Source organism: Papio anubis, chromosome 2, assembly GCF_008728515.1.
Source record: "Papio anubis isolate 15944 chromosome 2, Panubis1.0, whole genome shotgun sequence".
Classification (NCBI taxonomy): domain Eukaryota; kingdom Metazoa; phylum Chordata; class Mammalia; order Primates; family Cercopithecidae; genus Papio; species Papio anubis.
This window is the reverse complement of record NC_044977.1, coordinates 183996555-184140733: the sequence shown is the minus strand read 5'-3', so window position 1 is coordinate 184140733 and position 144179 is coordinate 183996555. Positions and strand designations below refer to the sequence as shown.

Below are 144179 nucleotides of genomic sequence, written 5' to 3'. Positions count from 1 at the left end.
AGAAAAAAAAAAAAAAAAACCCAAAACCAAAAACATTTCCTCTGCCTTGAGTTCTAAACTTTAAGGAGCTCACTCTCTTTTTATGTTATGTTTTGTTTTATTTTGTTTTTCTGGGCAGTTCAATTTGAATAATCTGAAACATCATCCTGTCGTGGGCTTGAGGGAGTGGGTGTGATGGATTCTAGATATGAGGAACACACAAGGGTCAAAGGAACCAGCTCTCCCTGGACATCCCTGCTGGGAACAGGTGATGGGCTGGGGAAGCACCATCTGAGGCTCTGTAGTTTTGAACAGGGCCTGGTGAAGAGGAGCGCATGTTATGGACAGCACCCAGTGGATAGCGTACAGTGAGGAGGGACCAGCAGGAAGTTCCGGAGCCCTTCCACACTTCACACTGAGCTGTGTGTAAATGAGTCCCTGTATTTGAGTGTGAAAGGAAAATACTGTGGGTCCCCAGAATCACTAAGCTAAAGAGAAAATTCAAGCTAGGAACTTAGGCAAAGCTGCCTCCCATTCTGGTCAAAGGCATCCCTCTGCTCACTGCGATAAATGCATACCTGATTGCCTCCTTTGGAAAGACTAATCAGAAATTCAAAAGAATGCAACCTTTTGTCTCTCACCTGTTTGTGACCTGGAAGCCCCTCCCTGCTTCAAAATGTCCTGCTTTTGCTTCTGAGTTTTCCCACCTATCTGACGGAGCCAATGTTCATGTTACATATGTTGATTGAAATCTCATGTCTCCCTAAAATGTATAAAACCAAACTGTCTCTGACCAACTTAGGCGCAGGTGGTCAGGACCTTTTGAGGCTGTGTCATAAGTGCTCATCCTCAACGCTGGCAAAATGAACTTTCTAAATTAACTGAGACCTGGCTGGGTGTGGCGGCTCATACCTGTAAACCCAGCAACTTGGGAAGCTTGAGATCAGGCTAGCCTGGCCAACATGGTGAAACCCCGTCTCTACTAAAAACACAAAATTAGCCAGGCACGGTGGCGGGTGCCTGTAATCCCAGCTACTCAGGAGGCCGAGGCAGGAGAATCACTTGAACCCAGGAGGCAGAGCCTGCAGTGAGCCGAGATCGTGGCACTGCCCTCCAGCCTGGGCAGCAGAGTGAGATTCCATCTTAAAAAAAAAATAAAGTAAATTAACTGAGACCTGTCTCAAATTTTCGGAGTTTACATGAATTACATGCTTCTGTAAGTACATGACCTGAGGCAAGACTGGAATCCTGCCAGTTCCCAAGTCATATCATCTCCATTGCCTGAATCAGGAAGAGACTTTAGAGGTGATCCTGGTTCATATTCCTCATTTCACACATAGAAATTGAGATCCAGAGAAAAGAGGAAGATTTACATAGGCTGGCAAAGGTTTTGGTGTGGTTGTTCCATTATCTAGTTGTGTCAGGATGAGCCGAGAGTACTTGTTAAAGTGTTGATTCTTGGAAGCTATTCCAAACCTATGAAATTAGATGCTCTGGAAATGGGCCCAGAAATCTGTATCGTAGCAAGTACCCGCTGAGGTGATTCCCAAACACCCCAAGTTTGAGGACAACTGACCTAAGTTTCCAAAGGTGCTTCATGGTTGACCTTGCAGAAGGCTCAGCGCTCTCTCTCTGGCCCCAGAGACCGGCAGGAGCTGGTGACTCTGGAGAATACAGATCCAGAAGGGTGAACCAGGGAGTCAGGTTCGTTTTTTAGTTTTCCTGCAATTTGAGAGGCCTTGTTGCATTTTTTTTTTTTTTTCAGGCTAGTTGTAAAGGAATTGGGCAAATGATTCCTGTTTGCCTGTCAAGCACCATGATGTTTAAATGTATCTCTGTCTTGAAACACTGTTACTCTCTAAATTTCAACTGATCATTTGACAGTTGAAAAAGCTAGCATAAACTCCTTTCTTTCTTTTTTTAAGTTAATAGCTCCACTCCGATCTCTAAGGCTTCATGTGTAACAGTTTAAAAGATTGGCACGCTTCCATCTGTGGCTTTCGCATCTCATAGAAACTTTAAGTTGCTGAAAATCACAAGTGATCATCTCTGAATCCTAACTGTAGATATTAAAATGAGAAAAAATAGTTCTTCTGGTTGTTTTGAAAATGATATAACTCTTTTCTGATAGTTAAAATAACATTTACCTCTTCTTATAAGTTAGTCTGGGTTGTCTTATTATTTTATTATGTGACAGCTTCTAACATCTTAAGCCAATTCCTTGGAGGTGTCCTAAAACCTCAATATCACTAGAGATTACTTGCTAAACTTTATTTCTTTAATGATTAAAAAGTAAACAAACAGGCCGGGTGCAGTGACTCACACCTGTAATCCTAGCACTTTGGGAGGCCTAGGCTGTTGGATCACGAGGTCAAGAGTTCCAAACCAGCCTGGCCAACATGGTGAAACCCCATCTCTACTAAAAATACAAAAATTAGCCCTGCCTGGTGGCACAGGCCTGTAATCCTAGCTACTCGGGAGGCTGAGGCAGGAGAATTGCTTGAACCCACGAGGTGGAGGTTGCAGTGAGCCGAGATCGCTCCATCGCACTCCAGCCTGGGGTACAAAGAGCAAAACTCTGTCTTAAAAAAAAAAAGTAAACAAATAGATCATCAAGTTATTTATGACGATTAAACAAAAGGACACAATAGGTTTTCTCTTAAAAATCAGCTTGTATATGTATGTTTCTATAGAATATGTGTCTGGGATTCAGGACAGGGATCTGCTGCTACCCCTGCTGTGTGAACTTAGGTAAGGCACTCGCCTTTCTGGGCCTCAGTTTCCCCCTCTACAGAACAAGAGAGAGACATACAAGTGATTTTTGAAGACCTCTCCAGCTCTCAAAGTTATCAGCGTAAGGTATCAAGAGGTTATGAAACGTCTCACAGTGTGGGAGGGAACAAATATGTCATGATTTTGTTCCAGTTTAATCTGTTTCACATTTAGTATAGTCCAACCTGTGATAGGTCCTGTGTGGAACATAGATGACTCACTTCCTGTCCTAAGTGGGTCTTCTCTGAGGTATGGAACAGATCCTTCCTTCAGATATGGAGCCAGCAGGGGGGGTCAATGGGCCTCCGGGCAAATTCTTCATGTTCTTTTATCTGTGTCAAATTAAACCTGCTAATCAGCATACACCTATGCCCAAGGGCATTTAAGGACAGTGCAGCTTAAAAACTAGATGTTCCTGAAAAGTGTGCCCATCAAGTTTTTATCAACATGATCACATTTTAAATGTAGAAGAGTAGTTGGCAACTGAAATGAAGATTAGGGAAAAACGTTTTGTAAGATGACAGATGCCTTTTGTTAAGTAATATCGAAGGCTGAAAAGCCCTGTGTATCCACCACTTCTTCCAGGGAGTCTCCCTGGACTGCTGCTGGATCCTGACAACTTCATTCATCTCCTTCCCCTCTAAATTCCACTCTACTTTAAGAGCTGAGCCACATCAGTAAGTACAAAATTATGCTCTTAAAACCACAGGATCCTAAAATGTTAAGGCCAGAAGGGAACTTTGAAACATCAATCTCTTCACCCTACCTTTAACTTTATCACCCACTAATTTGCTTATTCATTTATTTGTTTATTTAACAGATATTTAGTTCATGCCTACTGTATGTTAAACATTGTGTTAGGCATAACACATACAGCAAAATCAAGGCATAGAAGCCTCCTACCCTCATGGAATTTACATTTTCTCCTCTGTGTAAAGGTAAACAGTGTATATGTTGGTAGGCTGACGGAATGGGGAATTACTGGTCAGGAGTGGAGAGCTACTTTAGATAGGTGGGCAGAGGAGGATTCTGTGAGGAAGTGACATTTAAGCTGGCGTCTGAAGAATGAGAAGGAACCAACCAGGGCAACTGCTTAGGGTGGAGAGAAAGAGTAACTGGTGGAGACTGAGTGATGGGGAAGAGCTGGGAGAGCCTAGAGAACCTGAGAGGGGTAGAGAAGGGGTAGCGAGGTGCAGGTACAAGACAAAGACAGAAAGGAGGGGAGGGATCATATCAGAGAGGGCTTTGAGGCCATGGTGTGGAATTGGCATTTTCTGCTGAGTTTAGTGGGAAGCCATTGGATGGCGAAGAGCAGGGGAGTAAAATCTGGTTTACATTCTTGAAAGATCCTTTTGGCTGCTTTTTGGAAAAGTGATTGTAAGGAAATGAGCAAGGAAGCAGAAAAAAACAATGTTCTAGGGGAGATTTAATGGGACTATTTTAGATTAGGGTTGTTACAGTGGGGTGCGGAGATGTGCACGATAAATTTTGGGGGTGGACTCACAAGGCTTGTTTCTAGACTGGATAGGGAGTTAAGAAATAGGAAGGAATGAAAGATAATTCTTTATCTTTAAGCTCGAGAACTGGAGGAAGGGTTGTTTATTAAGATGAAAAGATTGGGGAAATACAGTACAGCTTTGAGAGAAAATCCAAGAAACTGGTTTTTGATGTACTAAGTTTCATATTCTTATTGGACCCTTGAGTAGAGATGGATAGATCACTGATTCTTCTCCAAAGGCCTTCTGATTGTTGCAAAGGTTTTAGCTTTGTCTCCTGATCTAGACCAAAATCCTCCTGAAGATAGCCAAAGCTTATGTTTTATATGTCTTCTGTCTTCTTCATTGACTTCAGGGTGAGAGGAAAGTAACACAATTTTTATATTCCCATATTCTGGATTAAACAGGCTTGGTGTGCTGAGTCGGCTGTATTGGCTTGCAAGAGCTAATTGCTAAGATTCCAGAAATGCTGCAAGCCAATTGTAAAACCATTCTTGAATTTGGTCATGATGAAGTACTTACACACAGAATTTGGCAAACTATAAATTGGGACTTGTTTTTTTTTCTTTTTTTTTAAATTATACTTTAAGTTCTAGGGTACATGTGCACAACGTGCAGGTTTGTTACACATGTATACATGTGCCATGTTGGTGTGCTCACCCATCAACTCATCAGCACCCTTCAACTCGTCGTTTACATCAGGTATAACTCTGGATGGAATTGGGAGTTTTTTTTTTTTCTTAGTGAGCCAGGTTACCAGCATATCAGAGCTACATACAGAGCCACCAACTCAAATGCCCTTAGGGGAAAGGAAGATAACATTTATTAGTGATTCATCTAGGACATTTCTCCCATTGAAATACCAAAGCATACTGGGCCCTAGCTAGGCTAAAATAAATACCTACATTGCATTAAGTTCAGAAACTTAAATTTCTCAATCAAGTACACACACACACACACATACACACTATTACAAAACATTCAGTTCCCCTCTCAACATCCCTAACAGAAAATTTTAAATTTGTGTGATTGAAAAGCCATCATTGATGTTTCCCCTGAATTCAAATAGTGCACCTCAAGATAAAGTCAAACATTCACATCTAAATAGGAGAGGTACATTCCCTCTAAAATAGTACAGCTCTAAGACGTTAGTTGTCATTGTCAAGATTCCAACTCGGTGTTGCTAGATCTTATGCATTTTCAAGAAAAGCCAGAAATCTGGGTTTTAATGAGAAACGTCCCAGCTGTTAAATGTTTACTTAAAATTTTAAAAAGCACCATGAGCCAAATAAAACACTTGTATAGGCTTCACTGGGCCCAAGGGTCACCAGTTTGCAAGTCTATTTGAAGTTCTTGTGCACGGTTATCCATCTAAGGTAGGGGAGAGGGCCCCCCAGAATATGCCAGAAACAGACTTCCCTGCCAACTTTGGCGTGTGGGAGCCACATGAAATTATTTTATTAAAAAATACGTGTTAGGTGACTTATGATGTACTCTAGCACAATGGGGCAAGTACACAACAGCTGTGTTTATTTTTCCCATTTGACTGCAGGCTCCTCTAGGGCAAGGACCATGACTGCATCTTGGTATCCTGCTAGTATGTCGTATAAAAGGCAGCAAATAGGAGCTTGGTATGGAAGGAGATGTAAACACATCTTTTCAAATCTCATGAAGAAATGGACACCCAAAGTGAAGTCACTTGTTGTTGGCCTCGATAGTGAATTAGTGCAGAGCTGGCACTAGAACCCATATCTCTAAATGATTGCTCCTAGGGATAGAAGGGACCTATGTTTTCCAGGAAATATTCACTGAATTAATGAGTACAAGAAAGAACTATAGCAAAATCAGTGAATGTATGAACGAGTGAATACAACCTAAAATGACCATTTGGTTCATGGAATACATTTTTTAGTAAGAATTACGTGAGCTGGGAGCTGATTTTGGTTCTCCCACTAACTGTCATATTGCTGTAAGTATGTCTCTTATCCTTACAGGTCTTTCACTTTCTTATGTATAAACACCTTGTCTCTGGTGGTGTTCTAAAAATCACAAACTAATAGCAATAGTCAAAATTATGAAATTCTACATGATTTACATGGATTTTGTCATTAAGGCTTACAATGGTTCTATGAGCTGAACACTGTTTTTATTTTATTATTTATTTATTTTTTGAGACAAAGTCTCGCTCTATTGCCCAGGCTGGATTACAGTGGTGCGATCTCAGCTCACTGTAACCTCCACCTCCCACGTTCAAGTGATTCTCCTGCCTCAGCCTCCCGAGTAGCTTGGACTATAGGCATGTACCACCACGCCTGCCAATTTTTGTATTTTTAGTGGAAAAGGGATTTTACCATGTTGGCCAGGCTGCTTGAGCACTGTTTTTATACTGCTATGTCATACATAAAGAAATTGATGCACAATAATGTAACTAACTTGTTCAACTTCATGTAACAGTGGATTTGAATGCAGGCATTCTGCTCTGGAATTATAATAACAATGAAAGTGCTATACAGAAATAAAAAGATGACATAAATATGTGATCAGAACAGTTTTGGGAGTGTCACGAATGTGGTGTTTCTCTGGCTCTTGAAAAGAATGATGCTCTAGGTCAGGCACAGTAGTTCATGCCTGTAATCCCAGCACTTTGGGAGGCTGAGGTGGGCGGATCACCTGAGATCAGGAGCTAGAGACCAGCCTGGCCAACATGTTGGAACCCTGTCTCTACTGAAAATAGAAAAAAAAAAAAAAAAAAAATCAGCTGGGTGTGGCAGCACACGCCTGTAATCCCAGCTACTCAGGAGGCTGAGGCAGGAGAATTGCCTGAACCCAAGAGGTGGAGGTTGCAGTGAGCCGAGATCACACCATTGCATTCTAGCCTGGAAGACAGACAGAGACTCTGTCTCAAAACAAACAAACAAAACAAACAAGCAAACAAACAGAAAATCACTTTATTACTGTATGTCTTGGAAAGTTTCCTTCACCAGCAGGGACATTTGGACTCAGTGACATCAATGAATGTCATGGAGTCATTATTTTGCCTTATAGTTTCAGCTCCTTTGATAAATATATACAGCAGTAATCTTTGCACAGGTAATAAATTAAGAAATAAATTATCAGGCTTTGAGTAAATTTTCCCAGAGATGTATTAATTTATGAGGAGTCAGACAATTAGGCATCTTGGTTAATGCCTTTGATTTAGCTCAACACTCCTGGTTTGTACTGGAAAGGGTGACCAGCCTTTTTGTCCCTTTTAGCTGGCACAGGTAGTTACTTGTGCTAATTAGCAGGAAAAGGAGCAGAAGGCAAAGAAGAGGCACAAAATATCCTCCAGCAAGAGGTAATGATGGTGCTTCTCCTGGGCTGTGACTCCTATGACATTAAGGGACAGAAAAGGACTTGATCAACCCTCTACTCAAATCTACATGTACAGTTTGGATACTCATAGATTGCTAGAGCTGGAAGCATTCTAAAACATTGCCTAATACAATTCTTTTATTTAACAGATAAGGAAACTGAGGTCAGACAGGGAAAGTTTCTTGGTCAAGGTTGTGCTGCCAATGAGTAGTTGAACCAGAATTCAAACCGAAACGTCGAAACGTCGCCATTGCTCACTGTTTGAGTGACCGTTCCTGCATAGCGAGCTATTTTCAGTTTTGCCCTCAGGACTCTAGTAAACATTTGAATTATGGGAGCTTTGACCATTAGGAAACTTCATTTTAGTCTTCTCTGAAAGTTCAGAGAGGAGAAATAAGAAGTGGTTGTTGCAATGCCTTAGATTTAAATACCCTTCACTCCCATTTCTCCAGGCTAAGGGAAGGAAGAAATAGCTTGAGGTTTCTCAACGTTAGAAAATCAGAAGGTAATCTGTCTTTGAAAGGGGGTATAGGGATATAGATTATGCTTACTTTCCTAGGTATATTTACGTTAGCTAATATTGAAACATTGCTAAGAGAGGGGTTTGGGAATCTAAATCCTACTTAAATCTTGGTCTTGATGAATAACCCTGGACAAGACATTCTTTCCGGGTTTTAGTTTTCTCATTTGCAAATTTAGTTGATTCTTAAGACCTTGGCCAGCTTTAGGTTTCAAAGTGTCAGCCTAGATAACAGAGAGAGGCTCTCTAAAAGAAAAAAAAAAAGTTTATTCAGAAATAGAGTCTTTCAATGGGCATATGCATACCATAGTAGTCTTGCCTACCCAGATCAGTAAAAAGGGTAGTGCCAGTTTAAAGATAGACAGGCAGTTACTGGGCAGATTCCTTGCAAAAATATTGTGTGTGTGTGTGTGTGTGTGTGTAAGATTGCATTTATGCAAGATTGTAGTTTTTGCAGTCTTTTGTGATAGTTCTTGTTATCAGGCATTCATGCATGAGAACCCTTTCTTCATAGCCTTCCTGAATTCTATTTTCAGGGCTCTTAACACAAGTGATTCCACTTTGATTCTGACAACGTTCACAGGAGGTCTAGAAAACACCTGTACTTTGAGTATCATTGCCCTGGAAGGAGAAGTAACTTTCTGGATGGAAGTTGGCCTTCATAAAGTCAGGCTATATTTGCAAATTAAGTGCTTCCCTTATTAACGTGGTCCAATGGAACAAGCATGGGCCTACGAGTCTGCACATGGCTGTTTCTCTTTGATCCATGACCCTGGGCAAGTCCTTGACTTCCCTTAGACCTTTTTCTTTTTAATCTCTAAAATGAGATTAACACCTGCTCATGTTTGCCTCACAGGACTGTTGTGGAAGACAAAGGATATAGGAATACTTTATAATATGCAGACATATGAAGTCATATGTAACTTAATATTGAGTGTGTCCTTAACAACTAAGAAAAATGTGAAAACAACATGTAGAACCAGTCAAAAGTCACCTGTGGCCAAGGTGACACTGAAGAAACTAAACTTTCTTTTTCTCCAGGTCATTTTGTTTTCCTAGTAATAGCCCAGCTTGAAATGGGGCTTTGGGGCTTACTAAGGTGTTCATATGTCCTGGCTTGGCTGGGACAGTCCTATTGGCAATGGCCATCCTAGTATAATTTTTAATTATCCTTTTTTTTTTTCTTTTTTTTGAGACGGAGTCTCACTTCTGTCTTTAGGCTGGAATGCAGTGGCACAATCTGGGCTCACTGCAACCTCTGCCTCCCAGGTTCAAGTGATTCTTCTGCCTCAGCCTCTCAAGTAGCTCAGATTACAGGCGCCCGCCAACACACCCAGCTAATTTTTGTGTTTTTAGTAGAGATGCATGCGGTTTCACCATGTTGGCTAGGATGGTCTCGATCTCTTGACCTTGTGATCTGCCTGCCTTGGCCTCCCAAAGTGCTGGGATTACAGGCGTGAGCCACCGCTCCTGGCCTCATATTTTCATTCTTAAAAGTGTCCCTGTTTTGACAGTAAATTACATTGCTACCCCTAAACTAAAATACCATTCTTTATCACCTTTTCATTTTACATAATGAGGAACGGAGGCTCAGTGAAGAGAAACAACTTCCCAAATTCACTCAGGCTGCCCAGAGCCTGCAAGTGGAAAATCCCTTCTCTTTGTACCTGGGAAGGAAGGGAAGAGAATACAGGGTGACAGAATGGTTTCCTTTGTCTGCTCTCCAGCTTCTTGAAGCAAATCTAATAGGAGTGCCCTAACCCCTCTTGATTTCCTGGAAGGTGATCAGCAATAGTAAGGTTGCCAGCGGCCACGAGGGAGCTAGGGGTTGGAGCAAACGTTAACAGAAACCTGGAGAGGGAAGCTTTTTCTCTTCTGAACGCAGAAGAACAGCCCAAAGGGAGGAACACTGCCTATTTTATTAGCTAGCTCTTATTTAGGCACTGTGTTTTTTCTCCTTGATGTCTTAACGTAGCTTCATATTCATGGTCTCAATTGATCTAATTCTTACTGTCTTTGGAAATGAATGTGAAGGCATCATCGTTCCCATTTTGCAGTGGAGAAAACTGAGGCCGATAAAGGCAGTAGACTTGCTTTAAGTTTCACAGTAAGTGTCAGAGTTGGTACTAGAACTTCATCTCCTATGTCCTTGCCCAGTATTACTTATGCTTCATTTTGCTTCCTGCACAGTCTGCCCTTAGGCATCTAAGACAGAAATCTCATTATAATAAAGTATTTTTGGTATTCACGTAACTTAAGCCCTTTGGATGGAGCCCAAGGCAGAACCATCTTATATCCTGAATTTGGCTCTGTGACAAATAGTGTTAGAACATGGTTCATGATCAACTATGGGTTTCGCTTTACAAACATATCTCTGAAAAACTTCCCTATGTGGATGGAGAACGGGCTAATTTATCTTGGGATAGGAGATTTCTCTTTGAAACCCTTGCTGGGATCCTGGAGAATAGAGGGACAGTCTTACTAGAGTACTTAACTGTGCTGTGCTTGCAAATCCCTAACCTGATGTTTTGCAGAATCTCCATCTCAGAAAGATTTGTTTTGGCAGAGACTGAAATTCTTTATTTGGAACTTGAGGTATCCCTGACCCATAAGAATTCAGCTTAACAGATATGCAGTTGCATCCATCATCACTCTGCCCTAAGCAGGGCAATATGCTGGGCAACAGATTTGGTGAGCAAGAGTAGGGGATCCTGGGTATGGTCTTGAATTGGTGACTAACACATGAGATGTCAGGAGAGCTGCTTTTCTTTTAGGGGGCTCAGCTATTTCAACTGTCATACGTTGAGACAGCATTAATCGGTGTGCTTTAAACTTTTAAAGCCACCAGATTTTTCTCCCCCCAAAATGCTGTGGAAACCTGGCATGAATAAATAGTTAAAGGGGGACTCAGGGCTTCTCCATTTAGCCACTGTAGGGCCTCTGCGGACTGTAGTGTGGCAACAATTGTATACATTCTTTTTAACCCCCAACACTGGGATTCTGAAGATGAGTAATGGCTTAGTGATAGATGTTAACCCCCTGAAGGGTTGCAGTGAGCCTGGAATTCTGGATACAGAACTGGTCAGACAGTGAAAAGGCCTGTGACAGTGTAACAAACAGGAGAATTGGAGTGGAGGGTAGCAAGATAAAGTTGTACATTTCATGAGTTAATAGCACTTTATAGTTTACAAGTATTTGCACTATAGTTGTCTCTTTTGAACGTATGCAACACTGTGTGCTCAGGCATTTGTGCAGCGATCTTTTGTGAAGCTGGATTATGTGCCCGGTACTGTGGTAGAGCTCAGGATGACCATGTGAGCCTGGAGGAGCTCATCATCTGATAGAGGAAACGGACAGGTAAAGAGATCATTGCAATTGCAAAATAGAAAAGCTGTAAGAGAGGTGCAAACAAATGTTGAGCAGCGAAGTGAAAGCAATGATTCCTTTTTCCTGGGGAGAGGAGGAAGGCATGCCTATCGTGGGGCCTGGAGGATGAGTTACCTAGGCAGGAAAACAACACGCGCATGAAGCAGTGGAGGCCTGTGTGAGCAAGGTGCATTTGGGGGAAATGGAAAGAGCTAGGGGAAATCTGGCCTTCAAGTTATGGAAAGGCAGTTAAACTGTGAAGTTAACCTGCAGCTTAACTGTGAAGGGCTTTGAATACAATGCAAAGAATTTGGACCCCATAGCCATTAGAGCCCCATCTTCTAGATGAGGAAAGGGCCTTCCCTTCCCACAGGACCAGCCGAAACTGTGACTCCCGTGTTCCTTTTGCTACCCTGTGCTGCCTCCAGCAGGCCTGAACCGAGGCAGGCCCTGCGTGGGAGAGGCCTCTGGGCTGTTTATCCTGCTCCAGTGGGGCTGGCTCTGGCAGGGAGTGGAAGTAGGTGAGGTGGGGGCTGTGGAGGAGAGGAGGAGCCTGACAACAAGGGCTACATTCAAGGCCTGCACTGGAGCCGAGGAGGAGAATGGAAAGCTACAGTCTGTTGGAGCCATCCAGCCTTGGCAAAGCAGCTGGGGCCTTATAAGGAAATGTTGTTCTCTCCCAGCCAGTGGGGCTGGGATGGAGCCCTGTGCCCACAGGACAGAGCTGCCCTTGTGGTGGTAGGCTGGGGGTGCCACCCGCCCCTCTGCTGTGAACAGGAGCTGTCAATGGGCCACTTCTGCAGGCTCAGCATTCCCTCTCTGCCCCAGTGTGCGTGCAGCCCCCACCCCTCTGTGCCCTCCCACTCCCCATTGCCTTGGGCTGATTGGAGGAAAGGAAAAAAACAAAACAAAACAAAGACTTGGCCAAGTCCCAGCCTCAATGCTGTTTGATGCCGAATTATTCAGAAAATAGGCTCAGGTCAGATTCTCTCTTTTTCCTGAAGAATGCATGAATAAGGGGATTGCTCTTTGTCCTCCTTCCCTGCCCAGCACCCTCATTTCTTTTCCTTGTGATCACGAAACTCCCAGCACCCGACACAGCCCAGCGCAGAAAGCAAGAAGCTGAGATGAGTGGGCAGGGAAAGTCTTGCGTTGGTGCCTTTTCCACCTCCCGGGGTAGAGCAGGAGCCACCGGAACACTCAAAGGAGAAGGGTGACTCTCCTCAGACTCCCTACCTGTGCCAGGCAGACCAGAGGGTCAGGGAGAGAGAGATGGGCACAGGGCAAAAACAGAGCCTGCCCAGAAAGCAATAGAAAGTGTTCCTTGGGGCTGGACGCGGTGGCTCACGCCTGTAATCCCAGCACTTTGGGAGGCCAAGGCAGGTGGATCACAAGGTCAGGAGTTCGAGACCAGTCTGACCAACATGGTGAAACCCCGTCTCTACTAAAAATACAAAAATTAGCCAGGCGTGGTGACCTGCGTCTGTAATCCCAGCTACCCAGGAGGCTGAGGCAGGAGAATCGCTTGAACCCGGGAGGCAGAGGTTGCCGTGAGCCCAGATCACGCCACTGCACTCCAGCCTGGGCGACAGAGCGATGCTCTGTCTCAAAAAAAAAAAAAAAAAAAGATAAAGGAAGTGCTCCTTGGGAAAGGACAGTAAGCATTAGTCAGCTCCTGGAAGCAGGGCTTTTCCACAGGGAGTGAGGAGAGATGATTTAAAGCACTGATCCCTAGCAGATCTTTCTGAACTCGAGATTGGGGGCAGGAGCAGAAAAGATGCTTAGTGTGGCCTTTTGCTTTGGCTATTCATAGACCCTGTGCATGAAACCGTGGAGCTACAAGGAAGCAGGTTGGCCAGTGCAGCTCCTCACCTAAAGCTGAAATATTTTTACAGCAAGCTTGGCAGACCTTCAGCTAACCAGTGCTCCTCTAGTCATCATGGACTTAGTCCCTCAAGTTAGTCCATCCTAAATGTACAACTCAACCCAACAAGGAGACGTAAGTCATGGAAATCAAGAGGAAACTTCTGTTTTTGAGGAGTTTACCATCCAGAGCAAAGCTACGAGGAGCACACAATAATCCAAACACAAAGAAGAAAGTTATGGCCAGGTGTGGAGGCTCAAGATTGTAATCCCAGCACTTTGGGAGGCCGAGGCAGGTGGATCACCTGAGGTCAGGAGTTTGAGACCAGCCTGGCCAACATGGTGAAATCCCGTCCACTAAAAACACAAAAATTAGCTGGGCGTGGTGGCGGCGCCTGTAGTCCCAGCTACTCAGGAGGCTGAGGCAGGAGAATCACTTGAACCCGGGAGGCGGAGGTTGCAGTGAGCTGAGATCCGGCCACTGTGCTCCGGGCTGGGGGACAGAGTGAGACTTTGTGAAAGAAAGAGAGAGAGAGAGAGAGAGAGAGAGAGAGAGAAAGAAAGAAAGAAAGAAAGAAAGAAAGAAAGAAAGAAAGAAAGAAAGAAAGAAAGAAAGAGAGAGAGAGAGAGAGAGAGAAAGGAAGGAAGGAAGGAAGGAAGGAAGGAGAAAGAGAAAGAAAAGAAAGAAAGGAAGGGAGAAAGAAAGAGAGAAAGAAAGAAACAAAAAGAAAGGAAAGAAGGAAGGAAGGAGGAAAGGAAAGAAAAAAGAAAGAAAGTTATGGGCTTTAAGAAAAACAAAGGAATGACGTCTGAGGTGAAAGTAAGGAGAAATCGCTCTTGACTAGATGTCCACAGCAGTAGAGGAGGAAGGGTCTTACAGAAGAGATGGAATTTGGGGTGAAGAAAAGCTAAAAGTCCAAAAAGTGACATTTTGAGAGATTGTAGGGAAACGGCTTCCAGGGGAAGGAACTAGCCTGGGCAAGATGTGGTGGCAGGAAAGCTTGGGGCTCACGTGGTGTCTGTGGGGAGATGGACAGCTGGATTACTGCAACAGGGAGAGGAGGGGCTGTGGTTGGAGAATGGCTGAGTCCCACATTTGGAGGCATTGAATCCCGGAGGGAGGAGGAAATCCAAGTGATTGGCAGCCAGGAACCACTGAAAGCTTTTCAGCATGAAAGAGATGTGACCGGTATAGTGGTTCAGCAACTGTGATCTGGTGTCAGGTGCAGGAGGGAGAGGCGTCCTTCTCTCTGCTTTGGTGAAGCCAGGAGAGTACCACTCCCTGAAGCAGAGCTTTGGAGGTGTTGTGGCCCTTTCCTGGCCACTGGAGGCCTGGCTCTCCAGAGAGCCACCTAGATCTCAGGATTTCAAGCACTGCTGCATCTTGGAGGCTGGCTGCTTTTTGAATGAGTGACCCTTCCCCAGAAAAGACTAGAACTGGCCACGTTAGCTCAGTTCTCTTTTCACTTTGAGGCTTTGCTTGCACAAGCCATTGTGTTCAGATATGGTTAAGAAACCTAAACTTCAATCCTTTTTCAGGACTCGAAGACCTGGCAGGGTTCCAAAAAGCACCCAGGTTTGAAAAGCAAAAGCATTTGGATGCCATCTCATCTGAAAGAGCCTGTCCTTTGTAAGGCATTCACTATTTAGACACCTGTGCTTGTCTCACACCTGATGATAATAGAGCAATAACCTTCTCCTCAGCTTTTCCCTCCATGGCTTCTTTCCCTTCCTTTTGGATGCCTGCCCCCATCATGCCATCACTATGCCTAGGGAGTATGAGGCTTTTGCAGAGTGCTTTGGTCTGTTGGAAAGAGAGCAGGGATAGCTTTTTGTCCCAGAGAAAAATCCAAGGTGCTCTGGAGGATAGCAGTGGAGTTCCCTCTGTGTTCTGGATCTGGGTTCGGGCCAGTCTGGCTGTCCCACTGCTCAGCATGGCCAGTTCAGCAATAGGATTCTGAAGGACCTGAACTTGATCTTCACACCTGGCTCCTGCCTTCTGGCCACAGGGAGCTGCAGCTGAGGAGATGATGATGTGCATCTTGGTAGCAAATCCTGCTTCGTACCAAACTTTTCTTCCTTGACAATGCAGGTGGTGAGCCCCGGGGCCACAGAGATACAGCTCTAGTCCTGGAGGAACTGGTTGTTCCCCTGTCCTTCCAATAGGTTGTGGTTATGGCTAATAGTTTTGAATTTGTATTAGATAACAATAAATTTACTTCTTCCCTTTTAAGGGAATATATGAGCATTTTATGATGAGATATTATTATTATTATTATTATTATTATTATTATTATTATTTCGAGACAGAGTCTCACGCTGCTACACAGGCAAGAATGCAGTGGCATGATCTCAGCTCACTGCAACCTCACCTTCCAGGTTCAAGGGATTCTCCTGCCTCAGCCTCCCAAGTAGCTGGGATTACAGTCATGTGCCAACACACCCAGCTGATTTTTGTATTTTTAGTAGAGATGGGGTTTCACTATGTTGGTCAGGCTGGTCTCAAACTTCTGACCTCAAGTGATCCACCTACCTCGGCCTCCCAAAGTGTCGGGATTACAGGCATGAGCCACCGTGCCCAGCCAGCCAAGTGAAATATTATCTTAACTCTAAAGACTGAATTTCAAAATAACTGACTTATATGATGGCTGGCATTCTGTTATGTGAAGCGAAAGTCTTCTCAGAACCCTTTGATTTACCACCCAAATTGTCTGCTAGCTAGCTCAGTCTCCAACTCAGAGAAATGTCACTGGCAAATCTCCTCAGTTTTTAATTTTAATTTTACCTAACCATTCATTATTCACCCCATTTATTTGATTTGATAATAAGCAGTTTAAAATAATCAGAAGGCATACAGGGGATACAATAAAAATATTCCTCTCACCCTTTCCCCAACTATCTAGATGTCCTCCTTTTCAAAGTCGACCACGATACCATTTTCTTATGTATTCTTCTCTGTGATGTTTTTGTAGAAGTAATGATCAGGACTTTCCTCATCCAGTAGACAGCTCATGCAAAAAGAAGCAAGCCCGTTCAACCAAAATTCTCCGTGGACAGTTGGTCTCCCAGGTTTGCCTGCACGGGGAGCTGAACCCTGATTCTAGATGCCAGATAGACCTCACCTGGCCCAGGTTTCTATAGCACAAGCCCTGATATTCCTTAGCCTGACCCTCAGTGAAAATTAGCTGAGGAGGTCTGAGCTCACTCTCTGGAATGAGACCTAAATACCATCTCCTGCATAATCTTATAGAAAATGAATGAAACAGAGACTGCACTGTGAGTTCTGGTGCCAGTCATAAAGGATCTGGGGCAGGGATCTGGCATCCAGGTGGCTAGAGGAAGAGTCCTGGAGTTTCTAGCATCCTCTCCTCTGGGTCCCATTTCTCTGGTTTTTCATGGTGTGATCTGGACTGAAATGCCCATCAGTTATTCTAGACCCTGACTTACTGATCACAGAGAATCTTTAGTCTGTGCTTGTTTACTCTGAAACTGGCAGCCCCACTAATGCTGCAGCTGCTCACCAGACACACCAGAGCACTCTCTTTCTTGCTGATGATGCTGGAGCACTTTCTTGTTCACTGTCATGCTGGAGCACCATCATCCTGGAGCACTCTCTTGCTCATTGATGATACCGGAGCACTTGTTGCTCACGAATCACACTGAAGCCACATTTTCTCAGAGAGGATCAGAATTCATCATCCCCGGCTGCTCTAGTTCCCACATCCTGGTTGCTGGGAAGGGTTTTAAAACCTCTTAGATGGAAGGAGTCTCTTCTTCCTGATTAGAGTCCAAACTGAAAATGGATCCTCCATTGGCAAGCACCACGACACTTCCAGTGCAGCATTAGTAAACACCTTCCAAGCAACAGCAGCCTGGCACATTATTGTTTAGCCACCTCCTGCCCGATATCATGTGGGTTTCACTTATAGAAGGTTCTACAAGGTAAGGGAGGCAGAAACAAGTCAACACAAACAGAGTTATAAATATCTTGATAGTGACAGCTGTATGAAATCTAACTGGGTGGGGAAAACAGATGCAGATAAACAGCTGGATAAGAATGCAGGTTTGAACCTAGTGAAATACAAAGAGGATGATATACAAGATAATATTAAAGAAAAAGCTACCTATAGGTCTTTTATCTTTTGCAATATATATTTTTTTTATTTTCCATACTCCCATCTATCTTCTTGTCCATATACAATGCACGTTTTTACATAGTTGCAATCACGTCACAGATGCTATTTAGGGTTCTGTGTTTTCACTTAATATTACACGAATTTGCCATATTGCTCCAATCTTTCTTTTATGGCTGCAGAAATGCCATGTGGTGATTCACAACAAGTTTCTTGCCTTTTACCTATTGTTGGAATTTTATGTCTCCAACTGCTTAGCATTACGAATAATTTTGTAAAGAATATCTTAGGATGTTCAGCTTTGTGCTTTTGTTGATTTTCTTAGGGTCACAATCAAGGAGGGAACTGATTTGTAAAGGGGTATGAGGAACAACATTCCCTCTGGTACAAAGCTAACTGTGTCAGGCACAGCTCTAAGCCTCATACTGATCTTACTGGCATGTTGCTCTAAGCGAGTAACTAGTATGACACCTGGCAACTGAGCAGAAGAGCAGAGGTTTACTAGGTCCTGAGGGAGGCTGTTACTGCACAAGTTCTTTGCTGGTGACAGCAGAATGTACTTAGGGGCCATTCCAAGGGTCCGCCTTGTTTGCAGAGTTGGTTCATTTGTGGTTGCCATATAAAGGCCTCTGAACCAACAACTGTTTGGGAGCAAAAGCAAACCAGTGCCAAGATCCAAGTTCTTGTACTGTGGCTGTAGGGGTGAGGGCTGCGTAGGGTCGAAAGGTATAAGTCACTGTATTATCCGTGTGGGGACACCATGGGCCTCATCAGTGATTCTGCCCATGGGCACAGCCCTCGTGGCAGATGTCTAATTGTGTGCAGCCCAAATGTCAGCAGAGGCCCGTGGAGATCCTATTAAACTTGACCCGAACCCCAATGCCAAGCCTTATGAGAGCCTTGAATCCACAGTGCAATCGCTCTGCGTGCCCACAGCATATGTCATCATGCCTCACTCAGCCTTCATGCCTCTTATCTAAGAGTGCTGTCTGGTTCTGCCCTGCATCCATTCCAGGAACAAAGCCCATTTCCTTTGCTTAGTCTTCACAAAAACCCATTTGCCTTCAGACCTTTGTGAGTTTGGTAACTTCACTGAAGATTGGGAGTCACGAGGGGAGTCCTCAGAGACTTGGCAGCCCTTGCTGTCTTTTCACCTGCTGCCTTTTCTGGTCCTCAACCTTATTCTTCTGAGCAACAGGCACCTGATCCCTAGTCTACTTCAGTAGAGTTCCCTTCTCTAGAAGGGACACTCATGTCCCTTCGGTGCCCATCCGGGTATTTTATCCCAAGTAAATAGATATGGCCCCCTGAAGGAAATCCTGGTAGAGAATCTTCCTTTATCTCACCATTTGCTGTCAATAACCATATCTTTACAGGTAGGCGGCTAGCGAGGAGTTTTTGGTTTTGTTTTAAATGAGATAAGCTTTATATAAGAGGAGTTGTTTACAGGGAACTTTTGCAGCTATTATCCCATTCAGGACTCCCAGTAGCCCTGGCAGGTGATTAGTTAGACAGGTGCTATAGTCTGAATGTTTGTGTCCTCCCCAAAGTCATATGTTGAAACCTAAGCCCCAGTGGGATGGTGTTAGGAGATGGGGCCTTAGGGAGATGATTTGGTCATGAGAACTGGGTCTTCACCAGTGGAATTATTGGCCTTAAGAGGTCCCAGAGAGCTCTCTCATCGCTTCCCACCACATGAGGATACAAGGAGCAGTTGATAGTCTGCAACTTGGAAGATCACCCTCACCAGAAGCTGCCCACACTGGCACCTGGTCCTGGACTTCCAGCTTCCATATCTGTGAGAAATGAATGTATGTTGTCAATAAGCCACCCAGTCTATGACAGTGTGTTATAGCAACCCGAATGGACTAAAGCAACGGGCATTATTATCCTGGCTTAGAGGTGAAGAGACTGTGGCCCAGAGAAGGGGAAGAACCTGACTGGGGCCACTCAATTGAGTATTGAAGAGCTGGAACCAGAGCCCAGATCTCTACTGGGTTCAATGCATGATTCTTCTCCACATCATCTTGCCAGGTCGGTTCTAGGAGTCTCACCAAGCTCTAACCGTGGCAAGCATTCAATAAATGCCCAACTAGTAGACATTACCAAGTCCTCACTCTGTGCCTGTTTTCAAGAGTGTAGAGTGAAGAAAGCATGAATAAATTGAGAGGCTTCTTATTACCCCAGCACCCAACAGTTAGTTAAAACCAGATGTGATAGACAAAATATGTTATACCCACACAATGGAATATTACTCAGCCATGAAAAGGAATGAAAGAAATACTGATACATGTTACAACATGATTGACCTTGAAAACATGCTAGGTGAAAGAAGCCAGACACAAACGGCCACAGATTCTATGATTCCGTTTGTACGAAATGTTTAGAATAGGCAAATCCATACAGACAGAAAGCAGACTAGTGATTGTCTGTCTTGGAAGAGGGGGAAATAGAGTGACTGCTTAATAGTGTAAGGTTTGCTTCTGAGGTGATAAAAAATGTCTTGTAACTAGATAGAGGTGGTGGTTGCACAACCTTGTGAATGTACTAAATGTTACTAAATTGTACACTTAAAAATGTTAATTTTATATTATGTGAATTTCACTTTATTCAAAGTTAAAAAAAAAAAAAAAACAATAACCAACAAACAAACCAGTGTGACTTCACTCCCCCTGCCTTCAGGTTCTACCTCCTTGCATGGTTCCAGGTCCTGATGCTCCCTCCCTGGACACGGAATGAATATATGCAGACTCAGGTCTCAATTCTGTCACTTGCCAGCTATGTGGCCTTGAGAGCTTATGCCTTTCTCTGGACCTCAGCTTTCTAACCTGCAGGTTGAGGATATTGCCCATATTTTAACCCAAGTTCCTTCTAGGTAGGCCTTCTGAGATATTGGGAGTAAAAGGAGGGATACAATCCAACTGGGGAGGGGCGGGGGAGGCACTCTGCTTCCTTTGCAACTTTCTCTTCTCAGCTAGTGGACTATAGTGACTTTTAATTTCCTGTCCCCAGTCACACAGATAGCAGCTTCGGCCCTTGGCTTGGCTGGCACTGCTGGGGCTCCCACCATGCTTCACTGAGCAACGTAAGCTCCTAGGTAATCCTGTTAAGCTGCTGGGGCAGTGAGTCATTTCAGTACCACCTGAACACCTTCCTATGGTGTCCCAGCGAGAGGACCTCCAGCCAGATCATTATGACTTGATCTGCAAAAACTTTTGAAACATGAATTGAGCTTTTAATTGTGTTGTGACTTGGAAATCCATCATGCCTAAATCAGTGTTCAGAAGAGCTCAAAGTATGCTCATTCATTTATTTATTACACATCTTCTGTGCCCCTGTTACATCCCAGGCAGTGTGCTAAGCTTTAGGAAGACACAGTTATAGCCACTGTCTTCAAGGAATTCACTGCCCATTGAGAGAGACAGACCCATAAACAAAAGTAAAATGTAGCATTTACAAGGGTAGTGAAATAAAAGTATAAATCAGGAAAATTAGCAGTTCAGTGGAGAATGAAGGAGAAGATTGAAGGGTCAAGAGAGGTCTTTACTGATGAAGTAATATGCTGAGTTTTCAAGAATAATGGGGACTTCCATGTGCCCGTGGTGCTCCAGGGAGGATGATGGTTAGAGTAGTCTACCCCAGTAGGGAGAAGCATTTTTTAAAAAAATCACTGTTGATGTTTACAATTGCCAGTACAAGATGACAGTGAAAAGATGGCTAAAATTTAGGCTGTCTTATTGATTTTAAATTCCTAAAAATAATGCATCTTCTTGTTGCCTATACTAGGATAGATGACTCCTCCCACTGTTACCAAGCACACAGGATGTGGAAGGGCATTCAAAACACAAGGATCAACATTTGTGAAAAGTTTTGAAGGATGAAACTTCAGAGTGTGTTAATGAAGTGGCATGACGTTCGATACAGCAGGACATAAGATATTTGGAAAAAGTGAGCTGAATAAGAGCTGAAAATGAAGCTGGGTTCATTTTTTGAGAGCCTAAGATATTGTGTTAAATTTAAGTTTTATTCCAGAAGGCACTGGGGAGCCATAGAGGGTGGTCAGCAAAAACATGCTATAATCAACTCTCTTCTTGGTGTAGCACGTTGGCAGTTGAGAATGGGTAGGGTGGGCAGAGAATGAAAGAAGGAGGCTGGCCAGGAGGCCCTTTCAGCCATTTGGGAGGGAGATGATGAGGGCTATGCCAAAGCTTTGTCAGAGGATGGGAAAAAGAGGCTGAGCTCAAGGGGATATGTAGAGGTTAAACTCCAAGGGGCTGAGAGTCTGATGAGAGCTGGGGGTGAGCAAAGAAATGTCTGAATAATAATTTCTATTTCTCCTTGCAAAGGGACTACAAATGTCAGAGTTGGAAGGGTTGTTTGGGACCACCTGCTCAACCATCTTTGTAACCCAGAGAAGTACAAGGTACTGCAAAAGCTCAGGAGTGGAAGGCCGAGTCAGAATGGGATCTGTTTTCCAAGTTCCCACCCAGGGCTGTGTCTTCTACTGTGGCTGCTCTCCATGTGCCGGTAACCTTCCCTTGATCCCAACCCTGTTCATCAGCAGAACGCTGACTGGATAGAGGAGCCTTGAGTTCTCATTCTTAACACTGCCCCGAAACAGTGACTTGAAGGAAGACCTTGCCTTCTTTGAGCTTCTGTCTTCTTATTTCTAAGTGAAAGGCTTGTCAAAGAGGAGCTTTTCCATTATTTCTTCTTCTTGCCTCTGATTGTCCTTCTTAATTTTGCCATAGTCCCTACCATTTATTCTTGCCTAACATTAGGCCCACTTCACTCATTTCTGCCTGGATCTGAGCTCTGAGCTGTGGCCTAGATCCCCTCTGGAGGCCCTGACACTCACTACAAGTCTGTCCTGCTTGTCTCTGAGCAGTCAGGCCATCCACAGCAGGGCGGGATTCTTTCAGAACTGCACATTCCTGGATTGGGCCACCATCCTCTCTTTCAGAAAGCCTACTCTTTCTCTGCAGGTGCTCTGCCTGGACTCTCTGCATTGGAGAGCAAAGGAACTGAATGCTAGGCATTGCAGGTTTGGATACCGGGTCTGCTGAGCTCAGGTGTGCTCTGGGCATGCTCTTTCGCAAGGAAATGGCTTCAGGACCTGGGACCTAAGTCTCAGTGTGAGTCAGAGTCCTCAGGGTGCTTGAGCTTTCTTTGCCTGTGCTCTTGGGGTGCACCAGCCTATAGGGTCAGGTGCCTTAGGGGCAGATCTCAAAAACAGAAAGCTGTTAAGGTGAGCTTTCTCATCAAGGCCTCTCTCGCCTTCCTGCCACAGTCTTCTCAAGTGTCAAGAGATGAGAGAGATTCAAAATTGGGGAAGGAGAAATGGGGAGTTCTCAGAGGCCCTGGAGCCCCCTTTCAGCCAATGCAGAATATCCTTCCCACCCAACTGCTCCATCCACCCCCCAAAACCCTGGCTTTCCTCTCCTGTATTCCTGCACTCTTCATTTGAATACTGTATACACCTCCTGTATGACTGTGCAGGGCAGCTGTCCTGTCCTATTTTAAACTTGTCTTCCACATAATGATGAAAGCTGCCTTTTTGTAACTCCCAATGATTGCTCTTCTCAGAACATGCCAAATCCCTGTCTTGCAAGACAGTCTTTTGAGTATGTAAAAACAGATCATATATCTAACTCCCATTCAACTACTTTTCTGCCGGTTAAACTCAACCAGTTCAGATGTGGTATAGTTGCCATATTCTTAGGATGTGGTATCTCCCAAAGGGCAATGATTCTAGGTATGGTTTAACTAACTTCTGTAGCAAGCAAACCACAAATACCAGTGGCTTAACACAAAAGCGGTTTCTCTCTTATATGACAGTTCCTGGTCAGTGGCTGGTTTTCTTCCATGTAGTGACTCCAGGCCCCAGGGACCTGTTATCTTAAATCTCTGCTATCCCCTAGGCACTGCCCTGGAGCCCTCTCGATGATCCTGCTGACAGATGGAGGGACAGAGAGTGGAGGAGGCACAAAAAGCTCTGCCTAGAAGTGACATTTGATCTTCCACTCTGATTCCACTGGTGAGACCAGTCCTATGGTATCACCTTCCAGAAACATGGATTGGGAAATACAGTCCCTGGCTAGCCTGCTCCCCACTTGGAGACAACTCTACACAGTGAGACTGGGGGACATTCGAAGGAAAGCAGGCCATCTTTGCCACACCAGGCACCTCTTCCACCTCCCACTTCTGAGCAGTCAGCTTGGACAGCCTGCTAGGTACTGGGTGGACCAGGGTGGATGGGTGTGTTGGGGGTGTGGAGGGGAGGGCAGATGTGTATTTCTCTCCTCTTGTTTCTAATTGGTAAGCAGTATTTTCTTGAACTTCAGTTCTGCAAACACTACTTTTGAGATCTTTGCTATATCTGCATAACACCTGTACTATAATTGACTTGATATTCTCTTTACATTGATTCACTTTTTAATTTAGTTTCACCTAAAGGGCAATATCTGGGAAATTATAGTTTTGATATGATAATTATGTTTTCCCCAATATATTCTAAAATTAATACGTAATTATTTTAATATACATATTTGCAGATACACCACCTCAAACAAACAAGATACCACCGGTGAGCACATTGCACATTTTAGGAAATACTGTGATTGAGCCTGTGTAAATCCCTCATAATCTGGTCCTTGCCTTTCTTTCTGACCTTATATCCTGCCTCTTCCCTCTTGCCCATGATTCTCCAAATGCATGGACTTATTCGTTCTTCAAGCCTGCAAGCTCGTTCCAACTCCACGGCCTTCGCACTGGCTGGTACCACTGTGGGAAATACTTCCTGTACATCTTCCCATGTCTGGTTCTTTCTAGACATTCAAGACTTAGCTCAGATGTCCCCTGCTCAGGGAACCACTCAGTCTCTACTAGCTGCCTCACACCCTACTTCACTCCACCCTGCACAATCGCTCTTTGTTTCAGACCCTGTAAGCACTGTTCAAGATGTGGCACGGTGTGCTTATTTGTGGATTTATTTATTGTCTCTGTAACCCTAGCAAAATATAAATTCCTGAAAAGCAGGGATCTTACCTACCTTGTTTACCTCCACTTTCCCAGCACTTAGCACAGGGTCTGGCACATAATACTTACTCCATAAATATTTGCTAAATGAATAAAAATGGGAAAAATGAACATAGACACCTGGGTCACTAATCAAATGAGAATTAAAATAAAGGTTTTTTTTCTTGCAAGTATTGTTTATTGAAATGACAATAAAATAAAAAAGAACAGTGATCATTTGAACCAAACTTTTACTTTATAAATATCAAAATATAACCAAAACTTGTTTCTTTTATACATTTTCCATAAATGTAATACCAGAAAAGTTCTCAAAGCCGAACTATCAATGATGCTTGTATACTATGATATGAAATAAATTTTTTTTAGCAGCTTGGTTATCCTTGATATGCATTTGGTAAATGGCTGTAGAAAGCACCTTGGAGATGAGGTCATATGAGGCCTCCAATATTTCACCCCTGAACTGCAGGCATTTGGGCCTGCAGTACACAGGCCATTACTCGCCAGTCAGAAAGAGGAAAGCTGGACAAGATAGCTTGGTAAGTCAGACCCGCCTCTAGAAGACAGACCCTGGGTTCACTTATGTAAAGTTTGCAGGAGGCCAGGAGACGAGGGGTCAAGGACCCAGTCATCCACGCGTGGGGCCACAAGCAGCCTCGGTGGCCCAGGGAGGGAACATGTGTCCCGAGGCTGTCAGCCTCCACCGATTAGACTGGCTCCTGCTCCTCCTTCTTGAGAGGTGGGATAAACCGAAGGATGTTGAAAAAACTCAGAAGTGTCCAATCCATATGTTGGCATGGGACATAGAAAGGGGATTAAAAGTCACCTTACTTATGGAACTATGAAGAAGGTGAACATGCTTTTCCTTGCCAAACAATCAGTCCACAAAAGACACCTAAGATGAGGGGAAGCGCCAATATGACCCACTCCCTCTTTCTGCAGAAACAGTTGCCATGGATGCTGTGATGTAGCCCCCTGAATGCCCTTTGGAACTGAGGGACTCATTTCTGCTACTCAGTACTGCTGGGATCACAGCTGAATGTCTTCCCAGGAATTGCCATAGCCTGAAGGGCAGTGCCTTACCCAAGGTGAAAACTCCATCCTAGGCGCAGATCCCATCCAATGACTATTTGATGTGGGAATGCAGAGACCTGACCCTGTGGCTTCAATCCCAGACAATTCTGAAAAGCCATACCCGCTCCTGCTCAACCACAGTGCATTCAACCTCTCCTGCCACCCAGTCCTGCTTCCCTCACTCCTTTGCATTCCCAATAAACTCCCTGCTCACAAAGCTTCATCTCAGAGTCTGTTTCCCAGGGAACGCTAGGGCAACTTGTGTTGTCCCCAGTAGGCTCTATCCTCCACAATCAGTTGCCATATTGCTTAGGTGAGAACCAATTTCTCACCAGTTTTTTACTAGATTTGTTTCTCGTACATGAAGATGAGACAAACCATATCCAAATAAGTGTTGGTGCACCTGAAAGAATGGTGGGTTATTCCCTTAAAACCACTCGAGATAATAAAGGTTAAAACTACAGGAAGATAATAAAAGTAGCCAAAGTGAAGTAATACATGTAACACAGTCGACACTTCCCAATCTGCTTCACACAAAGCTTTGGACCCCGTTTATGTGCCGGTCCATTTCTGTGTCCCCACTGCCTCCAGGCCTGCGGCTCACTTAGGGGAGTGTCTCAGAGGCTGCTCCCTTTCTGGCATCTCCTACTACTGCCAGCTTCTTCAGTGATCCCCACCCCACTCAGGAAAGGGCTGGGCTGTGACATGGCCTCTGCCACACCTGCTGGATGGGAGCCATGCTGTCACAGCTCCAGTGCCAGATGGGACCATGTTGCTTTCCTCCTTCAACCAGATGATGACTCAGATCTTGCTTCCCCAGGGCTGCTCAGAGGAGTAGGGTGATACCACGGAGATCCAGGAGAGTTAACTCTCCATGAGATGAAGTTTGCCCAATGTGAGATGGGAGGCAGAAGGGAGGTGACTATCACACCCTCACCTTTCTTCCAGCTCCTCCCTCCTCCAGCAATGTTCTATATTGCAGAGTTTCTCTCAAGGACAATATCTCACAAGAATGAGTCACTGGTCACATTCCCTGGTGGTGCTGTGGCCAGTGTGGTCCTCACCTTCTTGCATTTCCACCCCCCTCCTTTCTGCCTCCCTTCCTTCACCCTTATTCTTGCTGCTTGGAATTAGGCTCTCTCAGAAAGCAGCAGCATCTCAAGCGTTGCTTCAAATTTTCCCCAGATAACCCAGGTGAAGGCATGGGCATTAAGTTATTTGACTGATTTTCGCAAAAAGTCACCCTCTGGGGAGTTAGAATTATTGCTGGTATTTTTCAGTTGAGTAGACTAGGGGTAAAACAAACTGCCTGAGGCCAAAGCTGCACAGGAGGTGGTAGACCAGGGCTCAGTCTGCGTTCTGGCTCCAAATTTGCTGTTTTCCTTACACTTGAATGTAAGTTTCCTTCAAGAGTTATACAACCAAAGAACTATGTCTGCTCCTGTGAAGGCAGTATTTAGGGGTGGGGTGGGGTGGGGTGGATGTGAGGGTGTGCAGCAATCACTAGAAAGGACAGAGAAAAATCTCCCGCAGGAGGGGGATGAATTGAGATGATAGTCCCACGGGCTCCACTTCCTGTCTTTCTATCCCAAACTTTCACTTTCCACAGGTTCAACATCAAATGTACGTTTTTAGGTTTGTGAGAGTAAAGAGAATATTGTTGCCATGCGTATGAGTTTCCTACGGCGGTTTAAAGGGACGGAGACGTATTCTCTCAAAGTTCTGGAGGCTGCGGGTCCTAAATCAAGGTGTCAGCAGGACCATGCTCCCTCTGGAGGTTCCAGGGGAGAATTTGTTCTCTGCCTCTTCCTGCTTGTGGGGGTTGACAGCAATCTTTTTTTTTTTTTTTTTTTTTTGAGACGGAGTCTCGCGCTGTGTCACCCAGGCTGGAGTGCAGTGGCGCGATCTCGGCTCACTGCAAGCTCCGCCTCCCAGGTTCAGGCCATTCTCCTGCCTCAGCCTCCGAGTAGCTGGGACTACAGGCGCCCGCCACCACGCCCGGCTAGTTTTTTGTATTTTTAGTAGAGACGGGGTTTCACCATGTTAGCCAGGATGGTCTCGATCTCCTGACCTCGTGATCCGCCCGCCTCGGCCTCCCAAAGTGCTGGGATTACAGGCTTGAGCCACCGCGCCCGGCCCTGACAGCAATCTTTTACTCGCCAACCGTATCACGTTTGGCTCAGTTTTCCCATTGCTTTCCTCCTGTGTGTGCTTGCGTGATCTTGCTTTGCCCTTATCTGATAAGAACACTTGGAATGGCATTTAGGATTCTCACATTTAACCCAGGGAAAGCACATCTCAAAATAGTTAATTTAATTACACCAGCAATGACCTTTTTATTCTAAAAAGGTAATATTGACACATTCCAGGGATTAGGACTTGATATACTTGGGTGGCCATTATTCAACTTGCTATGCTCGATAATAGGCTAATTTGCCTGAAGACATCAGTGTGTCCTTAAACAGGCTTAGAAACAGTTCTGAGTGTTCCTCTACATTACATTAGTTGTCTTACCGGCTCGTGCAGGGGAGGAATCCTCTAGGCTGTAGAGGTGGCTGAAGCCAAACTTTCTGCTTATCCAGTGGTGAGCTAACAGGGGCACTGAGAAGAATTTACCCTGCCCCACCCTCTGAGCCCTAGGTAGGGAGGTCTCTTAAGTTGCTTTGATGGTGCATGATTCCCCTACTGCTGGGACCATAGAGGATCCCTGGGCTGTATTGCCTTTGTTTGAATTTTCAGTTGCTGTCAATCACCATGAGCCAATATTTATATTTTTCAGAACTATCTCATGGCAAGTTTTAGAGGAAAGAATCTTTCTAATCACAAATATTTGCGGTACGTGACCTTGTTGCACTTTGGCCAGTGATGTTGAAAAACGGGTCATGTGCAGCCCAGAGGTCCCCTACAGACATGTCTGTTTGAACAGTTTACTGGCAGTACTGTCTTCTTAGGGCTCTTGTGGAGATTACTGAGGTGTTGAAGAAAAAAGAGAACAAACTGTGCCTGAGGGCCAGATGCCATGCAAAGAGAGTCTCAGCAAATGCCAGCTTCCTTCTTTTATTTATTCTTAGGCTGCTTCCTCTCCATTTTCCTCAGGGACTACATCTAATTATATTAATTAGCATATTTTTTCCTCAAGTTCTCTACCCAACTCCCAACCCTTTGGTTCCAGCAGTTAATATTACTTCTAATTTCTAGAAAATTGAGGCACTTGAGTAAATTCCCTTAACTGGGGCCTCCCTCACTCTGTCACCTGCAAACCTACCTTCATGCTCACCCGTTCTCCCTTCTTTCAGTCTTAGAACCATTTAAAGCCACGTCTTGTACTGGCATGCAGAGTTAGCCATTCTAATGTCCTCTAGGTCTTCATTCCATCAATTAGTTCCTTGCTCTCTCTTTTCCAGAGTGGCTCCATTAAAATATAATTAGCATGCTATAAAAGTCACCCCCTTAAAGTGTAAAATAATACTTTTAGTACATTAATGACATTTTGAATTCATAATCATTACCCAATTCTAGAATATTTTCATCATTGCAAAAAGAAACTCAGCACCCACTGGCAAATCTCTCTCCATTTCCACTCCCTTCCCACCCTCAACCCCCAGCTTTGGGTAAACACTTGGCTACTTTCTGTCCTTATAGTTTTTCCTATTCTGAACATTTCATATCAGTGAGCTCATACAATAAGCCATCTTTCCTAAGTGACTTCTTTCACTTAACAAAATATTTTCAAGGTTTTATCCATGTTGTATCATACATCAGTATATCATTACTTTTTATGTATAAATAATATTCTACCACATTTTGTTTATTTATCAGTTCATTAACATTTGAGTTGTTTCCACTTTTTGGCTGTTATGAATAATGATTCATGTACAAGTTTTTGTGTGGGCATATGTTTTCTCTTCTCTTTGGCATATACCTAGGAATGGAACTGCCACGTTATATGTTAATAATACATTTAACATTTTTAGGAGTGATCAAACTTTTCCAATGTCTACACCATTTTACATTCCCACCAACAATGCATAGGGGCTCTAATTTTTCATCATCCTTACCAACATCTATTATTATCTTTTTGATTACACACATCCTAGTGTTGTGAAATGGAATCCTATTGGGTTATTGATTTTCATTTTCCCAATGACTAATGATGTTGTCTTAGTCATTTTGTGCTGCTGTAATAGAATACCAGAGACTGGGTAATTTATAAAGAAAAGTTTCTCACAGTTCTGGAGCCTGGGAAGTCCAAGACTGAGGTGACGTCATCCAGTAAGGGCCTTCTTGCTGTGTCATAACGTGAAAAAAGGCACCACATGGGCAAGAGAAAAAAACAGACAGGGCCAAACCATCCCTTATAATGATCCACACTCTTGAAATGATGAACCACTTCTATGATAATGGCATTAATCCATTCATGAGGGCATTCTCTCATGATCTAATTGCCTCTTAAAGATCCCATCCCTCAACATTATTGCATTGAGGATTAAGTTTTCAACACATAAACTTTAGGGGACACATTCAAACCATAGCAGATATTGAACATTGTTTCATGTGATTACTGGCTATTTGCATGTCTTTAGAAAAATATCTATTCAGATGCTTTTTCACTTAAATATTGTGTTATTATTATTATTATTATTATTATTATTATTGAGTTGTGTTTTATATCTATGTTCTGGATTCTAGTCATTTACCAGATATGTGATTTTCAAATATTTTCTCTCATTCTGAGGATTATGTTTTTCACTTTCTTGGTTGTCTTTTCACCTTCACATTTTTTTGCTTTCACTTTACTGTACTTTTAAAAGTGCAGACATTTTTAATCTTGATAAAGTCTAATTTTTTTATTCTGATTGTTGTTGCTTATGCTTTTGGTGTCCTGTCTAAGAAACCATTGCCTAATCCAAGAGCACAAAGATTTACTCAGGTTTTCCTCTAAGAGCTTTATAGCTTTTTCTCTTCCATTTAGGTCTGTGATCTGTTTTGAGTTAGCTCTGTACACAGTATAAATTAGTGGTTCAAATTTATTAATTCTTTTTGCATGTGGATATCTAGTTGTCCCAGTACCAGTTGCTGTAAAGATTTTTTCCCCTTATTAAATGGTCCTAATACCTTTGTCAAAAATCAATTAAACATGAAGATGAGGACTTATTTCTAGATTCTCAATTTTATTCCATTGATATGTAAGTCTAGTTTATTATAGTACATCCTGTCTTGATTACCGTGCCTTTGTAGTAAGTTTTGAAGTCAAGACGTGTGAGTCCTCTAATTTTTTTAAAGATTGTTTTACTTATTCTGGGTAATTTGCATTCCTTATGAATTTCAGGATCAACTGCCAATTTCTGCAAAAAGGCTAGCTGAGATTCTGAAGTGGATTGCATTGGATCTGTAATTCAGTTTGGGGAGGATTGTCATTTTAATATTTTGTCTTTTGATCCATGAACATAGAATGTCTTTTCATTACTTCAGATCTTCTTTAATTTCTTTTAATGATGTTTTGTAATTTTCATTGTGCAAGTCTTGTCTTAGTTTTGTTAAATTTATTCTTAAGAATTTTATTATTTTTGATGTAAATAAAATTATTTTCTTAATTTTGTTTTTAATTTTTCATTAATTATATATAGAAATAGAATTTATTTTTGTATTTATTTTGTATGATTTTGTATCCTGCTGCCTTGCTGAACTTGGTATTAGTTCTAATAAGTTTTGTGGGTTACTTAGGATTTTGTATATACAAGATTATGTCATTTGTGAATAGATAGTTTTACCTTTTCCTTTTCAATATGAATATGTTTCATTTATTTTTCTTACCTAATTGTTCTAGCTAAAACCTCTAGCACAGTATTGAATAGAAATGGTGAATGGACATCCTTGACTTGTTTATCATTTTAGAAAGGAAATTTTCAGTCTTGATCATTAAGTATGATGCTAGCTGAGGGTATTTATAGATGCCCTTTATCTATAAATAGACTGAGTAAGTAATCTTTTATTTCTGGTGCATTGAGTGTCTTTATCATGAAATGGTGTTAGATTTTGGCAAAGGTTTTTCTGTGTATATTGAAATGGTAATTTGTTTCTTTATTCTATTAATACAACTCTTTTTTTGGGAGGGGGTATGGGGACGGAGTTTCGCTCTTGTTGCCCCGGCTGGAGTGCAGTGGTACAATCTCAACTCAATGCAACCTCCATCTCCTGGGTTCAAGCAATTATCCTGCCTCAGCCTCCTGAGTAGCTGGACTGCAGGTGCGTGCCACCACGCCTGGCTAATTTTTTGTATTTTCAGTCGAGATGGGATTTAGCCATGTTGGGCAGGCTGGTTTTGAACTCTTGACCTCAATTGTTGTGCCCACCTCAGTCTCCCAAAGTGCTGAGATTACAGGTGTGAGCTACCACGCCCAGCCAAAACAACTTTCATGTGTTGACCCAACCTTGCATTCCTGGGATTAATCCCATTTGGTCATGATACATAATCCTTTTTATATGTTCCTGGAGTCTCTCTCTTATATCTTTAATATTTTTCTGGACTGATTCCTTTCCTTTAGCTAATAAGCATGCTTACATTTCTTTCAAAGCAATAGAGAAACAAACTTACTCTTGGGCCCAAGCAACTTTTTTCTTTTCTTCCATTTTATTCTAATTTTGGAAAGGATTACCCTCTTTTTAACCTAACACCAATTCATCACTTAACCATAACGAAAGCTGCTTTCATTGAGATATGAAGGACATTCCAACTGCCAAAGTCCATGAATGCTTTTCAGCCCTTACTTTATGGAACTTTAGCAGCATTCTACAGTTTTTCACTTCCTTCTCTTTGGAAATATTCAAACACTTGGAGTTTTTTTGTATCTTTTTTATTATGGTTTCTTGTTCTTCTCTGGGTTCACTTCTTCCCCTGATTATCAAATACTGCTGCCCCTTAAGGTTTTGTCTTTGGTGCACATTTCTTCTCATTTTATAGGAAAATCTTGTAGACTCTCATAGTTTTTACTATTATCTGTATACTGATGAATACAAAATTGTTATATTTTCTTATATTCAGCAAGGTATATCCAATCACATTCTAGACATCTCCCCTTGAAAGCCCTACAGGGTTGTCAAATTCAAGAACTCAAAACAAAACTTTGTAGCTTCCTTATACTGCCCAGCCTGTTCTTCAGATACAAACATTTGAAATTTAGGTACATTTAAACAGCTTCGTAGATAAGCTGAGAATTGCCATAGCTTACTAAGACAAGTCGCCTTTTCATTGGTGTGAAATGTTGTAGAAAGAGATAATTTAACATTTCCTATCCTCAGAAAGCTTTTAGTCTTAAGCAAAAGACAGAAATAGACCTGGATGACTATATTCCAAGGCAATAGCAAAAAAAAAAAAAAAAAGAATTATAATAGAAACTCAAAGGTGGATGAGTTTGATTCTTCCAGGGCAGGTGGCACATGGGAATGTAGAGGCTTCATAGAGGGGTGACTTCTGCACTGGGACAGGAAGGTGAGTGGGACTTAGACAGATGGGGCAGGGTGGTGGTGAATTGGCTGAGCTGTTATGGGGGATAAGGCCAGTGTGCAAGGAGGAGCATATGGTTTGGTGTGTCTGGTAGGAGATAGGAGGAACATAGCAGGTGTCGAGGTAAAGGCCAGAATTTGAAGCTCCTTGAATGCCACCAAGGGAAATTTGAGATGCATTCTGTAGACAGGAATAACTAATTAAAGCTGTTAATCATGGTAGGGACAGGGTCAGAGTCACATTTTAGGAACATTCAAGGAGTACTATTCATCTAATGTTCGCATGCATTGTTTTTAAGTTTTTTTCCTAGGCACCTCAGAGTAAGTGAAGGGGAAAAGGTCTTGGAAGAGCACTGTCATCGTTTCTGTTTTGGAGGCTGTGATTCTTATAATTGAAAATAAGAAGACAATGAAGCAACATTGGATATTAACTTGTCAAAGTTCAGCCATCTTTGCCAGAGGCGTCTTCCTCCCACACCCCTACAGCATTGTCCTTTGCCAAAACTGAAATATGTGTCACTGTGTCCTGGAGGCAGAATGAAAATATAGACATTAAGCAAACAGGAAGAAACACATGAAGAAAAACCCACCAACAGTTATACATGGCAGGTGTACAGACTCTTCCCCACTCAACAGCACTCCCCAGCATGACATCCTGTAATGTTGCCAGCGCATGGCTAAAGAGGGGTTTTCTCGGGGTACAGAACACAAAATTCTTTTTTAACATATTTTATCACCTGCCCCCCCTTCCCTGAAGACTCTTCTCTTCCCCAGTAGGAAGCAATCTGTCCATTCCCTGCTTTCACATGACTCGTAAAGTTCTTGTGGCATTTGTTCCCAGGCTGCCTGTGAAATCCTGAGGACAGAGACTGTATTGTCTTTTGCTGTCTTCTTCATGGTATCCAGAAGAGAACCTGGTGTCCAGGCTCCTTTGAGCAGTAACCTGCAGAATGTGCCCAGCCTGGGGAAATGTAAAGAACAATATTTTGAAGAGTGTGAAGAAAATATTCAAACTTCTATTTATGCCTATTTTTTAACTCCAAATAAGAACAAAATTAACCCTTATTATTCTTTATAGATTTACAGGAGTGTATAAACATAAATATAAAAATATAAATAAATGTATTGAGGTGAATGCGCAAATTTTCTTATTGGTGGATTTTGATTAAAAAAATGTTTTGAGACCATTGCTCTAGTGCTGAATTAATAATTGCTGCTTGAAATGTTTAGTGACTCTAAAGGGTTTAGCTTTAAATAGGAAGAGTTATTGCCCAAGACAAATGTAGATCATTCATTTATTCTTGCCAACAAACAAACACGAATAATAAATAGTGTCTTTTTTTTTTTTTTTTTTTTTTTTTGAGACGGAGTTTCACTTTTGTTGCCCAGGCTGAAGTGCAATAGCGCGATCTCGGCTCACTGCAACCTCCGCCTCCCAGGTTCAAGTGATTCTCCTGCCTCGGCCTCCCGAGTAGCTGGAACTACAGGCATGCACCACCACGCCCGGCTGATTTTGTATTTTTAGTAGAGACAGGGTTTGTCCATGTTGATCAGGCTGGACTCCAACTCCTGACCTCAGGTGATTCTCCCACCTCGGCCTCCCAAAGTGCTGGGATTACAGGTGTGAGTCGCCGCGCCTGGCTAAACAGTGTCTTCTATGCGCCAGGCATTGTGAAGGGCTCTGAGGGTTGTTTGTTTAAAGATGGCGCCTCTGATACTGACATGTGGGAGGGCTTTGAGGAAGTTTTAACCCTACCTAACATGATGGCAGAATGTGAGTGAGCAGCATACAGTGAAATGGGCACTCTTATTGCCTCCTGGGGACAGGGAGCTGGGATTTCGGCAGAACTTTTCTGGAGGACATTTTGACAAACACACTGAAGACTTTTTAAAAGTTCACACTTTTGACCCAGTAAGTTTGCTTCCAAACATTTTCTAAAGCATACTTAAGAATTTATGCAGATATTTATCTACAAGAATGATTATCATATCATTTCTAAAACCGAAAAATCAGAAACAACCCAAATGCTCAACAACATGGTATTCCTTATGTAATATGCGTTCTATCCATTCAACGGAACACAATCCAGCCGTTAAAACTTGATATGGAGATGCATAGTTCATCACATTGAAAGTTATTTACAGCATTTTAAAACTAAAATTGGTTATACACTATTATATAATACAAAACTATTCTATTAATATTTATCCATATGGAAAAAGATTAATATTTATCCATATGGAAAAATGAAATCTGCTGAGACTTTTAGTTTTAAAATTGACATGCTATAAAGTACAGTTTTTTGAGTATAAGCTATGCATAGATTTATATGACCACCACAACAATCAGGACAGACAGTTCCGTCACCTCAACAAAACCTTGTGCTGTTCTTTGGAATCATAGTCTCCCTTTACTTCTAAGCCCTAGCAACCACTAATATGTTCTCTGTTGCAATAATTTTGCCTTATCTGGAGTGTCATATAAATGGGTTCATACAGTACATAACTTTTAAAATCTGACTTCTTTCACTCAGTGTAATGCCTTTGAGATATGTGTAGTAATAGTTTTTATTTTTGCTGAAAAATATTCCATTATATGACTGTGCCGTAGTTGCTTATTCAAAAAAACATGTGAGATGTTTCCACTTTGTAGGTATTATGAATAGAGGTGCTATAAACATTTGTGTAAAGGTTTTTGTGTAAACATGTTTTGCCAGGTCATATAGTAAATGTATATTTACTTTATAAGAACCTACCAAACTGTTTTACAGAGTACTTCACCTTTTTTCCTTACCCACCAGGAATGCATAAGAATATCAATGCTCTTCATTCTTGTTAGTACTTGGTACTGTCAGTTTAAAAAAATTTTTATTTTAGCCCTTCCAATAGGTATATAGTGTGGCTGGGCACAGTGGCTCATGCCTGTAATCCTAGCACTTTGGGAGGCTGAGGCAGGCAGATCACTTAAGGACAGGATTCAAGACCAGCGTGGCCAACATAGTGAAACCCCATCTCTATTAAAAATACAAAAATTTAACCAGGCGTGGTGGTGCACACCTGTAATCCCAGCTACTCAGGAGGCTGAGGCATGAGAATTGCTTGAACCCAAGAGGTGGAGGTTGCAGTGCGCCAAGATCAAGCCACTGCACTCCGACCTGGGTGACAAAGCGAGACTCTGTCTCAAATAAAATGAAAACAAAAACAATAGATATGTAATGATACCTAATTGTGATTTTAATTTTCATTTCCTAATGGCTAGTGATGTTGTGCATTTCCTAATGTGCTTATTTGCCATCTGTATATCATCTACAATATAGTATCTATTCCTTCTCTTGCATATTTTGAAAAATTGGATTGCATGTTTTACTGTTGAGTTTTGAGAGTTCTTTATATATTCCAGATATAAGTCCTTTGTTAGAGATGTGATTTGCAACTATTTTCTTCCAGTCTTTACCTTATTTTTTCATTGTCTTAATAGTATCTTTCCTAGAGAAAAGATTTTTTAATTTTGATAAAGTTCAATCAACTCATTTTTTTAAATTTTACTATTGTATTTTTAATGTCATATCAAAGGGGTCTCTGCTTAGCCCTAGGTCATAAAGATTTCTCCTATTTCTTCTACTAAACATTTTATAGCTTTACATTTTATATTTAAATCTGTGATCTGTTTTGTGTTAGTTTAATTTTTTATAAGGTGTGATGTTTAGGTTGAGGTGGTTCACATATTAGCATATACAGATACATATGTTCCAGCATAAGTTTTTGAAAATAAACTAAATTGCCTTTGTGTCTGTAAGAAATTAATTGGTCATATGCATATAAGTGTATTTCTGGAGTCTTTATTCTTTCTCAATGATCTATGTGTCTATTTGCTAATACCATACTTTCTGTTTACTGTATAACAGGCTGTGAAATCAGGCAGGGAGGCAGGGCCAATCCTCCAACTTTATTCTTCTTTTTCAGACTTGTTTTGATTTTTCTAGTTCCTTGTCTTTCCATATAAACTTTAGAATCAGTTTCTTTACATATTAAAAAAAATCTTTCTAGGGATTTTGATTGGAATTTTACTAACTCTATTTATCAATTCATAAATAATTGACTTGTTGACTGTACCCAGTCTTCCAATCCATAAACATGGTATGTCTTTCCAGTTGCACTCACACTTTCACAAAGTTTATGATTGTTTTCTTTTTGCTTATTTACTTACTTCAAAAGCCTATTTTTAAAATTTATTGTTTATAAGTTTCCAAGGCACTTTGGGAAAAAAAGAAAAAAAAAAACTTTTTGTTATATTAAACTTAAAATTTGAAGGGCCTTTCAGTAGGCAATGGAAAGGGCAGATCAGGAGAGTAGTGGAACTGGAAATTAGAGATGCCCACCATGATGGTCTGAGGACAGACCAAGATGCTAGTGAGGTGAGAAATTCCAGTGAATAGATGTGGCATGTAGAGAGTATGATAAGAAGTGGCTTTGGTCAGGATCAGGGAGGACCAGGGAAAGGTAAAGGTTTTGGCAGAAAAAGTCTTCCAATAGTGAGACAAAGCCACATGTTAATTTGGGCAGGGTCTGAGTAGCATAAGAAGTCAGTCCTAGTTACTTGAATTTAGGAAGATGATGTCCACTGTCTATGCGAATGGACATAGCTAACAAGGTCTCCAGGCTGGGTCATAAGTGCTCCAGATACTCAAGGTGGAGTGCACATGGCTTCTATGGGGAGAAACAAAGCAGTGATCCAAATTTGGACTGAACATCATCATGGGAGGATTGGCCAGATACAATGAATTCTGAATCTTTTGAGAGTCTGGACTAAAGCCTCTGAAATTCTACTTGGCTAATTCTTGAATTAGTCCTAGGAATGACAGTTTTGAGCCCAAAGGTGGATTTCAAACGGGCTCAGTTGTGAGAAGAGGAATGTTCGGGTAGAAAGTCTGTTGAAGCGTTACTCATTTGCTCACTCATTTACCCAACATTTACTATATGAAAAGCCTTCTTACTGTTACTGCTAACATCCACGGTATTGCTACTTGTGGAATGAGCAGACAGTATGCCTACACACGCTTGAACACACCCACCCATTCACACATGCGTGTGCTCATGTACACATGCATGGGTGGCTGCACAGGAGGAATGGCAAGCTTTGGCAAAATGCCAGCTGGGAAACCCACGGTGATACTGAGCCTCAGGCGCTGGGAGCCCCACGGATCAGTTCACAAGGTAGCCGCTAACATCAAAGAATGGCAAGATTGTTTCAAAACTGGGACAAAGGGTAGCTATAACCCTGAGGCCTCATGATGCCAGAGAATAGGTTGATGCATTTGCTTGCAAGTAAAAAAAATTCTAAGTAGTGTTTGAATACCTGGGCATAAGAACAAAATGAATTGGCCAAAGACCTATTAAAAATATTAAGTAGTTCTTAATTTAGCTAGCAGCATGCGTTGGGCTATGGTTTTTTCCAACAAAAGGGATCAGCACCTTTTCTTCAGCATGTAAGAGCAAAAAGACAGCAAGTCTTTTGAACTTGAACTTGCTTATTATAAGCTCTTATCAAAAATCATCACTCTCTGTGTATTGATTTCTAGCCAACAATTAACCAGTTATGACCTTAGAGCCTTGATAATAGCTGGGGAACTCACTCAACAGAGGGAAACCTGCTTGTTTATGAGCAAGGCAGGTGTTTATGGACCCCTTCAGCCTTGAGTGAGTATTTTTCCATCCAGGAGGCACAAGAAGTCACAAATACAGAGCTTCAGCGGATCCTTGTCCGTGAGCTTAGGCTGACTATCTGGAGAGGTGAGAAGGTCTAGACCTGACTGCAAATGGCTTAGCATCAACATTGTGAGATCAGCCACCTGCTTTAGAGGGTTGCAACTCAATGCCTCTGTTCCCACATAATAGGATTGCTGATAATAATGTCATTTACTCATACATACTTTACACTTTACAAAATGTTTTTTACAATCATCTTATCATGACAAATTTTCCTGTATGATTCCATTTGTATAAGTTCAAAACTAAACACAAGTAAACTGTACTGTTAATGCAAACTTAGGTGGTAAAACTATATAGCAAATCAAGGAAATGATTACAATAACATCAGGAGAGTGGTGACTACAGGGCAAGAAAGGCAGTGTGATTGGGAAGCGGCACATCAGTCCTTCTGAGGTGCTGGCTATGTTCTGTTTCTTCACTTGGGTGGAGCTTACACTGGGACTTACACTGCAATAATATGTTAAACTGTACATTTATGACTTACGCACTTTGTGCGTCAGTGTACGTTTTATTTCACATATATCAAATAAACACACAAACAACAAACATAAAGACAAAAAGAAAAAGAAAATCAGTTTCATCAGTGTCATTCTAACCAAGACTGGTTATTAGTTATTGTGATTCTTGTCTAGAGATGACTTAAAGCTATGTGCTATATAATATATGCCTGCTTTGGTGGTATTTTAGGTAAATACACATTGAGCTTTCATATCCCTTATTTTTTTTTTTTAATTGATATATCTATATAGTTCCAGTCTGGGAGCCCAGCGGAAGGACTAAGAGACTTGCTCAAGTCACCTGGTAGTTAGTATTAGAATTTGAACTTGATTGTAGTTGTTTTGACTCCACATCTAATGCTCTTGGGTGGCAATACTCATATTCTCTTTCCATCTTTAAAAACTCCACACATCTTTTTATTTCAAGGAAACTGAACTGAGTATCTTGGCTAATTGTAGAGTTGTTCACTGGTTTTCAAACTTGCTTAAAAAGATGGAGTATGTTTGGCTCTGTAGTAGTTAGAAATGCCAAAAAAATGTTTGGTTCACTTAGCATTGTGGATTGAGCCAGTAGGAAAATGCGCCTGACTTCCTCGTAACAATAGCACCTTTAGAAATTAGAATCTTTTACATATAAGATTAAATCTCATCATAATATTTTTGTACAGCAAATATATTGTGTTCACTATAAAACATTTAGAGAAATTCAGAAGAGATAAAGAAGGAAATAAAAACCACCCATAATCCCAACCTTCAGAGGTAAGGACTGCTAAAATTTGATATGTCTTTCATCTGTTTATATGAGGGTTTACCAAATTGGTATCCTGAAAATACTGTTTCAAAACTTGCTTCTTTAGCTTAATAGTATATTATGAATACTTTTTCATATTAATAATTTTTCTATAACACAATTTTTAGGTGCCGTACAATATAACATCGTATAAATGAATGTATCTTTTTTTTAAAGCCTGTTTTCTTTTGTTGGCTGTTTTGTTTTCTTCCAATTGCTTCTATTATAAATACTATTGCAATAAATATCTTTGTAAATAAATCTTTGCACATACCCGGTATTATCTCCTTAGAATAAATTCCTACAAGTGAAATCATTGGGTCTGGGTCAAAGAATATGCACCCTTTAAAGGCTTTTGATAATATTTGCCAAATTGCATTTCCGAAATATTACCTCAGTTTATACTCCCACAAGGAGTATATAAAAGTGTTTCTCCAGCCATGGCAATACCAGATATTTTAACTTAAATTTAAAAAAAATATTATTATAGTATGGTTGAAACTTTTCACATTTTTTTTTTTTTTTGGTTTGTTTTAGCCCTCAAGTTTGCCTGGATTTCTTTAGTCTTTCAAGTAAAATTGTATGTTCCCTCTCCTGTTGTAGTCCTAATGGTCAAATATGAATTGTAGAACTCAGAAGTTTCACAGGTATGCACATAGTTTAAAATTTCCACTTAAAACACGAGGGGAATCCATTACTAAAAAGGAAGATAGTAGATTTGGCCTGTGTTAACATTGCCATTCTCAACTGAATTGCTTATTTCCCTTAACTAATGCCCCATTAAGGCATTCTAAGTACACTCATGTATTGTTAAATTACCTAACAATCATTCATAGAAATGGGAAATCAAATGAGTCCAGTGTATCAATTTGCCAAATTCAGCAAACTCCTGAGCAATCTGCTTTCAAGACCCTGTGGGGGACAGCAGTCACGAATGGGTTAGAGAGCCCATTAGCTTATGAAAAGGGCTGTCGACACAATGGTCATCTATTTGCCTGTGTTTCACTGACAGATTTTTCTGAGCTAATGGTGAGAGAAAGCTATTTCCAACATTCATACTCAGACGCTCAGCAGCATAATGGCAGGTTCAATCCCAATAAAGCAAAATAAAACCAATATTACTATGATGCAAATCTTTCTAAAATGGAAAGAATGTTAGGCCCCAGGTGGAATTCCATTTCTTTAAAATATTTTTTTTTTTTGATATTATAAAATCCTAACACAACAAAATAATTGGGACAATGTCTTGGCCTGCATTCTATTGGGATTTGACTTATTAGTGATAGCTTGATTAACAAGGCTTCTGGAAAGAATCTCTGTTGATTAAAACATCAGCCTAGGGGAAGGAAGTTTGGGAGAAGTATGGACTTGTTTCTTGTTATTCCCAGACTCTGGAGGGTAGAACTGAGAAGGCAAGTGTGTGAAAGTGACAGAGGGTCTGACTTTAGGTGGCCTTAAGAAATACATTTCTAACAATCAGGTTGGTCTGAGAAAGTCTGCTTTGTGAGGTAGGAAGCATCCCTTTTCCTTAAGGGAGGACTACTTAGGAATGCAGTTCCTTTATCATGGGGTCTGGAGTCTGTGATTTCAGGTGGGAATCACATGAATGTAGTTTGGTAGGTTACTCCACCAAAATGGCTGTGAGTTCAGCAAACAAGAAACATGAGAAATGCCCAGTTAATAATTTTCAAATGGCTTTTTTTTTTTTTTTTTTTTTTTGAGATGGAGTCTCACTCTGTTGCCCAGACTGGAGTGTAGTGGCACCATCATGGCTCACTGCAACCTTCACCTACTGGGTTCAAGTGATTCTCCTGTCTCAGTCTCCCAAGTAGCTAGGACTACAGGCATGAGCCATCATGACTGGCTAATATTTTTATTTTTAATAGAGATGGGGTTTCACCATACTGGTCAGGGTGGTGTCAAACTCCTGACCTCAAGTGATCTGCCCACCTTGGCCTCCCAAAATGTTGGGATTACAGGCGTGAGCCACTGCACCCTGCCAAATGGCTTGTTTTTGAATAGTATACTGGTCACAGACAGATCACAAGGGTAAGGGGCCATCATAAGTTGGGTTAGGCTTAGTGTTAGGGTAGATTATTCTCACCCAATCTCAGAGACACCTAGTTCTTTCTCTCAGAAACTTCACTGATGGACGAGTGGTTCTCTGGGGCAGGTCCCTTTCAATCAGTGACTTAAGGGTCCAGTCTCGGTTAATTTTGCATCTCCACTATCTCGACATATGACTTCTCCATGACAGGGGAAGAGGCAGGATGGGAGCCTCACATCCTTCTTCTTTGCTTCCACTTAGGTCACTTCTACTTACAGTCTACTGGTCAGAATCAGTTACGTGACTCATTCTAGCAGCAAAGGAGAGCGGGAAGTACAGCCCTCCCATGTACCCAGGAAAAAAAGAGGTAAAATAGGTCTTATGAAGCATTATTTTTGCCAAGGTGCTCAGAGGTTTTCTTTATGTTTATGTTCTACCCTGGTGAAAAACGTCTGAACTTTACCTCATTGTAGCACAAATTGTACATGGCTTGTGCTTACTACATAGTATCATAGACAACAGATTTTATGTAGTTTGGGCAGTATTTTACTTATTCCATATTTGTAAAAAGTGTTTTTTGTTTTGTTTTTTTTTGTTTGTTTGTTTTCGAGACAGAGCTTTGCTCTATCGCCCAGGCTGGAGTGCAGTGGGACGATCTCGGCTCACTGCAATCTCCGCCTCCCGGATTCAAGCGATTCTCCTGCCTCAGTCTCCTGAGTAGCTGGAATTACAGGCATGTGCCACCATGCCCAGCTAATTTTTTGTATTTTTAGTAGAGGCAGGGTTTCGCCATGTTAGCCAGGCTGGTCTGGAACTCTTGACTTCAGGTGATCTGTTTGCCTCCGCCTCCCACAATGCTGGGATTACAGGTGTGAGCCACCACGGCTGGCCAAAGGTTTGTTTTGTGCAGGAAGTTGGGGGTATGTACTCTACCTGTGCGTTCATGTCCTCTCTCCTGCCGCTGTGTTTATCTGGGGAGGAGTTATCAAAGATGGCTTCTGAGTCTCCAGTCCAGTTAAAACATTTTTCTGACTTTAAGTTCTGGATTCCTTAGTGCTGGGCCCTCTGAACACTGGCTGTTGAGAAAGAGAGGTGTATTCGTTTGCTAGGGCCGTTGTAACAAAGTGCTGCAAACTGGGTGACCTAAACAAAGGAAATGTATCATCTCACAGTTCTGGAGGCCAGAAGTCTGAGACCAAGGTGTCAGCAGGATTGCTTCCTTCTGAGAGCTGGGAAGGAGAACCTGCTCCAGGCTTTTCTTCCAGCTCCAGGCTTTCCTTCCAGCTCATGGTGGTTTGCTGATATGCTTTGGTGTTTCTTGGCTTGAAGAAGCATCGCTCTGATCTCTGCCTTCATCTTCACATGGCATTCTCCCTGTGTGGGTGTTCCTCTCAGTGTCGACATTTCTCCTTTTTATAAGGACACCAGATGTATTAGAAGAGAGTTCACCCTAACCATCTCATTTTAACTTGATTATCTCTGTAAAGATCCGGTCTCTAAGAAATGTCACATTCTGAGGTCCTGGGGGTTAGAACTTCAGCATCTTTTTCTTGGGGGTGGGGAAGGGAGTGACGACACAATTCAGCCCATAACAAGGAGAAAACTCTTCTTCTGAGCACAGGCTTCTGACCAGCAGCTCAGGCTGGGCATGACTCCCGCGTGCTCCCACACCTGTTTGCCTGCCAGTGGTATTTTGCTCTGGCTGCCACTCAGAGCCATGGCTAGTCCAGGACATGGGGGTGGTGCTGGTGAAGCAGACTGTCCATAGACTTCAAGAGGCAAGGAAGGCTGGCCCCTGTTCTGACCCCAAAGCCAGGGAATGAATGACTAGCTGTTTGACCATAGTGAGCTAGTGAGTTACAATGGGGAAAAGAATCCTAGTCACCACTGTCTGCCACAGTGAAGTTCCCCTGACAAATGCTTACGAGGATCTCTTCTCTCTGGTGAAAGACATGGAGTCAGGCATCCTGGCAGGTATGATAGGGCAGCAGGGAAAAGTCTTAGACAAGGAGGTAAGAGACCTGAGTTTATACCTCCTGTATTTCCTTTTTGAGCTTCTGTGCTTTAATCTATAAAAAGGCTAGGGTTGGTAAACTCTGAAGTTCTTGCCTGCTTTCAGCCTCTGTTAGATAGTTGGTGACACTAAAAATGACAAAGGCATCATAATACAAGAACTCATGACTGAAAGGGTCTATATGCGTTTCTGGGCCCCTAATCTCCTAATCCAGCATGACTTTGGTACAGAGAAAAGAGGATCACAAACTGTGGCTTATGTGCTGAGGGTCTCACTCTGGCAGACATGCTTGAATTCGGTTGCTATCTATATCTGTATCTATCTATATTGATGTATCTATCTCAATCTCTATCTCTCTCCCTCACACACACAGTTTTGTTTTTGGCTAGGGGAGGAAGATATTTTTAATAGCAGGTTTTTTATTCTCTCTCTCTTTTTTTTTTCCTGGAAAAAGATGAAATCATCCGTTTATTCTGGACCAATTATAAGCACTAGAAAGCGCAGGAGGAACAGAAAGCTTCATCACAAATAAATACACACTGTGGGAGGGGGGAAAGGAGGAAACTGTTATTGATTGGCCTTGTAAAATCTGCTGCTGAATCGATAGCAATTTCTGGAAATGCCAGACATTTATTTTGTGCGGCTTGAACAGTGGAGATAATAATAAACGTACTTATGAAGTGAGTCTCTTGACACTATTTCCTAGAGCCCCTTATAATAACACACATACATAATGGGTACTATAACTGTACAAGCCATAGTGAATATACTTCAGATTTAAACCCCCAAGCTGAGTTGCCCTCTGCTAACCTCTCTTCTGTGCTGGATATAGCACCTGAATATCTTCTCTATTAAAGAAACACAGACAATTCATCTGCACCAAGAGATAAGAGATGTGTCCTCCTCAGTTGTGGAAAGACAGGCTGAGGATTGCTCTAAAGATCAGGAAAGAAAATCAGATGCTGAAATTGCCTGACCCTGCCTGGCCACTCTGAATTTGTGGACCTGTCCCCTCACCTGCGCCTCTCTCAGAGCTCCATTCATCATTTCTTTCTAACAATGGGCAACTTACCTTATGTGGATGCTGTCTCATCCCCACCCACCTTTCATCCTCAGCTAGTCTCCTTTCCCCCTGGCATAATATATTCCCTCTGTAGGCATATTTGGCAATCTTGCCAGGGCCACTGGCCTGAGAAAAGACTCAGGGGTGTTTTGGCAAAAGGGACATCATTCAATGTGGTTGAGCATAGTACAAATAGCTACCATCTATTGAGCACCTATTACGTGCTATATAATTTATTCACTACGTTGCTTATTCCTCATGACAGCCCCTTGAGTTATAATTTTAAATCAAGTTTTTAATGAAACTGAGGCTCCTCAAGGTAAAATATGTTACCCAAGATCATTAAGCTATTAGGAGACTGAGCTGGAGTTGAGCTCAGATCTAACTTAGAGACTATATTTTTCCCATCCTTCTTTTACCTGCTTAGATGTAACTGGGATGGTGAGAAGTAAAGCTATATACCGTGAGTGCCTGGTGAAGGTATCTGGACATTATTACTGTGCCATAAGGAAGAGATGAAGGTTTCTTTGAAAACATAGATGGTGCAGAGTTCAGTTTTAGGGAGATGATTTTGGTGTTTGTGTTTAGCATGGACTGATGCAGAGAAACATGCAGACTGGGAGACCATGTAGAAAGATACTACAGCAGACATGCTGGAGAGAAAAGAAGCTCAGACAAGGAGTGGAGACAGAATCATCAAGGAGTGGCTCTTGACAATTACAAGAATGGAAAACTTTCCCTCTTCTCCCCTCTTGTTCTCATCCCTACCTCTTCCTCCCTTCCTAGCCACTTTACCTTCTCCTATTTTGTGACAGTGGGAGGGCTCCTTGGAAAACATTCATTCCCAGGATAGATCTCTCAATGCAAAGCCAGTCTCAAGGATATTGTTGGATATAGATATGTTCTGAGCTAAGAATAGATGAAGATCACTTTTCCACCCTGCTTTTAAAATATATGCCCCTTTAGGTTGGCACTGCTAAGAAGAATTTGAACTACTAATTTGGATGATGGGAGGTGTTATTTCCATAAATCAGCAGATTTCTGGATCTCTGTCTACGTCCCATCTTTTTCACATCAACCTGTAGTCTTACAAGACCATCATGGTTTTGAAAGTCACAAAAAGTCTTTCCCTAGAGATCTGGCTTGGTACTGAGAGTAATGCTTTCCCTCCAATTACTCAAGAAACCAGCTCTCTTTAGATGCTAAGTCAATCCTTGTCTCAAGAACCAGTCCTAGAAAACAGCTCCCTAAATACTTGAAGATGCGAAGTCAATTAGACTTTTTGGATGGACTATCATGTAGGGAACCATGTGAGTTATTGAGTTAATTCTTCAGATGTTCTTTGTGCATGTATTTTGTGTCATGGCCTGTGCCAAAGCCTGTGGAGAAGGTCAAGAGGAATCATACAGGGCTTCATCCCTCAAGGATCTTATAATTTAGTAATGGAGATAAGTTTATATTCACATGTAACTTCTACACAGGCAATAGGCAGTTCACATCACAGAAGTGCCACAGATAATGTAGGTCATAATTCTAAGGGAAGTAGAAAAGCTAGGTTGTAGTTTTTAAGTGACCCTTAAATGGGAAGGGAAAAATTTGCATTTTTGCAGAGTATCTGAAGTATACCGAATAACAATAGCAAGTTAAGGCAGCAAGAAACCATGAAGAGTTTACAGGGAATCCCTACAGAAGTCCAATTCACTGAGATTCTGGTCCTGTGGAAGGGAAGAGCAAGAGATTAAAGAGGTAGGTAAAAGTTAAATAACGAAGACTTTAAACACAAGTCAGATACGTTTATATATTATTCCAGAGGCAATAATGAGGATTCATGAGAGTTCTGCAAAAAGGAAAATGGCATGGTCTCTCAGTATTTTAAAGAGGGTATGACACCTTATCTGCAAGGTTGAGACACTGGGGTAAGAAATCCAGTTTTAACACCATTTCAAAAGTTCAGTGGAGACGTTCACTTCTGAAAAGATGGAGTAGACGCACTTTTCTCTCTTCCCCCAACTGAGTGCAACTAAAATCCTTGGCTGTTCTACACAAAACAAACATAAGAATATTCTGATAGGTAGAAGAGAGGAGGCAGGCTAGCTAGGGGTTCAAAACCCAAGGAACAACATAACAATGAGTTCCCCCAGTTTGCTTGTATCTCTTATATTCCAGACTTGGAGCTGAAGCCAGTACCTGGAAGTGCCTATGGGTACAGACAGAAAAGCCTCAACAAAAGCCTGCTGTCTTTAACCAAAGGATCAGGAAAGGGAAAGCATAGCAAGACCAAAAACTTTTAGATGACAGCCATTCTATCTCAAGCAAACAACACAAAGCCCTGTGATCTGTCTCTCACTCATGCCAGCAAAAGCCAAGTGGAAAACTTAGGCTTCTGCCCTCACCAGGCTGTACTGATGTGCACCCAAACTCTTCCCTGCACTGAGGTGATATTAGAAAAAGCCGAGTAAGGGGCTAGAATTTTCCTCCCTGCGGACTGGTAATCAAACACCCTTCCTCACCATCATTGTGTAAGTGGAGACCACATGGATAGCCCAGACTCCCACTTCCACCCAGCAGTAATGAGGCACCTGTCCCCTCCCCACGGAGATGGTGGGAAAGTCAGCCTGGTGGAGAGTTGGAGCTTACCACCTTCTTTTCAGTGTCAATGGAGACCATATGGGAAACAGTAATGAGGCATTCCTGCTCCTACTAGCCAGGAGGTATCAGTGCAGGCCTATTGAGAGCCAGGATTTCCCCTCTTGCCCAGCGGTAATCATAAGCCACCACCCTCACTTGTAAACTGAGGCTGAGTGTAGAACTTGGATTTTTACTTCCACCTGGAAGTAATGAAGTGACACCCCTTTGTCTGAAAGAATAGTGTCAAAAGAAAAAAAAAAGCCAGCTGAAAACTTCTCAGATTTGGCAAAAGACAGATTCACAAAACTGGCTAAGCCTCAAAGGGAATAAACTAAGAAATTCATACCAAGACATATCATAGTTAAACTTCTGAAAACTAAAGACAAAGAAAATCATTTGATAGCAGCAAGAGAAAAATGATACCTAACCTACAGGAGAAAAGCAATGTAAAAGATGCAGATTTCTCATCAGACACCACGTAGGCTAGAAGGAAGTAGCATAATCTTTCTCAAGTTTTGAAAGAAAACAACTGTCAATCCAAAATCCTATATCCTTTAGGAATGAAGGGGAAATCAAGACATTCTAAAATGAAGAAAAACTAAGAGGATTTGTCACCAGCAGAGTGTCCCTAAAAGAATAATGAATGGATGTACTTTGAACGGAAAGAAAGGGTAAAAGAAGAAACCTTGCTACATAAGGAATGAAGAAAGAACACAATAAGGAAAAGTATGGGCAAACACGAAAGACTTTTTTTCTTCTTTTGAGTTTTCCAAATTGTGCTTGATTGTTGAAGCAAAACATAGCAAAGCATATCAATGTTATGCTTTGCATAACATTGTCTAACATGGTCTCAAATTTATGTAGAGAAAATATTTAAGACATTTGCATTAAAATACGGAAGGATAAAGGGAAGTAAAGATGAGTAAGGTTTCTATACTTTGCTCAAACAGATAAAATTCTGACATTAGTAGATTATGGCATGTATATGTAATATACTGCCGAAAACAACCATTCAAAAAGCTTTACAAAATGAAACATTCAAAGACATTATAAATAAATTAAAATGGAATTTTAAAAAATGTTCAAACAACCTATAGAAAGGTAGGAAAAAAGAGCAACAAAAAACAGAACAAGTAGAAAACATAAAGAAAATGGCAGACAAATTCTAGCAAATCAATAGTTACATTAAATGTTAATGGTCTAAATATACCAATTAAAAGATGGAAACTGATAGAGTGGATTAAAAGACGTGACCATATATTTGTTGTCTGTAAGAAATTCACCTCAAATATAATGATTTGAAAGTCAAAGGATATTAAAAGATGTATCTGGCAAATAGGGATTAAAAGAAAGCACAAGTGGCTGGCTATATTAATATCAGTAAGGTAGGCTCCAGAGTAGAGAAAATTACCAGAGACAATGAGGAACATTATATAATGATACAGGGGTCACTCAATCAAGAAGATATAGCAATCCTAAATGTGTATGCACCATACAATAATGTTGTAAAATATGTGAAATAAGAACTGATAAAACCGAAAGAAGAAATAGACAAATCTATAACTATAGTTGGACATTTTAATAACCAACTTTCAATAATTAATGGAACAACTAGACAGAAAATCATCAACAATATGGAATTCAACACCACTATCAACCAATAGGATCTAATCCACATTTATGTAACACTGCACTACAAAACAGCTACATACATGTTGTTTTCAAGCACCACAGAATATATACCAATATAGAACATGTTCTGGACCATAAGATAAACAAGTAATTAAAATCATATGGAATATGTTCTCTGACCACAATAAAATCAAATTAGAAATTAATAACAGAAGGATAATAGGAAAATCTCAACACACTAGGAAACTAACCAACAGTTTACATAATCTATGGGTCAAAGACAAAGTCTCAAGGAAAATTACACTACACTGAGTGAAAAAACAAAACAAAACACTGAACTAAGTGAAATACATTGAACTAAATGAAAATGAGAATACACTGCAAATATGTCAGATACAACTAAAGAAGTGCTGGGGGAGAGAGAGAGAGAGAGATTGATTTACAGTACTAAATGCTTATATTAGTAAAAAGTCTCATATCAATCATGCAAGTTCCTGCCAAAAAAAAAAAGGAAAAGTAAAGCAAAATAAACCCTAAGTAAGCAGAAGGAAAACAATAATAAAGATAACAGAAACCAATGACATAGAAAACTAAAACACAATAGAGAAATCAATGAAACAAAGAGTTTGTTCTTTGAAAAGATAAATAAAATTGATAAACCTTTATCAAAATGCAAGAGAGTGAGATAGAAATGGAGAGATGGAGAGAAAGGGAATGAAAACAGCTTATTAATAGGAAAGAAAACAGAGGATATCAACACAGACTGAATCACTAAAATAATAATGAGGCAATACTATGAACAACTCTCCACACAAAAATTTGGCAACTTAAATAAAATGGATCAATTCCTTAAAACCATGATACCACAACTTATCTAGTATGAGATAGGTAATTTGAATAACTCTATAATTATTAAGGAAATAGAATTCAGAATTTTAAAAACTCCCAAAAAGGAAATTTCTAGTTACAGATGATTTCACTGAAGAGTTCTTCCAAACATTTAAAGAAGTGTTAACATCAGTTCTACGTATGTCCTAGAAAATAGAAGAGCAAGGAATAATCCTTAATTCATTTTATAAAGGTAGTATTGCTTTGATTTTAAAACCAGACAAAGACAGTACAAATAAAGAAAATGACAGACTAACATCTCCCAAAAATATAGAAGCAAAAAATTTTAAAAATAGAATGGGACAAAATAGAAAAAATCTCAAACAAAATCAGCAATTATAAAAGGAATTATGCGCCATAACCAAGTGGAGTTTATTTTATGAATTCAAGGCTACTAAAGGTTTATTTTAAGGATGAAAGGGTGCTAGAATATGTAAGTAGAAAGAAAAATATAATATATGATTATATTAGTCAATGCAGAAAAAGCATTTGACACAATTCAACACTAATTTGTGATTTAAAAAAACTCTCAGAAACCAAAGAATATGTCTACAAATCCTTTTAGCTTGTATTGTACATAATGATAAAAGACTGAATCCTTTCCCCCTAAGATCAGGAATGAGGCAAGAATGTTCACTTTCTTTTTTTTTTTTTTTTTTTTTGTTGAGACGGAGTCTCGCTCTGTCGCCCAGGCTGGAGTGCAGTGGCCGGATCTCAGCTCATTGCAAGCTCCTCCTCCTGGGTTTACGCCATTCTCCTGCCTCAGCCTCCTGAGTAGCTGGGACTACAGGCGCCAGCCACCACGCCCGGCTAGTTTTTTGTATTTTTAGTAGAGACGGGGTTTCACCGTGTCAGCCAGGATGGTCTCGATCTCCTGACCTCGTGATCCGCCCGTCTCGGCCTCCCAAAGTGCTGGGATTACAGGCTTGAGCCACCGCGCCCGGCCAGAATGTTCACTTTCACTGCTTTTATTCAGCATAAGTTTTGGTTCTAGTTCTAACCAGTGCAATTAGGCAAGAAAAGGCAACAAAAAGAATAAAGATTAGAAGAACAAAATAAAATTGCCTTGATTTGTAGATGACAGACTTTTATAGCAAATTACAAGGAGTCTACAAAAAAAAGTCTCCTAGAACTAAGAAGTGATTTTAGCAAGGTTACAGAATGCAAATAAATATAAACAAATGAATTGCATTTCTATATACTATCAATGAACACATGGACATTACAATTAAAAATACAATACCACTTATTGCTCAAAAACTGAAATACTCATGTATAAACCTAACAAAATACTTACAAGACTTGTATGCTGAAGGCTATAAAATGCTGAGAAAAAAAATCAAAGATGGTCTAAATAAATGGAGAGACACCATTTTTGTTCATTGATTTGAAAATTCAACATAGTTGTATTAGTTTCCTATTGCTGCTGTAACAAATGACCACAAATTTAGTGGATTAAAAAATACTTATTTTTTTGCAGTTTTGGATTTTTGAAGTTTGATACTGGGTCTTACAGGGCTAAAATCAAAGTGTTGGCAAGGCATGTTCTTTATGGAAGCTCTGAGGGGAGATCCAAGTCCCATATCTGCAAAGTCTCCTTTCCCATAGAAAGTAACATATTCACATGTTCCAGGGATTAGAATGTGGAGCTCTTTCAACAGTCATTATTCTGCCTACCACCATAGTAAAAAGGTCAAGTCTCCCCAAATTAATATGCAGAAATGTCACAGTTTCTCTCCAAATCACAGCAAGATTTTCAGTACGTGTCAGTGAGATTATGCTAAAATTTATATGTAAAGGCCAAGGAATTTAAATAGCTAAAACAGCTTTGAAAAACAAGAATTAAGTAGAAGGAATATGTCCACTCGATTATAAGACTTACAGTTACAATAATCAATAATGTATAGTATTTATAGAGAGATAGACATATGGATCAATGGAACAGAATAGAAAGCATATACATAGGCTCACACATATCTCTCATCAATTTTTTACAAAGGTACAGAAACAATTCAATAAAGTAAAGATAGCCTTTCAACATATGGTGCTGCAGTAATTTGACGTCTGTGGGCAACAAACAAACAAACACAGAAACTTCAACGTAAGTCTCACCCTTATGTAGAAATTAACTAAACACAGATCATGGAATTAAATATAAAGCATGAAACAAAAAAACTGGAAAAATAAAAAAACCGTAAAGGGATAAAATCTCCAAGATCAATGGCTGAGCAGAGAGTTCTTAGACTTGACACCAAAACACACACAAAAAAAGTGATAAATAGAACACTATCACAAATAAAAATTTTTGCCTTGTGAAAGGCCCTGTTTACAGGATGAAAAAACAAGTTACAGACTGGGAAGAAAATATTTGCAAATTACATATATGATGAGGGATTAATATCTGGAATATACATAGAGAGAACTCTATCACTTAAAATTCCCAGTGGCAATGTAAAATGGTACAACCTCTTTGGAAAAGAGGTTGACAATATCTTTTTTAAAAAGGATACATGCAACTACCATACATCCCAACAATTGCGCTTTTGATTATTTATCTCAAAGAAATAAAGATTTGTGCTCACGCAAAATCCTGTATGGGAAAGCAAACAGCAGCTCCATTCATACTAGCCCAACCTGGAAACCACCCAGAAGATGTTCTTCTGTGGGTGAATAAACAGTGGTACATCGGCCGGGCGTGGTGGCTCACGACTGTAATCCCAACTTTGGGAGGCTGAGGTGGGTGGATGACCTGAGGTCAGGAGTTCAAGACCACCCTGGCCAACATGGTGAAACCCCATCTCTACTAAAAATACAAAAATTAGCCGGGTGTGGTGGTGCACGCCTGTAGTCCCAGCTACTCGGGAGACTGAGGCAGGAGAGTTGCTTGAACCGGGGAGGTGGAGATTGCAGTGAGCCGAGATCATGCCACTGCACTCCAGCCTGGGCAACAGAGTGAGACTTTGTCTCAAAAAACAAAACAAAACAAACAAACAAAAAAACAGTGGCACATTTATTCATGGAATACTACTCAACAATCAGAAGGTACCAACTATTGATACACACACACCCTGGATGAATCTCCTGATGGGAATTATCCTGATAGGACACAGCCAATTTCAAAGGGTTACATATGGTATGATTCCACATATATTACATTCTTGAATTGACAACATTATAGAAACAGAACAGAATAGTGATTGCTAAGGTTAAGGAAGGGGTTGGGACAGAAGAGTAGGCGTGGCTATAAAAAGACAATGTAAAGGATCCTTGGGGTGATGGAAATATTCTGTATCTTGACTACATGAACATCAATATATTGATTATAATATTCCACTATAGTTTTGCAAGATGTTAACATAGGGAGAAACTGAGTAAAATGTACAAAGGATTTCTCTGTATTATTTCTTACAAGTACATATGAATCTACAATGACCTCAAAATAAAAAGTTTAATTAATACAAGTTCAGAGGAGATCAAACTAGGATGGTGATGCCGGGAGTGGTGGAGCTTCAGAGGAGGGTGGTGATGGAGAAAAACACAAATGAGAGAAATAATTGAAAGAGCTACTTTAGTGGTCCTTACTCCCCCACCATGATCATGGTATCCCTGGGTTGACTGAGATTGTGTGTATGCCTATGGATGAGGGCAACTCTTGTTTGCTCAGTTACTTGGCACAAAGCATGGTGAGGGACTTCTCCACCTTGCGTCCCTTGTTGCCTCGAAGCACTGTCCTGTTCTGATCTATTAGTAATTTCTGGAGGCAAATCAAAGAGCCATTCATAAAAGGCTTTGGGGGGCTGAACTGCCCTCTCATTGGTCCTGGTATCAAAGTTTGGAGAAGTTACATAAAGAAATTTTCTAAAACCCTCCAAGATAGTGGGGAGGTGGTGGTGATGTACTGAATGAATATGAGCATGCCTATTGAGACCATAGAATAAAAAGAAGAAGAAAAATGGGGGAACACTGGCTTCCAGAGGAAGGCAAGGTCTTCCTTTTCCCTCTCCTTCACGCCCATGTCCTTGCCACAGCCACACTCCCCCTAAAAGATGAGTCAGGGCTGTCAAAGGCAAGAGTATTATGGTCCCCTGATTTAGGGGGTGAGCTTTCACAGAGCTGAGCTAACAGCTTGGATGTTCGCCCTTCTCCCTCCTTCTCCTGGGGCTTCTCTCCCTGTTGCTTGGAAGTGGACTGTGCTTGGAAGGTGACTGTCTCTGGGAAGGCCTGGGGGCTGGGGCATCAGGATGGTTTTGTTCTGTTTCCTCCTGTAGCCCAGACAAGAGGAGGCTTGATGAGTTCTTGTGGCCCAGCTAGACAGGAGCCTGACTGAGGTCTAGGGTGTGGGTCCAAGCTTGTGGTGAAGAGGTGCTCCTCTGCCTGCCCCTGCCCCTTCCCTGCACGGCTCCTCAAGAAGCATCCATGGCAGTTGGCTTGAGGGCTTGGATCCTGGATCAGGATTTCCAAAACGGAGAGAGAGAGCATGAGAACAAGAAAGAGCCAGCAAGCAAAGTGAGGGGGAGAGAGAGAGAGACAGACCAGATGCCTTGGCTCATGCCTGTTATCCCAGCCCTTTGGGAGGTTGAGGCAGGTGGATCACTTGAGTTCAGGAGTTTGAAACCAGCTTGAACAAGATAGTGAGACCCTGTCTCTAATAAAAATTAAAAACAAACAAACAACAACAACAAAAAACAACATTAGCCAGGTGTGGTGGCATGTACCTGTAGGCTCTGCCACTTGGAAGGCTGGGGTGGGAGGATCACTTGAGTCCAAAAGGTTGAGGCTACAGTGAGCTGAGATCATGCATCTGCACTCCAGCCTGAGTGGCAGACCGAGACTCTATCTCAAAAAGTAAAAGAAAAAAATAAAGATATAGAGAGACAGACAGCAAGTGAACAGAATATAACCTTCATTTCTTTCTTCCTTTCCTCCATATACCCCTTATGTTTTTATCCTGTCTTCCTCATCAACCTTAACCTCCTCTTATATGATTTTGTTGTTTGCATTTTGCCCTTGTCTTGTTTTTGTTTTAGCTTTGTCTTTTAGTGCTTGCATTGGTTTTTAGCAAATGACAGAAAATTCTCTAAGTCAACCCCAGGTCTTTACAGTGGCCTACATGCTCTAATCTCCAGTCTCCACTCCCTGCATCTTTAGCCTCTCTCTGTCTCTCCCTCTAGTCCAGCCACACTTGACTGCTTACTGTTCCTTGGACATGCTAGGAGGAACCACCTCAGGGCCTTGCATTTGCTGTTTCATTTACTGACTGCCTGGCCCCACGCGCCACCCCTCAAATTGCTGCATGGCTGGCTAGTTCCCAATGTCTTGGGAACTTAAATGTCTTGTTTTCAGTGAGGTTATCCCTAAGCATCCTATGTAAAATTGCATCACCCCTTCAACACTCCTTACCCTCTTCTTGATCTGCTTTATTCTCCAAAGCACGTGTAACTCTCTAACATACTTTGAATTTTACTCCTTTATCTTACTCGTTGTCTGAGTTCCTCAATTAGAGTGTGAGCGCTACAAGGGCGGGGCTTTTTGTCAGTTTTGTTCACTACTAAATGTGTCTATAACAGAGCCTGGCATATAGTAAGCGGTCAGGAAATACCTGATAAATAAGTGAAAGGAATAAGGGAATGGATACAATTCTTGCTGGTGCTAGACAAGATATAGTTTATATAAGATACATCTCTAACAGTGTAAATTAAGTATATTAAATATTCTGTCAATTAACGTAATATTATTAGATATATTTAACATAAATATATTAAATATTAATATTTAAACATTTCTTAAAAGTATATGACTTTGAAAAGAATACTGGACTGAAATTTAAAGAGTTGGGGTCAGTTCTGGCATCTTCAAAACAGAACCAACAGGGAAGAAGCATTTCATTTCCCTGCCTCAGTACCTACACTTGTCAGATGAGTATGATACTCTGTGTACCTCACAGGATTATCATGAGAATCAAATAACATATTGAATGTGGAAGTGTAAAAACGCAAAGGCAAATCACACATATCTTCAGATCTCTGCCATGATAGAACGGTGTTATTAATGTTTAGTTATCATGTAATGAAGGAATTCAGAAAGCGCGCTTGTCCTCGTGGTGATAGCGACACACAATATGAGGAGAGCGCCGACTACTCTACGGCACGTAATCTTCACAAGGTACCGTGAGGCTCTCTGAGAAACTTATCCTATGAAATCTGAGTGTCATTCGGGAGCTTATCAGGAGTGTTTCATGAGGGGAAAGGAGAGCAGAGCAACAGAGCCTGGCGATGTCATGGAATATTCCTTCCTTTCTTCCATACCCCGAGCTCTGTGCTGTTGCATTTCTGGCTGCCTATTATTGACAGAGGAAATGCTGATTCATGGGTCTGAGTGACAGGAAACCTTGTTTCCTGGTGGAGAAACAAGCACAGTGGTGCTGCCAGCATCCTCCTCTGCTGGTTTCTGCCACATGGCCCTGCTTCTGGGCCTGCACCCAGGCGGGCTGTGAAGCAGTAAGGCCAACTCAAGCGCGACCAATGAGGTCACTTTCCCTGGTGAACTGAACTAAGCGCAGACTCCTCTAGGGCCTCTGGAGGCTCTTGAGCTCTGACCTCGCAATACCTTTCCAGCCCATCTCTGGCTGCTCCCTCCCAATCCCTATGCTGCTGTCATACATGACTACTCCCAGTTCTTTGTGAACACCTTGTATTTTCCAGTCTCCAAGCCCTGGCTCGTGGTGTTCTCTGCCTGGAATCGCCCCTGACCCAGTGCTGGCTCATTGAAATCCTATCCATGCTTCAATTCTGCTAAATTGCTTCTCGCTGTGTGAAGCCTGCTAGATTTCCTTGTATTTCTTCCTTTCTTGCCTTTGTTTTTGTTTTTGTTTTTTTTTGCGGGGGATTTTCAAATATACACAAATAGACAGAATTATCTGATGAACTTCTAGATACTCTCGCCCAGCTTCAACAATTCTCTGATTCTTCTTGAATAGCAGTTGGTCCTTCCTTCTTTGAGCTTCCTCGGCAGTTCTTGTGTTCTGTGCATAACCTATATTTGCTGAATTGAGTGGGAAGAAGGTGACTCTGTGGATTTGGCGTGCTCCTTTTAGCCATCCCCCAAAATGAGGAAACTGAGACCCAGAGAAGTGAAGTGAGTTGCCCAATGTCATAAGACAGGTGGTGGCAAATTGAGATCAGATTCATTTGAAGGACCTCACAGTCTAATTAGGAAGCATGGATAACATACTCATAACATGTATATGTTAGCAAATCTCAAATACTACAGGAGCTCAGGTTATTAGTAAGTGTGTGTTGAATGAATAAATTAATCTTCTATCCAACTGATTAATAAGATGACCTCTTAAGCTTGGCACTGAGTAGTCCACTGGTCCTCTCCATTCTATGATCTGACATCAGCATGCTGAAGGAGATTCCTGACTTCTATGGAGAAAAATCCTATACAATTATAATGGCCAGTATGAGTTAGCGAGAAGTTTAAACTGGTAAATATTCAAATAATGAACTGGTAAATATTCAAAAATAAATTTTGTTTTCTTACTACATGGAGTAGAGAGTAGGCACTTTGTATCTGAAGAACCTAAATACTCAGAGTTAATTCTTACTGGAAAGGGAAGAATATAAATTAAGGGAGTCTGAAGTTCTGTGGTTTGAGGCACTTGTACATTTGATGACTTGGGAGAAAGTCATAAAAAGAAAGTGTGGCAAGATAAAACAAGACATAAAAAGCCAGTCCTGGGATAATGGCAATTTTTCATCTTGATCCAGACCTAACGCAAACCTGGATCTTAGAAGTACAGCAAGGGGTCATCTGGATGTCCAGCCTGAGGTGCCCTGACTTTACTATGTAGCCATGGGAACAAGGATCTGGTCATCAGGCAAGCAACAAAGCTGTTGCCAGTGGGGTGGGGTGAGGGATAGAAAATGTGTGTGGTTTTTCTTTATAAAAGGGAATTAAGACATAATTTGAGATTTTTTTTTTTTTTTTTTTTTTTTTTGAGAAAGGTGGCTTGAATCAGATTCTTTCTGCAGGTCACGCAGAAGCAGCGCATAATCACTGTTTGTCTTGGCAGGGTGTCGCACCCAGGCATCCAACAGGCATTCTGCCAGCTCTGTCCCATGAGCTCATTTGAAGGATGGTGGTCACGTCAATGCCTAGGTCACAGGGTGGTTCTGAGGTTCACCCAAGTAATAGATGAGAAAATGATTTGTAACCTGTGAAGTGCCTCATTAAGGTCCTGACAGCCTCATATCTGCTCTTCTTATTCGGGGTAACTAGTGGTACCTGATGACATCAGAGACATTGCCCTGAAGGCGAGAGGGGAGACAAAGAGGAGTTGTTAGAACAAGGGGTTGCATTTCACATTTTAGTGTGGGCCAGAGACCCGGGTGAGGAGAGCACTGGGGACATTCCTGGAACTTTTGTCCCTTCCCTACACTCATCGCTTTCTGTTGGTATCCCTGTGCAGATGATCATAAAATGTATCAAAATATAACTTGCCCTAGGTGCCAGTTTTGGGACCAGCAAGCTGAAGGGTGGGTACTTGGGAGGACATGGGGTGGTGAGAAGTATTTTGCATTCTGTAGGCAGCTTGCAATTATGAAGAGAGAAAAATGGGTAGAATTTTAAACTTTGTTGCAGGGGGAAAAGAGGGTTTTAGGAACACAGGGCAGAAGGATGGAATGTGCTCCTGAATTGGGCTGGTGGGGAGTCCTTTCATGTACAGGAAGGAATAAAATACTGCTAAAAGAAGATTTATGGCATCCACTACAGTCAGATAGGGTAGCAGATGATAATTTCCTCTCTAAAATCTGTAAGGACACATTTCCTCCTAAGGAAAAGTACCCTTCCTCCCACTCTACCAGGCACAGGCATACACATCTATTTATTTCCTTAATAAAGTATTTCTTCAAGGAGATTAGAAAGGTAAGTGTGACCTAGCACTAAGTAACCATTGCACACCCCAAATGTGGTCATCAGTACAATAAACATTAATTAAACACCATAAAGGGACAGGACACTTGTTCAGGCGTCTAGTGGACACAAATTGGAATAGAACTTGAGCCCTCAAAATGCTTATACCTTAGCAAACTCATGTGGCTCAGAGCCTTCACAACAAAGAAGGAAAGGCAAGGCCTCCTTTTTCACCTACAAAGAATTCATCTTCTTCTATACCCTCTTTGTTACAGGACAGCAATGCTTCCAAGCTAGAGGCATTCAAGGAGTGGCCCGGAGAACATGTCATTCAGGGCCTGGAAGATTTCCATCAGCATTCAGGTAAGGGCCTTGGCCCCTGGAGCCTGTCTCACCAGGAGGGAGCCCAGCAGGAAAAAAAACACTTTGGTTTTACTGAGCTGATGTCATCAGTGCTAGAGTTAATCCTGAGGTTAATGTATATTTGTTAGATATTTTTGTTGTTGTTTCCTGGTGTAATATTTCCATCCCTAGGCTGAGTTGCTCTGTAGACTTTGGCATGGATTTAGCTGCATTCTCACTGAAATGCAGTGCCAATCAGTGCACACAAAAAAGTTCTGAGGTCTTCCTTTAAAAGGGCTACGTTTGAGTGTTCAGGTCAGATAATAAGGCCCAGAGAAGGTACAGAAGAAATGAAGAGTCTGCACTTACGTGCCTGTAAATGTTTAACAAATGGCTCTGTGGGGCGAAGGGGAAGCCCTGTTTATAGTATTTGCTGATTTCTGTGTAAATACTCCCACTGTGCCTGATTTCAAGCTACCAATATGATGCTCACTGAATGTAGAGTTGGAAAGAGATGCCAGGGTCAGCTCTTGTGAACTGGTACCTGTTGGCTCCCATACACCACTAGCCAGCAGTCAGAACAGACACAACCAGAACATACTTAGAGGAGAAGAGGAGTTGGAACTCAGATGAGGAGGTTAGGTAGGTGTGATGGTGAATGTGGGAGTGTCAGCAGCACACGAAGATAAGCAAGAGGAGGACAGGCTGAGCGGCAGCCAGCATCAAGCCAGCCATAATAAATGGTCATCCTAAGAAAGACAGGTACTGTTCACTGAGCAATGCTATGTGTCAAGAATTCTGTCTGCTTTATGACGTATTCTCACAGTATCTCTGCAAGGGTAATTTTATTCCTATTTAACAAATGAGGAAATTGAGGCCCAGAGAGATAACGCAACGAGTCATGTAAGAAGTGGTCGAGTAAGAGCGCAAACCTGCTGTTTGTTTCCACTCTACCATCAAGCTAGGGGGAGGCTGGGAATAAGTCCTGTTCCTAGACAGGCAGGCTATACAGCTGCTGGTGGCAGACTTTAATTCCAACAGTTTTGTAGGAATGACGACCCTGGGTGGATGATGAAATCAGGGATAAGAGGAGTCAGTGGACCCAGGGTACAAGGTCAGAAAGGGACAAAATTGATACTGGGTCACCTGACTCTTTAAATGCCCTCTCACTGAAGACAATAAAAGCCCTCAATCCCAGAGTAGAGCTGAGAATTAAGTTGAGAACTCTTAGAGTGTCAACCATGCAAGGTATCAGTGACCAAGTCCTTGTGGATGCAGTTGGGACTTCTGTGGGAAGACCCTGTGTAGGATAACTACGGATATCTGTGTTTTATATCAATAGGGGGTCAACCGTCCTACAGAACTGTAATACAGCCTATGGAAACCAGTTGAAAATGAAAAAGTGTGCTGAATAAATTGCTTATGACCCAACATGGTTCCAAAGCAGAGTTGAGACTATTGTGTAGCTGTGCACAGTGTAAGGCATGAAGGTTGGATGAGGATCCAGGTGATGGAAGAGGGATGTGACAAAGTGTGCAGCACCGAAAGCCTCAGGATGAGATGAAGAAGGAGTGAAGGAAGCCTGGGAATCATATTAAAGAAAACTAGAGGAAAACCACCTTTCAGGTAGAGGGTTGAGAAGGCCCAGGACTAAGAAGAGCCTGAAAGGCCTCCAGGGAATGTGACGCTGGCGCAGAAGGGAAGCGGAGTAATAATAAGTTGCTAAGAAATCAGATTAAAGTTTGCTGGTATTTGCTATCTGTAGATAGCTTATGTTCCTGAAGTTCCTTTCCTGAGTAGCAGAGTTTAGTGGTATCTCTTAACTCTCAGTATTCTGTGTGAGCATTGAGAGTTAAAAGATAGAATTACAGTGACACAAAGTGGGGAATTTATTATCCAAAGAAAAACTAGATTGAGGTGGGATGTTGTGGTTGTAGATGCCCCGCCTATGAAGGACAAATCTCCCTTTTCATTCTTGAGTGCAGCAGCCAAAATCTGTGCCATTACGTGAGCGAGCCCTTTACTACAACAGCCTTATGAGATAGGGTCTCTTATTCTTCTCATTTTAAATTACAGAGAAGGAAAGGTTACCCTGCTAAGAAATGGCAGAATTAGGATTTGAACCTCATACACCCTTCAGAACCTGAACCTATATTGTTAGGGCAAACCATATAAAATTGTCTGGGTTTTTTAGTGTTTTATATTGGATATTGGTAACTCTCAATCATGTTATTTTGACCCTCAGTGTACTGAGAATACCCTAGAAGTAAGCAGATCTTGCTGTTTCAAGGAGCAGAATAGTCAGTTTCAGCTGCAACACAGTGTCTTGTCTTTTGTCACTTGTGATACCAGCGGTGAGAATAGAACTTTTTAAGGAGCAGAGAGGATGAACTTGTGAGATTTTCAAGCATGCGGAAGTGACTTGAATGGATTCCCTTTAGGCAATGGACACCGGGATAGAGATCCAGGAAGAGACCACCCACGCAGTGAGTTACTTGAAGAGCCAGCATGGTTTCTGGCAGATAGTGTTGGTTAATAAATGGTGAACACTGAACGTATGCCTGTGTCAGATTTCACACTGAGATGACATAAGAATATGGCTCTCCCCTGGTGTGTACATTCACTACCTACCAACTCAACATCTTGGCACAAGGTTGAAATTTTGGACCAGAGCAAATTTTGGCAGAGCGAATGGTGTTGGGGTGGAAGAGTCAGCGTTTGTTCAGATTGTTCTTGCACTGGCCAAGCCAGGTGGCTTCAGGAACATTGTTCATGTCTTCTGTTAAATGAGCAGGCTTCTTCTTTCCAAAATCCTCTCTACATGGTTGGAAGGATGTTAACAGCTTAGAGAAAAGTCTTTGTGAGCCAAAAAAACAAAAACAAAAACAAAACATAATGAAACCCCCCCCCCCCCCCCCCGGCAAAACTAAAAACATTATTTGAGGTGGGGAATAAAATGTTTAATCTTGTAGGAAAAATAGAGAAGCAACATGGTGGCTAGTCTGGAATTTCTGAAAGGCTCACTATTAGGGAGAGAGACAGTACGTGGGTCAAAAGGGAGAGTGAGAAAGCACTTCTGACACTTTACACAAACCTGGCCCCATGCCTGAATGCCTACGGAAGCCACCTCCCTGCTGCCTCTGCACTTTGACTCAGTACCTTCACCTGCTGCAGAGGGTGATTAGCAGCAAGGCCCACCACCACAGCTGTGGGCTTCCTGCCCCAGCCTGCCCTTGGGGCCTCCATCGCCTCATTTCTTCTGGCCTCCTCCCCTCTCCCCATTTTGGAACAACTGTCCCTGATCCCCTCCCCAAACACCCCCACCTGCCCCTTGTGGCTCTGTGCCAGCAGCTGGCTAGTGAGTAGTGCCAAATCAAACAGATGTGTGTGGTATTGAGCAGCACGTGTTACCAGGCTGCCTGTCCAGCCCCGTGCCTGACCAGGGCTGTCTCTCAACTGGCCGACACCAGAAACCCCCTCTCAGGGGCACCGCAGGGCCTGGAACAGAGAAACGGCGAGATGCTATCGCCTTCTGGACATCCTAGTCTCCCTCCTCCTCACCTTGCAATTCTTTTCATTTCTTTCAGTTCAGTACCTCTTCCCCTGACTTGTTTACTTGTCTTTTTTATTTACTTATTTTTAACTCTTCCTCATTAATCAAGCTCCTGAACATTTAAAGAATTACAGTTTAAAAAGGCAAAACAGGGTCTTCAAAACAAGCTTTAAAATTCAAGTTCTCTTAGATTTATAAAAGACATCACAATAGGCCAGAACCAGCCAGAAGAATAATAGCAGCTGGTCTTCTTCACCGCAGCTCGCCCAAGCCCAGGATCTTTAAGATGTCACTTCCTTCCTTCCTTTCTTAGTGGCATGCAAAATTCATGGTAATTCTCAGAAGTAGGTACTCTTGCAAGCAAATGTCTTTGATTCTCTGTACAATTGGCTAATTCTACTCACTCCCACCTACCTGTCTAAGTGAGGATGACTTGAGAACAGCAGCAATTAACCCAAGAGAGCCCTGTGACAGATCAAAGCCCTCGGGAGCACTGAAATCTCATTGAAAATAAAATTGGCGGGTCTAGCCTAATGATACAAAGATTGTTCGGGCTTTAGAGTATATATATTAAACATGAGAAGTGAAACGGCGTGCATTCTTCATAGCTGCTACCTAAGAAACAATCCCCGCAAAAATGAAAAGCAACAACATTTTAGTGATTCATACTAAAGATGATGATTTTTCCAAAATAATGGCCTTAAATGTTGATAATCAACAGTGCCTACCTGAATTCCACAGACATGCATGCCTTTTGCATTTTTCAGTTGAATTGAAAACGCAAGATTACTGAATTTGGCCTTGTCTACACTTCTGAATATTACTTAAGTGATCATCAACATGTAAGAAATATTAAATCATAATGCTTCCCATTTTGATTTTGCCCTGATGCCCAGGACGCTCAGTTGAATTTGATTCTTAGTTAAACAATTACATTAGTCTTTGCCATATCTTTTCGCTTTAATCTAAATTTCTAGTTCCTTTTTTTTAAAAAAAAAAAAAACCTCAGGATATAACTTCTTTTATGTTATAAATTGTCCAAAATTCTTTTTGGAAAAACAGATTATATAATAAAGAGAATTCAATAAAAATTACATCTAATAACAATGATGAGAATAATTCCTGACACTTCACTTTGTACCTTTAATTAGTTATTTATGTACTTGTTGGAAGGTCATCATTAGACTGCAAATTCCCTGAGGACAGAGCCAGGCCTGCTATGTCTCTGCATCTCCCATCGGGTGGGTCTTTAGTAAAGATTCTGTTGGATAAATACAACCTTAGGATTAATTTTAAGAGAAATAAAATGAGGTTGCCCTTCTCCTTTCTTTTCCATGTGTTTCTCTTTCTTTTCTTTTTTCAGGGAAGACTGTTGATAGAATGTTTTACAGTCAGAGGAGATCTGAGTTATATGGGGCTGCTTTCGTATTGCTGGGTGAGATGTTACTTTCGCCTCTCTCCCCTTTGAAGCCCATCGTAAATTTTTTTCTTCCTCTACATTGTTCTCTCCCTCTTCCTGCATAACACTCAGTAATGTTCTCCTACATAAATAATAACCACTTACATTTACATAAGCATTGGTAACACTGGCACATTCTTTCCAAAAAGGATTTGAGATGAGTGTCTTGGAGGATTTTTCCATTTTACAATGCACTCTCAGATGCTGTAGCTGCTATTGTTAGCTAATAATTTATAGCATACTTACCACGTGCCAGGCACTAGGCAAGGGCGTCTTGTACACTATCTCATTTAGTCCTCACAGTAATCCCACGGGGGAGCTACTGACATTGTCTGCATATTCAATGCAAAGAAACGGCGAGGCTGTGGAACTTGCACATGGTCACACAGCCAGGATGGGGCAGGAATGCGATTTGAACCCTGGCCTCTGGCTACAAAACTGAGGCTCCTAACCTCTGAATTATGTTATCCCTTTGGGCCATTACTTCAACCCAGTGAAATAGGCAGAGGGGAGGAATGAGGATGAAAGTAAAGGAACAACATTTTCTGAGTGCCTATCAATGTCCAGGACATTATGCTTTCCTTACAATATTTCCCTTGGCCCCTCAGTCATCCCATAAGGCAGACATCAACACCGTGAGCACAAATGAAGAGACAGAAACTGCCTTAGTTAACTTGCTAGGCACTCAGATGAGAAGGCAGGATTTCATCCCAGGTCTATTTGGTTCTAAAGTTCATATTTTTTTTCCGTTGTACACGTGGAGAAACTGGCCCAAGTTTACACAGCAGGTTATCAAAAACAACACCAAATCTGGTCTTTTAACCGCCTTTTGATGGTTTTGGTGTCCTACTGGGGTCAAAATGTGCAGTGCCTGGCTACTGAGTGTCCTTCTCTAAGTAACCCTGTGGGGCAGAAAGAGCACTTTAGTATGAGTTGACAAAGAGAAATGCAATTGAATTTCCATCTCATTCAGGGCAGAGAGAGAGAATAGCTTTGGAAACCAGGCTAGTTTGAAACAAGGGCTCCTGAAGCTAATTAAAAGCTAGTCTGGAGCTGCGCTTTTCATTCCTCAAGAATGTTCGACCTCATTAAATAGGAAAAAGCATGTAGAATTTTCTGATTTTTTTTCTAGGTTCTGCAGGTGATGGGGATGCTGAGTAAGTGAGACACATTTCTGCAGCTTCTAGCCTGTCCAGTGCCTTCTGTGACATCGCTGTTGCTGATGAAGACTTGCTGTTCTCCAGTGCTTATCACACTGGGAGGATGGCAACGGGGCCAAGCAGACACAGAAGGGCATCATGCTGCTGACTCGTGGCTTCAGACTCTCCGTCTCCTGTCTTCCTTCCTCCTACAATTGCAGGGGGTGCCCCAAACATTTGCAGGCATGAATGCAGTGAGGCAAATAGTTGTTCATAGGAACAATTTCCCTTGGAGTCTTTCACAGACACCTGGAGCAAACTGGTGCTCAGGGGCACACGGTTCCAGTTAAAAGAAACAGAAAACTTTGGGAGGCCGAGGCGGGCGGATCATGAGGTCAGGAGATCGAGACCATCCTGGCTAACACGGTGAAACCCCGTCTCTACTAAAAAATACAAAAAACTAGCCGGGTGAGGTGGCGGCGCCTGTAGTCCCAGCTACTCGGGAGGCTGAGGCAGGAGAATGGCGTAAACCCGGGAGGCGGAGCTTACAGTGAGCTGAGATCTGGCCACTGCACTCCAGCCTGGGTAACAGAGTGAGACTCCGTCTCAAAAAAAAAGGGAACAGAAAACTTCACAGGCTTTCCATTTGTCCTCTGGAAAAAAGCAGAAAGCCTCAAAGATTGTTCTAATGTTTGGACTTCAAGTTCACAGCAGTCAGCTGTAACTCAGAGGCCGTGTGCTCAAGCCATGAAGATGCCTGGAACTGAGAAGACAAGAGATCAGGTTGGCAGAGCCTTATACTGGATATTTTGTACTTTTGATTTAGGAAACCATTTATGGAGCATCCACTGGGTACCAAGCACTGTGCTAGCAGCTTTGCATATATTATATCTAATCCTTCCAAAGACTCCACAAAGTAAGTGTTCTTTTCATTTTAGAGGTGAGGAAAGAGGAACACCAGCTATGACCCTCATCTTCAAGACTTTTGGCCCTTGCTAAGTTAGTAGAGTACAGCCTGAGTAATCTTGGTTTTGCAAGGTGTCAGAACTAAAAGGGATATTAGAGCTCATGTCTACCTTTTGAGGATAATGGTGAAAAAAAATCCAAAGCCAGAAATGTAAATTAATTTGCCCAGGGACACAGAGCAGAGCTGACACATCCACTCAGACCTCTGGGCCTGCATGTGGACCAGTCTTTTCTTTTCCATGTAACAGCAGGAGAACAAAGAGATTAAATTGCCATCTGGGGTGGATGGAACAAATGTCAAGGCCTGCCCTGGCTCTCTCTATAAGCAATGATTACCACAGACATGGCAGTTTTCAAAGGGCTTCTCACTTGATCTGCTCACCATCCCTTAAAAACTAGGGAAAGGGAACCTTTGAAGTTATGGAAGATAAAGTGACTTGCCAATGTACAATGATAAAAATGTGCGTCTATGTCTGTAAAATATGTTAAGCTCCTTAGAAGAAAGGTGAAGGAAGAGAGCAAACGGTTTTGGCATTTTCTTATTTTAATCATCTTGTGATCTAAGTTGTTTGACATTGCTAAATCATCCTTTCAAAATAGTGACACTTGTTTCTCTCCCTCTTTGATTTTTCTCCAAACGGCTTGGGGTTCCAGAGGACAGCTCTTCTAGAAATGTCCCCGTCTTATCTCACAAAGCCTGCAGGAAGTGTATAGTCTACAATCACAGCCATAACATAAACACCAGTCTTTCTGAACCACGTGCAGCATTGCCCGGTTCTGGCTATCGGAAGTGAGAAATGGCTACATGTTCTGGGGTGTGACGGCAGCACCGTGTGCAGGGTGCTTACCAAGCATTAGGGCCGAAAGGGATCTAAGACTCCTTCAAACTCTTATTTTCTGAATCAATTTTTACCTGTTTTTCTTCTGACCACTGGTCCTGATAAATTTTCAGATAGTAAACCTTTTGGTATAGTGGGAATCAAAGTCATTTGCAAAGCATAGAATAAGTGGTTTAGATGCTCAGGTATATTTTTCACTTTGAATGTTCCTTCTGAGTCAGTTTTGTTTATGTATCAAAATAATAAAATAATGCATTAAAGCCATGTTTCTAAGTCGAATGAAATATAAGATCTATGCGTGTTTAAGGGTGTCTCCAAGCTAGCCTTAGTCATGCTCCCTACACTTCAGCCACTGGATGGCTTGCTGATTCCTGAATAGAGCATGTTAATTCCCACTTAAAATAATACTAACAACTTCTTCAGTTTGATATCAGTGCTTTTCACTCTTACCATAAAGAATTCTAAGCTAGGCATTTCCTGAATTTAGTTAAACCTATCATGTTCATGATCTCACCTATCCCTAAAATGGACTTACAAAATAGATAGGGAAGAAATGTTTACTTCCATTTCACAGATGAAGATACTGAGGCTCAGATGAAATGGCCACCAGCTCAAGGTCACATGGTATTCTAGCTAGAAGAACAATGGGTCTTCTGAATTCCACTCTAGAATTCCTTCCTCTATATTGTTGGGATTAGTGTTTAACTCTCCCAGATTTGGATTGTATGTTTGGTCACTGATACGTCCCCTCAAGATAGGTGAAAGCACCTGGTTGCTTCTTGCAGGGGTAATGACCACATACCTCCTGCATCCCTGCACTTCCCCACCTTGATTCATGCTGTTCTCTCTGCTGGGAATTCTCTCTCTTCTCCTCTGAATGGTCAACTCCTCCTAATTCAATTTTAGGCCAAGTGAAATCACACCCTTTGATTAGTTTTCTTTCATGTGTTGCCGTAGTGCTGTGCATGCTTCTGCTACAGCACATCAGTGGGTACCAAGCTGTAGCCAGGTGTCTCTCACGAAGTCACAGAAGGGAGGGAATTCAGTGACAAACTAGAGGAAATTCTTGTTGAGATCCAGGAACAGTCTTTGTTTTGATATTTTTATCACTTACCACAGTGCCTGGAATGTAGTAGATATTTTTTGACTAAAAGTTGCTCAGGGCCTGAAAATTAGGCTGCTCCTAAAAAGAAATGAGATAGCAGGCAAAGAGTTATATAACAAAAATGGAAACTAGGATCTTAGGCTTCAGGTTTCAGAGTGGATTTCTTGAGGCATTGGATAACTTCCTACAGTTCTGTGAATCATGAGATGGTTATGAACTCTTTGGAGCTGAAGGGACTCTTGGATCCTTTTTGTAAGATGGGTCTACTGGCATTTCCTGTTCTGAGTGAGCATGAGCTCCTCAGCTAATGCCTTGAGAGTTGAATGTTGGTTTACCATGTACTGTTGCCTTAGACCAGATTTTTCCTTTAATGAAGTGTCAAAAACAACTTTAGATGGAGAAAATGAATTGAGTGGGGGAAAAAGTCCATGAGTCCCAGAATAACCTCCAGTTTGCTAATGATTTATCCTGTTCTATTGCTAATTTTGCAATTAAGCAAGAGTACTTTATATGCTTGAATGACCCATGGATTGTATCTTAATCAAATTAATGTGTCTACAACATAAGACTGATTCAGTGTTCAACTATTAGAATGACAAATGATACAAAAACCTCAATTTTTTTCTCTCCTTTCTCTCTCTTCTCCCCACAAAACCCTCTATCATGAAAGGTCAACTGACTGAAAGCCTGTTGTTTTGATGGCTAACATGAGATCTTATTGGTTAAAAAAGTGAGAAGGCTGGCTACCGCCCCTCACCCCACTTCAAACCAACTGTATGTGTATGTGTGACTATGTTTGTAAGTTTGGATTTAAAAAATTGTGGTTAATTCTTCTTGTTGTGTACTTCCTGCCACTGACATTTGTTGCTGTTGCTGTGTAGTGAGGTTGAGGCTGGGTGGGAGAAATCAGATACAAATGACCTATATATTTATTCCCCAATTTTGACTACCTCTCTCAACCTCTATTCTTGGAAAACCTGGAAAGTAGAAAAAGATGGCCAGGAATGCCAGCTAGAAATTGCATTGCCCTGAACCAACCCCCGATGACTTTGGGTCATCTTAGTTGATAAGACATTTGAAAAAATATGACTCTGCTTAATAAAATGATATACTGTTTTTTAAGATTATAAATCACAAGTAATGATTTTTTTTTTAGAAATAGGCCCTTGTGGTTTGAGTTAAGGTAACTGGGATTTAAGCCTCCCTAGGCTCTATTCAATCATCTTTTACAGTAACTTCAGTAAATAGTGTCTCACCCTTGTCCAATCCATTTCCACAATTAGTGAGGTACATTTTAAAAAATGTTAATTAGATCACAACTCTTCCCTGTTTAAAACTCTTTGATGGGGTGGGCGCGGTGGCTCACGTGTACAATACAGCACTTTGGGAGGCTGAGGCGGGTGAATCACGAGGTCAAGAGATCGAGACCATCCTGGCCAACATGGTGAAACCCCATCTCTACTAAAAAAAAAAAAAAGAAAAATTAGCCCAGTGTGGTGGCGGGCACCTGTAGTCCCAGCTACTTGGGAGGCTGAGGCAGAAGAATCGCTTGAACCTGGGAGGCGGAAGTTGCAGTGAGCTGAGATAGCACCACTGCACTCCAGCCTGGTGACAAGAGTGAAACTCCATCTCAAAAAAACAAAACAAACAAACAAACAAGAACTCTTTGATGGCTTCTCACTGTACTTAGCACTTAGAATCAAGTTAAAGTTCTTGCCATGGCTTAGAAGGCCACACAGTCTGCCCCTGCCTTTCCCCTTGACCCCCTCCTTTGCCCTTCCTCTTCTATTCTGGCCACCCACTTTCCAGCCTCGGGACCTTCAGACTGGTCTTGATGCCTGCTTGCCTCTCGCTTTTTTTTTTCTGGTTCACGGCATAAGGATCACTCCTTCGGAAAGGACTGATTGGGCCCACCATGTAGATTAGGCCATCCCTTCTGTTACGTTTCTTTACACTATCGTATACTTTTTCTCTTATCACAAATCATAATTTGTGATTTTAGATATATTTCTCTGCTTATTTTTTATTTTATGTCTGTTTGCTCACTAGCCCATAAGCTTTACGTTTGCTTTGTTTGCCTTGGTATCCAGTTCTGGGTATAGAGGAGGAGCTTAATGAATATTTATTGAAAGAAAGAATGGGCAACTCATTGACTTTCATAATACTTAAAATTCCTCAGCCATAATATGGAAATAGTCTTGTCATCATTATTCTACAGCTAGCTATGGAATTCATTGTGATATCTGTTTCACACTGAACTTTGAGATGTTGGGATATCAACTGGCTATGGAAGGAACGTGAGACAGATAGTTGTTTGTTTTTTCTTTCTCCCCTCCATTCAAAGTTCAGTAGCTCACGCAGTAGGGATTAGACACAGCCCCTGTTCTTCAACCCATGAAGAACATGAAGGGGAACCACTCCATTGTGGCATCTCCCCTGCCATAACTCCGTTAGTCATTGGCTCTGCCATTAACAAGCCAGGTAAATGATGAAGGAACACTTAACGCTTTTAAGTCAACAGTTGAAGACTTACTCCTCACCATCTACATCTTCTTTAGAAATTTTTTATTATCTAAATAACCTTGGAGAGATTTAAAAAATGCTCAAAAGTTGTTAGAGAAGATACTAAATGCGAAATTCCACTGTTCTCCCAATCCTTTATCAAAAAGCTCAAGGCCCAGTCCCTCTGCTTTCTGGGTGGCCTTCTCTTTGCTTATTTCCTCCGAGCCTTCAGATATCAGAGCCCAGAATTTCTCCAGATATATTCTCTTAGAACCCATAGCTCTGATTTCTTTCTAGCTCAAGAATTTTTTCCGGGGTCGACACAGAAACCTGCAGGGAGGTAAGAACAAGAAGAGTCAAAGGAGCAAAAGAAGCTGCAAGTCTTTAGGAAAGCCAGTGAGTATCTCCGAACTTTGATTTATCTGTAAAATCAAAGTTTCATATACCAACCATATCAGGGCATTTAAAACTAAACTGAATTACAAATGTCATAGTATTTTTTACAGGGTGATACTCAATGTTCAATAAACATCAGCTGATTATTTCTATCACTTGCACTTCTTCCTGCTCTTCTTTGGCCAATCCAGAATGCATGTGACTCAGCCCAAGACGGGAGAAGACTATCACTTACAGTTGAACCACCTGGTTGTTAAAGAAATGAATTGAGTTTAGGTGCTCAGTTGGCTAGAAGCATTGATCTCACACCAGATTTTCCATCTCAGCTCTGTATGTGTGCTAGATTTTAAAATTCCAGTATGTGGAGGGGTTTTAATAATAAGCAAATTCAACCTCCCCCACTCATTCATAACTAGAAATCTAGTAGACAAAGAGTCTTTGATTGGAACCATCCCACTGTCTTGTTTTGCATACACACTCCATCTCTACTTCCCAAGGGAAGAAAACCCTAGAAAGAATGTGAGATTAACAGAAGAAAAACAAAGATGTCACCCAACTACTGGCAAATCCCACCATCAAAACAAAACTTTAAGCTTTTGCAATATTGGGTCTGAGAAAAATGGTTGGGTCCTCATTCAGGAAGTTTTTTTTTTTTTTTTTTTTTTTCCCCCTGAAAACAGAGGATCCCTGACCCTCAAGAAGCTAAGTGGATGAAAGATCTAGAAAAGATACTCATAGAAGATTGAGGATCCGCCTTGGACAATATGATGTTTGCCTGGGAAACATGGCTAGGCTGGTAACACCTTAGATACAGAGTTGGAAGAGTGTTTCAGGTAGAGAAGCCAGCATGTGCAAAGGCCTCAGGTGAAAGAGTATTAAGCTGGGTAGAGGACTGAAGGAAGTTAGGTTGGGATGGATTAGGGGATCGTAGATGGGGATGCGTCAGAGAGGGTGGCAGGAGCCAGCCCATGAACATCTGGGAAGCTAAATAAAAGGATTAAGCTTTACTTTGTAACTAAAAAGTGTTTTGATCAAGAAGTGATCACAATCAGCAATGCTAAGTGCTGGGTGTGGCGTGTCTAGATGAAGAAGAGGAAGGTGGCCTGGACTCAGGCAGTGGCGATTGAGAAGGAGAAAGGAAAAGAGATCAGAAGATTTTTAGATGGAACATTAATGGGACTTAGCAATGGGTTGGATGGGCCATGCCTGAGGAGGAGGGAGCTGTTGAGGATGATAACCCAGGAGTTTTGTGGGGGTACTGAGTACCATTCAGGGAGAAGGGAACACAGGGGCAAGAAGCAGGTGTTGGCAGACAGGTGGTGTGTTTAGTGTGTGAGCCAGGTTGGGAGGTCTAGTTAGTAGACTAGTAGTAGTAGTGGTAGTAGTTAGTATTCTATTAATAGTAGTAGTAGTTATAGTAGTAGTAGCAGTTGTTAGTAGTTTAGTACTGTGGAGATAAAGATTTGAGGGTTATCAGCATACAGACAATTGTTTTTCAAATTATTCTTCAGGTACATCCTATACCAGACCCACCTGCGCTACTCAATAAACATGGAGATTACCTGGGGAGGATGGGATAATGGCTAAAGAGTTGTTAAACGTTTTACCTGTGAAATGAGCATAGGAAATATAAATTTGAACATTCTCTAAAAGTAATGGCCACTTAAGTAATGGTGTCTGAATATTCCTGATGTAGAGTGATGGCAAAATGCTGCTGGAGAAGCAGGAAGTATTCCTTTTATTTCTTCTTTTCTCTCCTTCTTTTTTTCTTGTTATCCATTCCACACCCTTTGCCTCCAGCATACACTAATTCTGTTTGTTTTGTTTCTTGGGAGGAATGGTACAAATGAGGCCCAGCCCCGTTCTTTTTTCTTTCATGTTTTCTTCTTCTTTTTTTAGTCTAATTCGGGACAAAAAAAGCTTTCATCGAAAGAGCAGATGTCATAAGCTTTGGTCTTTTGTGGTGGTTTTATTTTATTTTATTAAAAAAAAATCCTCCTGCAGATGAGGCTCATTTAAACATAATGAGGAGGCAACAAAGGCGTCGCACAGAGGAGCTTCAGATTCGGTTTGACTCAGGGGAGGGAGACCAAACAAGGAGATGTCCTGTCCATTTGGCTTCCCTCTATAGGGCCCAGAGCAGCTGCATTTCAGATGCAAATGGGAAATGCAGGAGGTGGGGAGGGGGAGGGTGTGGAAATGCCCAGGAAGCTGGTGTGCAGGTGTTAAGGATTCCAGGCATCGCTGCAACAACAGGCTCTGAAAACACAGAGCTCCCAGACAGAACGGGCTTGAGAGTGCTTGCTTGGAGGGCTCAAGTGGACCCGCAGCTGCACTGGACATTCCTTTTTGTGGTCATCAATGGGCCCTGTATTGAAAATATGAGAGCGAGCAACTGGCACGTTCAGAGAAAGGAAACGCTTTGGAAATTGAGCAAACGCTAGGCTAAAGGGGCCACCCTTTGGCTGCCCTGATTACTTAAATCAAGTAATTTAAGTGCATGCGTAAAAACAGATACTCGATACAGGATCCTGTGACTCCTGGGGTTGGTAGGAATCCATGGAATCATCAAGCCCTTCTCTCTCATTCTATGGCGAGAAAACATGCTCCAAGGGGCGGAGCGATTTGCCCCAGGTCACACAGTGGGTTAGTGAGACAGAGAACACAGAATGGGCAACAGTGACATTGATTGAGCCCTCTCTGTCCTAGACACTATTCAACATTATAATTTTTCAAAATGATTTACCCAGCAGACTTATGAACTAAGTTTTTTATTTCCAGTTTTTAGTATGGGGAAATTGAGGCTTTAGTAAATTTAAAACTTGTTCCTCAAAATACAGTTAGATAGAAGGAATAAGTTCTAGTATTCAAGAGTACAGTAGGATAATCATAGTTAGCAATATTTTTTGTATATTTCAAAATAGCTAGGAAAGAAGAGTTATAATGTTCCTAACACAAAGAAAAGATAAATAATGTAGGTGATGAATATTCCAGTTATTCTAACTTGATCATTATACATTGTATGCATGTATCAAAATATCACAGGTATGCTCAGAATATGTACAAGTATTACCTATCGGTTTTGGAAACCTCATAAAAAATAAAATAATAATAAAATAATAAAAATATAAATAAAATAAAAATAATAAAAAATAATACAATTTGTCCCAAGTCAAAAAGCTAATAAGTGATAGTCAGGATGTGAATCTAGGTATGTATGTTTTATTTCAAAACTCGTGCTTTTTTCTTTCATTACACTTCATTCCTGACTCATAGGCAGTGTTTTCCTCTCAAACACAAACACACACACACGAAAATATTGATTCATATATGTCCATAGTTTCATATTGTACATATGAAAATATTATTTCTCTTTCCATATATGTAAAACGTACTAAAATGCATATATATTAAAACCATGAAATGTGACACATTTTCCTTCAGACACAAATATACTACAGCACTGTCTAATACACCTGTGAAATTGTTATTTATGGCTTTTCATGTAATATGTATTCAATAACTATTTGATTTTGAATTGTTCCTTTTTATTGGAAAAGGAGCTCTTCATTAAAGACAGAAACTACTGTCCACCAACATTATTATTTCTGTGACTTCTACACATTTGCATTGTGCCTGTGTTTATGAGGTGCATTTGCATGCATTAATTCATACTTACTGAATTAATTAGGTAATTAGTTGGCAGTACCTATGTAAGAAAAGAGTAAGTGGGGCCACTAGTCCCATCTTATAGATGAGAAAACTGAGGCTCATGGAAGCTCATCAGTTTTCCCACACAAGCTTGGATGATCAACTCAGGTTGTCTCGTGCCAGCGTATTGGCAGAAGCTGTTCAGTGAGGACCACGCTGATGATAGAGATCAGAGGGAGAGAGTCGTGAGAACACAGGTGCACTTATTTCCCTGCTGAAGGATGCTGTGGTCCAATGTGCAGAACTCCAGATTTGCAGACAGACAACCTGACACCCTGTGGGTGTGTGAGTGTATGGGTGATGCTGGGAGGTGCGGGGATCACAGAGATTGTGACCTTGGTGAGGTCTGTGTGGGTGGTTTTCTTTGCACAAATGTGTCACCCTGTGTGTCTGCCTGAGGACTATGCCAATGCTCATATGAATGCGTGCAAATGAGCACCCATATGGTGAATGATACCCCCGATTGTGCTGGTGATATGGCCAGAGTCCTGGGTTTTTTGGATCCTTATGTAGTGCACTGGCTTTGAGTAGTTTTGTGATGTCAACCTGAGCTTCTGAGATCAGCCTTTCTTCAGTGTCAATGGACTTAGAGTTCCACTCTTTCCTTGAGAAAAAATAACCCAGCAATATCTCCTACTACTTAGAGGGTCAGGAGTGTGACATGTATATTTGAAGAATGATACAGTATAAAATCAGAGGCTGCTAGGGTTTTAAGGCACCTAGATCCGATACATATTTTACAGATGAAAACACTGGAGACCAGAGGAAAAAATGGCTTGATTTATTACTTTGTGCCTGTTTTTGATATTTCATGTATTCAACAAACATTTGTTGAGTAGGTATTCTGTGGAAGGACCTGCCTTCAAGGATCTCTCAGTCTAGTGTAAAGAAGCATGCATAAACAGGCAGTCACAATGCCAGTCGGTGGGGCAAGTGGGCATCTGAGAGGGCCACACGGCAGAGACAGCATCTGAGCCCAATCTGGAAATACATGCAGTCTTGCCCAAGGTGGAGAAGTGTGTACCTGTGAGAAGGAGTGGCATGTTCAGAGACCCAGAGGTGGGAAGCGTGAGATGTGATCAAAGGACTTTTGAGAGCTGGCTGAAATGGAGGGTGTGTCTCTGTATGTATGAGTTTATGGGGTGGGGTCAGCAGGCAAAGCCAGAAGGTGAGGAGGTGCTGAATCACAAAAGGCTTTATACACCAGATGAAGGAGTCTCGACTGCTCTGTAGAAACTGGGAAAACCTTGAAGGATGTTAAGCAGAGGGATAACAGGATTATAAATTAGTTTTGCACATACCATTCTGTGCTCAGTCTAGAAAATGGACTGGGGTGATCCTGCAAGCAGGGAGACTGGTCTAACCTTGCTGCATGTGCAATATTTGGGGATTTTAAAGTGGTGGTGTGGGTGGAAAAGATAGTCTGGAGTCATGGAGAGAGGCCCAGGCTGGGAATCAGGTGGCTGTCAGGATTAGAATCCATGCACGCTGATCTCAGTCATATGGGATACTTCTTAAAAAATGGTCCATCAAAAGTGGCATTCAAATGTGTCCTAGTGCCTGGTCTGAAAGGCTCCAGAGGACAGAGAATGCTCAGCATTTGTTCTGGAAGACCTCCCTGGGTAGGCAGGGAGTTCCCCACGAGGTGAGGTGGAGGGAGTCATGGAGAAGCACTCAGGCCCCTGTTCACTTGCACCATGTCAGAGCCAGGAATCCACTAGGGCCAACCCCTTTTTATTTTGGAGCCATCCTTCATCAGATATCGTGTTCACTCACTTCCTCTTCAGCCCCCACCCCGTTCCTACCACCACCACCTCCTTGCCTTAGTCACTGGAGCTGAGTCATTCTTCGAGCCTATTCCTGTCTCCTTCCCCTGTGTCGGGGTGAAAGGGTTTGAGTAGGAGCCACTGGGCATGGGCATTCCCATCTCCTGGCCAGTCTCTGTGACTTCAGGAAAGAAGAGAGAAAAGGAGCTGATGTAGCCTGGGTACCTCCTGTGTGCCACGCCAATGCCAGACTCATCAACATCTATGTCTTGTCACAATTGTCTTACGTAGTGGTGTTATCTTCAGATGGGGAACATGAGGCTCAGTGAGGTTCAGTCATTTTCCCAAGGCCACACAGCAGGTAGACCTGAAGGATTTCAAAGTTTACACTATTTCCAATACATTACTTTGCCTCTTTACATCATCTCTGGGAAAGGATGGCATTTGATTCAACTCATAGTTTAGTGCCTACTATGTGCAACACACTGTACCAGAGTGGTTAATAGAGGGCTCCTGCCGTCAAGGAGCTCAACATCTCATGATGGAAGTCTTTGATCCTTTGATTTATTCACTCAGTATTATTTGAGTACCATCTACAGGCAGAGCCCCCTTGGGGGATGTGGAGATAAATAATCCAGGATCTCAGCCCTGGCACGCAATAGCACTGAGCACAGGGTGCTGTGGTAAAAAAGGGGAAAGGATATTTAATAGTCTATGAAGAATTCAAGGAAGACATTGCAGAGCTACTTTTAGACTGACATTGAAGAGTGAGTGTTTTGATAGACAAAGAATCTGGGGCAGGAAAACCGGCGCTGTAGAAACTATAAGCACGCTGAAGGGAAGTACAGGAAAAGTCAGGCATAAATAGAGAGTGGGAGTGGCTGGCAGATGACGGGTAGTTGTTGAGTAGTTGAAAGAAGCTTTGAAAGCCCTACTCACAAGAGAGAAGTCTTGAACAGTTGCTCGTTCTTCTGTTGACCCGTTGGCTCTTCATTGCATGCTTCCTCTACACTGGGTGCTGGGCGAAGTGTTGGGGTACAATGGAGGCTGAAAAGTACCTGGCTAAAAAGCCAGGCATGATGGTTCATGCCTGTAATCTCAGCACTTTGGCAGGCCAAGGCAGACGGATCACCTGAGGTTGGGAGTTCGAGACTAGCCTGACCAACATGGAGAAATCCTGTCTCTGCTAAAAATAGAAAAAAAAAAAAAAAAAAAAAAAAAGCTGGTTGTTGTAGCACATGCCTGTAATCCCAGCAACTCAGGAGGCTGAGACAGGAGAATCACTTGGACCTGGGAGACGGAGGTTGTGGTGAGCCAAGATCACACCGTTGCACTCTGGCCTGCATAAAAAAAGCGAAACTCTGTCTCAAAAAAAAAAAAAAAAAAAAAAAATTACCGATAATCCCCAACATCAAGGTGGTCAAAAATTCGGATGGCCACAGTTCAATGGATGCTTGCAAACTGGGATAGTGTTGAGAAGGAAAGACAGATGGTGTGAGAGGCCACAGAACAGGAGGGATTGTTTTAGGGGGAGTGTTGATGGTAAGGAAGGGGTTACTTGAAGAAACTGCATTTAAGCTAAATCTGATCAATGAATAGGAGTAATTACATCAAGTGTGAGTGTGAGTGTGTGTGTGTGTGTACGTGTTTGTGTGTTGAGAGAGTGGCTGGGATAGGGGATAGGGACAGGGAATACTGCCCCAGAAGGGTGCTGTTAACAAAGAGAAGACAGTTGATATAACAAACATTCTAGTAAAATAACAGCGTAGGGTGGCCTGGAAACTGGTGGCACCTTGCCGGGTTCCCTGAATTCAATTATCGAGGCCATGCCTTTGTGTTCATCCCAGGAAACAGCTGCTAAGCCCTGGTCTCAGAGCTTTCACTGACTCCCACTTCTGGATTTTGCTGTGTGACTAGGATGTTTGTTCCTCAGAGTCTTCATCTGTAGAGTGGAATAGAACACACTTCTGTGCCTTTCAGAATACTGAGTCTAATAAAAAGTGACAAGATACAAGTTGTCTATAGACATTCATTCAACAATTTGGAGTTGATGTTTAGAGTGAGAGAGGAGTTTTGAAGCTTTAATTACACACACACACACACACACATATACACACACACACACAGCCCAGGACTTAATATTGTCAGCCTCTAGTAGACAGATGTGGGTATTCATTTCCATACTCACATATCTCTAAATAAAGAGTTGGGCTTTGAAGAGCTGCAGGGCACTGACACCATCAGTCTGCTCCTTGGGATGCTCCTGAAAAGAGAAAACTGCCTTCATTTTCTCTCTCTCTTTTTTTTTTTTTTTGGAGACAGAGTCTTGCTCTGCTGCCCCCAGGCTAGAGTGCAGTGGCATGATCTCGGCTTACTGCAACCTCTGCCTCCCTAGTACCAGTGATTCTCCTGCCTCAGCCTCCTGAGTAGCTGGGATTGCAGGCACCTGCCACCGTGCCTGGCTAATTTTTGTATTTTTAGTAGAGACAGGGTTTCACCATCTTGGCCAGGCTGGTCTCGAACTCCTGACCTTGTGATGGACTCGCCTTGGCCTCCCAAAGTGTTGGGATTTCAGGCGTGAGGCATAGTGTCCAGCCCATTTTTTTTCTTGATTTGTAGCACCCTTTTTCTTCGTGGGGCTACAAAGGGGTTTCAGTTTGGAGCCAAAGTGCATCAGACACAAGCATTAGTGTGTGAACTGAGACTAGGGTCCAGATTTCCACAGCACTGAACTGCCACTTTCTGGGAGCCAAAGCCCTGGCAGTTTTCCTATTTGTTGTACAAGAGCCTAAGAATGCTCAGACTCTGTAACCTTCAGAGACAAATGAGAAAACGTTTCCATGTTATTTGATAAGTTCCTATCCCTGAGAGCTTGACAGCCTGACAGAATGTCACTGTGCTGTAGGAACAAGTGTCCTGAAGTTGGAGCATAGCATTTTGATTTCTAGCTTTGGTTCTGCCATAGGCTGTGTGACCTTGGACATGGTCACATCCACAATCTGAGGCCCTGCTTCCCCATATCTAAAGCAAGGTGGGTGGTACATGATTTTTGAGTCTTTTGTAGCCTTGACATGCTATGCTCCTAGGCCATGAAACTCTCCCAGAAGGACACTGGGTGGCATTTAAGCTGGCCTTGGCCTACCAGTTGCCTGTGTTTATCGTCTGGAAGAGCCTTCTCTCTTTCTTGCTGGTGTTCTGTCACCTAAAACCCAACTACAAACAAGTTTTCTCCACAACACTTTCAGTACCAGCATTTCATAGATGATTTCTACATAGTTTCAAGATTTTCTGTTGAGAAAGGCCCAGTGGCTCTAAACTGATGTCAAATTATATTTGATGCATAATACAGGCAGTGTAGTGTTCAATTAGTACAGGCTAAGAGAAAGGTGATGAATAGCATGATCAAAAGTAGCTGGGGTGGAGATGGACAGAGGGATTGATTTGGTCCAAACATCCAATCATTAGAGCTTTGTCTTTCTACTATCAAAGAGTATTTCTACCATCCAATACTCTCCTTCCAAGTTTCTAGCTAAGAACAAATTTGCCTGAACAGATAAGAGTTTGCTTGTGAAACTTAATGTTTTTCTTTTCAAGATATTCACCAAGATGTGTGCAAATGTATGTATGCATATAGCTTATATTCAATATATATATATATTTTTTTAGATGGAGTCTCTGTCGCCCAGACTGGAGTACAGTGGCACGATCTCGGCTCACTGCAACCTCCATCTCCTGGGTTCAAGCAATTCTCCTGCCATAGCCTCCTGAGTAGCTAATGATTTGATTTTTTAACATCACCTGATTTTGATTATGTCTATGATTCCTGTGATTGGTCCAGACCAGGGAAGGAAAGTGACAAAAACCTTAATGCTTAAGAAAGCCTTTTATAGAGGGCTTTTCTGATCTCTCCTCTACTGAAGACTTTTAGAAAATAAGAAAGTAGACATCATCCTCCCAACTTAAATCAAGGCAACCCCAATTCATGTCACTTCGTTGGATGCTCATGATAACTCTGTAAGGTAGATAGGCCTGGATGAGGAAACAGAGACTCCGAAAGTCACCCAGTTAGCAGGTTGCCGCACTAGACTCCAACTGCTACCTTAAAAAAAATATGTAGTTGTGTAAGTCTCATGAGAGCATGCGCAGTATTAATACAATTTGTAGATGAGGAAACAAATCTCCAAAGCATTCCCTGGTTTGTGCTTTGGCCTGGCTGTGCTGGGGACTTGGACACATTCCCATCACACTGTGGTGCTTCTGTCTGCTCCATCATGAATGTTACCATTCTGGTGAGACAGTTTTACTCACGGCTTACACATCTGTCATTCTCTGTCCCTTTGAAAACCCATTTCATGGTCCAGTAGAGCAGAGTTTCATCCAACAGCACTATTGACGTGGTGGTTTCAAAGTGCAGTGCCCACCCCTTGGCTGGGCTTGGGGCAGTAATGTTTAACAGTCTGGTAGTTAAATTAGAAACAATAATAACACAATAGTCAGGTTTGGTTCTAACACACGAATGAGTCCCAACCCTCTAGCTGTAACTGAAATAGGTAGAAGGGGAGGAATGGATTTAGGATTCTTCTGTAGGATTCCTGATCTGTTCTTCTGCGGCCAGACAGAGCAAGAAAACCCATGGGACTATGGACCACAACACAACCCCATGATTGGAAAAACTCGTGTTTTACAGACCACCTCTCAAGACTCAACGCTGACAGGCTGGAAATAAACTAGAATAATTAATTCTAAAATAGTCACGAAGACAAATCTTCCTTCCAATTCAATGCAAAGGTCTGGATTGGCTTAATGTCTGGAGTGTGTGCTATTTGACTATTTCTACTAAACATTAATTAAATAATCCACCTAGCTCTGGCCCCCAGAGTTCCAGGGTCCCCAGAAGTGGAATGTCCTAACTGGTATCTCTCCCTTTCCAAGTTAGCCCTAGGATGAGTGCCCCACTGAGATGAGGTAGTGGGCTTTCAGCATTCAGTAGCCTCCAATGCTCCAACCAGAGCAACTTGGTTTGCGGTTCACCTCAGGACAATGCAAACTGAGCTATGCATTTACTGTAATTCTAATCAGATGATTCTATAATTGGAAGAGCACCAGTGGCATTCTGTCTTTGGAGTCTTTTCCATTAAGCAACTGAACAAGGGCCAGGGGACCTTTACTTGTCCCAAATGCAGATTACGATAGAGACTCTGAGATCTGGATACTATGTTCCATTCTATAATAGGATCAAGTTCTCAATTTTTTCTTGGTAAGATTATAAAATGTGTATAGCAGTCATTTCACCCATACTTTCAATAAATTCTGACCAACTGCTCTCCTAACAATGAAAACAAATGAAATGAACAAAGTGCTTGTGTGTATTTGTGGTGGGGAGTGTGTGTATGTATGCTTGAAGATAGTGACTGAATATTTTAGGTAAATATTTCCAAGTCTAGATTATAATCATATATGGTAATTGTTGACTAAAGTAATAAGAATAATAACCTGAATTTCTTAATCTCTCTAGATACCTCAATTAGAAACAGAAAGAAATATTATGGACACATGCATTGGGGAACTAATTTGCAGTAGGAACTTTGCAAAGTATTGTGCTGCTTTCAGAAATATAGGAATGCATCAGACCTTGACCTTGACTTTGAAGAGCTCATAATTTAAAGAGGGAGATAAATCATGATCATAAAAATCATAATCTGAGATAGAAAGTGCAGGGCCTGTGGCACTGGGATTTAGAGGAAGGAAAGTTTACTCACTCCCGGGAAGTTCTGGCTTGGCTTTTTGGAGGAGGCAGACTTTAAAGAATGGGAAGGATTTGGTCCAGGGACAAACAAGGGGAAGGAATAATTGCAGGAGCAAAGGCGAGATGTGAAGTGAGAATGTATGACTGGACGGTGCTGCCTTCACAGGCAGTTGGGGTAAATAAAGGACTCTACCAGTGACCGGAGGGATCTTGTTAAAATATAGATTCTGATGCAGTCGCTCTGGGGTGGAGCCTGAAAATTTGCATTTCTAATAAACTCTCAGGTGATGCTGATGCTACTGGTTCTCAGCCCCCTCTAAGCAATAGGGAATCATTACAGGTCTTAAACAGTACAGAGTTCCTGTTATGACCTTCAACCTTGGAAATCCCTTTAAGGAGACATTTTGAGGGTGCAGACACCCACATGATGATGGATACAACAGCATTTGCTTCTCCTTTTCCAGTTATACTGATCAACATAAAAACCCAGTTAGGGGTGAAAATGGACAAGGGGTGAAAAGGTTAACTAAAGACCTGGATTCTAGACACCAGATAATACACAAACCACAATGTAAATGCTGTTTTGGTTTCAGAAATGGTTTCTCCTCCTAAATTGTTAATTGAAGGGCAAAAGAGAGCTGATGAGTAACTATATATTTGAGAGTGCTTTAGGCCCTCTAGCCTGATTGTTAATATAATTTTATAATAAGATGATAATACTTCAGTAGTACCATGGGGAAAGAATAGGAATTAGAATCAAAAGATCTGACCTTACATTCTTTAACCTCTCTGGGCCTCAGATAAACTTCCTCATCTATAACACAGGAGAAAAATCTCTTCCCCAGCTACCTCTCAGTTCTTCATAAAAAGCAAATAAGCTAATGGGTATGAAAGTGCTTTGCAGACTGAGAAGTGCCTTGCAGGTGTGATGGCTACCTTTTATCATTACGGATGGAGACATTAGTGTTTTCTCTGTTCCTGGGACTTGCTGGCAGAATGAGTTAGTGCAAACTCTGAGGAGAACCTGTGTCAGCCTCAGGGGCAAGGCCCCAGGTAATATGGCATGAGAGATCCTCCTGTAGAGTTTGTGTCTCCTGTCAAAGCAGGATGCACCTGCTGCCAGTAGATCAGACATACCCTTGCGTCTGGTTGCACAGCTTCCTGTGATCTCTGGGGAAATGTTATCAGCGGCAATATTGCCATGCAGGGCATCCCCTGGGAGTGACTTTAGGGGCAAGACTTCTGTCTCATGTTCTCTGCTACCCACTGAAGGCTATTCTGGCCAAGCCCCCAGAGCAGGTAACAGTGGCAGGTAAGAGTATTTGTTAGGTAAGAGGAAAGTCAAGAGCATGAAGGCTCCAAGGTCTAAGAAAAAAATAAGCAAGCCACCAAGAAGCAGTTTGTTGTTGTTGTTGTTGTTGTTGTTGTTGTTGTTTTTAGCAGGAAAATAGGTGGCATTCAGAGAGTGAATAGGGGGACAAGAAGATAACTCCTAGAGCCAAACCTACAAAGTCAATACCTGGACCAGAAAGCTCACCTCTCAGGAGAACTCTACTGCATTTTACATTCACTAGAACTGAGTGTCGCTTAAGATAACAGGCATTAGAAATCACCATGGAGGTCAGGTTCAATCCCCTAATTGCCCATGAGGAACCAGGCATTTGGCAAAAAGGGGCTTGCCCTGAGTTAATAGAAGATCCCAGGATAAATCCCAGATCTCTTGATTCTCTTTCTCTTGCTGTTTGAGAAGGGTCATGCTTTTTGCCCTTCCTGGCCTAAATTTCTTCATTTCAAAAATGGTGGGAAAGGTCACTGTTTCCCTTGTGTACTTTTCCAGCTCCAATATTCCATGGGTCCCAGAGACCCAGGCTTCAATCTAGGCCTAGAGCATCTCCCCATTCAGGCCGTGTTCATAGGAATCACAGCCTCTCCCTTTATTCTCCCTGGGGAATCTCTGCAGTAATGCTTAATCCCTGCTCCCAGACTCACTTTCGCAAGGGGAAATCAATAGATTCTTTAAGTAGTTGGACCACAGAATGATGCCTGGGTCTATTTTGTCAACCAGGTGGCTCTGGTGAAGGAAGTTGTGTGAGTCATTGTCGGCCAGAAATGTAAATCTGGACTGAGGCTTTCCTTGCAGTGAAATTTAGGTCTTTAGTAACAGTGACCTTCTGTACAGCACGTTACAGTTACAAAACACTTTACATACTTCATTTGTTTATCACAACTATTCAGAGACTTAGTGTCATTGTTATACCCATTTTACAGAGGAGGAAAACAGACACGGGCACTATGGCAATTTGCCCAAGGTGACAGGAAGTGTGAGTGGCAGAGCTGGGACTGACTTAGTGAAGTCTTTGGACCTTATAATCCATGCCCTGCATACCACATCTCTTTGTATCAGGGTTCCTATTGGCTACTCAGCCTCAGTGGATAGAAACAAAAGCAAAGGTCAACCTGCTTGCAGTCATTTACATGGACATGCATTTCTGAAGAAGGGATAATTGCAGCATCATCATTGTGGATATCACAATCATGGAAACAGGCCTGGGAACAGGCAAATCTATGGGACTGACAACCTCTGTCCACTGCTGTCCGCCACCCACTGACTCTTTGACCTTCCATTTCTCAGACTGAAACTTACCCTTCCTGATTTAAAAACCAGGGCTTTTTTTTTTTTTTTCCTATTGTGTAAAATATGAAGCATAATCCAAACATGTAAAAAAGGATGACAAGTACTGTAACAAACACCCACTGTAATGAAGTTTCACTCTGTTAGCTAAATATTTCCAGTTCTTTCCATTTCTGGGAACATGGTAGAATTGCACTCCTGGCCCCTTGAGCAAGGTAAAGCCAGGTGCTAGTCTGGGCCACTTAGCTGTGAAAGGAGACAACGTGTGTCACTTCCAGTCTGCAGCATGTAATTGCTCTCTCTTTCCTTCTGGTGCAGCTGCTAGCAAGGAGGTGGTGACTGCTCTGTCAGCCTTGGTCCCTAAGTGGCAACAACAAGCAGTGCCTTCTGCCAACCTGCAATGTGCAAAATAAAAAAAGAAATCTTTGCTCTTTTAAGCCTTTGGGATTCTGGGTTTTTGTTATTGCAGCAAAACCTAACTTATACTGACCCTTACATTTATATTCCCACCACCGTGACTTTTGAGAATGTTAACATATCCTTATACCTGGTTCAACTTTTTAAAGAAGCGAAATCCAAAAATAACTGTGTCCTTTGTAGCTTGCCTCCTTCCAGCACTTTTCCTTCCTTCCCAGAATAACTACCATCTCAAAGATGTAGGCATCTGTCCTGTCCATGTTTGGTAGATTTACTCCATAAGTATGTGTACAACACAACACGTAGTATTACTTCATGTTACTAAAATTTGCATGAATAATATTGATTTATTCTAAAAATTGCTTTTTTATTCAACATTATTTTAGATGTATCAATATTGGTACATTAATTTCAGTTCATTCACTTTAAATTCTATATAATATCCCTTTGTATGAATGTATCACAATTTATTAAGCCTTTTCCTACTAATGAACTTTTAAATTACTTTTTTCTTCTAAAAACAATTCTCTTAAATACATATTTTTATGTATGTATGCAAGAACTTTTCTTGGTTATATACCAAAAGTGGAATTGCTAAGATATAAGGTATACTAAATCTCAAATTTGATAGCTATTGCCAAATTTCTATCCAAAATGGCTTTACTAATTTACAGTCCTATCATCAGAGTCCACATGTTTTGTCATTGCTTTATCATGTCAAACATTTCATGTTGTCCAACTTTTAAAATTTTAGCCAATCTGATGGGTCTGAAACGACATCTCCTAATTTTTTTATTTTGCATTTCTTTGAATATTAGTGAAGTTAAGCATCTTTCCATTTCTTTTAGGATTATTTCCTTTTCAGAGTTTTCCATGTTTATATAGTCTGATCATTTATTTCTATTTTTTTTTTCTCCTCATGGATGTGTAGAATTCTCTTCCTCCTGTATTCTGGGTACTAATCCAGTTACATAAATTGTAAGTGTATTTTCTGCATCTGTGACTTTCTTTTAATTTTGTTCATTGCCCAGTTATCCTTCTCTCGCAAGTCATTGACTACCTGCTTGTGCACACACTTGATTTTTCAGATCATAGCAACTACATGGTGAAAATGGCTTGGAGGCGTGTTTTGAAAAACCTAGGTGAATGAATGCTCCTTGACTCTGAATATCTGTAGTAGGATATGGAATGTGTTTTTACAAGAGAATCAGTGAAGGACCTGTTTTGCTTACTCAAGGATCTCATTTGCTAACACAATTGTGTGGTGAAAGCAAAAGAACCAGGTGTAAGTGGAAAAAACCTTAGTCATTAAGGGTTGTTTGGACTGCTCAATGGTGAATATCAGGGTGACTGGTTTCTCCCTGCCATGATGAATCCTGGCATGATTTGCCTGGCTGTTTTGACATTTTGTAGACCTAGCATATGTGGGAGGGCACTTGAAAGACGTCTCATACTCAAGTGGTCTCTCCTCTTCCCATACACACCTTACGGAGTCTTCACAGGGTGTGATGATGGGAAGCCTAGACATGCTCATCAGAAGGTAGGAAAAAACGGTATCTTGCAAGTGCTTGTAGCTTTCCAATAAGGAGAGTCACTTTAAAGCTTTGTTTATCTTTCTGTGCCTCAGCTAACCCCAGAGGAAAATCTTAGCTCAGGACAGGAAGCTCAGAGCACCCAAAAGGATGACTGCAGCAGTGCAAGACTATTTATGTCTGCCTCTTACATATCCCTCCGTGCTCTCCCCCAGGAGGCCTGGGCTGTGCTGCAGCTCCGAGGAGGCCTGCATATATCATCACTCCTTAGGAAACCAAGGGGTATGGAAGAAACCGAGCTCTGGGATCAATTATGTTGGTAAAACTACAAAGGCAGGGGGTAAGCCAGAAGTGTTGTGGCTTAGGAACAACTTGCTGAAAAAAGACTTGATGTTCCCAAGTAGAACCCTGTGGCCCCAGGGGAGGTGACCTCGGCTGTCTGGTCAACCAGTCAGAGTGCTAGGACTCAGAAGCCAGGACACACCTTCCGTTCCAGTTGACTCACTTGAGTGGCAAATTCTTTTCTCCCTCACAGTCCTCTCATCTTCAAAGGGAATTCATTAAGACCCACCATGCCATCGGCACTTGGCCAGGTGTTATACTGGCCCATTAGGTGGACACAGGCCATAGCCCCAGGGAGCATGCCAAATGAGGTGGAGGGTGGCAGCTGTGACCTAGTGACATCCCATGAGGTGGTTTTGCAGCACCTTCTATAAACCCTCCAGCTGTTTCAAACTATTTGTGTGGGGCTTTCCACACAAGCTGTGTTCTCTCCCATCCCCTTGCTTTAGTTCACTCTTTTCCTTTTGCTTGAAATGCCCTTCCACTCTGTCAATGCACTTAAGTGCCCACTCCTGGATGGAGAGTTTCCTGGCAACCCCAGGCAGAATTAGCCACTCCCTATTCTGTGTATTCCCATAGCACTCTGTATCATTAATATAGCACATGCCAATCTGTGCTGGAATCGTCTGCTTATATGTCTGTCTCCCTAATGGACTCTGAATTCCTTGAAGATGCATTCTGCGACTTATCCATCTTTGTTTCTCCAGCAAGAATTTGGTTGGTGCTCCGTAAATGTGTGTTGAGTTAAACGCAGAAAGGGACACAGCTCATGATTTTATCTGATTTTACCTTGTGGTGTAACTGGAAGCAGGTCACGTCTCTCTGAGTTTTAGTTTCCTTTTCTGTAAAATGGGTGGGGGGAGGATAAATTAGAAAATGGCCTCTAAGAGGTTTTCTGGTTCTGCTGTGTATGATTTTAAAATTCTAGTCTCCTACTGAAAAACCGAGAGTTCATCATAACTCTTTAAAGACCAACATGTTTTCGTTTCCATGTATTAAGGAGCCTGATGTTCCCTTCCCACCTCTAGTCTGCCACCTATAAAAAAAGTTGTGTATTACTTAGCAGTTTGCAAATTTTCTGACTGAAGTTTCAAGAGGTTTGTGGGATTGATTGATTAGAGGAAGTGTGTAAATTTTATCTTCCCCAGGGAATAAAATTGTTGGACTAATTGATTCTTTTAAAGGAGTTTCTGATTGTATTTTCTGGTGACTTTTGTCAGCCTGGGTACATGTGGAAAGGGATCTTGTGTAGCTGCTTATGGCATCCCTGTGTGTCTCTTCTCACCACAATGCAGGCCTCACTGCACGTGCCACACCTAGTAGTCTGTGTCCCGTGAGGCCCTTGCTTTTCCTAGGCTACCTCTCTGCCCCTTGAGTTATGTGTTTGGAAATTCCTGCATGGATAGGACTGAGTATCCCTCACCTTCTGCGAACATATTTACAAGGTGCTAATAACACCTAATTGTGATCTTAGAACCAGTCTACATGGTGAGTCAGACAGGGCTTATTTTCGACCCATTTTTCAGATGGAAGTTAAGACACAAGGAGGTGAAATGACTTGCGTGAGGTCTCATAGCTAAGACGGTCTTCTGGACCTGGCTTAATAAAACCCAATGTTCTTAATTTCATCAACTCCTTTAAAAATGGCTTTGATTGCTGCTTTATTGATTGGCTGCTCTCAGGCCTCTTGGCTGATGAAACCAGAGGCAGGTGAATTCTACCAGAAGGAAAGAAGGGGTTCTAACCCACTATTGATTTTGTGGGACAAAGTGGCTGCAGTCATCAGTGAAGGGGGAAGTCAGATTAGTTAAAACTGTCCATTTGGTGGTTTCTATCATTAGCATCTCACTATGCCAGTAAATGAGCTGTTGAAGCCTGAAGTAGGGGCTCCTCCTGAAAGCTCGAGAGGATTCCAAAGCTGCTGGGCTCCATGGGGGAACATCCAGGAGCACATGGTCTCCATGTTTCCTTTTTTAACTCTACCAAGGCAGCTAAGAGGGAGCACAACTTGTTATTGCATGTCTCTGAGTCAGTTTTTCTATCGGTGAAATGGGGATAATAAATCCTCCTGGGCATATCATTTGCTCTTGTTATTATACTTTTTTTTTTTTTTTTGAGACTGAGATTCACTCTGTTGCCCAGGCTGGAGTGCAATGGCATGATCTCAGCTCACTGCACCATCCACCTCCCGGGTTCGAGGAAATCTCTTGCCTCAACCTCCCAAGTAGCTGGGATTAACAGGCACCCACCACCACACCTAGCTAATTTTTGTATTTTTGGTAGAGAGGGAGTTTCACCATGTTGGCCAGGCTGGTCTTGAACTCCTGACCTCAGGTGATCCGCCCACCTCGGCCTCCCAAACTGCTGGTATTACAGGTGTGAGCTACCGCACCAGGCCTTGTTATTCAACTTTCATAACTGTGAATAATCTTAATAAAGGAAAGTAAGCTCAGCTTGATATATGCTTCCTAAAAGTGGCCCAAAGTAACATTATGTGGGAATATGTGGATCTATGAGGTGTGAATGATGGCAGTTCTTGCCCTAACCTACCCCTCAGAACACTGGAGACAACTCAGTTAGATAATGGATTCAAGGGCATTGTTAAATGATAAAAATTATTATGATGATGACTTTTTTTTTCTCTAAGGTTAAGAATATCTCTTAATAACCTGAAAGAAATTTACTCAAACCCTCTCTGATGCTATTTTTATCATGACCCTACCTCATCTTGGGAGTAAAGCGTTCCACTTGGCTGAGAAGTAGGAGAGGGACTGGGTCAGAACTCATCTGCTCAGGTTTTGTTCCTCATACCATTCGGGTGCTCTTTTTGAGTCAATGGCTCTAGCTTTTTGTAATGATCTATAAGCTTCTGGCTCCCTTGGCTCTAACTAGTCCCTGAGGATCAATTCCCTTTCCAAAGAGGGTGGGTTTTTTTGTTGTTGTTGTTGTTTTTTAATTTTCTTTTATCTGGGGAAAAAATAGCTACTCTCATAGACTGTAAAAAAAAAAAAAAAAAAAGCTTCTTTTAGGGAGCCTTAAAAATATTTGAAATAAATAGGGCTCAACCTTAACTTAATAATGTCAAGTGAAAACATACATACTTTTTGTTACCAGAGAGAAGTAGAGGCAGCTTTCAATATACAGGACTTGCAATGGGATGTTACATCACAAATAAAAAGATACAACTAGAACAATAGCAAGAAAGTCAATGTGTTATGTTGTAAGGCTTGGTGTATTTACTGCAATTAAGCATGAAATATAACTGAGCTTCCCAGCAGGCAGGGCAAAAAAGTAAACATGATGACTTACATAATATTCTTTTTCTGATTGAAGTATGTGTCCTGATTATTTGAAAGACATTTTTTCCTAACATTAATTTTGAAAATGAATTTATCACTGAGTACGTTATCTGAGTACATTCATTAGAAGAGTAATAAATATGTCTTTAGCAAGAGTTTTACATCTAATGAAAAAAACTTCTTATATTTCCATCTCATTCGTTGTTTTGAACTGCAAACTCATATTAACTACTAAATTTTTTCACTTTGATATTTCAGAGTCATCCCAAATTGAACATATTCCAAACTGCATTCATTAACTTCTTTCTGAAATTGGTTCCTCTCCCTGCGTTTATTATCTTGGTTAAAGCATCACACACACAATCTGTCCCTGTCAGAAAATCTCAGGTTGTTTAGGCGACTCCACCCCAACCGCCAGCCCACACCTAGTGAATCCTAGAGACGCTATCTCCTTGATTTATTCCAAATCCTTTCTCTCCTCTTCGCCTCCAACACCTCTGCTTCAGTTCTGGTCCCTGTCATCTCTCACCTAGGCAGGTTCAATGACTTCTTAACTTGCTTTCTTATTATTTCAACTTGTTCTCTACACTACCTCTCTACAAACTCATCTATAAAAAATGCAAATCTTATCTTTCTGAAAAGGCTGCCCATTGCTTTCAAGGTGAAATCTAAACTCGTGGCCTGGCAGATGAAGACTTTCACCTGCTTGGTTTTCAGTCTGATCTGCTGCCACACCCCTGACGAATTCTCTGTTTCAGTAACGTGCGCTACTTGCTCCCCCGGTTCACATTGCTGCCCCTGTGGCCGTGTTTTGCACGGGCTAGTACTTCTGTCTAGAACTCCTGCTACCTTTGCAAACCTGGTCCCCTTCTATTCTGGGAAGCTTTCCTGATCCCCTTCCAACAGCCACCATAGTGTGGTTTTCCCTCCTTTGTATGCCCCAATACCTGTGTAAGTCTCAGTTATACTTACCACATGGTGCTGCAACTGTTTGCTTAGTTTCTGAATCCTCCAAGACTAACTTTTCAAAGACAGGAATGGAACCTCATTCATCCTGGATTTCCAGCTCTATATACGTGCTTGACATAGTTGGAGCCTGATAAGTATTTGTGGACTAAATAGGCAGATGAAAGATATAATGTTGTACGTGGAGCAGTAAGGTTGTCTTTAGGATATGTTAACTGGTGATACAGAATCAATAGGTGTTGTGTTGATCAACAGACCTTTTCCTTTAGGATATATAAAGGACTGGGTGGATAGACAGTGCTTTAGACAAACCTCTCTGAAATCATCTCTCTGTGCTGGCCTTGGGTGGGTGCTGGATGGCAGACAGTGAGTGGCTATGCTGTTCACAGAAGCCTCAGTGGCTGGCATTCTGTGTGCCCAACCTAGGCACAACTGTATATTTTAACCATCCTTTGTGTGTTTGGGTAGCTAGGGGCAGTGATACTGCATGAAGGAAAGAAAGAAGCCTGACAAGGAAGTGGATTATAAAGGTGTCTCCCTGCACAGCCAGGATTTCCCTCAAAAAGTATTGCTTTCTATCAAGTACCTGGCAGAGAATCAATGGAGAATCCTTTCCTTGTTCTGCTTCATCAAGTTTCATACCATATAAATTTTTTTTTGACCAAGTCCTGCTTGTAACTGAATTAACTAGGGTGCTTGTTTAAAATGCAGACTCCCCAGGCACCCCCACCAACAGACCCTGGCCTCAAATATGGCCTCAAAGTTGGTTGGGGAAAATTTTTGAGCATAGCCCATTGCCCAGCTCTTCAGGGATAATGGTAAAGCCCTAGAATGACGGTGCCTGGGCTGGATCATGTTTTTAACCTCCACAAGTTACTTGTTGAGAAAGTTTGTGGGCAAAAGCAGTTTTGGATGCGCCTAGGCCCAATGCAATAGAGCTACTCCACGGGCCTTAGGGGACATTCACTCTGTGTCACGCAGGCCCTGCCTGAGCCTGACTGAACTGAGCAGAGACATGGTATGGGCTTGTGCTGTAGATAGAGGACTCAAGTTCCTGTGCAGGGCTTGCCTAGCACCGCATGGATTAGTCTAGTAATCAACTTTTAAGCAAGTCATATTAATAATTCAAAGGCAAACAGGATTTTGCTGTCCTCGAAACTCTTGCACTTGCATTTTTTCATTTGATCTCACAGGAGCCCTGGAAGCGGGAAAAACCAGGGCTCTTCCCATTTTGTAGATGAAGAAACTGAGATTGAGAAATGGCAGGTGACTTGTGCAGGATCACACAGATAGGACTGCAACTGCCCGATCTAAGATTCTGACTCCATTTGCATGCTGTGCCGGATTACACTATGCTTGCTGATCCCTCAAGTCATCAGATTTGAAAAGAACATTACTAAGGATGTTAGGACTGTATTTTAGGGCTCAGTGACGTCCATAAAAATAAGAATTTCCATTTCTGAATTATTTGAGCAGACGCTTGTGGCTGAATGTTAAAACTTGAGTCCCGTATGTCAAGAAGGCTTGTGAAGTTCATTACAGCATCCTAAGCCTCTGGAAAAGTTTCCAGTGGTATGTTGACTTGCATAAATGGGAGAGACAGTGGTGGGCATCTTTTCCTCACTCCATGGTTATTGATGTCACATTGATAGCTTGAATGTGCCATGGTGCAAGTATTTATACCACAGAAATCAGCAAAACCTATAATTCAGGGCTTTTCACCACTGTAGAACCAGTTAAACATTTTCCAGCACCCTGCTGCTAATAGCTAATAGTGACTGGCACAAATTGGAGTTTGAAAATTCTCCTCTGTCACCTGCATGGCACAGGCGTTGATTTTGCCTCTAACCACAAGTCACACCCCAGTGCCCATCTTTAAATGGGAGACTCCTTCTATCTGAGCTTGCAAAATCAGATTCATGGTTTCTACTAATAGTCCCTTGCATTTGGGTAGTTTGTAACGTGTTTTCACATCCCTCATCACTTCTGAACTGTGTAGAATCTATGGGGCAGATGTTATCTACCCTTGGTAGGACAGCAGGTCCTGGAGATCTGACAGGTGATGTGACCACTCTCAGTGTCATAGGTCTGTAAGTGGCAGCCAGGGACTTGAACTGGGTCTTCACCTCCTTATTCTGTGCTCCTTTCCCTTGTACTAGCTACCTCCTTCACCTAGGACACTTGCAATATCTGGAGATGAAGCCACTGTCTAGGGCACAGAGAAGAGTTGCCTCACAGCAGTGTAACACTGGAGTATAACTTAGCCATTGACAGAAAAGAACAGACATGCTAGCTTGAGAGTATCTACACTTAGCTGCTTGTCTCACTTTACCGATCCAGTGCAAGGAAAGAAGTCTATGTTCACTTCTCCTCTGTCTTCCATCCTCTCTTTGTTTCTGGTTTTTTTTTTTTTGGTTTGTTTTTTGTTCTTTGTTTGTTTGTTTGTTTGTTTTTAACTTTTATGGGGACTTTGTGTCTTTAGGTCCTGCTGAAGGTTCTGCCCACAACAGAAATTTGAAGTCTCCTGAATGATGTAGCAGTAATGCCCTGTTCCGCCTGTTGCATAACTCCCAGCCTCATACTGCCTGGTGATGGAATTATTGATTGTGAAGCATTTCACAACACATTTTCAAAGCATGCTGAAGGTCAAGAATGGATGACTCATAGGCAGTAACAGTTTTTTCTGCCTCAGTCCCTCTACATGATATTGGTGAGGTTGGTAATGAAAATCATTGAAGAAACTGAGGCAAAAGTTAACTCTGTCCAATCCTGGCCAGCAGGATTATTAAGTGACTTGAAAAAAATAATTCCTGATACTCTATTTATTTAGTGGTTGATCTTCTAAATCACTTTGTTTTGTTGTTGTTGTTTGTTTGATTTTTTTTTCCTTTTTTTTTTTTTTGAGACAGTCTTGCTTTGTCCCCCAGGCTGGAGTACAGTGGCACGATCTCAGCTCACCACAACCTCTGCCTCCCAGTTCAAGTGTTTCTCCTGCCTCAGCCTCCCATGTAGCTGGGATTACAGGTGTATGCCACCACACCCAGAAATGTCTGTATTTTTAGTAGAGATGGAGTTTCACCATGTTGGCCAGGCTGGTCTTGAACTGGCCTCAAGCAATCCACCTGCCTCAGCCTCCCAAAGTGCTGGGATTACAGGCGTGAGCCACCGTGCCTGGCTTCACTTTGTTTTTTAATGCCAACTTTCATAAACAGTATAAAGTGGGAGTTAAGGGATTTCAGTGCTGATTTTGCCACTAACTTGTCCAAAAGCACCGGAGAGTACCACTGAAGTACTCAGCTGAGGAAAAAAGCTTAGATTATATCTAGGGAACTTTACTGCTCTAATAGTCTGTGATTGTACATTAGTACTTTAGACAGCAGAGAGATAAACCCTGATTCCGGTTTACAGGTAATTACTCATCTCTCTGCCTGAGGCCAAGGAAAGCTCTCTGTGGAGCAGTGTGGAAGAATGCCTTAGAGCACAGTAGCAGAGAGAGTTCCAGACCCCGAGGCAAAGGGGATCTGTGTTAACTCTCAACATTGCCACCTGTGATTTGAATCTTCTGACAGTGTGCTGGGCCTGTTAGCATCTCAGTTTTCTCACTTGTAAAATGGAGACAATAACAGTGTGTGAGCTTTTTTTGGTACAAACTTTAATGCATGAAAAGACCTACAACATGTTTCCACATAGGCTAGTTGTAAGTTTTGGAGGAAAAAATATCAAGCTGATAATTTTTAATTTTTTTTTTTTTTTTTTTTTTTAGACAGAGTCTCACTCTGTCACCCACGCTGGAAGACAGTCGCATGATCTCGGCTCACTACAACCTCCGCCTGCTGGGTTCAAGTGAATCTCATGCCTCAGCCTTCCCAATAGCTGGGACTATAGGCGCGTTCTACCACGCCTGGCTAATTTTTGTATTTTTAGTAGAGATGGGGTTTCACCATGTTGGCCAGGCTGGTCTTGAACTCCCAACCTTAGGTGATTCACCCCCTTCCTCTCGGCCTCCCAAAGTGCTGGGACTACAGGTGTGAGCCGCCGCACCAAGCTGTAAAATTCTTAATATGTAAGTATTTTCTTCAAAAACGAATCTAATTTGCATAGCTAAAGTTTCTGAATGCTTTATCTAGAATAATCATGGGACTAGAAGTTCCTTAGTAGTTCTTCTCTAGGTTTTTGTACTTTAAATACCCTGCGTCTTTTCATTCTAATATAACATAATCACAGTAATAAGAAGTGTGACAAAGTTCTAGTAGTTCGTGGTGCCTGTACCTCATTCACTCGCCAACAAAGCCTCCCTCAGCATCCCCTCCCTACATCCATCCCTGTACACGCACCCTCTCCAAGCTGCTGCCAGCCGTGCTGCTCCCCTGCCTCCTGACTGGAGGGCAAGCCAGTAAAAAAGGAAGCAAATTCGGTTATGTAAAGCACATTCTGGGTGAGGAAAGGCAAGCATGTGTTTCTGCTTGACTGAAATTGCTTTTTTTCCCCACCAGTTTGTCCTCTTATTGGGACACATCAGAAATTAGAGAGACCCTGGCAATCATAGCTTCCACCTCCTCATTTTACAAGTGAGCAACTAGGCTCAGAGTACAGAAGTGGCTTTCGCAGGGTCACACAGCCAGCCTGTGACAGAGTCAGGATTCAAGCACCATCTCCTGACTTCTCCATTGCACCAGACGTCGATAGAACACAGAGAACCTAAAAGAAGAAAGAAAAAAAAATAGAGCTTTTGGGAATATATTGGGCTTCTGGTTTTCAAGGACAATTTTATGATAAGTAGCAGTGATGCCTCAAAAGCTCTGGTAGCTAGCTTGAATGAACTTATGTAATAAACATTTATCACAGAACATGTGTCATCAAACACCTGCCAGTTCTGAGCGTTGGCACCAAAGCTGCTTTCATTGTCAAAGAAAAGTGGGGGAAAGGAACTTGGCTGAACAAAGCTGGCAGACGTTTATACTAGAAAATTTAGAGGTAATTTCTAGAGGAACAGAAACACATTTTCAAAGTCTTATAAAATTTATTTAAATGTGATTGGGTGAATTTAGCAGTTAAAGAAGTGAAGAACACTGAGGTCCAATTGGTGCCTAAGGCTTCTTCCAGGCCCTTATCTTTTCTGTCTGCCTTGGGCACAGATTTCTAGATGCCTGGAGATGGACAGGCCTGGAAGTTGCCCAGAGCGATGTCTGAGGTTACTGATCTCTATCTAGGCTTCCATAGAAACACATCCCAAAACATTCTTGGTTCTTATTGGAATCTCATCTCATTTGCAGAACATGCCCAGAGTCAAAGAGACACGGACCATGTGTCACTCAGACTGAGTCCCTCCACACAAAGCGAATTCTCTAGCCTGTATTGGAAGTCAATCTACATCAACATGACAGGGCATGTAGCCAAATACATGGCCGCATCCCTTTGGCTACCCACACAGTTTTGAACCACAGGATCTGCTCTTTATCTACTCATTTAATGGTTATTGCTGGGAGAGCACTGGACTATAAATTCTGTTGCACTTGCAGGTGTAATGAGCTCTTTGAAGCTCAGTTTCCTCACCCATCAGATACTATTCATTATCTGCCTTGCGGAAAACACCTAGTTGTTGGGAACATGACATGAATGGCAGGTGGAGGTGCTTTGGAAACGCTAAAGCCTGCCGTGAGTGTGAAGGAATGTTGCTACTATTCTGTGCCCAACAAGGTGCTAAGCATCAAGGGACTTCAAAAGAAATGTAAGACATGGTCCCTACCCTCCAGGAACTTACAACTCATTGTTGGGAGACCAAGACACATCCCCTAAAAACAGATATATAACACCTCAAATCTGTGAAGTACTTACTATTTAAATGGTGCCCAGAGCTTCTGAACCCCCTAGGAGTACAGAGGAGGGGGAGATCATTAATGGTGTGGAGAAGTTGGAGGAGGTGAGACGATGCCAGGTGATAAAGTAGATACAGAAGATGAAGGTCTTTTTTTTAAGACAGGGTTTCACCCTGTTGCCCAGGCTGGAGTGCGGTGGCATGATCGGCCCACTGCAACCTCCACCTCCTAGGTTCAAGCAATTCTCGTGCCTCGACTTCCTGACATAGCTGGGACTACAGGCATGCGCCATCGCACACAGCTAATTTTTGTATTTTTAGTAGAGACAGGGTTTCACCATGTTGGCCAGGCTGGTCTCAAACTCCTGACCTCAAGCAATCCACCAGCCTCGGCCTCTCAAAGTTCCAGGATTACAGGTGTGAGCCACTGTGCCCTGGCCTGAAGAAGATCTTTATGGGTGCAGCATGAGTGCATCAATTGCTGGAGAGTTTGGTCACCGCCGCTTAAAGAAGAGCTTCCCAATGTTGGATATGTCTGTAACTTCATAAGTTTTTTTAATTTTGCACTTTTGTGAATTTCCTCAATTGGCTTTCTTATTGACCCCCAGGGTCACACAGAACACTTCAAACTCCTCTTACATATTCTTGATTTCATCATCTAGCTGAAGATGCAGGCCCTGTCTTTCTGAGTTTTCCTTACCATCCTCCTTTTAAATTACCTTTTTCATTGGATAAGAGCCATGAAACTTCATCAATTCTAGTTTTATCTGTCACTTGACCCAAAGATAAGAGAGTTGAATCCTGGACCTTAAAGGAAAAGAAAAAAGAAAAAAAAGTTTGTGGGAACCTTATTTACCTCAACTGGGGAAATTTTTTACTCTTGCACAAAAGTCAGGTCCCATGAAACTTGCGAAATAGGTGTTTTTATCTCTTTTCTTTTCCAACTGATCAGATAGATATCTTTCCAGGAATTTGGTGTCAGAAATCAAATCCAATGAGTGGGAAGTTTGTCAAGGTTCAGGATAGTCTTGCCAAATAGCACAGGAGAGGAGGTAAAAGTTAGGTCAGTTCAAGGGGGACTGCAAAAATGAAGTTTATAAAACATACACTGTATATTTGTCATGGGAAAGGGTTTCAGTCAATAGCAATTGATATTAATAAAACATAAAACCAAAGAAATAATAATAATCAGGAAAACTTTGAAACAACTTCTTTTTTGTAGGTAACATTAAAGAAAAGGAATCTTTTATTTTATAAAATAAATGCTCTAATATTTGCAAAAAAAAAATTTACCTAAAAATGCTGCTACTGAACAAACAGAGCTACCACAAAATTAGAGAACAAAAGCATAAAAATTGTTAAAAAATAAAAAAATATATTTTTGAAATGTCTTAGATGATACATAAAAAATGCAGAAGATTTGTATAAATACACCATTGCCCTCGGATGGCCTCTTACCCTTGTCTAAGCAAGTTGTAGTGCTACGGTGTGTTTCAGACCATGCTATAGAAAATCTTTAGCACTCACCTTAAAAGTTTAAAGTAGAAACAACAACGTTTAACAGGATCATAGAAAATGTTCCATCAGATCAAAACAAACAAGCAAACAAACTGAAGCAGGTCATTTTTCTCTCTTTGGCACTGTGCAGGACCATATGCTTCCAGAGATGGGAATTTAAAAATAGCCTGTCACACAGCTCACATTGTAACGCTGGGACACGATGGGGGTGGGAAAGATCGCCTCACACTTAATAATAGTGACACTTTACATTTACACCAACCTCTTTGCAGAGTAACCAAGAGTATTTCTCAGTTCTTTTTTGCCTTTTAAAAAAAATATATGATTTTCTGGATACCCTGTAAGTGGAAAAGGAGGCAGTACAATTCTTCCCACCTTACAGAGAAGATGATTGAGGCCTCCAAAGGTAAAGTGACTCACTCAGGATTACAGAGTCACCCAGGGATTAGTGCTGTGCTGTTCAAAATACACCGGGCTGCCAACTGCAGCAATATCCTGGGCCTGTGAGAACCATGGGTTCATAGGATGTTGCACAAAAAAGAGAGAAATTTGCTTCCCATTGCCTCTGTTTTGAAATGCACTGCCTTTCATCTTAAGCATTTCATAAGTTTCTAATTTTAAGGCAAATTGCTTATAAGCCATGGTGACCTATATTAGCTGACATTTGAAATCAATCTCACACCAGTAAATGCCTTAGATTTGCATTTGGTAGCCCCTTTCAGAGTCATAATAACAATGTAATTTCTCACATCTCCATAATTCCCTACACTTGAAAATGGTTGTACATTTACCATCGCATCAGATCTGTATAAGCAGCTGTAATTTAAGCCCAGGCCAGAGTTATGATGAGAGGGAACAGAGGCTCAGGATATGAAAAAAACTTTCTCATTTGGTAAAAGCCACAGAAACTGATGAAACCCAGGTCTTCTCTCTGCGTGTGTAGGGTATTTTCCTGCCAGCCACACAGCCTCTTAGGTCTAAATAATGTGTTGAGACGCCGTTGCAAGTGTGTGTATGCTCAGGAGTGCCTCTTCTACCCAGTTTGGTGCCCAACACTCAGTTCCTAATTGGCTGCAAAACCCTGAAGGGGGATTCTAGATGTGGCAGGCACCAGGTGAAGTCAGTAGTGAGCTTCTTTTGTGGAGGGAAGGAAAATTCTCGGCATACTGATGGGTCCAGGCAGACACTTTGGATATGTGTGGAGCCCAGTGATGTTGTGTTACTGGGTAGACTTAACCCTTAGTCCAAACTTAACTCACTCTACTCTGTGCCATAAATGCTGTCCTTCCAATACCCACCATTCCCCTGCTGCCTTCCCCTTTATTGTACCTGGCAAAACTGCAATGCTGGTGAAAAGTATATCTTCTAATTCCTCCATTGCTTGCACCCAAACAAACAGTAGACTGTTGTTCAGAACATTATAAACCATGCTGATCAGTTCACTTTAAATTCTTGATCACAAACCTGAAACAGACCGTGCCAGAGGATCCTATGATGCTTCTAGAAAATGCACTTTTCATTCTCTGGGTCAACTCTTTCAAACCTTTAGCTCCCTACTTGAATATCCACCATGCTCTACATATCCCATGCCCTGGGATTATGACCTTCCTTTTTGCTAGCAGAGGAGAGTTATTGCATTTTTCCTTAACCCACCTGCATCTGTGCCCACATACACTGCCTTCCTCTTATTATAGTGGAGGAAGTGGCAGAGTTTCTAAGGCCAACCCTTCCATTTGTCCTCTGGATCCCATCTCCTTTCCTACGCTTCTCCCTTGCAACATCAGTTTCTGATGTTCCATTACATCTATCCCATCAGCATACAAATATGCCTTTATAACAACTACTAAAAATAAAATTTAAAAAAACCAACCCAGCTCTCCCTTGGCCCTACATGTCCCTTTAGCGACCACCCCCTTTCTCTGATGCCTTCACACACAAAAAAAAAACTTTAAAAGTAAGATCTACATTTCCTGTCTCCACTTCTTTAGCTCCCATTCTCTCCTCAACTCTGCTCTGATCTTCTTCAGACTCTATATCACTCCACTTAAACAGCCTTTATCAGAGTCACCAATGACCTACATGTTTCCAAGGTCAACGTGTATTCAACTAACTGAAGTATTGAGCTGAATTGGACATGGTCAATCCTTCATACTTCTTTAAACACTTTCTTCTCTAGGCTTTGTGATCCCACACTCACCTGGTTTGTCCTTACCTTTCTGTCTCTTTGTCTGGCTGTTTCTCCTCGACATCAGGTTTTGGTGTGCTCTGGGGTTCTTATCTCTATTCTGTCTGTACTCTTCTTAGATGAACTCATTGAGACCCATGGCTTTAAAATACCATTTATATGCAGATAACTTCAAATCTCTGTCTCTAACACTTCTCCCTTGAGCTTCAGACTCCATAACTCTACTTGTATATGTAATAAGCACTTCACGCAAACTGTGACCCAAACCAAACTATTAATTTAGGAATTCTCCACCCCGAATTCCTCCTCCCCAAGTATTCCCTGTCACAGTAAGTGCTACCTGGCCTCCTAGCTATTTGTTCAACGCAAATAATTGAGTCATTATAATATTCTTTATTTCCCTGAAACCCTATATGTAATCTCTCAGCAAGTCCTATTGACTTTACAAACCTGAAACGGTCAAATTAGACGATTTCTCACCATCTGCACTGCTGACTATCTTATTCCAAGCTATTATCATGCTCTTCCTGCCCACACTTTTTCCCTCTACAGTCAGCTCTTCGTGCAGTAGCCAGACTGATCTCTCTAAAGCCATAAATTATAAGTTTATCTCTTTGCTAAACCCTCTCACCATAAGCTATAAAACCCTACATGATCTGTCCCGACTGCCTGTTCAGCATCTTCTTCCTCCACTCTCAGCCTCATCCACGAAGTTCACTGGCCTTTTTCTCCCTCAAACTTGCTCAATACTTTCAGAGATGAAGAACATTCACTTACTTTTCCTTCTGTTTGGATGTTCTTCTTCTGGATCTACAATGGCTACATCATCTTGTCATTCAGGCCTCAGTTCTAATGTCATTTCTGTAGAGCAAATTCATTTGACTGATGTTGTTAAGGTATCTCTCTTTAGAACCAGGTAAGTATCCTAAACTCACCCGAGAAGTGTTAGTTGAATTTTAGTGAATTATACATTGAACTTGTCTCTTGTGGTTTCTGAGGACATTATTTGCTCTGTCACTTGGTGGGCTTTTCTATAAAGCCCCATAGGAGGAATTCTTTTAGGTCTAAGTGATAGAAAAGCTTTGCTTTCCTTGAGGAATTGATAATGACGCAACTGATTTTGCTTTGTTTTATTTGGCTTTGCCAACACGAAGTTCAGAGCCAAAATTTTGGCTGCTTTATTGCAAATGTGTAAGAATATATGACTTGGTTGTCTGTCTAGACAGCACTGTCTAATAGATCTTCCTGCAATCATGGGCAATATTCTGTATCTGAAATGTCCAATAAGTAACCACTGGCCACATGTGGTGACTGAGCACTTAAAATGCAGCTTGTGAACCTGACGAGCTACATTTTAACTATATTTAATTTTAATTAATTTAAATATAAATAGACACATGTGCCTTGTGGCTGCCACTTTGGAAAGCACAATTCTATATATCCTATGGTTTATTTATAAGATATTGTAGTTTATTTTTATGTACTCTTCATTATTCGTTACTGTATTTCCTATAAATTGCCTCAAACCTTTGTGGCTGGAGGTAGAAAAAAAAGGAAAGGAACAAAGCACAATTAAATGAATAATTGACTTCACAGGGCACTTCAGCATGTTTATAGGGTTGAAGGAAGTGGCCAGTATACAGCAACAGGGAATCTTAAATCCTGTTTCTCCTTGTGAGATCTATGGAATAGGCACCAGCATCAAGTCGGAGATTCAAGTTCTAGTTTTTGTTTTGCTGTTGGACATGTGTGGCTCTGAGTGAACCAGAAGTTTAGTATGTTCATATGTAAAATGGGACTTCTGTACTGGTGACCTGAAACCTTTGGCATCGGAGATGCAGATATACAACCACTGTACCCATTTCTGTGCCTTCCAAAGCCAAGGAGGCCAGCCCTTGGCTACCAACCTGAAACAGGAGGCAAGCGTTTGATAAATCATCTCATTCAAGCCCGTGCTTCAAGGCAGAGTCGCTGGTAAGCTAATTTAAAACAAATAGGAAGAGTCCTACCTTCCAAATGTCTTATGGGGGAAAATAATTCATCCTACATACTTAGGAATTTGGATGTTTTTAACACAGAATGAAGTATCATACCCCTTAGTATATAAAGGCACAGGACTGAAATCAGAAGACTTAGGTTCTAGTCCCCGTTCAGCTACTAATTAGCTGTGTGACTTTGATCAAGTCAAAGTTTCTTCTTTGTTTAAATGAGAAGATTGGACCAAATGATCTTTAATTTCCTGACTAGCATTAGCCATAATCATAGCTAATATTTATTAAGGAATGTGCTGAAATGCGTTACCTTATTTTGTCCTATGGCCACTGAGAATATTATTATTCCCATTTTAAAGATAGAAAAAAACTGAGCTTTAGTGTTTCCCAAAGACATAGAGTTGGTAAATGATAGAGTCTCTATCTGAACCCCATGGTCTGGATTCAGGACCCACTTTGTTACCTGTTTTGCCTTCTCTAGTGATTTTTATAGGCCAGAACACTCTTGTTATTCTGGTTAGATGAAGAGTTGTTTTAATCCTTTAAATTGAACTTTCCCAAATCTGGGTCTCAAATAGGCCCACATATTGTCTCTTCAGTCTTTGGAGTGGCCAGGAAGAGCTCAGCACAGCCACAGTTAATGAGTTGGTTGCTACCGGGCAAGAGTGGCCTTGTTCTTTTGCCCAGTTTGCTGTACAAATAATACCATGTTCTAGGTATGCTGCAAAAAAAAAAAAAAAAAAAAAAACAAACAAACAAACAAACAAAAACAAAACGTTGGGAAGCATGTGGATTTAGATGTATATCATGACAAGGGTTTAGCTTGGACTTTTCACAAGTCGTATCATACACATTTCACAAGATCCTATCACAAAGAGATGGTTTATCCCGCAAATCTCAGTCATCACTTCTTGAACATGGAGTACTTCAATCGTCCCTGGGTCTCCAACATGTTGATTTCAGAAGCTGACCCTAAGCTCATCTTCAATATGAAAATGATTTTGCTAATTGTTAGAAAAGCACATTGTTAGAACAGCTAATTGTTAAAACAGTTGGTTAGAATCCATGGGAGCTTCAGTAATTTTGAGTCCAATCCCAAGAGGGAAGAGGATTTTCTCAAGGTCAGTGTCAGAGTTTGGACTAAATCCCCAGTCTCTTTCATGCCCAAGAAAGGGCCCTTTTTCCCTTATCTGACTAGTAGTCAGGTCTACTTCCTTGGGAGATGGAACAAATGAAACACAACTGAAATTTCATCTTGCCTCTGCAGATGTCAGGAGCAATGGAGCACCAGTGGTGGAAGAACCTACCTCCCCTGGCTCCATCAAAGGCCACAGGCCCATGAGAATCACCCAGCCTACTCTGAGCGGCACACTCGGAGACCACAGCCGCGCACAGGAAAGCGAGAGGAAGTGGAAACGTGCGAGCAGAGGGCTCAAAGCAACGGGCTCACCACCGGAAAAAAAAAAATAAAAATAAACATGCTCAGAAATAGTGTAACTGATATGCAAAGAAGATCAAAACAAGGGTTTTAAAATATCTTGGCTGCTTTAGAGAAGGTGGGGGTGGTAATTAAAGCGAGGTTGCAAATGCGTGTTAGGGGAGTGGGGCGGTTAGGTGGATGGTTCACTGAAGCCTGCCAGGCCATGGGAGCCTGGGAGCCCAAGGGTATTTCAGATGAAAATGTGGCACTTATATGTGGAATGTAAAAAATAGATGAACTCATAGAAGCAGAGAATAAAATGGTTATTCTCAGAGGCTGCCAGGTGGTGGGACTGGGGAGATGTTGGTCAAAGGATACATTTTAATAAATTCAAGAGATTCATTGCCCATCGTGGTGACTATAGTTAACATCAATAGATTATATATATATATATTTAATTATTTTGTTGGGCTTTTTGTTTAAGTTCCAGGGCACATGTGCAGGATTGTTACATAAGTAAATGTGTGCCATGGTGGTTTGCTGCACCTATCAACCCATCACCTAGGTATTAAGCCCAGCATGTATTAACTCCTTGAAAACTGCTAAGAGAGTAGATTTTAAGTGTTCTTGTCACACAAAAAAATAAGGTGCTACATATGTTAATTAGCTTGATTTAGCCATTCCATAATTTAGATATATATCAAAACATCATCTTGTGTACCATAAATACATATAATTTTGGTGAATTAAATAACAAATAAAGAAAAAAATATGAGAGGAATAAATTACCATGGGTAACTCAGAGGCAGATATGAACTTGACAGCAAGAACCCCAGAGTCCCTCAACCCCAAACTCTGCCCTCCCCAACCCTTTTACTGTTCCCTGAGATTCTGCTCCATTTGGAGTCCTGTACATTTGTCCCAGGGCAGGGCTCAGACAGGCCAGCAGTGGAGGCACCAGGAAGTCCACCCAACTTGGCTGAACTTCAAGGCTCAAGTTCCAGTTTGGAACAAATGTTCCAGGGTTAACGGCTGGGGCTAAGCAAACTCAGGAAAGACAATCTCCCCAATCTTGCGAAGTGAAATTCTCTTTTCTTTCAGTGTGTTGTGAAGAACTACAGAAATGTGCTCTCATACAAAAAACAAACAAGCAAACAAAAAAAAAAACAAAAAAACCCAAACATTTTATTTTGAAACTTGTTCCTGAAATGGGAAACCAAAAGGTTAGTGATGGCTGTGCTGGCCGTTTTTAGCCTCCCTCCACCAGTTTAACCATCCCTAATAATAGTCCAAGGATCACAGGACATTTCCAGCACCAGAAGGCCATCAGTCAACAGCAGAGGTGCAAAAGGCAGCATTTGCTCTTCCACAGATCCCAATGGTCTCATGTATTTTAACAGATGAAATGCTCTGAAGGTGGGGTTGGGGGCGGCCTGGCCTTTGGAAATTAGTCACCACTCACATAGGTCTAGCATTTACACTTACAAAGCACTTTCACAGCTATTATCCAGTGAGATGGGCTGGGCAGAGAAGATCACCCACATTTTCCAGAAATCTAAGACTTCAATGTGAAATGGCTCAAGGTCATCGCTATTGAACCCATAGCACTGGGTATGTTATTTACGGGGCCTTGAAGAACCACAGATGGGAATCAGGTGCCTTTGCTGTAAACTTGAGCCATCCCTCTCGATGTCTTCCTTTTCCTTCCCACTCTTCCTCCTCCTTCTATGATAGAGCACAATTAATATTTTGATGATAAAATAGAAATTTTGTACCTTTGATCCAATATTTTTTTCTTCTGTTTCTCTTATTTGTCTAATTATGAGAAGGCAAGGCCTACCCTAAACTATTTTTGAACCTGATATTTAATAAATAACCACCAACAGATGCATGTGAGCTGAGGTGGGAGACCCTTTTCTGCGCTGAGGTGGGAGATGACAGGTAAAGGCTAGCCTTAATTTCTGCCTGATGCACATTTGCTCTCTAGGCCCAGAGAGTGTTATGGTTTACACAAGCTATGGAATTTAAGAAGAGAGAGCTCACTGTGTGCTGAGAGAATCCAGAGATATTCTAGCAATGGGTGCCATTATTGAAGAAGCACCTTGAGGATGGATCTGTGGGGTGGCGTGGGGAAGCAACACGATAAGGTCCAGACCAAGTGTGGTGGCTCACACCTGTAATTCCAGCACTTCAAGAGGCTGAGGCAGGTGGATCACAAGGTCAGGAGTTCGAAAACAGCCCGGTCAATATGGTAAAAGCCCATCTCTACTAAAAATACAAAAATTAGCTGGGTGTGGTGGCGTGTACCTTAGTCCCAGCTACTTGGGAGGCTGACGCAGAAGAATCGCTTGAACCCAGGAGGCGGAGGTTGCAGTGAGCTGAGATCACACCACTGCACTCCAACCTGAGCGACAGAGCAAGACTCCATCTCAAAAAAAAAAAAAAAAAAAAAAAAAGGTCCAGAGGTTTAAAAAGTGCGTAAGACATTGCTGGAAATTCATAAAGCTTCACCAGGCTAACATGGCCGAAATAACGTTAGGGAGATACTTTGGAGTCATGCCTTGGAGGGCCTCAAAAGACAAGCAGAGTGATTGGAATTTCATCCTATGGGCATTTAGGCATTGCTGAGAGTTTGTGACTGGGAGAGCAGTTGAAGAAGAATGGTATTCTAGAAAGCTCTTTTTAGCTGGATATGCAAGATGGAAAATAACGGGAGTAGCTGGCAGAAGAAAAATGATAAGGAGCACTGAACTTGCAGTCAAGAGGCTGACTATATTTCTCACCTTGATTAGGTTAGTCCCAGATATAAGCATCAACATGTACGATTACCTCCTCTCTAATATGCAAACCTGTGTGGCCTACCCTTCAGGGAGGTCCTGAACATCCCCTGAATTGAGGGTGGTTAGAGTGCTTTGTAAACTCTGAAACTACAGAACAAACATGGGAGATAGTGATGCAGCCTGGCAGATTCATTGAAAACATGGGCAGGTTGGTACCTTGGGGATGGGTGGTTGCAGGGAAGGTTGAGTGAATGCCAACTCTCCATTTAGGAAGCATCTTCCCTCTGGAGGAGTATCCCCTTTCCTTCCTGGAACCTTCTGTGTCACCTGGCACAGACTGGGGGCTAGTGGAAGATGGAGGCATGTCAAGCTGGTAGTCAAGAGTCAAAGACAAGAAATCCCTGAGGTCTCTAGTAACTTCCTCAAGGGGAATAAAAAAAAAAATGACAAAGCTAGCCCTTTAACCCCAAGCTTGAAATCAAAATAAACAGTTGGGTTACTGTTTTGCAGAGTTGCTGAGTAATTGTAAAGGGCAAGGAAGAGTCAGTTTTCACAAGAAGATTGCTCAATGGAAAGGTTTTGCCAGTGGAGGTGTCTGGGAAGGTGCAAGCAGAAGCCAGCTTAGTTATTATAGGGAGCTGCTCATTGGAAGACAAGCCTTGGCCTCATGGAGAAAAAGGGTTAACATGAAACAGTGGGAAGCAAACTGCTGAACTGGGACTAGGTTAGGAGGGTTAAGAGAGAAGCATCTGGGCTTTCAGCCACCCTTGGGCTTCTAGTAGAAGCATTTCACAATCTCCTTTCTTCACGGGTTATGTCCTTAAATTGAACAGCCAATGGGGGCATCTTGGGGTAGTGGAAAGTGTGTTGCAGGCCTGGCTTCAGCACTGCCTGGTGGTGTGACCCTTCCTCTCTGGGCCAGGGTTAGACTAGATGGGATGATCCCTGGGGCTCCTTTCAGATCTAGACCCCCAGGAGGTGTGGGGCAGGCACAGCCTGTTTTATCAGATTTAAATTCAGAAAGGACAGCTACTGTAAATGACCAGGCTTTAGTGCTGGCAGTGACAGCTACATAAGGAATTTCAAATGAGGTCATCTTAAAGCAAAAGCAACTGTGTGCCTGCTGACCAAGGCTTGTGGATCAGATGAATCAGAAAGCTGGGACTCTTCTGAGTTCATGCTTACCAAGCTGTGGGGTTCTGTGTAACTAGATGATACTTTCCCTAATCAACATCATGTATGGGGCAGCAAGTTCCCTCTGAGTTTTAGAGAACATAAGCCACAGATGATTTCCCTCCCACTTCCATTTTCCCTTCTCAAGTCTTAGAAAATAAGATCTCTTCCCTTCCCCTTTCCCCCATTTCCCAAGCAGGTTCTCAGTGATAAATGTACCACTTTCTCTCTTGCACTCACTTGCCCTTGTCCTTTCTGGTGAAAAGAACATTACCGGTCCAGGCTTTGGGAAGTAGGGTGTTGGGGCATGAGGACAAAGTTCACAAAGCTCAACCAGCTGGTTCCTCTGGTGGCCCAGGCTGGGTTGTGTTGTGTTGTGTGTCCACACAGGCAGAGAGGTACCACAGTGAGGTACTCTTTTATTTCTGAAGAGAAACCCTGTTCTTCCAGAACAGTTCACGATCACCATTGACTTTTTCAGGCCCTGCCTGCAGGATCCAGAGAAACATCCGCATGAAATAAAGCTTTACCAAGTGCCAGGATTCATTTTTAGATGAGGCAAAGGACCCAGAGGCAGATAAAGAAGGAGACAGGATAAGTGGAGAAGTCACTGTGATACCCTGTCATATGGGGATGGCTCTACAAGTAGAGGGCGACTTCAAAAGAAGGAGAAATAGCACTCAGATTGGAGATCAGCTAAGGCTTCACGGAAGAGATGACATGAGCTAGAACAATTATCAATGACAAATATCAACGTCATGTTATTTTGATGATTATGATTAAAGCTAACTTCTGTTGCTCTCTCACTATGTTTGAGGTACTGTGCTATGCCCTTGTATATTATCTCAATTCCTCTTCATGGAAATCCTCCCTTATTAGACAGCATCATTTTGTAGATGAGGAAATTGAGGCTCAGACATGATAAATTACTTTTCCAAGGCACCCAGAGAGTAAATGATTAGTGCTTGTGATTTTCATGGAGGTATGGATGTGAGCTATTCTTAGTGGAGGGTAAGAATGACTGATTACAGTGGGTACATCATAATTTTGATTAGGTAGAGAATCTGTGGGAGTGAAGGCCAGTGGGACTTGAAGACCAGTGAGAAGTTCAACTTTGTCTGCAGGCTACAAGGAGGCTGGCAGCTTTTGAGCAGGACAGTGGCATAATGAGAAGATAGCTCTTGAGATGAACCTTCCAGCCAACTGGGTTGTAAAAGCAGTGCTTAATCTAAGCAAAGAAAACTGAGATGGGGAAGTAACTGTGAAGATTTGGGCTACAGAGGTAGAGTGATTCAGCAAGATAAGGATGAGAGGAAACACTTGGCCCAAAGTGTTGACCACGTGGTGGGCCAAAAGCTTCAGTTTCCTTAGCAATTTAGCCTCCAGTGCAAGTGGACTCCAGGGAGGACTGATGGTGAGGGGATGGACTCGGAACTGGAGTCCAATCTTCTGAGAGGTGATGAGGGCTTGAGCTAATGGTGCCAGGCAGGAAGGAGAGTTAGAGGATCCACCTTAGTCTGAGCAGTTGTCCATCCGTGTCCTTGCTTCCAGCACCAAAGGCACAGCAAGTAGAAAAGAAAGTAAACAAAGACAGTCTGCATGCTGGTGAGGTTCCACAGGTTTCTGGGGAGCTTGCCTGTCACTCATGTCTGATGTCAGGCACTGGTAAGGTGACTGCCAGTCTTTCCTCACCTTCAGGTGCAGGGCAATGCACCCTCTGAGTTAGACCACTTTACCAGTCTGATTTGTACATTTTCTCCATCATTCTTGTCTCCCCACTCCCAAAACCCCAAAGAAGTGGAATCAAATGAATCATAGAGGTGTTTTCTTTTTGTTTTTAAAATGGAATCAAGGTCTGAAGGAGAATACCTGGGTGGAACCAAAGATGGGATGCTCTGAGTCATTAGTCACCTTCAGGGCATCAAACAAGAGGTGAATCAGAGAGACAGGCAGAAGGGCAAGAAGTAATGAGCTCCTGGCGCACTTGTGAATTTCAGAGGCCTCACGTAGACCGCTAGTGGGCAGATTCTCTACTTCCAAGCATCTGAGGTTCCTCCTGCAACGAATGTGGCTAAGGCCAAGGAAACAATAAAAGCTGCAATGGTTTTTGACTCAGCCAGGAGAGTTTAGCCACATGTAGTTGTACTCTTCCTTGGTGCTTCCAAAGAGCTGCTTTGACATCTCAGAGAGTAGTACAGAGTAGCATTTCTAGGCTTGCCATCACAAGGACAGTGAAAGAAAGGGGCCCTAAAGACTATTTAATCCAATATGTGAATGCCTAGGGTAGGCATGTAACTGAGACTCAGTCTCCTGCCTTCTTAGTTCATTGATTTTACAAACACATAGTGCTCGCTATGTGCCAGGCATGTTCTATGCACTTTATAAGTTACTAATTCATTTAATTCTCATAATAATCCTATAAGGCAAGTGCCTTTGCCCTATTTACAGTTGGGAAAATTGAGGCACATGGACATAAAGTAACTTGGCCTAGGCCTCACAGTACTTGGTAGAAGCAAGATGTGAATCCAAGCAGTTTGGTTACAGAATCTAAACCCTCAACCCTTGTACTCTGTTACTCTTTATTCTAATTTATACTTTTAAGACTGGCATCCCTACAAAAAAGGGAGACTAGATCCATTCATTCTAAAGGTGAACCACTTTAGAATCTGTAACACATTGTCATTCAATGGAATCAGTAAGTGTTAGGACTTAGGCTGTGCAGTTATCAACAGGCTGTTAAATATGCTTTGGTGGACACAAATACCAGTATCTGTTAATTCCTAGCATTGGCTTGCCACCACCCTGATGGTGATTTGGGTGAGTCTTCTGACCAATCACAGGGCCCAAGGCCTTTACTATAGATTCTACATTAGTTTTCAACCTTCCAGGCAACTGGGTTGTAAAAATAGTGCTTAATCTAAGCAAAGAAAACTGAGATGGGGAAGTAACTATAAAGATTTGGGCTGCAGAGGTAGAGTGATTCAGCAAGAAAAGGATGAGAGGAAATACTTGGCCTGAAGTGTTGACCACGTGGTGGGCCAAAAGCTTCAGTTTCCTTAGCAAGGAGGGTGAGGCAGATAATTAGTCAGTAGAAATGGGGTTACTTGAGTGGAAGAAATATAACCTTTCTAGTAGTCCAAATGAGAAAGGTTCTGTATGGTAATACAATCTCAAATTTCCTTGTTAGTTTAAACATTCAATGGGATAAGGCTGAATTCACATTGTAGATTCCCTGGTAGGAAGGTAGCAGGTATAGTGGAAAGAACACTGGCCTAGTATTGGGGCATCTGAGCTCAAAATTTGGATCTGCTTCTAACTAGGCGAGTGGCATTGGATGAGTCACATCTCTTTTTGGGCTTAGTTTAGCTATAATGACAGTGACCTTTCATTGAGTAATTGCCAGTCCAGTCTTTGCCCTCAGACTTGACATGTATTGCCTTATCTAATGCTCATAGCAGTTCTGTAGGCACTATGATTACTGCTGTGACCCAGGGGAAGAAAATAGAGCTCAGACAGCACGAAAGACAAGTTCAGTAACTACCCAAGGTAACACAGTAAGTAATGGAGCTGGGAATTTTTTTTCTAGGAAGTCTACCTACCTCCCATGCTCATAAATACAACACCGAACTGCCCTTGTCTTCATAGAGAGAAGGTGGTACTCTGGATGTACTATGCACAATGGGTTTTCTCAGTCCTTCTCTTCTCTTCTATTTCTCTTCTATTTAGGATATTTGTGCTAAAGATGACCTTTCCAGGAAGTGCAAGTGGCTTTGCTCAGCACTGGGCTCTGGATTGAGCCAATGCTTTGCTCATGTGATTGTTGCAGTGAAATTTGGCAGCTTCCGTCAACCTCCTCTGGATGGTCAGTTCTGTGAGGGTAGGGCTGCCTTATCTTCCCTATGACCCTCTTGGGAAGATCAAATGAGGCAATGCAGGAGAAAGCGCTTGGTAAATGCTGAAGGATTAGATGTTACTGTTGTTGTTTTTATCATACATGGCATTCGGACAAAATTCTCATGGTATTCCTAGTTATAACACTACAGGTCCTCAGTGAATATTTGTTGAGTGAATGTATGGATGAATGATGGAAGCCAGTGGAGCAGAGGAGCCACTGAAGTGATACAGAGAAGCAGAACAGAATGAACTCAGTGGAGTGTGACCAGGGCCCTGATCTAGACAGTTTGAAAGCTGGAGATCTTCACCAAGAGTCAAGATTTTGGCTTTTGATTTAAAAGCTACAATGTGGTATATGATCTCCTTGTAACAAATAAGGCACATTCTAGTTTCTTCATTGAGGAGTCCACATGTGGAAGTAGGTGCCAAAGGCTGAACCATAGAGTCTGGCTGTTAAAGATGAGTTTTGAGAGCCCAATACCACCAACTCTCAAGGAGGCTCCAGGAAGCCCATGAGCCTTTCCAGGCTGGGGTTTCCTCCTCTATCCAACTGGGGTTTGGACCAAGCCCCCAACCTGTTATGTCCCCATCTGAAATTTCCTTCGTACATGCAGATCTTACGAGTCCTGTCTTTCCTGCCACCTGCTGACAATCAAAACTCACCTGTCTCACGCCCATATCCCAGAATCTCGTTCTCAGCCAAGTGGTATTTATCACCAGCTATTCTGATGCCCTCACCTGCTGTGTGCTCTCGGGTTCTCATGTCCTTTGCCCTGGTAAAATAGTAATATTTTATCACATCCTTGAAGACATAGCTAATGATGATAATTTTCGTGTCTGGTCTAGGTTTGTAGGGGAAGGGTTGTTATTGTTAATGACAATGATAGCAACCACCTTTACAATTGACAAAACACTACTGCATCCTTTACGTCATTTGATCCTCACATGGATAGGTCTTGTCACTTTCATGGGCAGGTGGGAGGGGCAGCATGGGACTGTGAAGGAGGGAGACTGGTGGCCCAGCTGTGCCCCCATCTGTGAACTTCTCTCTCACACTCTTCTTTTTATACGAGAGTAGTTGGTCCGATGATTCTAGGGCTTCTCTGGCTTTGAACTTTTTCAAATCTAGGTATTATTCTTCTGAAGAGCAAATGAGACTTAGGTGGTCCTGACTGTTTTGGACCCATGCTATTCTTATGTGGCCTTCTTCTGTGGAATTCTTATGTGGCATTTCCAGTGTGTGAAGTGCCAGCCTGTCCTGAGATGGGCAGCCAAGGGATTGTTATTATACTCATTTCACAGACAAAGACTCAGAGATTCAGAGAGATTACATGAATTGTCCAGAGTCACAACCTGGAATTAGGCAGAATGGTGGAACTGGGATCTAAACCCAGGCCACAGGATGGCCAACCCTGCTTGTGGGGTTATTGAATCTCTTAGGAGCTGTGATCTGGTTTTTCTTGGATTCCCCTGGGGCCCAGGGCCAGATTGGCTCCCAGAGAGCTAACTGCAGGTGGGTTTTGAAATAATTCCACTTTGAGAGAACAAGGAATCCCCACCTTGTGAATCCCAGCCCCTCTGACTCTGTGCCATCTCCTCTCTCCTGAGTCCTAGGCTATCACAGTGAGTACAGCTGCACGCTGGGTGTTTCCTGTTTGACCCTACAAATCTATTTTTCATCCTTGTCTTGCAGCCACTCCAGGAGGCTGGCCTTTATGGATATCTTTAGGTTCTCTATTCCTTTGACTTCCGGTTGGAATCAGCCCAGCGCTGATCAGGTGGTTGGAAGGTGGGAGAGGGGAGAGGTGAGGCCACTTTTTCCCCTAGCACCCTCACTGACAGCTGCAGGTTGGCGATGCCAAAGGCCACAGCCCTCTCCTGCAGCTTACCAGGACTTTCCAGACTCTGGTAACTGCCTCTTTCTTTGCTCTTTCAGGCCAAGAGCTGGTACCAGCTCCCAGTTTTTGCGAGCCTCAGGGCACACTGCTATCTCTTGGTTTTCCTTAACCCTGCCTGTATCTTTGCAAATTATCATGAATCTCTTTTTGCCCACCTTCTTTAAGCAAGTCCTCTGCTTCCTGCCGGGACCTATGACTGATACAAGCTGCCTCATTCTTCCTTGTTTTGAATTTCCCATTTCTTAAAGGCATTTATGCAGATATTGAATCTTGTAATATTTCGCAAAGCAAAATAAAACTAAGCTAGGAGAGAAGCAAAAAGGTAGAATTGTATGGGGTATGGTAAGTGCACTGAGCTTGGATGGAGGGACTGAAGGCTCAAGTTTATCACTTACTAGCAGTGTTATCTTGCCAACTCACCTGGTCCTGCTATTAAATAGAAATAAGAACAATTTTTGCCTTATCTTCCCCATGACCCTCTCAGGAAGATCAAATGAGGCAATGTGGGAGAAAGCACTCGGTAAATGCTGAAGCATTTTCTGAGCATTAGGTGTTACTGTTGTTGTTTTTATCATACATGGTATTCAGACAAAATCCTCAAAAGGCCATGCACTTCAATTTCCAAGACACTCAGATTTCCCTGTCACCTCCATGCCTCCTGGATCAGGAGACCTGGCATTTGTGGAATCCAAGATTAATGTCCAGGGAGAGTTGGCTAAGCATGGGCCCACATGGCATAGCTAAAAATACTTTTGACCTCAGTGGGAGCATCTCAGTCCCCAAAAGGGGGTGGACCTGAGGGATAGAGGGTGTGTGAGGGAAATGACCTCCATCAGCTGGGGTTAGGAGAGGGCAGGCAGAGGGTTGTTGTCACCCTTCTTTTTAAGTGCCAAGGGGAGCACTAGCTTGATTTCTCTCTCTCTCTCTCTCTCTCTCTCTTTCTCTCTCTCTCACTCTCTCTCTCATTCTGTGTGTGTTGCAGTGGCAGATGGGGATGGAGACAAGGATTGATCTGAACCTTTTGTACTTTTCTGTTAGAAAAGCCCATACCTTAAAGCTCTTTCTCATGGCCAAGCCTCTTAGGAATTTTCCCAGACTGCCATTGGAGATGATAGACACCTAGAACCAGAAGGAGGCAATTCTAGGATCTTGATTTACAGTTGATTATAGAAGCTGACTTCAGTCTAGGCAGAATCTAATCCAGGAAACTTGGCTTAATATCCCCAGGGATGGGGAGTGGGGAGGCTCGTTGTCTGTATAACCTAAAGATCAGTAGTTTCCAAACTGTAATTCTTAGAGCTCTAGACCCTTGCTTCTTAAAGTTTGGTCCATGGATCAGTGGCATTGACATAAACTGGAAAGTTATTAGAAATGCAGAATTTCAGATCCCACCATGGTCCTCTAAATCGGAACTTGCATTTTAACCATACCACCTATAGATTCGTGTACACATCAAAGTTTGAGAAACACTGTTTTAGAATCCCTTTGGGGTACCTGAGAGAGTCACCAGTGTGTGAACTCAAGTTGTATATGTGGGGTCCCATAAGAGATGATGTTTGTAAAGGGAGTGCCGTTTGCATTCCTTTTTTAAAGATTAAAAAGTTGAAACCAATGTGGTCCTTTCCTTCCTTTGTTAAAAAATAAAATTCTGTGGATGTTAGGACCCTGCTCCCGGTGTCTCCTTCTGGGCCACGCCCCTGACTGCCCTGCCTTGCGCATTACCTCCTTGGATGCCTGAGTGCTTTGTTGCCAACACAAGCTTGGCAGAAGGATAAGGAGCCTCCAGAATTTAAGGGCTGCCTTAGGAGACTAACGGGACATTTGCTTGTTTCCCAGGCCACGCCATTCCCAGCTCCAAAGGTCTACCCTTGATAGTGCTACCTGGTGAGGCAATGATGACACAAAATGAGAACTTGTCACGACCTGGGAGTTTAGAACTTAGCTTGGTTTTCTAAAAGGGGAGGGCAGAAGGGTGCAGAGCTTCCTCCTCTGTAGGTGGAACTATGCAGGGAGATTAGTGTTTGTTTTGTGAGGAACATCCTGGCAGGATCGGAAGAAGCACCGGGAGCTGAGAAGAGATAAGCCTGCTTCCAGCTGGGATCTGGGCACAGCCCTGCAGTAGCAGGCTTTCAGGATTTCCAGAGGGAGTGCTTGGCGGCCTGCAGCAACGTCTTCTCAGCATCTCAGTTTGCTGCCATTATAAATAACTGTGATTTGCATTCCCTTCGCATCGTATTCTGGAGGAGCTCAAAGCATTGTGCTACCGCTTTCCCCTGGCCCACCCTCACACAGGTCCCTTAGAGGGAACATTCATGTCTTCCATTTTACAGAAGGGGAAACTGAGGCTCTAAGAAGTCATGCAAGGGTACCACCCATGTGTGGGCACATCTAGGACTGGCAAACTCTGGGAAGAAACAAACACCTTAGCACAGCCTCAGAGCCCTCGAGACATCAGCCCCAGACTCTTTCTGGCCTGAACTCCAGCTTCTTTCCTCCTTCATCCTACCCTCTGCCCAGACCACTCAGCCCTTCCTGCCTCCCTAAACACACTAGACCCTCTAGTTATGCAGACACATTCCCTTCTCTCCTCTCCTATCTCTATATCTCACATACACATTTTCACCTCTCTTGTGACACAATTGTCCTCTCCTGATTGGAGTTGTCTGACAACGTGCTCCCTGGGCAACTACCAAACTTCAAAACCCTGCAGGCAGGGGTATGGTTCAGCCCTTCACCTCACAGCACAATGCTGTCCTCCAAAAATGCTTGTGCAATGATGAATTCGTCAGAAGACAGAGACATACAAGCTAGTGGATGAAACAGGGAGTCTGTATTTATAGAATCTCATGGGTAAAACAGTCATGTCGTTCAACAGATCTGATACTATGGAAGAGCTCATTCTAAAAGCGTTTGAAGTAGAGGCTGTTGTTTCCTATTAAAATAAAAACCTTGCTGTACTTTGGGGAGGTCTTGCGAGACACAGCCTGGCACTGGCCTGTGACTGAAGACACTTGAGTTCTATGAGTCTCGGGGTGTGTGTATGTGTGTGTGTGTGTGTGTGTAACTGAGAGTACTGAGATGATTTACTACCTAGGGTTGTCATGAAGATGAAACAAGGTAAGGTACTTATACATGTTTGTTGCGGGATTGCCACTCTCCACGCCTTTGATATTTAACAGCTACTAGCTCGTCAGAGGAATCATCCCTTTTTCTCCTATTGCAGAGACCAAATAATTCATGGGGACAGAGGAGAAAAGGGCAATAGGAAACTTGAAACTGAGTCTTTCTTTTCAGGACATGAATGCTCTGGATCTTAGGAAATGGTTATCCAGGATTCTAAACCTAATGATTTAAAGAAATGGTGTCTGATATCCAGCCCCATGCTAAGCTCTTCCTTAGTTTCAATTGTGTGACTACTCACCAGTAACTCAGGAATCAAGCACGCCTGGACTCTGGACCTGTGGTCTCCATCCTAGAGACCTTCACATTGGACAACCAGAGGTGTGGGGTGGAGAAAGGACTGGCATGGCATCCGTGGGACCAGGGTTTGTCCTTTGAATCATCTCGTGACCATGGAACATTCATTTCCCCTCTTCGGGCCTCAGCTTCCTTGTCAAATGAGAACCTGGACTAGCTGCTCCACAAGGCCAATCACCACAGTTCTATTATGCAAAATTGAGATGCACACAGCCTCTGCTCCCCGACATCTGCATTCTTCTTCCTTCTTTTCATGTCTACCCATCCTAATGAGTAGGGTCAGTTGAGTGAGAAAAAGCCTGTAATATAGTGCTTTACATGTTTCAAGTGCTTTCATACTCACTTATTCTACCTTTACGAACAGGTCAACAGGACACACAGGTGGATGTCATAATCCCCATTTTATAGAAGATAAGACTGAGGCTAGAGACAGGGAGAGGTGTTCAGCAGAGGCAAAGCAGCGCCTTTGGATTCCCTGTTCTGATTTGTTCTGCCAGTGACTCCCAGGACTGGTGCCAGTTATAGTGCTGGATTGGTTCCCTGGACCAAAACAAAGCCCCTTCTGCCTTCTCATGATCTTTCTCCCACTGCCCATTCTCCCACTGCCCAGGTCCCAGTCACTTTAGTCCTTCTTCCTTGGCCTCCCAGTAAAAGTAGGATGTGGTGGAGCTGAGTCCGGGGCATAGCTGCTTGGTGAAGTCTGATGGGGGTTGGTTTTACCCTTCTGCCACTTCCTCCTTCATCCTGTGCTAAAGTATTTTTTCGGGTTTCGCCTTCTGACCAAGCCTCCACACGAGGGTCTGGGAAACTTAGACCTATTGTTCTGTGGGTATGCAGAGGCAGAATACTGAGAACAGAGACAGTGCACGGGGGCAACCTAGGCCAAGTGTGACAGTGAGACTTCTGAGCTGCATGCTTGACTTGCTCTGATGGGTTGAAAACAAGTAATTGGGCAGAAAGTCATGCACCTGGAAGACAAAAAGATAAGCTTCCGAAGTGGGGGCAGGGAGAGGTAGCACAATGCTTGCAATGAAAACAGGTGTATGAGTTATTGAGGAGAATTAGTCAAGGTGAGTTGGAAGAATTTAGGCATCTCTGTTGAAACATTTTTCACACCCATCCTACTTTTTCTAACTACTGCCACCCTCTCACTTCTCATTCAGGAGGTTGCAAAAGCCTCCCAACTGGTCTCCCTGTGCCAGTCCCTTCCGGCTCCTTTCCACCTTGCAACATGGATCTCAACCTACCTGTTCAGCCGTATTCCTCAGTGCTCCCGTCTGAGCATGCAGTGCTGCAACCCGGGCAAACCACTCACTCTTCCTCGTACTGTACTTTTCCATCTCCAGCCTTTGCTAGTGTGTTTTTCCCTCTGCTTAATTCTCCTACCCCTGCAAGTACAAATCCAACCTCACTCGTTCAGGCCCACTTCAAATGCCACCTCCCCTGTGCAGTCTTTCCTAATCCTGTCCTCTTCTTTCCTTCCCAGAGGAATGACCCCTCCACCCTCGGGAGTGTATATAACACTCGAGTATTTGACCTGCCCTTTAAGGGTTCCTATTGCCATCTACCAGGTATTTTAACTATTTCTGTGCATGTCCTGTCTCCCCTACCAGATGGGGATCACCTTGCAGTCAGGAAAGGGATCACTTTCGAATTTGTATCCCTCAGAGTCTTGGCTGCTGTTTAGTTATTTGAAGAATTAATAAAGACATGAATGAAGAGTACTTGTTGGGACAAGAAAGAGAAAAGCTCTAGAATCTTAGCTTAAAACCCAAATTAAACTGGTAATGCAACTGGAGACACGTGTTGAGTGAAACACAAATAAATACGTTCAAAGAAAGCTGGATCAGAAAGAAAAGAGCCTGGCAAAGGAGTGCAACCCAGGGGACCAAGAAAATAGGTATGAGGGAGAGGGAGACAGTAGTGTTTGTTTTATGCTTGGTAACAGCAGAAGTCAACAGAAGCTGGAAGAAGCATTTTAGGGTGGGACTGAATGAATCACAGAGCTTCTATTTAACCCTTATATAGCTCCATACGTCTTCCCCCGTGTAGAAGCCATAGGAAAGAAAAGTGTCTGCAGTATTAGTGGGCATCAAGAGTTATGATTACCTTTAGTCAGGCCAGTGAGGAATTTTAACATGAGCAGGGTATGATCCATGCCACCAAATGTTCACAGCCTACTTGGAAAAGAAGACGTGGTTCCAAGCAACCATGACAAAGTATATAGTCAAATGCGCCTTCAGAATGTATAGAACACTTGCTATGGCACAGTGGAAGAGCCCGTAAGTAATTTCAAATAGGAGAAGGTGGAAGCAAGCACAGATGAGGGAGACCTTATGGAAAACATGATGTAGAAGCACAGGCTTCAAGAATGGGCCAACTGTCACCAGTCTCCAGGAGTGGTCCGTGAGAAGGAGTCATGGTACGAGTCAAGCTAGAAAGGTTGCCAAGGAAGGCAAGCCTGATGGGCAGGGACAGAAGGGACCATAATGCCCAGTTGGGCAGCAATGCCAGCTCACCTTTTGGAACACATGTGGGTATTGACTGACCAGTGTTTATGCACTAGAAGGAGAAAGCTCACACTGTTTTGTGTGTGTGGTGAGTAGGAAAGGTAAGCAAAACTAGAAATTTTAAAAAGCCTGCTGAACAATGGAAAGCAATTCTCCCGCATCCGAACTGAGTTCTACCTGTGCAGGTGGAATGCAGACGGTGAGTCCCTAAGGCAGGCCAGAGTTGGAAAGGGAGGCTCATCTTGGTCACTCATTGTCCCTTGGCTTAGGGAAAGCGAAGGCTAAAAGTAATGTGAGGAATGAGGGACTTTTCACTTTCAGCGGCTCTTGTATATTTATTGCCTCATCTGCGTAGGTAAATCAGAGTGGTCAGCAGTGCAGGGTGAGGCAGCTGTTAGCTGTGCAGCTGCAGGAGGAGACTCCAGCAGTGGCAGGGTGGGGAGTCCCCAAAGCCGCTTTTGGGCCCCAGTGCCTGCACTGTCTAGAGCTAGGTGGAAGAGAAGAGTGAAGGACAGAGGAAAGGGAAAGAGAGGCTGTGGCAGAGAGGAAAGGGCTCCTAAGTGTCATTTAGGACAATCCCTCTATTTTATACTTGGGAAAGCTGAAGTCAAGAGGCCCTTGTCCACAGTTACAGGGTCCTCAAGAATTAGTGTACATCCCATCCCTTTGCACAACTGTGGTGGAGGAGAGGAATGGGAAAAGTAGACAATTAAAAGTGAAGAGTCCATGGGTCCTCCACGAGACATGCTGGCACGCCCTCCTAACCCACTGTTCCCTGACGGTCAGCTTCTGTCCCTTACTTACTTACATTTCGAACCAGTGTTCTCCAGGGCCACAGGACCTTTGGGGGAAAATATGTCTTCCATCAGAAAGACATTCCTGATTTCCATGAAATTTGCCAGCTTTCTTTGTGGCTACTATTGTTTGTTTTTGTTTTCCAGTTGAATGGAATCCTTTTGAATCTCTTTAATATTGCTTTTGTGGGAAAATATTTCATGGTCACTTATGATTTCTGAACGCTTTGAATGGCTAAAAAAAAGATGAGCATTAAGAAATGTATGCTTGCTCCACAAATTTTACTTTATGTTTTTGAAAGGATTAAACCGGATTTTATTTTCGGTTTTTAAGGTGGTTAAGCTGAGAGGCGGCTACGCTGTGTTGGGAAGAGCACTGACCTTGACATCAGAAAACCTGTGCTCAAATGCTAGCTCTGCTATTACTGTTTGTTTTCTTTGGTCAAGTCCATTGATCTCTCTGAGCCTTAATTTCCTAATCTTTAAAATGGGGGTATTAACATCTACTTCATTCATTTGCTTATTTAAATTTATTTAACAGATATTTGTTGAGCTTCTCTTAAGTGTCAGGTGATGTTCTTGAGACTGAGATAAAATTATAAACAAGACAGCTGAAATCCCTGCTTTCCCAGAGATTATAACAGAGATTAAAGGGGATAAGATGTATTGAAGAGTTTAGCACAGTACCTGGCACGGAGTAGCTGCTTAATACATTCTAATGGGGGAACTCTAGGAACAGAGTCCCAAGACCGTTGTTTCAGTCTTAGCCATGACATTGACCAGCTGGGAGACCCTTGGAATCTCTAGACACCTAAGTGCTTTCCAGTGCTTCCCCTGGGCTAGTGCGGCCTTCTTCCACACAAATGCTGGGGATCATTATTCATATAGGGTTTCCACAGGCAGAAAACTCCTTGCTCAGGTGAGTTCCATTTATGTAGGGAGAAGACCAGAGTCACTGGCCCTAAATATGTCTGTGGAAGGGTCCTATCCCATGCATGGGTCAATTTTAAGATCTGGAACGAAATTTCGGTCTGTTCGTTTGTTGCTTCCTTTCTCCTTATCAACCCTTCTCTGGCTACTAGTAAGCAGCTTAGCTCAAAACAAATGAAAATCTGATGAAATCTGCTCTATCCCGAGATGAACTTGCTTTCACAGGAAATGGAGGTGGAACAGTTAGTGACCAGTAACCATGGTCAGTAAAATTGCCACCCAGCTGGGTTGGTCCATCTTAAGGGATTGGTACAACTCTTTTCCAGTGACGGTATATTAAAGGGGATTTCAAAATGAAGTAGGTTTGGATCTCAGAACCACCACTGGTTAACTGAGTCCAAGTCAGTGACAGAGGGAGAATAAACACTATTTTGCTCAACCCTTTTATCTTACAATTAAGACAATTGTGGTCCAGAAATGTGAGGTCCCTGCCCTGGAAGATCCATCTGCTAATTAGTGGCAGATACAGTGACATGAATTTTCATATAAATAGTCAGAGAACCCAGTTAGAAGGTAGGTCTCCTGATTCCCATTCCAATGCTTATTCCTTTGGTCCTTTCCAAGTTGGAGTGCCACATAATACTCTTCTTTTAGAATTTGAATATCCCCCTAAACAATTTCTGAGAAAATTTGATTTCTGTTCATGACATTGACTTCAACAACCACAATTAACAGCTGAATTTAAATACCTGCAGGGATGTAAAAATGAAGCATTCAGATTTATTGAGTGGAATCTCAAATACAGAAATAAAGTCAAAATGAATATAATAAATGGAGGTAGGTTTTGTTTAAACCTAAGAAAGAACTTGTTTTTAGACAGGGACTTTCTATGATGTCCAGGAGGGAGGGCAGTGGTTATTCCCAGGCACTACAGCCTAGAATGCCCTGGGTTCCAAGGATCCTCCTGCCTCAGCCCCTCAAGTAGCTGGGACTATAGGTGTGTGCCACAGCACCCAACTTAGAAAGAACTTTTTGACATGCAGAGCTGTCAAGGCTGGAATGTTCTGCCTTGGAAAAGAGTGAGCTCTTGGCCACTGGAGGTGACCAAGTAGATGCCAGATGTTCATGAGGTAGTAGTTTAGGTTGGGTGATGTTTAAGGTCCCCCATATCTTTAATACACCCATGTGGATTTTATGAGGTCCTGGTATTTAAATAATCCCTTTTTGAACCCATTTATGTATCTGTGCTACCAGCTAGTCCCTACCTGTCTTGCTCATTAAATTTACTCTCTACTATGTAAAGTAGTACTTTCTTTTATTTGCTCTAAAATTAACTCTTGCAAACTTTGGGGTAAGGGGAGGTTGGGATAGTTCTGTTTTTCTGAGATTTGCTGATTAAGTGCATAGTTCCATTCTATCAAGTATTGTTATATGCCTTCTCAGTCTGCTCATTTTTTGATTGAGAAAAATCTAATTTTGTTAAATCTATATTTATACCAACAAGCCTCCGTCATATTGGTGATTTGAATAGTTCTTTTCTGTCCTTCTCCCACCTCCCCAGCTCTACTAAATTTTTCTTGAAGGTCCATGAATAGAACTGCCACATTTTTTCTGAGCCCACACACTGCTTTCATGTGAATATGGGATAATGCCTTTTCTATCTGGCTTCCATACGCTTTCTGATGAGACCCAACGTTCCTCTGGGCATCTCAGCTTATACAGCCACTGGAGCTCAATGTTGTCAGAGCTGATCACAATTTCTGGCGTTATTAGCTTGTAACACTGTACAAGTCACTAATAATGAGGAAAGCAATACTATAAAAAACTTAAGAGACTCAAAGAAAAAAAGAAAAAAGATGATCCATACAAGAGTCCTGTGTGACACCTGGTACAGAAGTTGTACTTAATACATATTTGTGAAAGTGAAATGAAATAGACTTCAATGTGCTTCCTGAGCTATGATGCGTTAGAGTCCATCATTTTATAAATAGAGATTGGGGTATATTTCACCTAAGAGGACTACTTTATATTTGCCAGAACTGAAGCTCAATTGTTACATTTTTTTCCTCATTCTTCTGAGATCTTTATGTCCTGTGAGGACGCCAGTTTGAATCCTTTCTCTATGATTTATTAGCTCTAAGATCGTGGCTCATTAACATCTCTAAGTCAATTTCCTCAGCTGTAACATTGAGATAATAGAAATACTTGACCTGGAAACAAGGGATTTGAACCTGAATCGACTCAGAATTCAAACCCTAGCTCTATCAATTTCTAGCTCTGTGACTGTGGACAGGTTGCTTAACCTTTCTCAATTTCCTATTACGCAAAAAGAAAAAAAGAACACCCTCCTCACAGAGTCCTTGTCATAATTCAGTGAGATACTTATGTATAGCATTGAATATAGATAGCTCCAGCTTACATATAGTGGGTTCTCAGCAACAATTAGTTGTATTTCTCCCCATGTCACGGAATTGTCCAGATGTTCTGTAACTTCCAAAGAGGTGTGCAGACTGGGTGCAGTGACTCACATCTATAATCCTAGCCCTTTGGGAGGCTGAGGCTGGAGGATCACTTGAGCCCAGGGTTCAAGACCAGCCTGGGCAACACAGTGAGACTCCCCCCACCATTTCTACAAAAAAAAAAAAAAAAAAGATACAAAGAGGTGTGTGGATATTAGCAGTTATTGTGTGTTGTAGTATTTCTTTACCCAGAAGCAACATTGTGTAGTTGAAAGAGTGTGGATTTGGAGTAGTCCAACTGTGACTCAAGGGCTATAAACTTTGAAAAGACATTGCTTCCTGAGGCTTGGGTCTCTTGTCTCAAATTTAGATGACAGACTTCTTTCTACTTACCTTGCACGGGTGCCTTAAACATCAATAAAATACTGATGGTGAAACCTTTAATGTAATCTGAAAATGAGGCACTGTGATGACTAGAAATGTTCAGTGCCATTTGCAAAAGTGAATGTTTCACGACTTTGTACTTTTCCATGTATTTCATTAAAATATGAAGTAAGATCCAAGTCAGTGTCTTATTGACTGGATTTCTGATTTCTGGTGATCTTTATGTTAATATCTTCTATTCAAAGGAGTTGCAATCAAATATTACTATATTGTTTCCATGATCCTTGTCAAAGATGACATGTACTATACCAAATAGTTCTGCAATCAAGCTGTTCCTTGATGTAAAAATCTAATCACAGTAATCTTGAATCTCTGAAAATTTAAATATTTGAGTTTCAATAGTTCCCTACTTATCCCTAGTCCTAGACTCTTAAAGAACATTGGTTTGTTAAAATCCTTCTGTTGTTTTTTCCATAACAAGTTGTTTGTTACATTTCCATGATCCCACTCTTTGTTAGGAATTCCAGACATGGCAATGAGATTTACTAGCTTGTAATTCCCAGGTAGCTCTTCATATTGGTGGAAATCCTACTGACAGTGTGACGCTCCCTCTGGTTCAGTGACCATTTATAATGACAGGCAGCACATTCTGGACAATGGCTCCCCAGTTTCATCCATGACTTATTCCAGAATTCTGGAGTAAATGTCATCAGTCCAGGTGATTTGTTTACTTAGTTTGTTCATTCCATTTAGGTGAGGTGGCAGTACACAGCATGGAGCCCTGACCTGATAGGCCAGCAATTTGAACACTTGCCCCAAATCTGCATCTAACTTGTTGGATGAACTTGAGCAAGTCATTTCCCTCTGTAGCTCATCATCTCCATCTGAGACTTGAAGGGGTTGGATAAAATGATCTCTATGGTTCCTTCCAGTTTTGTCATTTTGTGATTCTAAAATGTGCTGTCATTCATAGTTCTTCCTGGCAAGATCTCTGGTGCGCAAAGCTAGGGCCAGTTGTAACATCTGACAACACATCTTTCTTTTCTCTTTTCTTTCTTTCTTCCTTTTTTTTTTTTTTTTTTTTTTTTTTTGGTGGAGTTTTGCTCTTGTTGCCCAGGCTGGGTGCAATGGCACAATCTCGGCTAACCACAACCTCCGCCTCCCAGGTTCAAGTGATTCTCCTGCTTCAGCCTTCCTAGTAGCTGGGGTTACAGGCATAGACCACCACGCCCGGCCAAGTTTGTATATTTAGTAGAGACGAGGTTTCTCCATGTTGGTCAGGCTGGTCTCGAACTCCTGACCTCAGGTGATAGGCCAGCCTCTGTCTCCCTAAGTGCTGGGATTACAGGCATGAGCCACCACACCCGGCACATCTTTCTTTTCTTGCCAGCACTCAGAAACTTCACTTCAAATAAACTATCGGGAAAGTATACCTGATCAAGTACAGTGGACTATGGAATTCAGCCACTAGCATGGCAACCTAGACAGACAAGCACTCAAAAGCGGTGTTGTGAAATCGTTTGTATTGATTTTCTGTTAGTTGAATAAATTGAAAACATACCCATAGATGAAGTTTAGAGTAAAAACAAAAAGGGAGAAGAGATTTCTTTGCTTGTTTCGTAGTGCTGGCATTGGAACTATATCTTTATTAAGGCTTCATGCAGAGGAAAGGGACTCGAACTAAACAGACTGCTGACTTCCATTTTGGTGGCATTCTTTTGCTGATGACCTTGCGCTTGTCTATTTTCCTCTTTGGGCCCTTATTTCTTCCACCTGTTAATAAGCATCTTGGGATAAGACAGTGCCTCTCAAAGTGTAATGTCCACGTGAATCATCTGGAGATCTTGTTAAAATGCAGATTCTGATTCAGCAGGTCTGAAGTAGGGCCTTGGAATCTGCACTTCTAACAAGGTCTTTGCTTCTCCTTCGGTCATTGAGAAGCAGAGGCTAGACAGTTTTTAAGTCCTTTTCAGCTGTGAACACTCCATGTTTCAAATAATCTCCCAACACTAGAGTGAGAAGCAGAATAGGACGGCCTCTCTAGATGGACCATCATCTATATTAAAATGTCTTTTTGTTGTAGACAGGTAAGAATGGAATTTCTAAACCTGGGCTTAAGCAAGAGGAAAGGAAAGCACTGAAGGGGACATTTGCTGTGAGGTCTGAGGTGGTTCCAAAAAGTATGAATGCTTGGAAGGAAGGAAGAGAAACCAGGCAGAAAGTTGGCTTGAGGCAGGTATAAAAGTCAGGAAACAACAATCCACAACAACCACAGGCGATGGTGTTGGAAGTGGTCATAGAAAAGTAATAAAGAGTTTTAATGCTGATTCTCCAGTGATTGGCTTTGTGTTTTGTAGATATTGTCCCACAGTCCCTTATGGCATTCCTGCAAAGCTGCAGGGGTGCAGCAATGCTCTCTCCACCATAAGGCAGAACTAAGTGGAGAGAAAGGAGGAACAATAATATGGAGAGGGAGGGGAGCCTCTGGACCCTACAGAACCTTAGCTCTGACACCCCAGTAAGGGGCTGGAGCCTGGTTTGCATCGCTGAGGCTCTCCCTGGGTCACCCACCGGAGCCGCCGTGGGCAGTGGTATGGGGGAAGGAAAGTGTCTCAGCACAACTTTGGTTTCACTTCCTGCCTCAAACACAGTCATTATATAAATATCAACCTCAGCAGCTGCTGCCCTCATCCCTCTTCTCACTATTACTCCCGAAGCTCAGCTCACAGCCGGGGCGCCTGCAGCCTCTCACTTTCCCCTGATCCCACGGCACTTGCACCAGGCCCGCCAGGTGGGTGCCTGGGGCAGAAATGAATCACAACTGCTCTCTGGTCCTCCAGCCAGCCATATCCAGCAGCCCTCGCCTCGCTGAGCAGGGAGGTCGTCCTGACTGGTAGCCCAAGTTAATCAAATTAAACCTTGTTCACAGACGTGACAGGCAGTCAGCCCATTCGTGGAGGCTGCAGATTGCACCGTCAGCACTCGTTGCTGATAGAGGTGGGGCAGGAAAGAACGCAGCATGTTTATATGTATATATCAAAAAATGTTACATGAAATTAGCTAAAATCACCAAAACTTTCAAAGGTGTTTTAAGTCAGGAGGCAGTGTGGTGGCTATAAAGAGTGGTCTGGAATGAAAGATCAAGAATGAGTTAGTCTCTCTAGTATGAACGAGTAAAATTTTTTTCTAATCTTCGATCATAAGAACTCCTCTTTGAACTTTGGTTCATTTTTCTTTATTTTGTGTCTAAAGATGTTATTTACAAACGAACAAAGAAGCGAAAATCCAAAAGGCCGGACTGTCACATGATCTCCCTGATCCTCAAGTTTTTCATCTTTAAAACAATGACATGAACCTGCTTCTCTTCCAGGGTTGTGCAAGGAACATGAGATATGTGAGGTTTCCTTCTCTGCCTATTGATCACAATGGTTGACATGTTATTCTGTGTGTGTGTGTGTGTGTGTGTGTGTTATAAAAGAGGTTAGCAAAATGTAAGCTGTTATTCTAAGCTATTATAATTACTCATACCTTAACCATGTTGTAGCCATGGTCCTCTTAGAAGCAGAAGAGCCCAGGCAAGGACTGGTAATATGGCTTCTCTGGGTCCTTAAACCATCAATGGAAAGCAATGTTTGGCAATCTCATCATCTGTGTGTTACTCAACTGATCAAACGTTGTCAAAATATTATGCTCATTCTCCCACTTGATCAACTTGCGACCTAATTAGATATTTGTGATTTATTATTAAATGACAAAAACAAATTTTTATCATGCACTGATTTTCAGTATAAATCCATTAAAACGTTATTTATAAGCTTTGGAAAAGAGATTTTAAAAAGATGATGGATATTCACCAAAATGTTAACAACTGACAATCTCTGGGTGGGGGAATTTGCATGGCTTAAATGTCTGTCTTTGTACTTTTTAAAATCACCCAAATTGGACAGGATTAACATCAGAAAAACTGACCCCTCAAAGAACACAGAGGTTGAGCGTTGTTAGCTTTTCTTTTTCCCTAAACACACATGTTGGTGTCAAATGAAGGGAAATGAAAGGTGAGAGAGCTAAAGCAGGCCACCAGGGGTCCAAGCAAGGACTTTTTACTGAATGAGGGTCTAGATTATTCATTTTTTATAATCTGTTTTTCGGGAGAGAGTGATTGATTTCTGTTTGTCAGTCTTTCAACCATTCATCCCATAATCATTTATTCACTTGGTAATCAAAGTTATTGGGTGGGTTATGTAGGACAGAGAAAGGGCATGAATTAGCTGTCCAATCATCTGAGTTCAAGTTCTGCTACCATTTTTCTGAGGCCATGAGCCCTTTGTCCATTTGAGCAACATGAGGCTCACTCATATGTAATGTGGGGCTCATGGTGAACATGAAAGCTGTGAGAACTCCACAGAGCTGGGTAGAGAAGGAGTTTCTGTGACATGCAAGTCGCTGAGCTAGACATCTGAGAGAAAGATAAACCATTGATACAGCCTGTGCTCTCAAGAAGCTTACACTTGACTGGTCTAGTGGCTTCATGCTGAATCCAGCAGTATGGGGCACAGAAAGAAACTCTTAGCTGGAATCTAGGAATCCTGGGTTTGGGGTCAGTCTGAGTCACTGACAGGTTGTGTGACCATGAAACACTCCCCCTCTGACGACTCTCAGATTTCTATCTGTCTTATAAAAGAATTATTAAGCCTGATGATCTCCAAGGCATTTTCTAGCTTAGACATTCTATGAAATGAGTGAAAATCAGGCAAAATTTGAAACATGTTAAGATATCCATCATGAGCCCATATGTGTCATATGCTGGTTCCTATTTGAAGAGCAAGGACATGGGAACATTTTAGGCAGTACTGGCATTCCAAGAGGCAGTTCCTGGCTCTGTCAGTGCTGTTCTTCGGCTGGAAGCCCTGTTTCTCTGTTTAGCTTCTGTCACATCATGATATAGACAGAGAGTCTTATAGAAGAAGACTGGGAATACACTTGTGAATTGTGAATAAATATGATGGGTATTGAATATTTGCATGCATTTTTGTCATGTTTATTGGCTGTTACTCGAACCTTACTATGAGTCTGAATGGGGGAGGCAGAGAGTAGGAGCAGTGGGAGCCCAGCACAGAAATCTTAAGTTCAAGGTTTGGCACTGGCTCAGCAGGTGACATTCATTAATTCATTCACTTATTCGCTTAATCAGGAGCCATCTATGGAGCACCTACTATGTGTGTTAGGCCCTGGGTTAGACACTTGAGATGTTAAGATGAGTAGGATGTAGTTTACTGGACAGTGTGCGTTTTGAAAGCAAGTGTCTGATCCCTATTTCTTCATTGCTTGAACATGGCCCTGCCCTGAGGAGCATACAAACTAGCAAAGTCTTTGGGCAAGTAGTTTATTTTCCTAGAACTCAGTGTTCATTCCTCCTTAAGATGGTTTTGAAGAATTGGACTTAATGATCTCCAAAATGCCTTCTAACTTGGATGTTCTGTTCCGCAGTTACCTAATACCTCGCAGTGAGAAAGGTTTGCGTCCGGCGATGGAGGAAAGGTCACAGAACAATCTGCAGCAGGTGAAATGAAACCGCAAAGCCTCCAGAGAGCGCATGAACCAGTAAGTCCCTCCTCACCTGAAGAGGCAATAAGACTAAGCCTGGTCTGGAAATGCAAATAACATGCTTGGGCACAGCAGGAACAACAGCACTGGCTTTGGGTTTTGGTGCAACCATAAAGGACCCTTAAGGCAAGAATGAGGCTTACCTGGTGACATGCTGAAAGTGCTGTACCATCCCACTGGTTCAGAATGGAGGAAAAACATTGAAGCTGCTCATACTCTGCATAGAAAACCAGTCTCTGGGCTCCCGTCCCTCCGCCCTCCCCCTGCTTTACCTGTGTCACCAAAACTCTCCGGGGACAGCAACACCTACCTCCCATACCACCGTGATGATTAAATGTGAAAACACATATGAAAGGTCTTCGTAAACTCTAAAGTGCTTTATACATGGAAAATAGAGTTAATATCTGTGGAGGAGGGAGAAATAGAGGGGCACCTTGAAGAATGAATAGGTACTACGTAAGGGGAGAGCTCTGTGCCTGCCTGTCAAGGAAGTAAGCACTTTATAAAAATCAACTCGTAACGTCAGGCAGGGACTATTATTATTCCCATTCTACAGATGAGGAAACTGAATTCCAAGAAGTTTAAGTAAGTTGGTCAAAGTCACCTTGTTAGTAAATAGTAAAGTTTGGACTCACACTGAGGAAGTCTGGCTACAAAAATTGTGCTCTTAACCAATATGCTCTTTTGCCTCCCTCCATGAAAAAAAAAATGTTTCTAATTCCATTTAATTCCAAACCAATACATGGCCTGAGTGCCAGACTGGGCACTGGCTGTGTATTGATGAAGACACAGTCCATGCTCTCCAGAAGCATAAGCAAATAAGAAAATACTCCAAAGAATAAAGAAATAAGATACTATAAATATGATTGGTACTGGAATAATGTAAAGAAGAATGTGGAAATGGAAAAGAGGAGGAGTGTTCCCGTGGCTGTGCATTTAACAGAGTAGAGAATCAAGGAGGTGGATAAAGAGCAGTTCAAGGTGAGGCTGAAAAGGTGATGTTCTGGGGCCTGATGGTGGAGGGCCCAGAGTGCCAGGCTAAAGTGACAGGGTGTTAGCCTGGAGTGGGTGGGCAACTGTGAAGGATTTTGGAGCAGGTAAATAGTGTGTCAAAAATAGAATTTGAAGAGACTTGAACTAATGAAATAGGAGGTGGACGTTTACCTGGGATCAGCACAATTACTGTAGTCTGTGGATTGGTAAAGATAAATGAAATAAAAGTTAATTTTTCAACTTAGACTTATCTGGGAAAAAAGGGAAAGAAATTTCTGGGATTTGGTGCATCACTCATTCTCAGAATGACGAAGAATGGAGACATGGCCATAGAAGCTGAAGTTGACAGGAGCCTCAGGAGTGACCCTCCTCCGTCCCACACTTGACTCCTTTGCTTCATTGGGGTGGTGGCCTGGCTTCTGGGAAACTCCTCCAGCCATAGGGAATTCCTTGCCCAGTGAAGCAGCCTGCTTTTCTTGGATAGCTTTTATCGCTACAATGAGGTTTTTTTTCTTTTCTTTCTTATTTAACTACAAATGCTCAGTCCTTGCATTATTCAAATCTAGGAATTTCACTGCCTCAGTGTCACCATATTGGCAACCTCCAAAGTCCTCAAACTTTTCCTTGCTGTCAGTGAGAAAACTCTGTGGGGATCACCAGGGGTTGGATGAGGGAGGTTCAGGACTGGGAGATGAGACAAGCACCCTCAGGAGGGGCAGACTGAGCTAGATTAGGTAAATGGGGCCCAGCCAGGCAGATGGCACAAGGTGTTAGAGGTGGAAGATATGAAGGAGTTACTGCATCTGTGGCCTCCTCAGTGGAGCCCAAGAACAAGGCTTCAGTAGTAAACATGTTAGTAAAGAAATAGGTGAAGTCACCAAAATCACTTGTAATTCTTATTAAGCATCCTGTGTTCTTTTCAATGAATGACTGAGGAAACCTTACAGATCATTTTTCAACCAGTACCCACTTGGTGCCAAGCAACAAGATTCACAAATGGAGTAAATACAGCTCTTGCTGTTATGGGCTTGCATGGTAGGGGGCAGATAAAGGGGTAAGCTATATATATACATATATATACACACACACACATGCATATATAATTGCTATATATTATACATATATGTAGAGAGGTATGATCTGCAATGTACACACAGGAGGCCACCAGTCTGTCTATGCTCCATGAGGTCAGGACTGTATCTCTTTTTATTCACAACACTATATTCTCAGTGCTTAGACTGAGGCCTGACAGACTCTCAATGAACATTTATTGAAAGAATAAATGTGTGAGTAAATGAGTAAGTAACATTATTTAAAACCAGAGCCAGATTCTTCTGACCTTCAGCCTAATACTTTACTCACTATAGCCTGGAGATTCCCATTTTGTAATGTCCCCTCTATGAGGCTTGTCTTAACAGGTAGATATGAACGAATTGAAGACACCCACAATGCCATCTATTGTTTTCTATGGCAACATTGCCCATCTCAGCGCTGGTTCCTGGGGCATATGACAAGAATATCTGGTTGAATCCACAGGAGGCAGACCTCATGGGAAGATGACCTGGTCATGAAGTCTGCTCATCTCCTGTACTGTCCAGTGAACTTGGGTAAAGTCATTTTACCTCTTTGGACTTTAATTTCTTGTTTATTAAAAAAGTGAATATCTCATCTGTTTCACATAGTTATTAAATAATTTCATTCTGGGAAAGAACTTGGTCTTGTTGAATAAAGATCCAAATTGAATCATCAGGCCTCTTTCCTGGAGCAGCTCAATCTTTTCAGAGCATTCAGACTCAAGGGTTAGCCTTAGGGAGCAACTGACCTCAGAGGGGTATTTGAACCTATGAACTTTTGGCTTAAAAGTAAGAGTTCAATTCTCCCCACATTCTCTCAGGTGTTTTGATGTTGGCCAAGGGTGGCTGCTGCACCCTGTGTACAAACGGAAACCCCAAATTGTGTTTGCATCGATCTGGCCAAGGTACCTTCCCCAGCTCCACCTCCAGATGTTCCATGGGGGTTTGAAGTGGGAAGGAGGAGTTAATGCAGCCTAGTGTCTCTCTGATAGGGGCGACTGTGTGCACCCACATGTACGAGACATCTGGGGCTGGGAGTGTCCCAGCCTGCTTCTGTGCATGTGGGCTGGCAGTGACATGTTGCTTTAGCCAGAAGGAAAGTGCTTCTGTAATCACAAGAGAGAGGTTTCCCTGTCTTCTCTCAAAGAGAGTTTGGAGGCCATTACTTTTTCACCAAACTGCCAAGCTTTCCCCATAACAGTAATATTTCAATGATGTTTACAAACTTGCCCGTCTGCTCCTTAATACGCAGGGCTATGCATTGACAGTACATGTGCAAGGTCTGACCTTTTCATAGGAAAAAACATTCATAACCAAAGCCTATATATAGCAGCTTCAGACTGGAGCAGATGAAGATGTAGGTCATCTGACTTTTTTGTGTGTGAAGCATAACGCAAGAGGGATGTGGCAGACAATTCAAAACTCATGAAATACTGCCACTGGCCTGAGCCTTGCTAATATTCATCAGAGCATTTAAACAATGACATCGTTTTCAACTGCGAATTATAATGCCACCTACTAATCCTGAGCATAAGATTTTTTCCACAGAGGAAATTTACTTAGTTTAAAACTGTATTTCACTACGTAGTTAACTCTTAACTATTTCTTTTAAAGGGGAAAAGAACAGTTACCATCAAAATGTATTCAGTGAACAAGTATAATATTGAAAATAATACGATAGGTAATTGAAAAACATGATTTGTGTCACTTCTCAGGCTCATCGTTACCTACATAAACATAAACCAGATTCCTCAGCATTCAAGGTGAACGTGACTTGGAGGTTGCCTGCTTCTCCATTAGTCTCCTCAGGATCCCTTTTCATACTCTGTTCCACCGAACCTTGTACCATTTGTTCCTCCCTGTGCCTTTATCTCTGCCTTTGCTTCCCTTACTCTCTGTTCTTAGAAAATCTTTTGCTGGGCATCCCTGTATATCCAGTCTATTCTGTAATATATGAATCAAATGCAATCACCTCCATAAATCTTCCCTTTTCTTCATTTTCCAGGCTCTTTGTTTTTAATGAGCTGACCACACCTTGTTCTGTATTATAAACTTACTGGTGTCCATGTCTTATATTCCATTCTGATAGACTATGAACCTTTTAAGGGCAGGTCAAGGTCATGTCTGAGGCACTTTGTACCCCTTAGTGCCTACTACTGCAGACAATGTACAATACAAAGCACCTGTAAAGTGCATCCCTGCAAAATGTTTATTAAGTAAATGAATTTGACTTTGGATTATAGTAGTACAGACATAGAATATTTATCATGTATAGTTACTATGCTAAGCACTATCTCTTTAATGACCAATAAATCCATGAAATTATTATTATTGTCATCACTTTTAATAACAGAAAGAACTAAAGCTCAAAGAAGTTCAAAACCTCACCAATGTCACATAGCTAGCAGAACAACAGACCAGGATTCAAACCCAGGTCTATCTGGCCTAGTGGTGTGCTGCGAGCTGGCTTGTTCCAGTTTACAAGCGCTAATTGTTAAATTATCAGGAATTTTGGGAACTGCTGGAAAAGCACAGTCATTATTAAAAAGTAAATCATAAAACATAAATCATATACAAATAACGGTAATAAATACTAAAAACTCACCACTTCCTATTTATTTTAGGACATTTCATCATTAAATATGCTCTTGAGGTTATTTGTATTTCTTGCATTTGTATGTTAGAAATATTGTATAATGGTGTGCTGCTGTGTATCTCTTCCAAATACCACATTCAGTGATGTTGCATTGGTGGCCTGAATTCAGCCATGATGAGAATATTTACACCAAGGATATTGGCAAACACAACAAATGAGGGCTTCCTCCCAGAAAGACAGTTGTTAAACATTAACAAGCATGCCACAGTCCAGCCCCCAAACTGGACTATACTTCAGAAAGTAACAGGCTTTGGCCCAAACACACATAGGCATCTCCATTTCCAGCCTTACTTGGTAGGACCTAACTTTGGACCATCACAGATAAGTTGCTTTCTCAGAATAGAAAACTGACTTTCTTTCACAAGGCTCCTTTGAGCCTCAGGGTTGGAATGAAAGTAATTCTTAGTGGTTATTTTATGCTTATAAAATATATCCTAAACCTCTACCACAAATTTAATTATGCTCTTGATCATATCACACACCCAGGAATATATAATGTAGCTCTTGTAACATTGAAATTCCAAAATATGGATATAAATGCATTTCCCCAAATTTATATTAATATCAAAACCTACTGTTTTTAAGCTATATATTCTTAGAACCTGGATTTCATATACATAGTTTCTACATCATATACCTTCTATGTCTCATGAAATGATATCTGAGCTTTGAATCAGAGGTTGTGAATTTCAGTGCTGTTCTTTAACTCAAAAGCAGGTCAGTTAACGTTGTTAGCCATATCTTAACTAGCATGTTCCATTGCTAGTTAACAGTTTTCTCATCTTTCCAGTGAGGAGTTTGGCCCGGATGTCATCCTTTGAATATCATTCTGGGTCTATTTCTAAATGATACTGCATGTCGCTTCTCTTCCCTAGGGCTCAGTTTCTGTATCTGCAAACAACAGGGGGTTGTTGTTTACAGGTAGCTCCTAAAGTCCATCTCAGCTCCATAAACTTGTGAATTCTACCTAATGTGTTATTAGGTAGAAAAGCTGTCTTCTACCTAATGTGTTATTCCTATCAGATAGCATTATGCTTTACCACTGGAAAAATGCCAGGTAACCTGCTGAGCACCCAGGACTCCCATGCTAGGAGAAGACCTGGAGGTCAAGCAGCTTCTCTGGCCAGGGACTCTAACTGCCACAAGCCAGGGTGCTGCAGCACTCGAAACAAAGGGAAGTGTGTGGGTGGAGGGAGCACCTCTGCTGTTTTAGATAGCACAGAAGACTAAATAAGTGAGGGTGAAATATCTGTACAGGAGTTTTGATTTGACACCCCAGCTGGGTCTGCAGTGATAGGGGTGGGGGAAAGGAAAGCACAAGACATAAGACAGGTGATACTTCCTCTTAAATTGGGAGGAGAGAGGAGTGATGGTTGTAACCAAAGGAAGAGTTAATGCAGAAACCTCTGGTGTAATTCTCACGGTGGGCAGAGCACAGGAGTACAGATGGAACATCTCCCTCCCTACCCTTGACTTACCTATTGACCCTGAACCTACAGCTCATTTGTATCTTTATGGAAAACCAGAACACGTCCTTAATTCCTCATCTACATCTCCACCTTCAAACTCATCGTCATCTATTCAATCCGTTATGGTTGTCAGGTTACAAAGCACTTTGGCCTCCATAATCTCATTTGATCCATAAGATAATTCTGTGAAATAGGTATTATTACCTTAATTTTTTAGAGGAAGAATTGGAGAGGTTTAAAAGGGGAATTGAGCTTGCATCTTTTTTTCCTTTTAAGGCAGGGTCTTGCTCTGTCACCCAGGCTAGAGTGCAATGGAGCGATCTCAGCTCACTGCAACCTCCACCTTCAAGGTTCAAGCGATTCTTACGCCTTAGCCTCCTGATTAGCTGGGACTACAGGCCCACACCACTGCACCAGGTTAGTTTTTGTATTTTCTATAGAGACAGAGTTTTGCCATGTTGCCCAGGCTGGTCTCAAACTCTTGGGTTCAAATGATTCACCCACCTCAGCTCTCAAAGTGCTGGGATTACAGGCATGAGCCACAGCATGCGGCCTGAGCTCGCTCTTTTGGCTAGAAGATTGGTACCCCAAAATGGCTTTTTCCTAATAATGTCAAGACTGTTAGCTGAGATGAGAAGTTTCTGAGCTTCTGCTCACCTGAGGACTCACAGAGCCACACTAGAGAAAAAAGGGACTGATGAATTCTGGAAGACACCCTACACATAACCCACCCCACTTCTGTCAATTTTCAGAAGGGGAAAATGGAGCTCACAGAGACACGTGTCATGTCCAAAGTCACCCAAAAGCCAGGCTCAACGTTAAGACTCAAGCATGTGTCTCCTGCTTTCATCTGCTTGTCATTGTTCACTTTTGCCCTCTTTTCAGCCACCAGCAACATTAAGTGATAACTACTTAAAAACCCTTGACCATCATTGTAAGGACGATGTAACATTTTCCACCAGCCTGGGCATGGACTGAAGAACCCTGGATGGAATGAGGCCAGCATGCTCCAATCTTAGCTGTCATTTTTCATTTAATCTTTTCCATGCCAGCAATTGAATTTATTGCTGGTGAGAATGGTGACTCATGTTCTCCCGATGCCAACCAACTAATTTATCCTGCCATAGCTTTGTAGGCACAAACGTTTAGTGTGTGACCAAAAATAGAGACCCCCCCCCCCGTCATTCAGTAACTTATGATTAGTATTGTTGAAGTCTGAGGACTTATTCTAACTTAAATTAAGTTTTTACCTCAAACGTAAACAAATAGGCTTTATTTTAGGAATCGTTGATTTATAACCCAGGCATGAAGTCTATCAAAATGTAATAGGGAAAGGAGTCTCATTTGGAAGTTATCTTCCTTGGGTCTATTCTCACTTATTTTATTAGATTGATCTGTCACCTTTGGCAACTCATTTCCACTCTCTGAGCCACATTATCCCCATCTGCCAAATAAGACGGTTAAAGTCAATGACCTTTGAGGGGTTGTCTATTTTGATGATTTCCTTATAAGATTATATCTTTATGAGAGGCATCTTGCTATATCTCAAGTTTCTATAGGGTTTGTTACTCTTTGGGGATGAGGTTAGGCCTGTGTTCTCTTAGAGTTCTGCTCTGTTTCTAAAGGATGAAGAACTCCATGAGAGCAAAGATGAACTATATTGGTTTAACCTATGTGAAGTTCACTTTAGGATCAGGAGTGGGGTGTGCAACAAACTTTAGAATCCAATATCTCTTTTGAAACCTATTTTCCAGGCCAGATAAAAAGACCACATACCATAACCATCCAGGTGGTGAAGATGAATTCAGGGGAAAACCCACAGGGCTAAAAGCAAGCAGAACATTGTATTTTAAAAGTCTCAAACAGTTATCTCAAGATTCAGCTAGCAGAGAACTTGGGTCTGAAACTTGAGTATCTTCATACATTTACTCAACTGATATTTCCTAGGTGCCTACCCAGTGCCAGGTGCTTCATTGTGCTGTGGGAAAATAGGAATAAATTTAAAACCACCTTGATCATAGGAGCTTAGAGTCTTGCAGAAATGATTTGGCACGTGCACAGATTACTGTAAGTTATGGCAGAGACTTCAGTGCCATGAAAAAGCTCAGAGCAAATTGAGATGCCATCTTACTAAAAGTGCTTCCTGGAGAAAGTGGTACCTTGAGTCTTCACAGTGGTCAGGAAGGATTTTAATTCAGTGTTAACGATCAAGAGATTGGGGACCTTTTTTAATTTTATTTTTCCATAAGTTATTGGGGTACAGGTGGTATTTGGTTACATGAGTAAGTTCTTTAGTGGAGATTTGTGCGAACCTGGTGCACCCATCACCTGAGCAGTATACACTGCACCATATTTGTTGTCTTTTATCTCTTGCCCCCCTCCACTCTTCCCCCAAGTTCCCAAGTCCATTGTATCATTCTTATGCCTTTGCGCCCTCATAGCTTAGCTTCCACATATGAGTGACAACATACAATATTTGGCTTCCCATTCCTGAGTTACTTCATTTAGAATAATAGTCTCTAATTGCATCCAGATCATTCTTTGTGTTTTCATCTGTAAAATGGGATAATAATATTATTAACCTCACAGACTTTTTGTGAATAATATATGCGTCATTATGTACTAAGCTCTTAGAAAAGTTCCTGGATAATAGTAAGTGCTCCAAAATGTTGATCATTACTTTTATTCTTAGCATTTGCATAAAATTACCCTAAAGTTTCTTGCATTCTCAAAAGAGAAATTCATGATTCATGCAAGAAGACCCATGCTCATTGAATTCTTATGTACATTACCATAGAACCTACTCCAGTCTTTGCAGGTGTCCACGCTGTGTAGTTCACAAGTGTGCTCTGGTTTTCTCTCTCCCTACCCCAAAACTTGCCTTTCTCTGTCTCTCAAGCACACACACACACACACACACACACACACACACAGAGCTGGACTGTTTATCAAAACCCTGGGTGTAGGAGTGTCTCAAATGATTTCTGGAAACTGAAATGATTTCAGAGATACCAGGCATCAAGAATGTGGGTGTATAATACAAACAATAAGCAAATTCATATCGAAATCTTTACATTTAGGAGAGGTGGGTTTTCCTTTCTGTTGGTTTCTTTTTTTCCAAAAGCATCATCATTTATGAGGTTTGAAAATGATCTTTCCTCTGGAAATTAGACATCGCAACACAGAAAACAGAGATGTAGCTGAGTAAGTGTATGAAGGGGCCAATGGCCTTTCAGAGAGGCTTCATCCTCTTTCAGGCATGGCAGCCTACAAGAATGAATTTGCTTTGAGTCATACATTTTACATAAACCAAAGAGGTTACCCCTAAGATGAACTGTCTGGCTTATTGTTCCCTACCCCCACAGCGTCCCACATACCATCACAGGAAGGCACTGGCAGTTTCAGGACTTGAACTTTCTCTCAAAATTTTCTTTACTTGAACCAAGCAGAGTTGCTACATTAAAAAATAATCATCACTGTGTCGAGTGTAATTAATGGCTGTGGGCATGTTGTCTCTTTAGATGTAAAGGTAATGAGACCTTATTTCACACACAATGAGTATGGCAAATAGTAGAGAAAAGTTTGCCCTCCTGAATCCAGCCCTGTTTTCTGTCTTTGTGTTTATTTTGCGAATAAGGACAAGCAATTGCTAGAGGTTGGCCAGAATTAGGTTTCTCAGAGATCATCTAGTTCACCACGTACCTCTTTCATTTCACAGATGTAGAACCTGAAGGCCAAAAGAGAAAGGGACTTGCTTACGGTCACACAGGTGTTAGAGCCCAGAACCCCTGCATCACAGTTCAGGATTCCAACAGTAGGAAAAAAGACTTGAACCCATAAGAACTTCTTCAGAAACACCAATGTGCTCATAAAATAATCAAAGTGTAATGATACGATATGGTAATATAGGATCTGAAAGGATTATTATGGGAATAAATAATAAAGAAAGTAAAATATTCATGTAAAATCTTAAATCACTGGCCAGGCATGGTGACTTATGCCTGTAGTCCCTGCACTTTGAAAGGCTGAGGCAGGAGCACCACTTGAAGCCATGAGGAGTTTGAGACCAGCCTGGACAACAAAGTGAGACTCCATCTCTCCAAAAAAAAAAAAAAAAAAAAAAAGCCAGGCATTGTGGCACATAGCTGTAGTTCCAGCAGCTATTATTCAGGAGGCTGAGGTGGAAGGATGGCTTGAGCTCAGGAGTTCAAAGCTGCAGTGAGCTCTGATTGTGCCACTGCACTCCAGCCTGAGACACAGTAAAACTATGTCTCTAAAAATCAAAAAACTCAAACAAACAAAGAAAAATATCTAAAGCACCAACTCGATGGCTGACAAGGACTGCAGAACATCTACTCAAGTCAAGGGGAAAATAAGAATTATTTTCTTCTTGCAAACAAAACAGAATTCCCAAGGCCATTTAAAATGTCTGTTTGCCTATAGGCCTTATTTTAGCCTGAATTTTCCTTTGCATAATTTAGTCCTAGGAAGTTTGATGTCATTCTAGAACTAACAATAATTTATCTTAGTCTATTAAACAGCTAGCAATCTTCAACCAAGAACAAGTTGTAGCTGAGGTCAAAAGTAGAAACACTAACTTTCTCTACAGCATTTGTTGATCTAACCCCAAGGCAGGAAGTCTAAACGCTGAGGAGAGGGTTCCCTGTTAAAGAGGTTAATAATATCTTTGTCACCACAAAGTCTTGCCCCCTAGAACCATGGAGATTGGAAGAGATGACTGAAAGTTAATTCAGCAAGAAGATATTTTGGGCTCAAGAATGGAAGTAAATACTGCTTATGGGGCCTTTAAGATAAGAATTTGAGACAAGCAGAGTCACCTGTCAGATTGGGGAAGACACATTTTACGCGTCTAGAAGCAGGATCAAACTTGCTTGGAGCCCATAGGAGGAAGTTCCCATGAGACAGTGTGGTTAAGAACTTCTGAATAATCTGAAGTGTGAAAACATGGAGCCAAGCTGCCTCTGGAGGGAGTGAGCACCACCCCACAGAAGCTGCTCAACAGAGGCTCTGGAAGGGAGGCCAAAGGGGAAGAGTCACGTTAACAGTGGCTGCAGATTGGAGAAATCTCCCCTTTGGTGTTCCACACTCCTAAGAGTCTGAGAGTCTAGAATTCCTTTCTCTAAAGAGGAAAGATACTAGAAAAGCCAGGGGAGACAGAATGACAAGAGGCAGGATGCAAAAACCTTGGGCAGCCTCTCTTCTCTCCTCTCATAATCGGGAGAATGATAGGATTCTGCACTCAGGGAAATGAAAGGACAATAAACTTCCAAGGCAATGAAAGGCGCTGTCTCTAGTCCTGTATTCAGGCAACACGTGGAAGTCCTTGCTTTCAGACAGATTGTGGGGATTCTTTTAAACACAAAAGCTTCCGTGGCTGAAGTGATGTGATCCAGATTGTGCAGCTGGAATTGCTCAACTTCAGGTGGCCCTGGGTTGGAGGACCACACTGCATGGCTTAGTGTGTGCGGCACTGGCACAGTGTGGCGTGGGGTTTGTGGTGCTGGAATGGTGCAAAATTTCTCTTGAAATGTGTGCTGCTGCTTTGAGAGACCAACGGGCTCATTAGAGAATGTCCACTGTTTATCAAAATGAACTCCATGGAATGCTAATCTCTTCAGATCCATGTTCTAGGGCCAAGTAAAGAGGAATGTTGCATATCCATATTCCCTTCCTGTAGATTTGCATTCAAAGGCTCTGAGAAGGGCTGTAGTAAAGCAACCTGTTTCATTTGGAATAATCCTGCTTTTTTTTTTTTTTTTTTTTTTGAGATGGAGTCTTGCTCTGTCGCCAGGCTGGAGTGCAGTGGCGTGATCTCGGCTCACTGCAACCTCCGCCTCCCAGGTTCAAGCAATTCTCATGCCTTAGCCTCCTGAGTAGCTGGAACTACAGGTGTGCCCCACCACACCCAGCTATTTTTTTTTTTTTTGTATTATTTGTGTGTGTGTTTTTGTGTGGTTTTTTTTTTTTTTTTTTTTTTGAGACGGAGTCTCGCTCTGTCACCCAGGCTGGAGTGCAGTGGCCGGATCTCAGCTCACTGCAAGCTCCGTCTCCCGGGTTCACGCCATTCTCCTGCCTCAGCCTCCCAAGTAGCTGGGACTGCAGGCGCCCGCCACCTCGCCCGGCCAGTTTTTTGTATTTTTTAGTAGAGACGGGGTTTCACCGTGTTAACCAGGATGGTCTCGATCTCCTGACCTCGTGATCCACCCCCCTCGGCCTCCCAAAGTGCTGGGATTACAGGCTTGAGCCACCGCGCCTGGCCTTTTTTTTTGTATTTTTACTAGAGATGGGGTTTCACCATGTTGGCCAGGATGGTCTCCAACTCTTGACCTCGTGATCTGCCCGCCTGTGCCTCCCAAAGTGCTAGGATTACAGGCGTGAGCCACTGTGCCCGGCCAATCCTTCTTTTTAAAAACGTATTTGATGGTGGTATCAATTTTTACCTAACGCTACTGTCATCCTGGGAACTGACGCTCCATGGTGAACACTGTGGGCAATTTTTGGGCAATTCCATGGATGACTCATAGACTCACAAAATGTTAGAACTAAAAGCAACACAGAATTTGATGCCATTCCTCCATTTTTGGAATAAACTAAGCAAGGCCTGGAAGGGTTATACCAAAGTAATGACCAACAACCATTAACTCTGACATGCAAGAACTTGAAATTTTAAAATGTCAACAAATGACTGTGTAACATTAGGTCATGGATTATGATGTAATATTATATTATACATAAGGTTAGACATCAGTTACAAGAATACTGGACTTAGAATCAATAAAGCTGGGGTCTAATCGGAGGCCTCTGGCTCTGTCACTGTTGTCACTGCATAGGCCCATCTTTCTGCTTGTATTAGTGTTGTGTGCCCCCATCTCTAAAATGGGGAGAATAATGCTTGTGTGGCTGATCTCAAAAGTTCCGGTAAGAATCAAGACAGAACGAATGTGAAAGTGGTTTATAAATTGCACTGTGATATGTTGGAATCTTCCTTCCTCCTAACGTATTGATGTTACAGCCAGCCATCAGGAGGATGTGAGTATTTTCCATTGCTTTTCTCTTTGTGAGGGTGGTTTGCATGAATCTCTCC

General features: G+C 42.2%; 4 long non-coding RNA genes across 11 annotated transcripts; 3 read left to right on the top strand and 1 right to left on the bottom strand.

Annotated features, from left to right (window-relative positions):
- Positions 1-66588: 66588 nt before the first annotated feature.
- Positions 66589-80810, top strand: LOC103882466. The gene is made up of 3 exons (XR_002520623.2): positions 66589-67588; positions 71542-71640; positions 80784-80810. It is a non-coding gene; the product is annotated as an uncharacterized LOC103882466 (long non-coding RNA).
- A 3222-nt stretch (positions 80811-84032) lies between these two features.
- LOC110742671 lies at positions 84033-97431 on the top strand. The gene is made up of 3 exons (XR_002520622.2): positions 84033-87452; positions 94534-94761; positions 97325-97431. It is a non-coding gene; the product is annotated as an uncharacterized LOC110742671 (long non-coding RNA).
- LOC103882467 lies at positions 95995-121469 on the bottom strand. Of its 8 annotated transcripts, XR_002520621.2 has the most exons (5): positions 118147-121469; positions 104024-104281; positions 102347-102430; positions 98586-101710; positions 95995-96749 (listed from the first exon to the last, which is right to left on the bottom strand). It is a non-coding gene; the product is annotated as an uncharacterized LOC103882467 (long non-coding RNA). The 8 variants fall into 8 exon arrangements; XR_002520617.2 differs by having other exon boundaries at positions 98586-98893; positions 100714-104281; XR_002520618.2 differs by having other exon boundaries at positions 98586-98673; positions 100714-104281.
- A 5099-nt stretch (positions 121470-126568) lies between these two features.
- Positions 126569-133541, top strand: LOC108584741. The gene is made up of 2 exons (XR_001900227.3): positions 126569-128070; positions 130767-133541. It is a non-coding gene; the product is annotated as an uncharacterized LOC108584741 (long non-coding RNA).
- The last annotated feature ends 10638 nt before the right edge of the window (positions 133542-144179 follow it).